Source organism: Mustela putorius, unplaced genomic scaffold, assembly GCF_011764305.1.
Source record: "Mustela putorius furo isolate JIRA1106 unplaced genomic scaffold, ASM1176430v1.1 tig00003850_pilon_pilon_pilon, whole genome shotgun sequence".
NCBI classification, from domain to species: domain Eukaryota; kingdom Metazoa; phylum Chordata; class Mammalia; order Carnivora; family Mustelidae; genus Mustela; species Mustela putorius.
Window position 1 is genome coordinate 15,878,678 of NW_025422002.1, and position 121,896 is coordinate 16,000,573.

A 121,896-nucleotide genomic window follows, 5' to 3' on the forward strand; every position below is an offset into this window, starting at 1 on the left:
TTTTATTAGATTTTTTTAAAAAGGCAAAATAATCCAAAGTCATATAACCATTTACAAAACCCATTTATAATATCTTAAAGAAGAGATCCAGTTGTTCAAACGCTAGTGAAATAAATGCCCTTTGGTCTTCCACGGATTTGGCTCAAAATATTTGACAGAAACTCTACATCTGTTTGAAACACATTACCTCCCATCAGTATGAAAACGTGGACCTTTAGGCTGCTAAGACTTACCCAAGTTTTCCAATGTGACACATGCAGATAAGTACACAAACATAAACTGTTAGCTTTAAAAAAAAAAACAAAAAAACAACCCTGCTGCCAAGAGTTGTGATTTGGAAAAAATTTTAAGTCCTTAATTCAGCCCTTGGGAATCTAATAAATTATTTTTTTATATTCCAGTACAGAGAGCTCCTTGTAGACAAGAATCAGGCTCAACAAGCTAAACACAGCATGTACATAGGTACATCGCTTTTGTAGGGATTTGATTAAACCATGATCAGAGTGATCTTTTAAGCACTGAAAATGACAGCTCTGCAGAAGGAAAAAAAAGCCTAAGAGGTAAGAATTTCATCTCGGGCGCCTGGGTGGCTCAGTGGGTTGGGCCGCTGCCTTCGGCTCAGGTCATGATCTCAGGGTCCTGGGATCGAGTCCCGCATCGGGCTCTCTGCTCAGCAGGGAGCCTGCTTCCTCCTCTCTCTGCCTGCCTCTCTGCCTACTTGTAATTTCTCTGTCAAATAAATAAATAAAATCTAAAAAAAAAAAGAGTCTCTTAAAAAAAAAAAAAAAAAAAGAATTTCATCTCATACATCTTTTAAAAGCCCGCAAAATGGTACATGCAATTTATAGTGTTTGGGCAAAAGTAACCAAGTTGCTATCTTAATTTATGGTAACTCCTCCATGCGGAAATTAACTGGTTATATTTCTTTCAAAAATGAGATCCAACAATAGGAAAGAAGGAAACTTTTTTTTTTTAATTTGTATACTCTGGGGTATGATGAGGATGTAGGATGTAAATTTATCCAGACTCCTGGCTTCTTACCTTCTCTATGGCTCTTTCTGGATAATGACTGAAACACACTATCCCAAGTCACAGAGGACTACTGAGCAGTATTTGCTTTTTCTAAGACCTCCAAGATCAGATGTAGTCACTTCCTTTGGAAGTGCCCTGTGGCTGAGAACATGTGGTTAACATGTGGCAACAAGCATATGCCTTACCCATAATAAAATCAACACTCAAACCCAAATGTGGGCAATTATGTCGTCCTATAATAGGTTTTCACATTTGGAATATCTAGATGGGGACTGGTCCATCAACTTTCACATCTCAATTTCAAATTAAGTTGTATTTGTTTAATCCACGAAATGGTTGGATTTCGTTGATTCACGGAAAGCAAGACCTATCTACCGCTTTTTTGAATTGCAATGTTAAGAGAAGTAACCTAGCATTTGAACCACGATAAAAATTCAAGTATGGAGAGTACGAATTTCGAAGATTCTCGGGCCTTCTGGCGGACTATCCCACCACTCTAAACCCAAGCGCGTCTCCAGTGACCCTTTTCTTAGCCCATCACAACCCTTGGCACATGGCCCGCCAGACCCACTACCCCAGCACATGGCCTGCATAAATACCAAAACCCATCCCCCCTCCAACCACACCAGGGTCCTTTTCCCACCACACAGCCTCCTTCCAAGAAGTTCCCGCCAAATCGACCCTCCGGCCAGCATTCCGCGACCCTCGAAGTCTCAGGGCCTCAGTCCCAAGGGCGCACGGGCTGGGGCCTCTTTTGCTGTGAGGCTGCGGCCTGGGGTGCGGCCTTGGCTCTGGAAGAGGCCCCGAGGCGCGGCGACCCAGCTTCCCAAGACGGAAGGAAAGGCGGCAGGGACGCCCGACTGCGGCAGGCCGGAAAGCTGAACATGAGGTGGTGGTGGCAGCCGAGTTTCCCGCCTGACGCAGCAGCAGAGCAGGCCAGAGTGCGGCCGCCATCGCCGCCTCACCGCTCCCAACCTCTCCGTCCGCCTCGGCCAGGGCCCGCACCGCGACTTCCCCCCAACCCCAGGCCCCGCTCTAGGCCCTCACCTTCAGCGTCTGAGCGGGCCCGCAGCGGCGGAGACTCGGACGCAAGTCTGTGAAAGGAGGCTCACAAGGTAGCGGCTGTTTATTTTCAGGGTCCTTGCCTGCGCCACACGCGGGTCTGCACACGGCCCCACACACGCCGCTGCGCACGGCTCTCCTCCGCCTCGCCCACGCGGCCAATCAGCACGCGGAGCTCCGCCGTCCAATCAGAGCCGCCCCAGAGGAGAGCCGCCCAGCTTGAGCGCGGCGCCGGGCGGGGCGGGCTTCTACCTCCGCGCGCCACGGCCTTTCCCGGCGTGCCCTGCGCGCGGCCTTTCCCGCCCGGAACCCCAGGTCCCGACCTTTCTTGGGCCCTTTCCGCTTATTCCAGGCTCCACCCCACCCGGGGGGAATTTGGGTGTCCAGCGTTGTGATCTCTCGCGGCGCCTGGCGACCAGGGATGCTAGAGGGCGGGTCTCAGTGAAATGGCTGTGATTAGTGTGGGATCAGGGAAAATCCCTATCCCTTTTGGGGCTCAGAAAAAAGGGTCTGCTCGGAGACCTCTGTTTGGGATTTTCAGAGCTAGGACCCATTTCCTAAAACACACATCTCAGTTTAGGGAAAGGTCGCGGCAGCCAACTGACAGTAGTTGCTGTGGCTGTAGGTCACAGGCCCTAAGTTTTGTTTTGGTTTTTGTGTGAGCCTAGGCAGAGCCTGGAAGCCCTGATGCTTAAACCTCTTAACAGATAAACTAGCACCAACAACGCTCACAAAATGCTCCCCAGGAGGGAAAGGGACCTGCCCTGCGGAGGGTGTGAAGACGCCGAAGGAATGGCCCTGAGACTTCTCTGCCCCACAACACACCTTGTGACCATTTAACACATTGATGAGTCACATTCCCTGCGACTCAAGGGGGTCACACGGTGTGCCAGGAGATCCATCTGGCCTGGGCTATCATTTTCAGGAATGGCTTTAGTTGAGATTTCGTATCTTCTCCAAGAAAGCCTGGATACATAGTCATAGATATAAATTGTTGAATGTGAACTAAAATTTCAAGACTTTAGTGTACCATCTTGAAATGACTTTTGTTAAAAAGAGGAGAAAAAATTGAAGAACCCCCCCAGTCTCTTGAGCTCTAAAAGCCCTGAAATTACTATAGTCACCTATTAACTTAATATGCTCCTCAAGGTTGGTAAGCTGCCAAGTTGTTGGCTGGTATATCCCAGAAATTTACTTTTCATTCCTTTAATGAGCATCTTATTTGAAATTAATTGCACAGATCTATTAAGATGTTAAAACCGTCATAAACAGTCCTTGTTTGTAGCATTAGTTCGGTGAGTAGCTGTGAAGACTTTACCCGTCCTTTGCCCTTGGTCTCATCCCATTGAATCCTCCCAGTCCCCAGGCTGTATGACTTTTGAAATCATGTTGGTAGGAAGCACAGGTGTTGAGAATAAGGCATTAAACCTGGATTCAAATCACTAGTGCTTAATCACTGTATAGTGCATTTAGCAAGTTGTGCTCAACACAGCGCTTAATGAAGGATAGCAATCATCAAAGAGTGAATCACCTATTTCAAGGGCCAGTGATTTTTTTTGCAAAGCTTTTTTTAGCCAAGAAAATTAAAGTAAAACATATGAAAATTCAGTTTGAAAGGGTCCCAATCTTCCAATAAGATTGAACTGCCTAGCAGTTTGTATATTGAATTTTATAACACCAGAGTTACCAATAATAAAACTGTTTTGTGCTTACATGGTTTTATTACCAAGAAGCTTACTCAGCTTTATAGATTTCCCCTCCCTAACTGATTAATCTTTATAATATCTCCAGGTAAGTAGTAGTGCGGCATTTGCAGACACTTAAGTAGTGATTTCCTAAGCCCCAGCAGTGAGTCAGTATAATGCAAGAAGCTAAACGAAGGAAGTCCACCTTGTATGCATCCAAGCCACGCCAGGAAGACTAGTTAAATTATCATAGTAACCATCAATTCCTATTTTTGACCTGATTTTTATTTATCATTCCAACCACAGCTTACATAAATGTTTGATATTTATTATAGATGCAGGGACAGAATGTTCCTAATGTTAAAAAAATTTTTTTAAAAAGAGGGTGAATGTAAAATAGACAGTGGACATAAGGTTTTGCAGGTTTCAAAAGACTAAAGTGGAAGGAATGGAAATGTAATGTGGTTTTTGCTGCTTAGCTCTGGTAATAGGTAATGGCTCTTCTCTACCTGGCATCCAGCTTTCTGCAATAACTATTACTATTAACATAGCCACACTGATCATGAGGCATTCTGTCTCCAGAGGTTTATGATGGAATTTAAGTATACTCGTTTGTGTTGTCTGGATATGCCCTTGGGTATACCTATTTCACTAGAGATGCTTGAAAAGAAGAAAGGAAAAAGCCAGCCTACTCAAAAGATAAACTGCCAACTATATATGAAGAAAGAGTCCCTCCTCTAAAAATATGTTTTCTCCCCCTCCTCCCTTCCAGTATTCAGTCTTACCCAGTCTTTCCCACTTTTTGTGCTCAGCACTGTTAACTGTTACAAAGATAACTAGCTCAGATGTAGATCTTTCCCCAGAAGATCTCGCAAGATGAAATGGACCATAAGAAAGTACTAAGTGGGGGTGCCTGGGGGGCGCCTTGGGGGGCTCGGTTGGTTATGTTTGTGCCTTCTGCTCAGGTCACAATCTCAGGGTCCTGGGATCAAATCCCGCATCAGGCTCCCTGCCCAGGGGGGGCTCTGCTTCTCTCTGCTTCTGTTCTCTCTCTCTCTCTCAAATTAATAAATAAATCTTAAAGAGAAAAAAAAAAAGAAAGTATTAAGTGTCCTGAGGGAGGACCAGCTAAAATGCTATGATTCAGCATGATTCAGGATTCCTTAAAATGAGTAGCAGTTGAGAAGCAAGACCTGCCAATTCTTAATTTCCGCTGAAATGCCCAACTGCATAGTACATGCCTTAAATTCTGCTGTCCAATGGAGATGATATCGTATATATCTTTCTAAACCCTCCATGTCTTGCTTTCTCTGCCTACCGGGAAAGAGTCCCTGTGACTTACATTGGAAAATATGCAAATAAGTTTAAGGAGCATAAATCCTTTCACCATCTCCTGTCTTCTTCTTAAAACAGTTTACTAAACTAAATCCTGAAACTGGAATCAGTTAATCTAATAATAACTAATAGTACATATAAAGTTCTTTAACAGGGCCTGGCACAATTACTATAAAAGTGTTATCTACTATTTTTGTTATTATTATGGATGCTTATTATATGCCAGTCATTGTTTATGACCTCTTTTTAGGTTTACACAAAACCTCTATGAGATATGTACTTTTATTATCCCCATAAGGAAATAAAATTCCAGAGAATTCAAGGATTCTGCCAAAGGTCAGAGAGTGAATAAATGACAGGACAGGCTTCAGACAGAAGAAGCCTAAGTGCTTAAACACAAAGCTTCCAGCCTCCCAGTAGTTATCGAAACCTAATCCTACAATTTCCCATTGACTCCTTAAAGTGACAGTATAGGGAATACTAACGGATGATAAGGAAAATATGAAACACTGACTAATGATTTAGTGAGCTTTCCATTAGTTGGCTTTCTCCTCTATGACCCCAAATTGAAACTATCTCTACTTCTGCAAAATAACTGGTAAGAGAACATCATTCGCAAATAGTTGTTTTTTTTTTTTAAGATTTTATTTGTTTGACAGAGAGATCACAAGTAGGCAGAGAGGCAGGCAGAGAGAGAGGGGAAAGCAGGCTCGCTGCTGAGCAGAGAGCCCCATGCGGGGCTTGATTCCAGGACCTTAGGATCTGATCTGAGCCAAAGGCATAGGCTTAACCCATTGAGCCATCTAGGCACCCCTCGCAAATAGCTTTTAAAGGTTCGAAGTAAAACCATCCATTTTTTTCTTAAAAGAAAAGCAGATGCATTCATATAAAAAAGTAACTTCATATGGATCACTTTCATTATTTAAACTTTAAAACAGGTAGTGAATGGCAAATCACAAAATGTCTTAAGTTGTTTTTTGAGAGAGCATTAAAAATGTGATCACCTGGCTCTCATAATCTACAGAAATAATGTAATTGACTTTTCGAGGTTAAATTGAAAAATAAGTACTATATAATTGGGTGAATTAGAATCTAACATCTAAAAGAGTATTTAGCCTAATCTCAGAATATTTCATCTAATCCCCTCATATTTTTCCTCATTTTTATTTTTATTATTTTTTTAAAGATTTTTTAAAAAATTTATTTGACAGACAGATCACAAGTAGGCAGAGAGGCAGGCCGATGCGGGACTCGATCCCAGGACCCTGAGATCATGACCTGAGCCGAAGGCAGAGGCTTTAACCACTGAGCCACCCAGGCGACCCTTTTCCTCATTTTTAAATGAGACAGAGACCTATAGAGTTACCTAGAGTCCCTACAAGTCCCTAAAAGAACTGATGTTTTTAAACATGAGCAAATCAGAGTCCCACCCACATATCATAAGGAAGGAACAACTACTTACGCTTATGACCTGATTAATCCAAGTAACTGCAATGGTGATAAGAAAAGGGGAGCCCAGTGCTCGCTTCGGCAGCACATATACTAAAAATAGAAAAGGGGAGCCCAAATCTAATACCCTACACTTGTGCCTTGTGTCTCCAGCCTTTTTCTCTGGAAATTAACTCAATGGTCATTCTCATTTATAAAGTAGTGATAAACTTATGAGTTTAACGAGGATGAACAAATAATTTCTAAATCTTGGGACATGTACTTAGACTTCAATATAAGAAACACTAACTTGGGGGCACCTGGCTGGCTCAGTGGGTTAAGCCGCTGCCTTCGGCTCAGGTCATGATCTCAGGGTCCTGGGATCGAGTCCCGCATCGGGCTCTCTGCTCAGCAGGGAGCCTGCTTCCTCCTCTCTCTCTGCCTGCCTCTCTGCCTACTTGTGATCTCTGTCTGTCAAATAAATAAATACAAAATCTTAAAAAAGAAAAAGAAAAAGAAACACTAACTTGAAACTCTGTGTGTTTATACTAGGAAAATGCCTTTCAATTATGAATTGTAACTACAAAAGAGAACATTTGAAATTACACCTGGCAAAAGAATGGCTTTTAGGCAATTAGAATATCATAGACACAGCTAATGTTCCCTTTATCCCTCCTTACCCTGAGTCCCACTTCTTTTCTTTCCTCCTAATATCACAAAAACGGTGTGTATCTTTTTGGTCTATTTTTAATAATATATAATAAAACTACTATATATATAGTATATAATGATTCTATATGTATACATATACTACATACATAGTATGTAGTAACTCCACACTATGTAGTGCCTACATTACATATATATGTACACACATAACTACATATATATGTGTATGTGTGTATATACACATGAACAGCTAAAAGTTTTACATAAATAACCTCATATATATTTGCTTATTCATTTGTGTTCCCTTCTAAGAACTCTGGCTTTGTCTGCTTTCTGTTATACTTCCAGGTCCTAGAACAGCTTCTTATATATGGCAAGCTCTCAAATATTTGCTGAATGAATAAGTATCACTTTGTATCTTGCTTTTTAAACTTGATGTTGTGTTTCTGAAATATTTGATATGTAAATATAATATATATTGTATATATAATCTTATCTGGTTCATTTTTACAGCTATGTATTATAAATATACTATATTTTATTTAGCCATTCCCAATTTGGAAGGCAATTATATTACTTCCACTTTTTGTTATTATAAACAATGTTGTAATAAGCACCCTTGCATACAAGTCTCTTCAGGGACATGTAGGAGACTCTCTAAGGGTATACAAACCCAGAAGGAGAACAGTTGGGCAAGAAAGGGTATGTATTTTAAATTTCACTGGCTGCCTGCCATATTGCTTTCCAAAGTGGTCATACCGAATTATACTCCCCGCAGCAGGGAGTAATGGTGCCATATTTCTCAAATCTTTGCCAACACTTCACACTGTGAAATTATTTTTTGCCAATTTGATGGATGAAACATGTTGTCTCTGTTTTGTTTGTTTTTACTGAGATAACTGTGGATTTACATGTAGTTGAAACAAGTAATACAGAGAGGGGCGCCTGGGTGACTCAGTAGATTAAGCCTCTGCCTTCGGCTCAGGTCATGATCTCAGAGTCCTGGGATCGAGCCCTGCATCGGGCTCTCTGCTCAGAGGGGAGCCTGCTTCCCCCATCTCTCTCTGCCTGCCTCTCTGCCTCCTTGTGATCTCTCTCTCACTGTGTCAAATAAATAAATAAAATCTTTTTAAAAAAAGAAGTAATACAGAGAGATCTTGTATATCCCTTACCTCAATGGTAACATCTTACAAAAATGTAGTATAATGTTACAGTCAGAATCATGAAATCAATACAGTCCAATTATTTTGTTCAGATTTCCCCCATTTTACTTGAACTCTGTGTGTCTGTGTTTGTGTGTAGCTGTTTGTGTGTAACTGCCTACATACTCAAGATACAGAACACCTGGACACCTTCAACATCACAAGAGTCACTCCTGTTGCCCTTTTATACCCACACGTACTTCCTTCCCACTCTTTTCCTCCTCCCTAATTCCTGTTCTTCATTTCCAAAATGTCCTTTGAAAAATATTATATATAGGGGCTCCGGGTTGGGTCAGCTGGAGGAACATGTGACTCTTGAGTCCTAGGTTAGGCGTAGAGATTATTTAAAAAATAAATAAACAAACTTTTTAAATGTTATATATAAAATTTTTTAAAGATATTTATTTTTTTAATTTTTTAAAAGATTTTATTTATTTGACAGAGATCACAAGTAGGCAGAGAGGCAGGGAGAGAGAGAGAGGAGGAAGTACGAACCCTGCTGAGCAGAGAGCCCGATGTGGGGCTCCATCTCAGGACCCTGAGATATATATAAAATTTTTAAAGATTTATGAGAGAGAGAGAGAGAGCAGGGGAGGGCAGAGGGAGAGGGAGAGAGAGAATCCTCAAGTAGGCTCCCTGCTGAACGTGGAGCCCCACAAGGTTTGATCCCAGGATCTTGAGATCATGACCTCATCAGAAATCAGGAGTCGGATGCTTTAACCAAGTGAGCACCCAGGCGCCCCAAAAATGTTATATATAAAATTTTCAAAAAGTTATATAAATGGAATTGTGCAGTATGTTACCTTTTAGGATTGGCTTTTGTTTCACTGAAATAATTGGCTAGAGAACCATGGGAGTTGTGTGCATCAGATAATTTGTTCCTTTACTACTGAATAGCATTCCACTTTATAGATAAACCATCGATTAACCAACAGTAGAGGACTACTGTTTCTGATTTGGGGCTATTACAAATAAAGCTGCCATGAACATTGGTGTGCAGGTTTTTGTGTAAACATGCTTTCATTTGGTATTTCATTTTTCAATTAACATTTCCCACATTACCAGTGAGGTTGATCACCTTTTCATATATGTGTAGGCTCTTCAAGTTTCCTCTTTTGAGAAGGGCCAATTTTGATCATTTGGTCTATTTTGTTTGCCTTTTTCTTACTGAGATGAAAGCATTTTTTTAAAGATTTTATTTATTTAGTTGACAGGGAGAGAGAGAAACAGCGAGAGAGGGAATACAGTGAGCTGGGGGAGTGGGAGAGGGAAAAGCAGGCTCTCTGCTGGACCCTGGGATCATGACCTGAGCCAAAGGCAGACACTTAGTGACTGAGCCACCCAAGTGCCCCTGAAAGCATTTTTTATATGTTCAGGATGCCAATCCTTTGTCAGTTATATGAAATTGTATGTGTTGACATCTTGGTGATCATTGTTTCTCAATGTGATGTAAAGTTCAGACAGGGATAAAGAATTCCTGAAAATTGGATTTGGATCACTGATGAAGAGACAGAGTGATTTCATTCAGGGAAGGTCACTCAGGGCTACCCATTGAGAGTTTGGGGAGACTACTGCAACCCCTACATTTTGTAGCACCATTGCATCTGTTAAATGCCAACGATGTGCTTTAATGATGTCATGTTGAAGGCCAGGCAGAGCATATCAAAATTTCTGCCTGCTTGAGAGCAAATGTCACGAGTCCTCGGATTTGATTTTAGCAAACCCTTTGCCTCGTTTTGGGGGAGGGCATTCAGATGCATTTATTGCATCCCAAAACCATGATTTGCAGCATTTTAATCAGCCCTCGGAAACTGCTGACATCATGATGTACTCCTCCACTGGTATTTCCATTTTCCCTAGCACTGCAGCCAGAATTTAGAATCCTGACTCACCCTTCAGCCCGCCACAGAGAATGCTGATCATTCTGGTATGGTCAGTGTTCTCCAAGTGACTTTGAAACGGGAAATAGCTTTTGAACAAACCAAAAGTAATGCAATTTCAGGTAATAGTGAGGCTTTTCCTTTCTAATTTTCTCTTCTGCTCAGCTGCTCTCCTTTCTCCTTTGACTGAAGAGGAAGCCACCCTTCTGCAATCCTGGCCATAAAGCTGTGGATTGTACGAGCTGGCACAGCCAGTACCGTCTTCTGAGCTCAGTGAGCTGTCTTTCCCATCTGCAGAGTCCCGGCTGGGGCGTGGTGCTTACAGTGAAACAGTCTGCATAGCTGAATTAACAACTTCAAATTTAGCTCTCATTTCAATAAATTACCTTATAAAATATTCACTACCCAAAATTATCTTGACTAGTTTATTTATAAGAACACTGCAACTGTTCATGTGGATTGCCTGTGAAGAAACTGATATACAAAGCTTCTTATGATTTCCCCTCAAACCACAGGAGGGGGAAAAAAACCATAAAGGAGAGTACCAGGATTTCTAGGAGCATGAAATTTACCACTATGCTATACAAACAAATGTTAGGGGTCTCAGTTGGTTAAGCATCTGACTCTTGATTTCTGTTCAAGTTGTGATCTCAGGGTCATGAGATCGAGCCCCACTCTGGAATAGAGACTGCTTAAGATTCTATCCCTTTCCCTCCGTACCCCCAAGCACATCTCTAAAAAAACAAACAAACAAATAAATGTTAAAGAAAAGAGACTCTGGATATTTTCAAAGGGAAGTGGTGAAGATTGAATAAGGTATTTAAATGGAAAATGCTTCACAAATTCCCAAGTGTTTTACTAAGGTAAAATATTAAGAACAGTTTCTGAAACATCTAAGGCATGAAATTTCTTTCCCATGCTGATTAAAACAAGATATAAAGACAATATCTTGGACACTTGAATAGGCAATGATAATATTTCTATTGCATTTGAAGAATGATTGGAAGTAATATTTTTCCTTTATTTAGAGGTTGGCTTCCCTACTCCATGCAATAAAAGTTCTCAGGGGACTGACATTGACTCTAAAACTTCTGATGCTGAAGATTTATCCAAAATGAAGTTTGCTTTCGGTGGCACAGAATTCAAGGACAGCTCTAGACTAAACTAAAGGGGGTGGTCAATGGGATCTTTCCTGTGCTTCCTATTTTCTTCCTTTCTGACCCTTCAAATACACATCTAGTTTCCTAGTGATTTCCTGATTCCGTCAGGGTCAGCTTCCTTCTCTCGTCAACATTGACATGCCTTGCTCTATCAGGGACTATCATTTTATCAACCAATGCATGCTAGGTTAATAATAACTTCATTTACATAGCACCTTATAGTTTCCATATAAACGTTCAACCAGAATTTACTGAGAGATTATTACAGACACACCACCCAGGGTGTCTTTTTACTTTATTTAGTTCTTACAGATGCCTCATGGGGCATCTGGGTGGCTCAGTCCATTAGGCTCGTGCCTTCAGCTCAGGTCATGGTCCCAGGGTCCTGGGATCGAGCCCCATAATGGACTCCCTCCCTGCTCAGCGGGAAGCCTGCTTCTCCCTCTCCCACTTCCTCTGCTTGTGTTCCTGTTCTCACTATCTCTCTCTCTCTGTCAAATAAATAAAACCTTGCAGGGGGGAAAAAAAAGGTCTATATATTTCTACTTAATATGTATAGACCTTTTTAAATATTTCTTTTTATATTTTCTATATCTTATATTTTTATATTTCTACTTTTATATTTTCTATTTCTATTTTTTTTATATTTCTGCTTAAATATATAGACCTTTTTTTCCCCCCTCAAGATTTTATTTGTAGGAGGCATCGGCCTCCTTAGTGTTTTTCGCAGAATGGGATGCATTCAGTGCTTTCAGGTGGCATATGGCAGGGCATCAACTAAAGTGACATCAGACGGTAATAAAGTCTCATTTCAAGTTCTTTCAAGCCTTCTATCTGTCTCAAGGGAAAACTCCCAGTTTGGTGCTTGCCAGTCTTTACCTCCACAACACTGTATTTAACCTTTCTTAATGAGGAGAGCATAGGTCCAAGTAACATCTAGAACATTATCTTTTTATTATGAAAACATAAGAGATAAATTACCCTGTTTTCTCATTTGTGTAATCAAACTTCCTCTTCTATTCACATACATACATACATATTTTATTGCTAAGGCAGCTGAAAGTAAGTTGCAGATTTGGGGGCATTTTTTTTTTTTTTTTTTTTTTTTTTAAAGATTTTATTTATTTATTTGACAGACAGAGATCACAAGTAGGCAGAGAGGCAGGCAGAGAGGCAGGCAGAGAGAGAGGAGGAAGCAGGCTCCCTACTGAGCAGAGAGCCCGATGCGGGACTCGATCCCAGGACCCTGAGATCATGACCCGAGCCGAAGGCAGCGGCTTAACCCACTGAGCCACCCAGGCGCCCCGATTTGGGGCATTTTTAAAAAATATTTTATTTATTTATTTGACAGAGAGGCAGACAGAGAGAAAGGGAGAAGCAGGCTTCCCACCGAGCAGAGAGCCTGATGGGGGGCTCGATTCCAGGACCCTGAGATCATGACCTGAGCTGAAGGCAGAGGCTTAACCCGCTGAGCCACCCAGGCAACCTGGGGCATTTTTAATCAAGATAAAATTGATAAAGGGGTGCTTGGGTGGCTTAGTCGGTTAAGCACCAGCCTTTGGCTCAGGTCATGATCTCAGGGTCCTGGGATCAAGCCCCATGTCAGGCTCCCTGCTCAGTGGGGAGTCTGCTTCTCCCTCTTCCTCTGCCTTCCACACCCCCCAGCTTGTGCTCTCTCTCTCTCTCTCTCAAATAAATAAATAAATTCTTCTTAAAAAAAGATAAATTTGATTTAAAAAACATATTAGTTTTGGGGCACCTGGGTGGCTCAGTGGGTTAAAGCCTCTGCCTTTGGCTCAGGTCATGGTCTCAGGGTCCTGGGATCGAGCCCCACATCAGGCTCTCTGCTCCCCAGGGAGCCTGCTTCCTCCTCTCTCTCTGCCTGCCTCTCTGCCTACTTGTGATCTCTCTCTCTCTGTCAAATAAATAAATAGATTAAAAAAAAGTATTAGTTTCAGGTGTAACAATATAATGATCTCATATTTGTATATATTGAAAAATGATCCCCACAATACATCTACTTAACATTCATCACTATACATAGTTATACATTTTTTCTCATTATGAAAACTTTTAAGATTAACTCTCTTAGAAACTTGCAAATATACAATACAGTATTATTCACTACAGTCTCTCTCGCAAATAAATAAATAAAATCTTAAAGAAAAAAGAAAGAAAGAAAGGAAATGGGGCACCTGGCCAGCTCAGTTGGTGGAGTAGGTGACTCTTGGTTTCAGGGTTGTGGGTGCAGAGATAACTTAAAAATAAAATCTTTTAAAAAAAAAGAAATTAAGAAAATAATACCATCTATAATTGCACCATCAAGAATAAAATATCTAGGAATAAACTTAACCAAAGGTGAAAGACCTGCACTCTAAAAACTATTAAACATCAGTGAAAGAACTTGAGGGGCATCTGGGTGGCTCAGTGGGTTAGGCCTCTGCTTTTGGCTCTGGTCATGACCTCAGGGGATCAAGCCCCACATCAGGCTCTCTGCTCAGCGGGGAGCCTGCTTCCCCCTCTCTGCCTGCCTCTCTGCCTAATTGTGATCTCTCTGTCTCTCTGTCTCTCTGTCTCTCTCTGTCAAATAAATAAATAAATAATCTAAAAAAAAAAAAAAAAAAGAAAGAACTTGAAGATTCCATAAACAAATGGAAAGACATTTCATGCTTATGGATTGGAAGAATTAATATTGTTAAAATGCCCATATTACCCAAAACTATCTAGAGATTCAATGCAATTCCTACCAAAATACCAATAGCATTTTTCAAAACACTAGGACAATACTAAAATTTATATGGAAGCACAAAAGACCCCAAATAGCTAAAACAATCTTGAGAAAGAAGAACAAAGCTAGAGGTATCACAATTCCACATTTCAAGATATACTATAAAATTGTAATCAATGGGATACCTGGGTGGCTCAGTGGGTTAAGCCGCTGCCTTCGGCTCAGGTCATGATCCCAGGGTCCTGGGATTGAGCCCCGCATCGGGCTCCTTGCTCAGCAGGGAGCCTGCCTCTCTCTCCGCCTCTGCCTGCCTCTCTGCCTGCTTGTGTGTTTTCTCTCTGACAAATAAATAAATAAATAAAATCTAAAAAAAAAAAAAAAACAACTGTACCCAAAACTGTATGGTACTGGCACAAAAAAACAGACACATAGATCAATCCAACAGACTAGAGAACCCAGAAATAAGCCTACAATTGTATGGTCAATTAATCTAGGACAAAGGAGGCAAGAATGTGCATGAGGAAAAAACAGTATCTTCAATAAATGATGCTGGAAAAACTGGACAGCTACAGGTAAAAGAATGAAGTTGGACCATTTTCTAACACCATACACAAAAATAAACTCAAAATAGATTAAAAACCTACATGTGAATCCCAAAAAAAAATCCTAGAAGAGAGCAAGCCAGTAATTTCTCTGACATCAGTCATAGCAACATTTTTCTAGATAGGGCTCCTGAGGCAAGGGAAACAAAAGCAAAATAAACTATTAGGACTACATCAAAATAAAAACGTTTTGCACAGGGACGCCTGGGTGGCTCAATTGGTTGGGCGGCTGCCTTCGGCTCGGGTCATGATCCTGGGATTGAGTCCCGCATCGGGCTCCTTGCTGGACAGGGAGCCTGCCTCTCTCTCCGTCTCTTCCTGCCACTCTGTCTGCATGTGCTCACAATCTCTCTCTTTGACAAATAAATAAATAAAATCTTTTAAAAAAAAGTTTTTTACAGTAAAGAAAACAATCAACAAAAACAAAAAGTCAACCTACTGAATGGGAGAAGATATTTGCAATGACATCCCTGATAAAGGGCTAATATTCAAAACATATAAAGAACTTAAAAAACTCAACACCAAAAATAATAATAATAATAAATGATCCAGTCAAAAAACATACAGAGGGGGGCACCTGGGTGGCTCAGTCAGTTAAGCATCTGCCTTCATCTCAAGTCATGATCTCTGAGTCCTGGGATCTGGGCTTTCTGCTCAGCAGAACGTCTGTTTTTCTCTCTCTTTCCCTCTGTCCATCCCCACCACTCATTTTCTCTCTGTCTCTCTGTCTCTTTGTCTCTCTCTCTCTCTCTCAAATAAAGTCTTTTAAAAAGATAAAAAATAAAAAATAAACAGGCAAAGGACCTGAAATAGACATTTTTCCAAAGAAGAACTCCAGATTACCAAGAGACACATGAAAAGATGCTCAATATCACTCATCATCAGGGAAACACAAATCAAAACCACAATGAGATATCACCTCACACCTTTGAGAATGCCTAAAAATAAAAAGACGTGAAATAACAAGGCTTGGTGAGGATGTGAAGAAAAGGGAACCCTCTCCTACACTGTTGGTAGAATGTAAATTGGTGCAGCCACTGGGGAAAACAGTGTGGAGTTTCTTCAAAAAATTAAAAATAGAAATACAGTATGATCCAATAATTCCATACTGGGTATATACCAAAGAAAAAGAAAACATTTATTTGAAAGATCTATGCACCCCTATGTTTATTTTATTGCAGCATTGTTTACAGTACCCAAGATATGGAAGTATCCTAAGTGTCCATTGATAGATGAATGGATAAAGAAGATGTGAGATATCTGATATTTATATATATAATGTTTATATATATAAAATATTATGCATATATATAATATTAGGCAGCCATAGAAAAGAATGAGATTGTGTCATTTGTGACAATGGGGACAGACCTAGACAGACCTAGAGGATTTTATACTAAGTGAAATAAGTCAGACTGAGAAAAACAAATATCACATGATTTCAGTCATATTTTGAATCTAAAAAAAAAACAAAAAACAAATAACAAATAAAAAGCAGAAACAGACCCGTGAATCAGAGAACACAATGATGACTGCCAGAGGGGAGGGGATGAGGCGATAGACAAAATAGGTGAAGGCGAGCAGGAGATACAGGCTTCCAGTTACGGAAGGACTAAATCACGGGAATAAAAGGCATAGCCTAGGGAATATAGTCGATGGTATTTAACAATGTTGTATGGTAACAGATGGTAGCTACATTTGTGGTAAGCAGAGAATAATACAGAAATTTGTACAAATTCGTATGTTGTAGCCTGAAGCTAGTGAAACATTGTGTCAACTACATTTAAATAAATTTTTTTTCAAGTTTCCTTTTATTTATTTTTTTTTAAAGATTTTATTTATTTATCAGAGAGAGGGGGGGGGAGAGAGCAAGCACAGGCAGACAGAATGGCAGGCAGAGGCAGAGGCAGAGGGAGAAGCAGGCTCCCCGCTGAGCAAGGAGCCCGATGCGGGACTCCATCCCAGGACGCCGGGATCATGACCTGAGTCGAAGGCAGCTGCTTAACCAACTGAGCCACCCAGGCATCCCTCAAGTTTCCTTTTAAAATAAGAGTAAAATGTGAATTAATGTAAGTGTAAATATGGGGCGCCTGGGTGGCTCAGTCGTTAAGTGTCTGTCTTTGGTGTAGGTCATGATCCCACAGTCTTGGGATTGAGTCCCACATCAGGCTCCCTGCTCAGTGGGAATCCTGCTTCTCCTTCTCCCACTCCCCCTGCTTGTGTTCCCTCTCCCGCTGTGCCTCTCTCTGTCAGGTAAATAAATAAAATCTTTAAAAAGAAAAAAGAAATTTGTCCATATCATTGTGTTGTACACCTGAAGCTAGTGGAACATTGTGTCAACGACAATTACAGAATTTTTTTTCAAGTTTCCTTTTAAAGTAAGAGTAAAACATGAATTAATATAAAAGTAAATATGGGGCGCCTGGGTGGCTCAGTCAGTTATGCATACTACCCTTGAGTTAGGCTCTTTTCCTTTACCCCCTCCCCAACTCCAAAATAAAGAAATAAATCTTTTTTTTCACTTGAGAGAGAGAGAGCATGGGCGGCGGGGAGGGGCAAGGGGAGAAGCTGACTCTGACGTGGAACTTGATCCCAGGACCTCAGGATCCTGACCTAAGCCGGAGGCAGACACTTAACCAACTGAGACATTCAGGAGCCCCATAAATAAATAAATCTTTAAAAAAAAAAAAAAAGAAAAGGAATAAATATGAAGTAAATAAGAGCAGAGGAAGTACAACAGAATGTAAACAATCCCAACGATAGCACAAGGGATGGGGTAGGTTTGCTAAAGACAGAGTGGAGGGTATGCAAAGGGAGCAAGTGTGGGAAAGCAGATGAAATTCAAAGGAATCCTTAACAGTGGAAGAGGAGGGGGCACCTGATTGGCTTAGTCAATTAAGCAGCTGCCTTTGGCTCGGGTCATGATCCCAGGGTCTTGTAGGGAGCCTGCCTCTACCCTGCCTGCCTCTTCCCTACCTTTGCTTGCTCTCTGTCTCTCACTTGGTCTCTCTGTGTCAAATAAATAAATAAAATCTTAAGCAAACAAACAAACAAACAGTGAAGAGGAGCAGAGAAGTAGACGGGGTGCACTTCCAGAGCCTCTCACCTAATCCAATCTCAGAATCTGCCTTTGAACTCTGATTTTGAGGGTTAGCTGCTGGAGGAATTTGTGTGGTAATTATGGTGGAAAAAAAGATCCTCAAGAAATACACTATTGCTGTTAAAAATAAAACACAAGATCATTTTCTCCCTTGAATATGACAAGGATGCTGTTGAGTAATCATACTACCTTGACCAGCTATCCTTGAGCATTAACAATGTTTTTAAATTGAGGGAGGAGAAAAAGAGGGCAGAAACAATTTCCTGTTTTCTATTCCCTCTGCAGTTTTCAGAGCTGACGAACCTGGAGCCTAGGAAGCACTGGAACCTTTGAATGTCTGACTGCTGTTCAACCATCTTTTCCTGTTGGTTTGCTATTCCCGGGAAACTGTCTACTGGCTGTTTGGTGGGTGTGAGGAGGGGAGTGAAGAAGGGCTAATGGAAGGGATGTTTGAGAGCTTTAGCACCTGAATGGTGTGTATGTCTGAAGAATTCAGTGTAGGTGTAGGTCTCCAGCTGCAGGCAGCATTCCAAGCTCAGAGCAGCAACCTGATTGTGTGTGTGTGCGTGCGTGTGTGTGCGCACGCGTGCATGCGCACGGTGTACACACCTGCCCACAGCACCTTATGTGCCCTTGATTACTAGAAGATCAAAGGAAAAACACAGGAGGGTAAAACCTCCTCTGCATATCAACAGCTCCAAGGATACTGACAGGGCCTAGACCCAACTGGAGGGTGACAATTTTCTTTGATTCTATCCTTCTTCCTTTTCATAATGCCCTTTTCCACTCCTTACCATTGTCTTGCCTGTACTATTGACTAGTGATCTCAGCTGAGTAAAAGAACCAACACAGAGCTTCCTGTTGAGAAGTGAGGGGACATTAGCCAAGGGTCTTATCTTTTCCTGGGTTTCTTCCATGGGTCCTTCTTGAAGAGCCCATTCAATCCTTTGTGGTAGATTTCATAGAGAGGCTAATAAAGGACAGGCTCTGGGCACCTGGGTGGCTCTATCGCTTAAGCATCTGAATAACGGCTGTCCCCTTTGGGCAGGTGGGCTCTCATGATCCTGGGATGGAGCGGCTCATCAGGCTCCCTGCTCAGCGGGGAGTCTGCTTCTCCCTCACCCTCTGCCCCTCCCTCTCCTATGTGTGCTCTCTCAATTTCACTCTCTCTCAAATTAATTAATTAATTAACTAAATATTTTTTAAAAGGGCGCCTGGGTGGCTCAGTGGGTTAAGCCACTGCCTTCAGCTTGGGTCATGACCTCAGGGTCCTGGGATCAAGTCCCGCATCCGGCTCTCTGCTCAGCAGGAAGCCTGCTTCCTCCTTTCCCTCTGCCTGCCTCTCTGCCTACCTGTGATCTCTGTCTGTCAAATAAATAAATAAAATCTTTAAAAAAAAAAAAGAGGATAGGCTCCTCAAGTTTCCTTACATCATAGGCACAGACGCTTAACTACTTTTTTATTCTACCCACTTTTAAGACTTTTATATGTTGCCATATAAAGGACAGTACATTGGGTTATCATGTGGGGACATAAAAGCTGAAACTGTATTTTAAGATCCACAATAGGGAAAATGAGGAGAACTCTGAAAAGTAAAATCAGAGAAAGTCTTTGAAAACAAATTTCCTGGGCACCTGGGTGGCTCAGTTCATGATTCCAGGGTCCTGGGATCTAATCCCCCATTGGGCTCCCTGCTCAGCAGGGAATCCTGCTTTTCCCTCTCCCTCCTCCCCTCCTCTCACACCCCCACACAGGCTCGAATCCATGTGCGTGCTTTCTCTCTTTCTCTCTCTCAATAAATAAATAAAATCTTTAAAAAAGAAAAGAGATTGGTTAATCTCTTAAGGTCGTTATATGATTCTAAACTCTAGACTGGGGGTAGGCAAAGTCTGACTAATTTTTATAGGACCAGTACCTAACAGAGTATCTTGAACATCGAAGTTCAGTGAATTATTATTAAGTGAATGAAGATTTCATTTTCCCTCTCGGCATCAGGCCTGAGAGTTCTCAGATTGTTCATTATCCTCAGAGCCAGCATTTATTATATCTCACTCGAAAGTCGCTAGGACAAGGCATTTTCCACAGACTTTTCCTGTTTTTTCAGTGCTGGCCAACCTTGATTTGCTGATGACAACATCAGTTGGCTTGGGTTTTATGAGACCTTTGCAATGATGCAGTAAGAATCTGGAATCTCCAGAACTGTTGTTAACACAAATAGCTTTAAAATGGAACTACCATAGAAAGGTAAGATTGGATGCTTACCTAACAAGAGGGTTGAGAGAGTTTACAATGATGTCTGTACAAAGCACTTTTTATTTTATTTTATTTATTTATTTATTTATTTGACAGACAGAGATCACAACTAGGCAGAGAGGCAGGCAGAGAGAGAAAGGGGGAAGCAGGCTCTCCGCAGAGCAGAGAGCCCGATGCGGGGCTCAATCCCAGGACCCTGGGATCATGACCTGAGCCGAAGGCAGAGGCTTTAAACCACTGAGCCACCCAGGTGCCCCGTGTACAAAGTACTTTTTACACTGTAAAGTGCTACCCATATTTAGCTACTATTATTACTAGAATATCAGAAAACTACCTGTTGGACCTTACAAAGAGTATTCCAGGACATTTTTACTCAACATGACAAAACAGTGGTTCTCCAATATTTTTTGGTCAGTTAATTATTCTGGCAAAATACCTCAAGACTTGTTATCTCATTTACTCTTATCTAATGTAAGTGTTTTATTCCAATGAATGGGAAGAAAAAGACTACTTTTAATTTCCAGTTTTCAATAACCTTCTGTCTAGGAAAGAGAAAAAGGAATAAAAGAATTACAGAAAGGTGTTCCAAGAACAGGATCAACTACAATTAGACTCTTCAATGACTCCTCCAAGATCAACTATGATTGGATTCTTTTTTTTTTTTTTTTTTTTAAGTAGGCTCCATGCACAGCATGGAGCCCAACACAGGGCTTGAACATGGGACCCTGTGATCAAGACCTTAGCTGAGATCAAGAGTTGGACGCTGGGCGCCTGGGTGGCTCAGTGGGTTAAGCCACTGCCTTCGGCTCAGGTCATGATCTCAGGGTCCTGGGATCGAGTCCTGCATCGGGCTCTCTGCTTGGCAGGGAGCCTGCTTCCCTCTCTCTCTCTCTCTGCCTACTTGTAATCTCTCTCTGTCAAATAAATAAATAAAATCTTAAAAAAAAAAAAAAGAGTTGGATGCTTAGCAGACTGAGCCACCCATGTGCCCTAGTGATTAGATTCTTGGTGAAGCAACAAAAAGCCAAGCTAAGGATTAGGGAAACCCAGAAAACGGCTCAGAAGAGGAACATATGTTCGATGGAACATAAGGCCTACCAATCTTTAATCATTGGTGTTCCCAAAGGGTCTGTCCTTACTGCTTAATTTCCTTGTTCCAATTACCATTTACCTAAGAGGAAAGGAGGTAAGGGGAAAGTTACCTAAGATAACTTAGGGACAGAGTAGAACGAAATGATCAAAACAAACTTGAGCATGCAAGCCCACCTGCCCAAAAGGGATAGCCCTTATTCAGATCTTTCTGAATCTTTCACGGTTGTCTTTGGAGAATATGGGATTAGGATTGTCAGGTGTCTCATTTGTTTGTTTGTTTGTTTTTGTTTTTTGGTTTCTTTCTCATATTTTCTTTTTTTTTTTTTTAAAGATTTTATTTATTTATTTGACAGAGAGAGATCACAAGTAGGCAGAGAGGCAGGCAGAGAGAGAGGAATGGACGCAGGCTCCCTGCTCAGCAGAAAGACTTGATGCAGGGCTCGATCCCAGAACCCTGGGATCATGTCCTCAGCTGAAGGCAGAGGCTTCAACCCGCGGAGCCACCAGGTGTTCCTCTTTCTCATATTTTGAAAGAAGTTGAAATTCTTGGTTTTTATGACAAATCTCCCACTTTCAACTGTTGGAAATTTATTTTTTAAATTGCGGAAGATTTTTAAGGGAGTGAAACTACTCTATATGATACTATGAAGGTGAATATATATCATTATAAATTTCTCCAAACCCTAAGACCATATAACACCAAGAGTGGAAACTATGGGCTTTGGGTGATTATGGTCTGTCAGTATAGGTTCATTGACTGCAACAGATATACCATTCTGGTGGGGGATATTAATAGTGGGGGGCAAAGTGTGTGTGTTCAGGCAGAGGGTATAGGGGAGCTCTGTACCTTCCATTCAATTTTTCCAGGAACCCAAAACTACTCTAAAAAATAGTGTCTATTAAAAAAATTACTGTAGCCAAATGGGAAACCCATTTGTAGTCTGGATTTGGCCCATAGACTGTGGTTAGCAACCTGTGACTGACAGCCCATTTCCTGGCTTTACCTTACACTTCTTACTTGAGCTTGAGACCTATATATTTAATGAAAATTTGGATAAATTAACTGGGGCATTCCACAGACTACTCAAATACAATTTGTTTAAACTAGAGTACACCTTATTCAACGTACAAACAAACAGAATGAAACTTGCCTCCCATCCTGAAGTCCCTGTTGGTCATAGTCCATCTGTTTGTCCAGATTAGAAGCCCTGGTGTCATCTGTGGCCTTATCTCTACTTTACCTTTCATTTCCAATTCCTTTATTAAACCTTTGCTGAGCATTCCCTAAGTGCTAGGTACTGTGCTAAGCACTGAGGATATAAATATAAAAGATGCAGTCCAGACTCTGGAGGGAAAGGTGGAAAGGGACAAGTATTTACAAAACAATATTTACTAACTGTTATAATACACATATATAAAATGACTCATTTTAACCTTACCTTTTTTTTTTAACTTGAAGGTCTAATTGGGTTAATTAAGTGATTCATGAACTAGGAAGCAAGTAGAGGGGAGCTCCCCCTCATGAACTTATTTAATCTGCACAATCCTATGAAGTGGGTATCTTTTTTTTCATAACAGCTTTACTAGGATATAATGGATATGCCATAAAAATCACCCTTTTATAGTGTATAATTCGGTGGGTTTTAGGACATTCACAGAGCCATGCAATCATCACCACTATCTAATTCCAGATTTTTTTTTTTTAAGAGCAATTTTAGATTCACAGCAAAATTGAACGGAGAGTACAGAAAGTTCCCACATCCCTCCCCTGGGAACTCTGGCAAGACGGCTCATTTTACTGTCTCCAGTTTTGCCTTTTCCAGGATGTCATATAGTTGGAATCATACAGTATATAGCCTTTTCAGATTGGCTTCTTTCACTTAGTTACATACATTTAAGTTTTCTCCATGTCTTTTTGTGGCTTGATCACTCTTTTTGGTGCTAAATGACATCCCATTACCGGGATGGACCAGTTTACCTATTCATTAACCTACGGAAGGACATCCTGGTTGCTTCCAACTGTTGGCAATTATGAAGAAAGCTGCCCATAAACATCTGTGTAAAGGTTTTCTGTGCACAAAATTTTTCAGCTCCTTTGGTACACATCAAGGAGTATGGGTGCTGGATGCTATGGTAAGAGTATATTTAGGGGCACCTAGGTGGTGTAGTTGTTAAGTGTTCAACTCTTAGTTTTGGCTAAGGTCATGATCTCAGGCTCATGAGATCAGCCCCATGTCAGGCTCTGTAGTCTGCTTAGATTCTTGTCCTGACATCAATAAATCTTAAAAAAAAAAATCTTTAAAAAAAAAGACTCTTCTTTTGTATTTATTGATGTTAGAGAGAGATAACAAGCAAGTGAGCATAAGGGCAGAGGGAGAGGGAGAGAAAAACTTTAGCAGACTCCTCGCTGATCTTAGAACCCTGAGATCATGACCTGAGCCAAAACCAAGAGTCAGACACTTAACTGACTGTGTCCCTCAGGGGCCCTGCATATGTTTAGTTTTGTAAGAAATTGCCGAACTTGCTCTGTCTACTTGTGATCTCTCTCTCTGTCAAATAAATAAATAAAATCTTAAAAAAAAAAAAAAGAAACTGCCAAACTGTCCTTCAAAGTGACTGTACCTTTTTTGCCTTCACACCAGCAATGAATGAGAGTTCCTGTTGCTCCACATCTTTGTCAGCATTTGGTGTTGTCAGTGTTTCAGACTCTGGTCATTCTGATAGGTGTGTAGTGGTGTCTCATTGTCATTTTAATTTGCATTTCCCTAATGACATATGATGTTGAGCATCTTTTCAGATGTCTTTTTTTTAAAAGATTTTATCTATTTATTTATTTGACAGAAGAGAGAGAGCAGGAGAACACAGAAGTGGGAGTGACAGATGGAGAAACAGGCTCCCCACTGAGCAGGGAGCCCAATGTGGGACTTGAGCCCAGGACCCTGGGATCATGACCTGAGCTGAAGGCAGTCACTTAACCAATTGGCCCACCCAGGTGCGCCAATCTTTTCAGATGCTTAGTTGCCACCTTTGTTTCTTCTTTGGTGAGATGTCTGTTCAGGTGTTCTGCTCTTTTTTTTTTTTTTTAAAGATTTTATTTATTTATTTGACAGAGAGAGACACACAGCGAGAGACACACAGCGAGAGAGGGAACACAAGCAGGGGGAGTGGGAGAGGGAGAAGGAGGCTTTCCGCTGAGCAGGGAGCCTGATGCGGGGCTCGATCCCAGGACTCTGAGATCATGACCTGAGCTGAAGGCAGACACTTAACGACTGAGCCACCCAGGCCCCCCCATGTTTTGCTCATTTTTTAATTGGCCGTTCCTTTTCTTAATTTTGAATTTTAAAAGTTCTTTTTATATTCAAAAAATATTTTTAAATATTTTATTTATTTATTTATTATTTGAGAGAGAGAGAGAGAGGTAAGGGAGAGGGAGAGAATCTCAAGCAGACTCCTCACTGAACACAAGGCCCAATGCAGGTCTTGATCTCATGATCCTGAGATCATGACCTGAGCTGAAAGCAAGAGTCAGATGCATAACACACCAAGCCACCTAGGCACCCCTGGATATTCAAAATATTTAAACATTTCTCTTGAGACTTATTCTTTGACCCATGTGCTATTTAGAAGTGTGTTGTTCAATCTCCACGTTATCTGGGGGCTTTGAAGCTCTCTGATGTTGCTTTCTAGTTCAATTCCATGTAGTCTGTGAGCAGGCTGGGACCACCCAGATATCTCTCAGTACATGGCAGAGTTAAGGCCCTGAGTACCAGCACCACTGAATCTCAGCCAAGTCTGACTATAATTTTAACCTGGAAGGATTAATTGTCTTTACTGTTTTTTAAAGATTTTTTATTTATTTGACAGCGAGAGAGGGAATACAACCAGGGGGAGTGGAAGAGGGAGAAGCAGGTTCCCTGCAGGGAACCTGATGTAGGGCTCGATCCCAAGACCCTGGGATCATGATCTGAGCCGAAGGCAGATGCTTAATTACTGAGCCACCGAGGCGTTCCAGAATTAATCGTCTTTGAAATAAGTCCCCAAATCGCCACCTCTCTATGTTTTAAACCAATTTATGAAAATTAAAGAAAAAAAGGCTCAGTGTTTAGTAAAGGAAGACTAAGCAGATTTCTGTTTAACAAGCCAAAGCCTAAATGTACAGAACTATGTGGATTCGAGGTAGATGCTCTAACCGAACTTTCTTTTTTACTTTAGTAAAATATACCTAACATAAAATTTACCATCTCAACCATTTTTTATTATACAGTTCGGTGGTGTTAAGTACATTCATGTTGTACAACCATCACCACCATCCATCCACAAAACTTTTGCATCCTCCTTCTTTCTTTCCTTTTTTCTTTTTAAGATTTTATTTACTTATTTGACAGAGAGAGAGAGAGAGAGAGGTAGCACAAACAAGCAGAGTGGCAGGCAGAGGGAGGCAGAGGGAAAGGGAGAAGCAAATTCCCCGCTTAGCAGAGAACCCGACATGGAGCTTGATCCGCCCCAACTTTTGCATCTTCCTAAAATGCAACTACATTCATGGCTACAGCTATGAAACAGCAACTTCCTATTTCCCCTCCCAGCCCCTGAAAACTACCATTCTACTTTCTTTCTCCATCAGTTTGAAGCTTCTAGTAGTAGAACAGAGTATTTGTCGCATAAGTGGAATCATACCATAGTTGTCCTCTTGTGACTGGCTTATTTCACTTAGTAAGATGTCCTCAAAGTTCATCCATGTTGTAGTATGTGCCAGAATTTGTTCCCTTTTTAAATCTCTATCTGAATCTTTATTTCTTCATTTTGTTTCACATTAAAACTACAATGATCAAAATCGGTCCTGATTTTGCAAACAAATGTATGGAACCAAAGCAACCTAAAGACATGGGGTCCAAGAGGGACACTGGCTTCCCAGCCCTCTCCAGATGCTGCCTTTGCAATGATGATCATTAAGACAAGGAGCTCAAAGCTTTCTCTATTGACCGAGGCTCAGAAGTAGCAGAGCATTCTTTAGTTTTCTTTGCCAAAGAGAATCTAAATTGTGCTGAATCAGAGCAACTATAAACGTTGTTTGCTTTTAGATATTTTACTTTATCCCGCAGGCTCTGAGATAATCAGCCTGTGTTCTGGAGCTGTGTTTCTGAGAAATAGATACAAATGAGTCCGCAGAGTCCATGAACAAAATATCTTAGGACTTTCCATTCGAGGACAAACCAATTAATATAAATCATGGATTGTACTGCATTATACAAATCTTTACAAAAAGTGTGCATTAATTGGCGCAAGGAAAGTTTTAGTCTATAGAAAAATGGCAATGTATAAAATATTTAATAATGCCTTATTCTCATACTTTAACATTCTACTATATACTTTTTCATACAATATTCTCTAAGTACAATAATTTTTATCACCTATTCCTATCATAAGCTTATCAAACTGAACTCAAAGCAATAACTGCTAGTGCATCTAGAAAAAAATCCAACCAGAAAACACTGCTTTCTTACACCATATTACCATAAAGAATGTAGTTATATTCCATATTTATAAGTATATCCATAAATGTAGCATATTTGTATTACCATAAAGAATATAAATATAGATTTATATACGTATGCAAAATTAATGGTATTTACTGTTTAAAAGAGTACCCCCTAAAATATCAATTGTGACAAATAAAAGCTGCTTTGAGGGATTCCTGGATGGTTCAGTTGGTTAAGCATCTGCCTTTGGGTTGAGTTGTGATCCCAGGCTCCTGAGATCGAATCCCACAGAAGGGCTCCTTGTTCAGGGGGGAGTCTGCTTCTCCCTCTGCCTGTCACTCCCCCTGCTTGGGCTCTTTCTCTCCCCCTGACAAATAAATAAATAAAATCTTGAAAAAAAGAAAAGCTGCCTTGATGGTTTTATCAGTAACCATCATAGGAGGAAAATTCAAGACAAGATAAATGTTATTATTTAAAAATACATAAAGCAGAGGTGCTTGGGTGGCTCAGTTGTTGAGCTCAGCTGGTTAAGCATCTGCCTTCAGCTTAGGTCGTGATCCAGGGGTCCTGGGATTGAGCCCCACATCGGGCTCCCTGCTCGGCGGGAAACCTGCTTCTCCCTCTCCCGCTTCCCCTGCTTATGTTCCCTTTCTCGCTGTGTGTGTCTCTCTCTGTCAAATAAATAAATAAATAAAATCTTTTTTAAAATACATAAAACATAATAATAACAATATTTCAAATGCATGTGGAATGTAAACTTGAGTCATTCTGTATGATTTCAGTTAAAACCAATTTTGAGGCATAAATCACTCCTGTGATTTGGATATAAAGGTTTAAATATAATTAGGATCTTACTTTTTAAAATCTCAACATCAAGCTTGGGCATATTAGAAGTGTTACGAAGACATACTATATGACTGGGTTCCTTTTTTCCAAGACAGACAATCTTCTGAAAAACTAACTCAGACATCATATCTCCCAACATCCTCCATGAGGCAATAAGCCCAGAAAATGTCAGTGGCTTGCTGCTGGTCACAGACCTAAGACACCAACCCTCTCCCAAATCCACCAGGCTCTAATAAGAAATTCTTATTTTCTTTTCTTTTTAAAGATTTTATTTGTTTATTTATTTGACACAGAGAGAGAGCACGACAGCACAAGCAGGGGGAGCAGAAGAGGGAGAGGGAGGAGCAGGCTTCCCGCTAACCAGGAAGCCCAATGTGGGGCTTGATCCCAGAACCCTGGGATCATGACCTGAGCCGAAGGCAGATGCTTAGCCAGCTGAGCCACCCAGACATCCCAAGAAAGTTTTCAAGGAGTTGAAAAAATATGTAACAAAGCAGAAATATGCTAGAATAAGGGAGAGCTAATAGCTTTGCTCAGAATCTTCATAGTGTGGGATCTATTAGGATTAAAGAGAAAGGTAATCACTATAGAACCACCAATAAATAAATAAATAAAAGCCTTAGGCACTGCAATAGCCCAGAAGCAGGCAGTTTACACAGAAGTGATTTCCTAATCCCCCAACAACACTGCAGCAAGCCAGGAGGGAGGTGGCTTGGGGAAGGTTCTCTTATTTCAGTGGTGCTCGAAATCTTCCCGTGGCCCTTTGTGCATTACCGGTAGGAATGTAAAATGATGCAGCCACAGTGGGAAACAGTTTGGTTGTTCCTCAAAAGGTTAAACATAGAAATGCCATATGACCCAGCAATTCCACTCCTAAGCACAGATCCAAAGGAACTGAAAACGGACTCAAACAGATACTTGTATGCCAATGTCCATCAAGCATTAGTCATAATAGCCACAAGGTAGAAACAAGCCAAGTGTCCTCAACAGATGAATGGATAAACCAAATGTGATATATACATTCAATGGAATATTATTCTGCCATAAAAAAGGAGTGAACACAGAAAATAACAAGTGTTGGTGAGGATGTGGAGGAACTGGAATCCTTATGCTTCATTGGAGGAAATGTGAAATGGTTCAGTTGTTGTAGAAAACAGTTTGGGTTCCTCAAAAAATTAAATATAAAATTACTGTATGACCCAACAGTTCCTCTACTACCTATATAACCCAAAGAACCGAAAGCAAGGAGTTGAACAGATACTTGTCCATCAATATTCACATCAGCATTATTCACAATAACTAAAAGGTAGAAATGATCCAAATGTCCAAAAATGGATTAATGGATAAGCAAAACAAATGGATAAATAATGCAGGAATGGATAAACAAATATTCAGGCTTAAAAAATAATGAAATTCTGGGGCACCTGGATGGCTCAGTCAGTACAGTCTGTAACTCTTGATCTCGGGGTTATGAGTTCAAGCCCCATGTTGGATGGAGAGATGACTTAAAATGTTTTTGAAACCTTTTTAAAAAGCCTAAAAGAATAGGGGCCCCTGGGTAGCTCAGTCGTTAGGCGTAACCTTTGGTTCAGGTCATGACCTTCGGGTCCTGGGATTGAGCCCCACATCGGGCTCCCTGCTCAGTCGGAGACCTGCCTTCCCCTCTCCCACTCCTCCTGCTTGTGTTCCCTCTCTCGCTGTGTCTCTCCCTGGCAAATAAATAAAAGCTTTTTTAAAAATCCTAAAAGAATAATAAAATTCTGATGTGTGCTACACCGTTGGTGAGCTTTGAAAATGTTACGCTAAGTGAAATAAGCCAGTCCCACAAGGACAAATATTCTATGATTCCATTTATTTGAGGTCTCTACAATAGTCAAATTCCTAGAGACAGAGACTAGAATGGTGGTTGCCAGGGGCTGGGGGAGAGGGAATGGTAGTTAGTGTTTAAATGGAGACAGAGTTTCAGTCTGGGAAGATGAAAACATTCTTGACAGATGGCAGGATGGTTGTGCAACAGTGTGAATATACTAATGCCACTTAAAAATGGATAAACTGGCAAATTTCATGTTATGTATATTTTACCAAAGTAAAAGCAAATGAAAACATGACATATTTATGACCCCCCCAAAAGGGGGAGTGGGATTCTCATACATTCTGCAACATGGGCGAATCTTAAAAATGTTTCTAAATGAATAAACTGAATGCAAAAGGACAAGTACTGCATGATTCCACTTAAATGAAATGAGCGAAGTCACAAGGTGCCTGGGTGGCTCAGTGGGTTAAGCCTCTGCCTTCAGCTCAGGTCATGATCCCAGGGTCCTGGGATTGAGTCCTGCATTTGGCTCTCTGCTCAGCAGGGAGCCTGCTTCCCTCTCTCTCTCCTTGTCTGCTGCACTGCCTACTTGTGATCTCTCTCTCTTTCTCTCTCTGTCAAATAAATAAATAAATAATCCTTTAAAAAAAAAAAAAGCGAAGTCACAGAAGTAGGAAGTAAGCTAGAGGTTACCAAGGGCTGGGAGCAGTGGGGAATGGGGAGTTGTTGCTTAATGAGTACAGAGCTTCTCTTTGGAGTGATGAAAAAGTTTTGGAACTAGGTAGTGGGAATGGCTGCACAATACCATAATTAATGCCACCGAATTGGACACTGAAAAGTAGTGGAAATGGTCAATTTTATAGGTATTTCCCCACCGAAACAGATGAAGAAGCAAAAAACCAAAAAAATCCTTCAGCTCCACTGCTTTGGAGAAAAAATCTACAACTCTATGGCTGGGAGGCAGGACCCGCCATTCTGCCTTTCCAGACTTCTTTTCCACCAATTCTTCTACCTCTCCTAGGCTGCTCTTGGCTGATGCCCAAATCCTACTGGCCCAGCTCCCAATTCCCAGTTTCCCTCATGTGAGTAACCAGCCACTCCTGTACCACCACCCCACCCTGACCCCTCCTAGCCTCAACTCTGAGTCATCTGGGCTCACGCAGGGCTGTCTGCTCAGCAATTGTGTGGACCAAGAGAGAAAGAGGTTCGAGCAGGGGCAGGGGCTAGCCAAGGTCACACTTCAGGAACCGTGTGCTTAGGCAGAAAAGCCACCGGATGTGCAGTCAGAAGACAGATGTTCCGGGTCCACCTCTGCCACCACCTAAAGGAGAGACCATGGACAAGCCCCTTTCTGGATTGGCTTTCTCTTCTGTAAAATGAGAGGGCTACATTGCTATCTTCAAGAATGCTTCTAATTCCAGGGCCTGGGGACCAAACGTGGGTACACAGTACAGCAAGATAGAAATAATCTTTCCTACAGGTGTCAATTGATGATTTTATCCTCATCAGGGCACCTCAACAATCTCTAAAGGTTTCCTGAGAAACAAGTAGGAAAAATAAACACACTGGAGAGTTTTGGGGCTGACTTATCCGATAATTTTAGTGTTCATTACAGTATTGGGATTTTCACAAAAGAAATTATCCGAAGGAGATATTTAGTTATTCTCTCTATGCTTAGCCCACAAACGTCAGCCTGAGATGTTGAACAGAAGAACCTGGATATTAGTAATGAACAGCTTAATGTAGAAGTCACAGGAGGCAGTGGAACGGGGTGTGGCAGTCACTCTGCAGCAGTGACAAGGAACTGGGGAGGACTCCCTGCCACCACACAGATGTGTGTCAGAATCACATACTGTAGGACTCCCCTTTATCAAATGTTTGGAAGTGGCTGAAACTAATAGATGGTGAACCTCCTTATTCCACCACATGCCAGCTTGAGTTAACATTTAAGCATTTAAAATAAAATATGGAACAATTAGGGAAAAATATTTAAGACATTTTAACTCACCATTTTCATCAGTTTATCTTAATGGAATGTTTGACAATGCGCACAAACACTTAGTTGTCAGGATGTTCGCTGAAGGACTGTTGCTGTGGACTGGATGTCTGTGTCCTCCCCCCACCAAATTCATATGTTGAAAACCTAATCCCCAATGTGATGGTGTTTGGAGGTGAGGTCTTTAGGAGGTATTTGCTCTTATAGGACAGAGTTCTCATGAACAGGATCAGCAACCTTTTAAGAAGAGGCTAGAGAGCTAGCTTGCTCCTTTTCTACCATGTAAGGACACAATGAGCAGATGGCCAGAAGCGGGCTCTCACCAACACTAGGTCTGCCAGCACCTTGATTTCCACCTTCCCAGCCTCCATAACTGTGAGAAATAAATACTTGTTGTGTAAGCCCCAAAGACTATAATTTGTTATAACAGCCAAAGGAACTAAGGTAATTGTTTATAATGAAAAAGAAGAAACAACCTAATGTCTAAAGATTACTAATTGGCTTTGTACATATTATATAGATAGATATGATAGTGTATTTATAAACAAAAACATACTGGTATGCAAATGCCACCATTATTGGTCTATCAATATATATGCCATATATATGTCATATGTATATATAATTAAAGAACATGTAAATATGTTTATATTTTACAAATTCTATAAATTTTTATTTACTTAACATGTCAGTGTATCAATACAATAAAATGCTATATAGCCATTTAAAATTTTGGAGGAGTGTATTTAACCATTTAACCACTTAAATATAGTAACTAATATACACTAGACCTTAATTTGATTAAGTGCTCCACATGTATTATTTCATTTAATCTTTATACTATAACTCCCTATGATAGAATACTCGCATTTTTAAAATTTTTATAACTGAGAGCACTGAAGCATGGCGGTTAAGTAACTTGTTCAGGCCACCTAGTTAATAAACGGCAAGCTCAAAACACATTCATTAATTTGTTTAAGTGAAAAATAAGATATGTAACTGTATGTATACCATTATCTCATTTTTATTGCTGTAGTTTTTATTTTAACTTTTTCAAAATATGTGTCTGTACAGATAGGTAAAATACAGCAACACAACAGACATACATAACACATAATCACAACACATACACAACACACACATAATCTCAACAAAATATTATCAGTGATGGATTATGAGAAACTATGACTTTCTTCCTTTTTATTTATATGTATTGAGTGGGTGTGCATCTGAGCTTTAACTCAAAGTCCTAGTTCTGCACATGTACGTTATCAACCACCAACATATGGGGGCTGCCCTCCTAGGGAGAGTCAACACCTCATCACAGTATCAACATATTGGGGTTATCAATTTGCATATTCATGCGACCTACAGCCGGGACAGATGTGCGCCAGTCATTCCTACAAACAACATGCTAAGATTTGCTCATTTGCATGTGGCCCATCAGATCAGATGATGGGAGGCAATGGGCAATGATTTCCCTGAGGAAATGAATCTCAGAAAGCCACTCCCTACTCCAGAGTTCAAGAGCCTGAACTTGCACAGCTTGCTGTCATTAGTGCCAGTACAGCAGGTGTAGCATACTGTTCTCCCAGTTTCCAACCCTTGAAGGTGGGGGGAGTCTCCAGTTGAAGGCTCTGGCCTTCTCTCCTATGGGGAAGCCTTTGTCCTGGATCCTAGCCACAGTGAGCAAGCGCCTAGCAGCTGTAAGGAGGGGGCCTACCTAACAGGATAGTCACCTAGAAGTTAAGGTACTATATATGGCCTCTGCTCCTACCCACAGAAATTTGCCTCTGTGTGCTGCTGCTTAAGAGGAAGCTGGGATAAATCAATGCTTTTATATTGGACAATCTTTTGTTATGTTTAAGACTTGTATAATAAATTGGTGCCTGGCTGGCTGGCCTCGTCCGTAGAGCATGTGACTCTTGATCTCGGGGATGTGAGTTCAAGTCCCATGTTGGGTGTAAAGCTTACTTTTTAAAAAGCGGGGGAAGGGGAGCCTGGGTGGCTCAGTCGTTAAGCATCTGCCTTTGGTTCAGGTCCTGATCCTAGGGTCCTGGGATCAAGCCCCACATTGGCCTCCCCAGTCGGCAGGAAGCCTGATTCTCCCTTTCCCACTCCTCCTGCTTGTGTTTGGGTTCTTGCTGTCTCTCTCTCTCTCTCTGTCAGCTAAATCAATGAAATCTTTTAAAAAAGAAAAAAAAATTCAGGTACCTTCTCTTAAAAAATGGGGCGGGAGGTAAAGGAAGAAGTATTTGTTTGATCCCAGGGTCATGAGATTGAGCCCTGAGTCAGGCTCCACACTCAAAGTGGAATCTGCTTCAGATTCTCTCATTTTCCCTCTGCCTCTCCCCATGTTCATGCTTTCTCTCTCTCTCTAAACCAACCTAACAAATAAATAAATAACATCTTGTTTTTTAAAAAGGCATTTTATAATAAATAAAAGGAATTTGAAAAGGCTGCCTAAGCTTCCACTTCATTCTCTCAAAGCCAGCGGACTCAATTAATTAAGTAGCTTTGACAAGGTCTATTTTCTAAAGTTTCTTTAATGAATGGGTAAATATTTTTGCCATGAGTATTCCTTAATTAAAAAATATTTAAAACAAAATTTTAAAAAATTACGGGTGCCTGGGTGGCTCAGTGGGTTAAGCATCTGCCTTCGGCTCAGGTCATGATCCTGGGATCCTGGGATTGAGCACCGCATTGGATTCTCTGCTCAGCAAGAAGCCTTCTTCTCCCTCTCCCTCTGCCTCTCTCCCCTGCTTGTGCACTTTCTCTCTCTCTCTCTCTAAAAATAAATAAATATTTTGAAAAAAAATTTTTAATTAAAAAATATTGGAAGCATTTAGGGGGCTGACCATGTGCCAGGCCTCCAGGAGGAAGAATGAGACAAGATTTCTACCTCACAAGTTTATAGAATGCACATAGAAGCACCCATTTTCCTCTACTCTTCTACCCCCCATCACCAACAAGTAAGACCCTAGATTCTCTGTGTCTGTGCCTTTGGAGTATGGGCCCCCTGCCCTCCTGGCAGTCTCATCCCCGAAGCCACTTTTACAAAGTCTTATGGTTGTTCCAAGGCTACGGGAGTGCTAATCTGTAACAGTCTTATAACCATAATAATTTACATTTATTGAGTGCTCATTGCGTGCCAATTAACTCTTACTCTTCCCTATGATGCAAGGAGATACGTACTCTCACCTTAAAGGTGAAAATAATGGATGCATAGAGAGGTCAGGTAACCTACAGGCAGTCACTCATTGGGGTTTGAGCTCAGACATGCCAGCCCCAGAGCCCGAATACACTCTTAATCACGTGCTGCGCTTTGCCGCGTCCACCCGCAATGCCCACACACCACCTGGCTGGCTTGTCACATTCTGAAGGTGGAAATCAACCTAAGTTTTTCTGAATAGCAGCAGACATTACAGTGGTCAAGACATACTGCTTCAAAATCCAATTTTTCCCCGGAATCCAGACTATTCCTTTTCTTTCATCCCTAGGCTGCCTCTGCTGGGCCCTCACTGTCAGCAGCTTGCACATGATTTCAGCCCCTCCATCATCTCCATACTAACCACGGGATGGAGTCCAGTTTCTCGCATGGCAAGCAAGGTTCTTGGTGACCCAGCCTCAGCCAACCTTACCAGCTCCGTCCTGCCCTCACATAGATTCCACCACACTAGACCCCTCACCACGCTCAGCCTGTAAAGGCACATGCTGCCCTTCTGACAGATCCAAAGTGGGCAGAGGAGCTAGGTTTAGCTATGGTAAGTAAATGGCAGTAAATGGTAAGACCATCCCAAGAAAGAGAAGGCATTCATTGGGCTGAGAACAGCAGAAAGGGAGTCCCAGTGTAAAAAGATGTAAAAGAGCTTTTGTAAACTGTGATGTGCTCTGTGCTGTACAAATGTTACTTTATTCACAGTTACAGTGTGAAGACCAGGCTTTGGAGTCAGAGTCGGGCTTGTGATCCAATCCTGGCTCTACCCACTCCGCTCTGAGCTTGTTTACCAAGCAGTGAAAAGGAGATGGGGGTGGGGAGAGATAGGACATTTAAATAGGATATGGGAAGACCTAGAGCATCAAGTGTCCATTTCTTTTCCACTGCAAACCAGACAGCAGTGAGCTCTAGCACTTTGGGGATTGATGTGTCATCCCTTGAACCTGTAAGTCTACTACCAACCCTGTTGTGTTTTTTCTTTTTTTTTAAGATTTTATTTATTTATTTGACAGAGAGAGATCACAAGTAGGCAGAGAGGCAGGCAGAAAGAGAGAGGGAAGTAGGCTTCCTGCTAGGCAGGGAGCCCGACGCAGGGCTCGATCCCAGGACCCTGAGATCATGACCTGAGCTGAAGGCAGAGGCTTAACCCACTGAGCCACCCAAGCACCCCTACCAACCCTGTTTTACATTCAACTATGAAATCATTAATGATCTTGTGTTGGTATGATATTTTTTAAATTACACAATATATTCAAACCTACAGTGTTACTCCTGGGAAATTATTGAAACTAATTAATTGAATAAGTAGTAAAGGGCATATGCACAACATGCTTCAATAAAAAATGAAATATCAAAAGAACTTAAAAGTATCCAAAAGAAGAATAATTTTAATTAATTTATGGATCATTTGGGGGCACCTGGGTGACACGGTTAGGCATCAGATTCATGGTTTTGATTTGGGTCATGATCCTAGAATTGTGGGATCGAGCCCTGCATCAGGATTCCTGCTTAACCATGTGCTTGAGATTCTCTCTCGCCTCCTCCCTCTGCCCCTCCTGTTCATGCTCTATCTCTAAGATAGATAAATAACTCTTTTTAAAAAATTTATGCATGATCTCCAGATGGGGTATTATGTAGCCATCAACAATTGGGAGGGCTGTAACAAATGAGAAATACTTCTATCTTAAGGGAAAAAAGAGAAAGTGTATATGCATTACACTTATTGGGGAATCCAGAAGCTATAAAAGCAAAGATATTCATATTTCACCAATTAAAACATTGTAAGTTTTATGACAAAAAATACTATTGAAAAGTCAGAGGACAAAGAATAGAGCAGGAAAAAACTAATATGTACAACAAAGGTTAAGATCCTTAATAAAGGAATTTCTACAAATTAAAATCCAGTAGAAAAATGGATAATTGATACATACAAACAATTTATAAGAGGAAATCTAAGAAACACAACCTGCAAATTCAGGCAACAATGAGGTATTAATATTCATTTTTGAGGTTGGCAAAAACCAAAAAGAATGAGAACATCCAGTCCTTGTAAAGGTTCAGGGAAGAAGACATTCCTGCTCACTGCTGGTAGGATTGTGAACTACCATAACCTTCTTGGAAGATAATATAGTATCCGCAAAATTACACTCGGCAGCAAAGAAAGGGAGAAACTACTGATATGAACAAGATGGGCGGATCTTGAAGGCATTGTGCCAAGTAAAAAAAGACATATAATAATAAAAGAAGAAAGAAAGAAGTGCCAATAAAAAGACAAAAAAAAAAAAGCCAGACATAAGTGTCTATGCAATGATGATTCTGTTTACATGGAATCCTAGGAAACTGACACCTGTATGGACAGTGGGAGCAAGGCTCTTCCGAGAAGGAGCAGGAGGAGCTCTTCAGGGGTGATGAAATGTTCACATTTGGATTGTGTTGGTGGTTACGTTGGTTAAGACATTTGTCAAAATTCATTGAATGAGACACTTAAAATTCGAGCGTTTTACTATATGCACATTATATCTCAATAAAGTTGGTTTCAAAACTAAAAATAAGGGGCATCTGGGTGGCTCAGTCAGTTAAATGTCTGCCTTTGGCTCCATCATGATCCCGGGGTCCTGGAATCCAGCTCCATATAGGTATCCCTGCTCTGCAGACGCCTGCTTCTCCATCTTCCTCTGCTGCTCTCCCGCTTATGCTCTCTCTCACACAAAAATAAATAAAATCTTAAACTAAAAATACAAATATATGTGTGCATGTGTATGCATATATGTGTAAATATATATGTATGTATGTTTGTGTATATGTATGTGTAGATTTGCTCTTATAAATCCCATTTTGGAGAATCAGGCCCATAGAAATAAAAGTGCCAGTAAGTGGATGTTTTATTGAAGCACTGTTTTTAGAGGCAAAAACCTAGAAATGATAGGGATGTTCATCATTAGGAAAATAGCTGAATAAATGAAAGTAGATCCTTCCTGTAGAATATTATGAACCCATTTATTTATTTACTTATTTATTTAGAGAGGGAGGGGGAGGGGCAGGAGAGGGAGAGAATCTTAAGCAGGCTCCATGCCCAGGGCAAAGCCTGATGTTGGGCTCAGTCTCACAACCCCAAGATCACAACCTGAGCCAAAATATAGAGTTGGACGCTTAACCAAGCGAACCACCCAGGTGCCCCTATTATGAACCCATTTAAAATAACAAGCTAAATTGGTGAGACACCTGGGCTGGCTCACTCAGTGGAGTATGCAACTCTTGATCCCAGCATTGTGGGTTTGAGCCCCACATTGGGTGTAGAGATTACTTAAAAATATAATCGTTAAAATAATAAGTTAAATTGGTGTCCATTGACCTGGAGAAATATGCATGTTATATATTTTTTAAAAAGTGATTTGTCAAGAAATGTGAATAATATGCTATTCTGTTAAAAACAAAAAGTATGGGTGTCTGGGTGGCTCAGTGGATTAAGCCGCTGCCTTCGGCTCAGGTCATGATCTCAGTGTCCTGGGATTGAGCCCCGCATCAGGCCCTCTGCTCAGCAGGGAGCCTGCTTCCCCCTCTGTCTCTGCCTGCCTCTCTGCCTACTTGTGATCTCTGTCTGTCAAATAAAATAAATAAATAAAATCTTTAAAAAAACCACAAAAGTATATATATATTGTTTATGTCTGGAATATAGAAAAATATGCTTTGAGCACTCCAGGCTGTCAATATTTTTTACTTCGGGGGATGGAATTAGAGTAGGGAAGATATAATCCTTTTTTCACAAAATTCTTTATTATTTCCCTTGTAACAAATAAGCATGCATTGCCTTTGTAGTGTTTTCAAGTCTTAAAGAAGACTTAAGAATGACAAAGACTATAATAGTAAATATTTTGTAATATAACAGAATTAAAATATTAAATTGAATTCATGTTTGGATTACAACTGTAAAAATGAAATATGCATGTGGATAAGGGCTGGTAAGGAGAACTCAAACAGGTTTTTTTTTTTTTAAAGATTTTATTTATTTATTTGTCAGGGATAGAGGGAGAGAGAGAGAGCGAGCACAGGCAGACAGAGAGGCAGGCAGAGGCAGAGGGAGAAGCAGGCTCCCTGCCGAGCAAGGAGCCCGATGTGGGACTCATCCCAGGACACTGGGATCATGACCTGAGCCGAAGGCAGCCGCTTAACCAACTGAGCCACCCAGGCGTCCCTCAAACAGGTTTTTTTTTTTTTTTTTAAAGATTTTATTTATTTATTTGACAGACAGAGATCGTAAGTAGGCAGAGAGGCAGGCAGAGAGAGAGAGAGGAGGAAGCAGGCTCCCTGCTGAGCAGAGAGCCCGATGCGGGGCTCAATCCCAGGACCCTGGGATCATGACCCGAGCCGAAGGCAACGCCTTAACCACTGAGCCACCCAGGCGCCCCTCAAACAGGTTTTTAGAGGTTTTTTTTTTTTTTTTTTGGTTTTTAGAGTTTTTTAAAAGTGTGGGAGTATGTATTCTTTTTTTTAAACCTGTGAATGCTTGTGGGCATTAACTGGAATAGTTCTATTATGTAAAATATGCAAAATATGGATGCAGTGAGCAAAGTATAGATAGAAATGCAAAAATTAAAATTGTTTAGTGAAGATGGTAGACCTATAAATACATTTTTTTTTTCAATTTCCCCAAACCTTATGTAATATTACACCATCTTAGGATAAAAAGTAACTCCTCCCCTCTAAAATCTAGGTTCTCTTTTTTTGGAATTAATGACATTAGAACACAAATTTGTATCATGCTACAAATGCAGCTTTGTCATAATATACCCTTAAATGGATGAGGGCTAGACAGGAAGAATGCTGAGATTGTAGAGGACTTTCTAATTTTTATTCTCTTTATTGTAATATTGCAAAAATACAAGTGAGAGTAGAAGGAAAAGATATTTAACTTGTGCTTTTCCAGTTCCCAGAAGCTCAATCTTCTTTTTCAAGTCATACAAAGTCTTTCCTAAATACAAGCAGATTGGGTCATCCCTGAAACATTAACTCGAGCTGCTGACCTTTGGAAAGCAAATCAGAGACTACATCCAGAAAGAATTGTAATCAGGCCTGGCCACAGTGAGAGGTATTTAGGACAGACGCTCACACTCAGTTACAACCCAATCCTGGGGGGGGGCCGGTGGGGTCACAGGAACATATGGACAGCTACTGTGTAAGGGACATAACTGGCAAGGACCTGAAACAGGCTGGTTTTCGGGAGAGAAGCAAAGGACTTCCTTGGCAGTCTCTGCCAAGTGAGGGGACTGTGATTGGCCAGTAACTGTTTTTCCTATATCTGAACACGGGGTGCAGCTGAACATAATCCAAGCAGGTGACTTTTCCCTGCAACTTAAAAAACAAAGTCAATCCTACATTTGATATGGTTCAAATCAGCCAGAGCAGAGGGCTTCTTAGGGGTTGAAAGACTCAGGCCACCTCTAATTTGTTTTTCCAATATGAGGACATATCAAATCATATTTTAATATTGTGGTATACTTTAAATGCTTTAAATGATTAACACTTTGAACACACAAGCATTCCATTTATAATAGTACTATTCTAAAAATGACTACAGTATTTTATATGCATGTATAGAGATACATGTATTTCCTTTTGGAAGATAGGTACTTTTGAAAGTCAGGAAACAGGAAAAGTTTGTTTTTAAATAGTATACTATTTATTTTTCAAAAAAATATGTTCAATATATGTTTATTTAACTGCTAGCAATTTTTTCAGGCAAAAAACATTCAGGGTCACCTAGGTGGCTCAGTGGGTTAAAGCCTCTGCCTGGGATCGAGCCCCACATCAGGCTCTCTCCTCAGCAGGGAACCTGCTTTCTTTCCTCTCTCTCTGCCTGCCTCTCTGCCTACATGTGATCTCTGTCTGTCAAATAAATAAAATCTTTTTTAAAAAATCTAAATTTAAAGCAAGAGATCTGACTGTTCATTTGAAAAAGTACATATATTGCAAAAGTTTTACATATAAGGGAATAATATCATATATATCTATCTAACTACTCAGTAGTATACTCCAGGTGTTCTGGTTTGATAAAGACAAATTCAAGGTAATATGATAAGCATCTTTTAATCCTTCCAGGCCTTCTCTGATTCATGCACACCCTTATATGGAGATGAAGCTCTTGGAGAATGCGCAACCTGGCTACCAGCCCATGGCAGGCCCTGCTATGAGACAGCAAATCTGCAGGGAGTGGACAAACCTATGGCACAAAATCAAAGAACTCATGTTGGTATTGCAGTTCTGCCATTTCTTGTGTTGACTCTGAGTCTATGTCCTCCACAGGAAGATGGAGAGAGAAATCAAACCTTCTTTACAGGCTTGTGGGGAAGAATAACTTAGGTAATACATAGGATGGTGCCTAGCACAGGGCTTGGCTCCACGGTTGCTCAAATATTTGCTTCCTGGGACTATCTCTCCTTGCTGAACATGAGGGTTACCTTGGATGATGTATGTGAAAACAAATGTTGGTTATAATTAGAAATGGGTAACAGGGGCCCTGAATCTATGTCAAGGCAGAATGTCTGTTTGCACTGTAGATGGTAGTGATGGAGGTCTTTGACTGTGCTGCCTCCCAACTTCCAGAACAGGGATGTTAGGCTTCAAATGCTGTGATATATTTTAACTTCCTTCTGAGCCCCTCCCTTTTGGACAGTTGCCAGATCTAGCTAGCTTCTCAGAAGGCTTCTGGAAAGGTACAAGGCCAGACTTATAGGCAAGGAAATATGGGTCACAGCTCCTGACATTGAATAAACACTTCAAGGCTGCATCCAAAGGTCCAGCAAGGCACCTGCCTGCTTCCTCTGACTTCACCTCCTATTCTCACCAAGCTCTTCTTAACTTCAGTCACTCTGGCCCTCTTTCTGTCCCTAAAACATGTCAGATTGAGTTTTCATCAAGGTGTATTCCTGCCTTTGTCCTTGTTCTCTCTTCCTAGAACAGTCTTTCCCAGACCATCACATGGCCAGCTCCCTCTCATCATTTCGGTCTCTGTGAAGCTACCCCCCACCCCCGAGGAAGGCCTCTCTTGACCTCTTTAGCTAACGTAGCCATCCCTTAACTCCTACTTACTTTTTACCCTGTTATACTATTTAACATCCTTCCTAGCACTTACCATCATCTAAGATTGCCTTATTTGCATCTGTATTTATTACTCGATATCCCAAAGAGGCAGGAGCACATCTGTCTTCCCTACACTGAACCCCCAGAACTTCCACACTGAGGAAAATATTTGTTAAGTGAATGAATGAGCAAAAGCCTCTATAATAGCTTCACAGCAGAATGAATAGCTTACTCCTGGGTGACCCATGGCAGTGTATTTATTCCTGTATGCGGTGCCTATTTCAGTTGTGCTAGACTGGCACATTGGTAGTCTCCAATGAAACACAGCAACCAGTATTCATGCTCTTTTTAGTCCCTCACATATGAACTCCAGGCTTGACCATGCGACTTGCTTTTGCCAATAGGACATTAGCAAGTGTGATGCAAAAAGAGGCTTGATAAATACTTGGATGCTGCTTTGTCCTCTTGGGACCCTGTCTCTTGAGGTCCTCAGTTACCTTGTAAAGAGTTACCCTGATGAAGAGACCACAAAGAGAGATGCGTGAGCCCAGACAGCCCCCATTCTTTTAGCCATTCCAGAAGAAGTACTGGAAAGCTAAGTGAATAAGTTCCCTTGGACGTTCCAGTCCCAGAAGATATCAGGTAGAACCACCTAGTGAGCCCAGCCCAGGTTGTAGAATCATGAGAAATAATAAATCGTTATTTTTTATAAGTTTGGCATAGCTTTTTACACAGCAACAGGTAGCTGAAACACCAGCTTATCTTCCATTATAAATGGTTGTGTATGAGTCTATTCCTAGACTGTGAGCCCAAGGCAAGGGATGCAACATAATTATCTCTGCTTACCCCACTTTGCCTGGCATCCTGTATGAGCTAAGTCAATCTAAGAGTTTTCATTCAAAGATGTGTTGAGCTCCTCTACACGCTAGTCTCTGCATCACCTGTGTGCAGATAGTTGTGTGTTTGTGTGCATGTATGTGTGTTAGATGGAGAAGGAGCCAAAAGAAGTAGTGAAGATTCACTCCCCAAACACTTCACAAGGCTGTTCCTTGAGGGCAAAGATCATACCCAACTCCCAGCACAGCAACCCAAATGCAGGAGGTTGAACATCAGTGGTTAAAACAAAGGTCTGTGGGAGGGGCACCTGGGTGGCTCAGCGGGTTAAGCCTCTGCCTTCAGCTCAGGTCATGATCTCAGGGTCCTCCAATAGAGCCTCACATGGAGCTCTCTGCTCATCAGGGAGCCTGCTTTCCCCTCTCTCTCTGCCTGTCTGCCTACTTGTGATCTCTCTCTCTTTGTCAAATAAATAAATAAAATCTTTTTAAAAAATGGGATTTAAAAAGAAAGAAAGGTCTATGGGAGCCCAGAGAGGGTATGGCTAACTGCCACCAGAGACCTGGGGGAAGAATTTACCTACTTCGGGAGCAGCTTTTGAGCTCAGTGTCAGTGTTCCAGCCACTGTCAGAAAGCAGGGAAGTTGGCAAGATATTTGCAGTCATTTGCTCATGTGATCCTTAAGGCCACCAGGTGTGACAGGGTCATTTTAAAGCTCATGAAGGAATGCCATAGCTGGGCTACAATGAGTGAGCTCCCTGCAGACCTTCAAGCCACTCTGTCCCCTCCCTGACTCTGGAGGTTTGGGGGCCACATTCCCCATCCCTGTGCTGTGGGCAGGGCAGGCACACAGCCATCCTATCTCCTGGCCTCCTTTTCTACAGGGCCAGCTTCTCTTTGAGGGGGGGATGGAAATGGGATGGATCTGCCTCATCTTGAAGCTCACTCATGTTTTTAAAAACAAAGTCAAAACCAAGACTGCTCTACATGGCATCCAAATCTAAGTTTAAGTATTTCTTTTTCCTCTTTTTTAAAAACAAATTTATTTATTTATTTTAGAAACAGAGAGAGAGAGAGCATGCACATGGTGGGGGAGGGGTAGAGAGAGACAGTCTCAAGCAGAGTCTATGCTAAGCTCAGAGCCAAACTTGGGGCTCGAACTCACAACGCTGAGACCATGACTTGAGCCAAAACCAACAGTTGGATGCTTAACCATCAGCATCACCCATGTGCTCCTCTTTCTCCTCTTTTTTTTCCCCTCTTGGATGGAATTAAGTAAATTTAAAGTGATGACACAGTTTATCTGAAGGAGATTAGAAGTGATGATTGATTATTTGAGAGTAAAAAAATAATGAACTTCACAGTTACAAATAAATACATAAAAAAATTTTAAATGGGAGGGAGTAAGGGACTCTTTTACCCCTAAAATTTGTTTTGAATATTTTATTTATTTGACAGAGAGAGAGAGAGAGAGCACAAGCAGGGAGAGCAGGAGGCAGAGAAAGAAGGAGAAGCAGATTCCCCACTGAGCAGGGGGCCCAATGGGGTGGTTCCATCTCTGGACCCTGGGATCATCGGATCATGACCCAAACTGAAGGCAGATGGCTAATTGACTGAGCCACCCAGGCGCCCTTACCCCTGAAATTTTTATTTTTATTTATTTGTTTATTTGACAGAGAGACAGCAAGAGGGGGAATACAGGGGCGGGGGTGGAAGAGGGAGAAGCAGGGTTCTCGAGAAGGAGGAAGCCCATTGTGGGGCTCAATCTCAGGACCCTGGGATCATGACCTGAGCTGAAGGCAGAGGCTTAACAGCTGAGCCACCCAGGAGCCCCACCCCTAAAATTTTTATTACAAAGAAGTCTAGGGGCACCTGGGTGACTCTGTTGGTTAAGCATCTGCCTTCGGCTCAGATTATGATCCCAGGGTCCTGGGACTAAGCCCCACCTTGGGCTCCTGATCAGCAGAAGACTGTTTATCCCTCTGCTCCTCCTCCTGCTTGTGTTCTGTCTCTCTCAAATAAATAAACAAAATCTAAATAAATAAATTAATTAAATTTAAAAAGCCAAATATACAGAAGAGTTAAAAGATTCAACAGGCATCCCCAGGTGGCTCAAGTCAGTTAAGCGGCTGCCTTCAGCTTGAGTCATGATCTCAGGGTCCTGGGATAGAGTCCTAAGTCTAGCTCTCTGTTCAGCAGGGAGTCTGCTTCTTACTCTCTTTCTGTACTCTTCCTCTCTCTCTCTAATAAATAATCAAAATCTTAAAAAATAAACAAATAAATAAAGTAAAATCTCCAACAATTAGTAAGTGGCCATAGTCCCTCTGTGTGTGTGTGTGTATTTTCCTCAAAGTTTTAGAGGAAAGTCCAACTCTTCTACATAACTACCATGACATTGTTGTACCTAAGAAAATTAACTATAATTAGAATCTTTGAACACAGGGCTTAGAGGAAGAGGGTAAGCCCTTTATCTCCATCTCTTTATCTGGGAGTGTAGGAAAGTCAGCCAGGTTGCTGGGCCAAACGTAGTGGGTGTGAACAAAAGGGCCTTCTGATATTCAGAGACCTGGACAAATGTGTAAAGTTGGCATCATTGTGAGGTGTGCTTAAAACTATATGGGGTAGGAGTGCCTGAGTGGCTCAGTAGGTTAAGCATCTGACTCTTGATTTTGGCTCCGATCTTGATCTCATGGATCATGAGATCAGCCCCTTACTGGGCTCCACACTCATTGGGGAGTCTGCTGAGATTCTTTCTCCCTCTCCCTCTATCCCTACCCCCACTTGCTCATTCTTTCTCTCTCTCTAAAATAAGTAAATAAGCAAGTAAATAAATAAATAAATAAATAAATAAATAAACCTTTTTAAAAAACCGTGTTGTGGGAGCTCCTCGGTCTCCGGATTCTGAGCATGTATAATTAACTGTATATTAGCAAGCCCCAGGAGAACTTCATTGATGGGCAGCTTGAAAATGACAATGAAACACAGAAGTGTGTAAGTCCTTGAGAAAAGAAATAAACTGTAGTCACAAGTCCTCTTTGCATGCATTAGAGAAAAAAAGAAAGAAAGGATTCAGGGCAAACAGTTTCTGCTGTGAATGAACCCAGGTCTCCCCGGGAGAGATCTAAGTGGGGCAATCTGAGGGAGGAAGGAAATGAGGCTTCAGGCAGAAGGAAATTCCTTACTGTGTTAAATTAATAAAGAATGTGCTGAACTAATACCTCACTTTTCCCACCTTTGCCAGCTCTGGTTACAGGGGATACTTCCTGCCCTGGAAGGCTTTTGGAGAAACTTAGTGTGCATCTATGTCAGATGAAGCCTACATTCCTTCCTCCTTTCCCCCACCCCCAAACACTCCTTCTCCACCCCCTACAGACTATTTTTCTTCATCTGAGTCCCTAATGTCCTCATCCATATAATGGAGCAGGGACATCTGCTGGCAGGGCAGTTTTCAGGCAGTCTACGTGGGGCTACATATTGGCAAACTTGTCTGGCAGTGTCAGGCGCAAGAGAACAGGCCCCAAGTAAGTGGTGTCTGAATCATTTCCTGGAGAGCTCCCACCCTCGTGGAAACTACACTTCCCAAGCTCCCTTATCAGCTGGCTCCTAACTAGGTTCAGCCAATAGGAGATGCTAGTGGGAGACTGAGGGAGAGAGAAACCAGAGTCCATCTCCCAGTCCCCCTCTGCTTGGGGGTGGGATGGGAGCTGATTCTTCATCTGTACAGCCCCTCCCTCTGGGGCCCCAGTGGTCCCCGGGTATCCCCACCCATCAGTTCCGACAGATGACCCAGCCTCTGGGCTCTGCAAACACTACCTCTAGTCCTAGGGGTAGGAGAGGCTTCCTGCTGCTGCTGCTGCTGCTAATTTCTGGGTTCCCTCAGTGCTTACTGCTTAGCTTCTCAACTCTTCCGTCACTGTGTAACCAACTCCTTCTGTTAAATCCTGTGTTTTCTTTCTTTATTTTTTAAGATTTTATTTATTTGACAGAGAGAGACACAGAGAGAGAGGGAACACAAGCAGGAGAGGGAGAAGCAGGCTCCCCACAGAGCAGGGAGCCTGATGCGGGGCTTGATCCCAGGGCCCTGAGATCAGGATCTGAGCCAAAGGCAGACACCCAAGCGACTGAGCCACCCAGGCGCCCCAATCTTGTCCATTTTAAATAACTACAGTGGTTTCGATTTTCCTGACTGGAGTCTGGCTAATGCACATGGTAATTTTTTAAACTAACTCTACAGTAAAGGATTGATTAACTCAGCAAGCTTGGGGTGCTTAAACCCTGCACAAGCCACAGAAAGGACTGGCCCTTGGTTGGCTCTGGGAGATAACGTTTAAACCCTTGGAATATCTTGGAATATCTAGAGTATCTTTCTAGGGGTGCCTGGGTGGCTCAGAGGGTTAAAGCCTCTGCCTTCGGCTCAGGTCATGATCCCAGGGTCCTGGGATCGAGCCCCACATCAGGCTCTCTGCTCAGTGGGGAGCCTGCTTCCCTTCCTCTCTCTTTGCCTGCCTCTCTGCCTACTTGTGATCTCTGTCTGCCAAATAAATAAATAAAATCTTAAAAAAAAAAAAAAGAGTATCTTTCTACACTGGGGGCTTTGGGTCATGCCAGATAGCTTATGCTAACGTGACTTAGGGTGAATGCCTGTTTTCAGTTGCCTGGGGCCTTGGCCACACTGTTTCAGTCTGACTTTACTGGGGCTGGGCAGTGGTTGTGGACACTGAATACCTGTGGTCAGTCACACCGGAGCCCCATGCCTACGCAACCGACCCTCAGTAAAAACCCTGGACACCGAAGCTCAGATGGCTGACAACATTTGTGCATATTGTCACACGTCATTGCTGGGAGAAGTCAGCTCTGTCTGTAAGGTTCCCCTGGGTGGGGACAACTGGAACCACACAGCTGGTCCCTCCCGGACTCCACTTGATGCACCTTTTCATTTGCTGATTTTTAAGCTTTATTCTTTTGCTATAATTGTAACTACAAGTAGAACAGCTTTTCTGAGTTGCATAAGTCTTTCTAGCAAATCAAAAACTTAAGGGTGGTCCTGGGGACCCCCAACGCCCCATTTACAAAGAAAACTTTTTCCCCCACAAACAAAATGTCTAGGGTCCCCAAAATTTAAGTAACGTGCCCGAACTGAAGGCAGGTTCTACCTGACTCCTATTACTGTGCCAGACTGCCTCTCATGAGGGAGAAAGGTGCATGCAGAAAGACCACTTGATTGAAAATTTGAAGTAAAGATGCCGTTAAGGCGTCTTTTGGCTCCAACGGTTCATATAACTGTAAGTTAATAAACACCTATTGAACTCTATTTTTTTAAAGATTTTATTTATTTATTTGACAGAGAGAGATACAGTGAGAGTGGGAACACAAGCAGGGGAGTGGGAGAGGGAGAAGCAGGCTTCCTATGGACCAGGGAGCCCAACGCAGGACTTGATCTCAGGGCCCTGGGATCATGACCTGAGCCAAAGGCAGACAATTAACCAACTGAGCCACCCAAGCATCCCCACCTATTGAACTCTTAGATGAAGCAATTATTTGCTTGCCAGGGAGAAACTAGAGAAGGTCTGTGGGGGCAAGGTGGCTGGAGCCGCAGTGAAAGAGGGCTGGTCAGGAATGAAATAGGGTGGAAGCTACTGCAGAAGTCCAGAAGACAGGCAGACAGCCAGGACTCGGGGGTGGCAGTAGAGAGGGAGGGATAGGGTGGATTCAAGTGACCATGGAGGAAATGGCCTATTGGACCTCTTGGCTGGGAGCCTTGTTTTCCTCCCTTCCCCCACATTGATGGTGTCCTAGGTGACTCCCTTTCAAAAAATTATATTGGCTAATTAAAGCCAGACACAGGCATCCTCTTTGATTGCTCCCTTTCCCTTACCTCACTCACCCACAGCAGATCTTGTTGATTCTGCTTCCAAAACATTTCCTATGTGGGTCCCTTTCTCTCTCTCCACATCTTTCACCCCAGTCCAGCCCAGCACTGCCTCTCGCCTTTGCACTGGCTACTCCCTCCGGCCATGAATGCATGGCTGGTCCCTTCTCATCCCTCCAGTTTCATCCAAAATACGGGCTTCTCAAAGAAGTCTCCCCTGTGCACACCAGTGAGAGGAGGCCCATGCTCCTTTTCTCTTCCCCCGAATCCTCTCTATTTGTGGGGTTTCTTACTTTACCTAACAAGTAGCATTTGTTGAGCCTACTTACTATGTGCCAGATAAATTCTATTTTACATTAATTTTCAAGCTAAGGAAACAAGTTTTAAGCCACCGTGTCCGCTAAAGTATGGGCATCAAGAGAGCAGAGATCTTACCTGTCCTATTTGTTGCTGAGCCCCAAAGCCAAGCATACAGCCTGGTCTATAAGGAGGAACTCTACACATACGTGCTGAAGAGACAGTAAAGAATGTAGTATGGATTGGATGTGGAGAACAAGGGGAAAGATGTCAGGACGGTTCCAAGTTTCTGGGTTATCCAACTGGGTGGTGCCATTGACCAGGTGAGGAGCCATGCAGAGACAGTCAATGGGTAGACTGGAGACAGGGGGGTTGGTTGGTTTAGGGAACGCGGCATTGAGAAGTCAGCTATGATGTTCCCCTGGGTCTGGAGCCCAGTTTTGGATGGTGGACGTGGATTTAGGAGTGGCCAGCTGGTAGGAAGTAAATGGAGTCTGGAGGGAATTGAGATCACCCAAGGAAGTATGTTGAGTGAGATGAGAAGGCCTAGTGCAGAGCCTTGAGCAATGTCAACATCTAATGTTGTGAGAAGAAAGCATCCAGCAAAACAGCAGCTAAGAAGTTAAGTGGAAAATCAGGGTAGTGTGACACGCCCCCCCGCAACAGAAGCCAAGGAAAAAGAGAAGTGGCTGCAATGTGGTATCCACACGCATTATAGGGTTGGAGCATGCTTTTTTTTTTTATTTTTCTTTTTGGTCTGTCTTCACAACCTGCACAATATTTTAAAACACCTCGGGTTAGTTGCTACAATTTAAAAATAAGAGTATTTCTTTTGAAATCTGTATTCCAGGGATGCCTGGGTGGGGCAGTTGATTGGGTATCCAACTCTTGGTTTCAGCTCAGGTTGTGATCTCTGGGTGGTGAGATGGAGCCCCAGCCTCAGTGCAGAGTCTGGTTGAGATTCTTTCTCCCTCTTCTCCCTCTTGCTCTGCCCCTCCCACGCATGCTCCCTCTCTCTTTATTTATTTGAGAGAGAGAGAGAGAGAGCATGCACAGGGCAAGGTGAAGAGTAGCGGGAGAGGGAGAAGCAGGCTCTCCACTGAGCAGGAAGCCCAACACAGGGCTGGATCCCAGGACCCTAAGATCACAACCTGAGCTGAAGGCAGATGTTTAACCAACTGAGCCCCCCAGGCACCCAAAATTAAAAATCTCTTAAGAAAAGAAAAGAAATTTCTATTCTAGTTTCCCTGGAATCATAATATAGGCCATTCTGGGCTTGAACAGACGCAGTGAGTCACGGCTGCCCCCATTAGCTGAGGTGTGTGGTCTCCTCACTATCTCAGTCTCCACCTATCCCTGCTCCGTCCCTAGGCCTGGGGGCACGTCATTTACCATCTGTCTTAGTCAGCATGGGCTGCTATAACAAAATACCTAGGACTGGGTGGCTTCCACAACAGACATTTACTTCTCACAGTTCTGGAGGATAAGAAGTCTAAGAGGAGGATGCTGGCAGACTCAGTTCCTAGTGGAAGCCTGCTTGCTGGCTTGTATATAGCCACCTTCTTGCTGGGTGCTCACACGGCCTTTCCTTGGTTCTTATGCATAGAGAGAGAGTTCTTTCTTCCCATCCCATCATGAGCATCCCAGCCTCACCACCTAATCTAAACCTCCTAGTATCATCACATTTAGAGTTAAGGCTCCAACATACGAATCTTGGCTGGCAGGGGACCACAAACACTCAGCCTATCACACCATCTCAATTGCATTACTGCTTTTCTTCTAATCAGAGTCAAAAGAAAGGAGGGGATATCTTGAATGTATGTTTCTATTGAGAGTAGGAAAACAAAATGTAGACTGAGACAGGGATTTTTTTGAAAATGGGAGGAGCATATTTCTCAATGAAATGCCTTCTTTGCCTATGAGATTTCTTTCTTTTTTTTTTTAAGATTTTATTTATTTGACAGAGAGAAATCACAAGTAGATGGAGAGGCAGGCAGAGAGAGAGAGGGAAGCGGGCTCCCCGCTGAGCAGAGAGCCCGATGCGGGACTCGATCCCAGGACCCTGAGATCATGACCTGAGCCGAAGGCAGCGGCTTAACCCACTGAGCCACCCAGGCGCCCCAGCCTATGAGATTTCTAAGACAGTCCCCAAGGATTCTTGCCTGCTGGTGCTCATGACCTTGTGCCATCCCCTCCCTTTGAATGTGGGCTGGATCATTACTTGATTCTACTCAGTAGACTACAACAAAGGATGTCACTTTTGTAATTATAGTCTTTCATATCTGGGTTAGATTTTTTTTTTAAAGATTTTATTCATTTATTTGACAGAGAGAGAAAGCAAGCAGGCACCAGCAGGAGGAGTGGCAGGGGGAAAGAGAAGCAGGCTCTCTGAGCTGAGCAGGGACCCTGAAGTGAGGCTCCACCCCAGAACCCTAGAATCATGACCTGAGCCAAAGGCAGACACTTAACCAACTGAGCCACCTAGGGGCCCCTCTGGCTTAGATTTTTAAACCAGGTTTATTTTTAAAAGATCTTTATTTATTTATTTGACAGACAGAGAGAGAAAGGAGTTTCCCTTTCTCTGTCTGTCAAATAAATAAATAAAAATCTTTTTAAAAAATCTAACCCAGATATGAAAGACTGTAATTACAAAAGTGAGCAGCAGAGGGAGAAAGAGAAGCAGGCTCCCTGTTCAGTGGGGAGCTCCATGTGGGGCTTGATCCCAGGACCCTGGGATCATGACCTGAGCCACCCAGGAACCCTCAGTTCTGTAATTAGATTATTAAAATGATGGCTTCTACCTAACTAGCAGACTCTTTATATTGCCCTCTTGGTTTGCACACTTCAAAGAAGTAAGCTGCCACTCTAGAGAGGTTCACATATAAAGGAACTGGTAGTGGTCTCAAGCCAACGGTACACAGGGAATTGAATCCTGTCTACAATCGTGCCGAAAGAGGATCTTTCCCCAGTCGAGTCTTCAGATGAGACCCTAGCCTATGTGCAAGCTTATGATAGACCTGAAGTAGAGGACCCATCTAGCTATGCCCAAATTCCTACCCACAGGAACTGTGAGATAATAAGAGTGTTTTTTGAATTTTAATTGTGATAAAAGGACACAACCTAAACTTTACTATCATAACCATTTTTAAGCATAGAGTTCAATTGTGTTAGCTATATTCACATTGTTGTGCAAGAGATGTCTAGAACTTCTTTGTTTTGTAAACTAAAACTCCATATCCATCAAACAACAACTTCCCCTTTCTCCTTCCATCCTAGACCCTGGTAACCACCACTCTACCTTCTGTCTTTTTTTTTTTTTTTTAAAGATTTTATTTATTTATTTGACAGAGAGAGATCACAAGTAGGCAGAGAGATAGAGAGAGGAGGAAGCAGGCTCCCCGCTGAGCAGAGAGCCCGATACGGGACTCGATCCCAGGACCCTGAGATCATGACCCGAGCCGAAGGCAGCGGCTTAACCCACTGAGCCACCCAGGCGCCCCTACCTTCTGTCTTTATGAATTTGAATCTATGAGTTATAGAAGGCGAATCATACAGCATTTGTCTTTTTTTAAAGATTTTATTTATTTATTTAAGAGAGTGAGAACACTAGAGAGAGAGAGCGAATAAGCACTAGTGGGAGCAGAGGGAGAGGGAGAAGCGGGCTGAGCAGAGAGCCCAGTGCGGGGCTCAATTCCAGGATCCTGGGATCATGACCTGAGCCAAAGGCAGGCCGTTAACCCACCAAGACACCCAGGTGCCTCCAGCATCTGTCTTTTTGTGACTGGCTTTGTTCATGTAGCATAATGTCCTCAAGGTTCATCTGTGTTGCATCGTACATCAGCATTTCCTTCCTCTTTAAGCCTGAATCATATTCCATTCTATGCATAAACCACTTTTTGTCTATCCATTCACCCATCAGTGGATACTTGGGTTGCTTCCACCTTTGGGTGACTATGAATAATGCTATTACAAACACTGTGTATAAATATCTCTTCAAGATCCTATTTTCTCTTCTTTCAGATAGACACCCAGAAGTGGGATTACTGGATCATACAGTAATTCTGTATAATTTTTTCCAGAAGCACCATACTGTTTTCTACAGCAGCTGCATCATTTTACATTCCCACTGGCAGTGCATAAGGGTTTCAATTCCTCCACATCCTTGTCAACACTTGTTTTTCTGTTTTGGGGTTCTCTGGACTTTTTGATAGTAGCTGCCCCAAAGTGCATGAAGTGAAATCTCACTTCATGTGTGTCATTCTAAGCAGGTAAGTTTGGGGTGATTCTTACATAGCAAGAGGTAAGTAATATACCACTTCGTTTTGTGAGTTCCGAGAAGGGAGTAGTTATTAGTTTCAAATGTGGCTTAAAGGTTGAGCAAGAGGAGAACTGAAACAAAAGCTTCTGCAGTCATCACAGAACAAAGGTGGAGACCTCGACAGAGCAGACTCCGTGGGTGGAGGTGGGGAGAGGGGGCTGGGCAGTGGCAAGGGAAGAATAAGGGCAACTTTTTAAAGAGTGGTCTATGTAATCTTTTAAAAAGATTTTATTTGTTTATTTATTTGAGAGAGAGAGAGAGAGAGAGCAGGGTGAGGAGGACAGGGAGAGGGACAAAGACTCTGTGCTGAGCATGGAGCCAGATAGCCAGATGCCTAGACACAGGGCTCGATTCCACCACCCTGAATTTATGACCTGAGCCGAAATCAAGAGTTGGCCACTTAACCGAGAGAGCTACTCAGGGGCTCCAGGAGTCATCTGTATAATTTGTATGGATTATCAATGATTTTCCTGAGAGGGTGAGATAATTCCAAGGGGGTGGTAGTCAGAAGGAGAGGTTTATTCTCTTTTCCTTTTTTTTTTTTTTAAGATTTTATTTATTTATTTGACAGACAGAGATCACAAGTAGGCAGAGAGGCAGGCAGAGAGAGAGGGAGAAGCAGGCTCCCCACTGAGCAGAGAGCCTGACGCAGGGCTCAATCCCAGGACCCTGAGACCATGACCTGAGCCAAAGGCAGAGGCCCATTCCACTGAGCCACCCAGGTACCCCTATTTTCCTTTTTTAAATAGGAAAGAATTAATTATGTTTAAATACCTATGGCACCGATGGCACTGATGGCACCTATGGCAGGTGGGACTGGAGCCCAACCCAAACGGCTCCTGAGCTTGTTCATTTACCAAAATGTTTTGCTCAATTGCCCAAGTCTGAAGCAAAATAAGAAAACAAGACAATATAATCTAGCAATGTTCTATTTTTTTTTTTCATGATGGCTATTTGGAGTGATTTTGGGTAGTAAATAGCAAGTATTTAATTATTTCAAGGATTCTCCTCTTCTCTCTTCCTCTCTCTTTCTCTCTCCCCACTTCCCTCCCTCCTCTTGATGCCTCTGTTTGGCTGGGGTGCAATTACATGCTAAATGTGGCTCTTGAGCATTCCAGCTCCATGCCCTTCCTTCCCCAACACAGCAACTCTTGTTCAAGTCCCTTCCAAGCAAAGCATAATGTATAATAGGTCCCCCATGACATTTTTTGCAAGAGAAAAATGAATTCAACCTTATGGCTGAACTCCCTGGAGGTTCCTGAGTCAAAGGTCCTTCACAAATTGTATCAATACCCTCCGGGGCAATGCCAGAACCAAGTCCTTGCACATGAAATGTGTTCCTGCTTTATTCACACAAGTGTGATTTGTGTACACTCTACCACATCATGCATGTGTATTTTAGCTGTTTATATAACTTGTCCTCTGGGACTTCTGACTACAGAATCCCTAAACCCCAGCATAAGCCAACGTTTACTGGACTCAGGCATTATGGGTTGTCTAAAACAGTCACTGAGGGGTGGGTGCAGGCCTCAGAGCTTATCATAGATACTCCCTTTGGATATACTGGAAGGTCATTATTCTTCAGTCTGATCAATGGAGATTTTCTAACCCTTTCTATTCGTGTCATCAGCTCCTGATGAATCACTAATAAGTATTCAGCTACTCCACCCCTCCTGCAGATGCTGCTTCTCCTCCCACTTTGCAGTGGCAGGAAATCATCTCTCAGTAACCTTGAAGCATTGCTGCAGGCCGACTTGACTTTCAGTTGGCTCACAGTCACACGGTCAGAGAAGAACAACATGGGTGTTAACTTGTTGCCTGGGAACTGAGGGTCCCCAAGAAGCTGAGTAGTGCCCTCAGATTCCCAATCCAGGGCTTTGTCATCACACACACACAAATCGTACATTTGCACAGGGACACTGATTTGATTTTAGATGTTACATCATTTTCTTTTCAGTAAATCATCAGTGATCAATGTGAAATCATTTATTACAGAAAAAGAATAAATGTGAAAAAAAATTAACGGGGAATTGCTTGGATCAAGGCTGGAATCTAGGCTCTATCATGCATTCATTCAGTTGTTATTATTTCACACCTACTCTGTGCCAATTGCCAGGGACAGGACACTCAAGGAGCTGCCTTAGCAGCTAAAGGTGGAGAGATGACGATAAATAAGTGTGATGGCTAATATTATGTGTCAACTTGACTGGGTCATGGGGTGCCCAGATGTCTGGTCGAACATTTTTCTGGGTCTCTCTGTGAGAGTGTGTTTGGATGAGATTAACATTTAAATCAGTAGACCAAGTAAAGCAGATGGCCCTCCTCAATGTGGGTGGGCCTCATACAATCCGTTGAAGGCCTGAATAAAACAAAATTGCTGACTAAGGGAGAACTACACTTGCCTGTTTGCCTTCAAACTGAGATATCAGCTTTTTTTCTGCCTTTGGACTTGAATCGAAACATTGGCACTTCCTGAGTCTTGAACCTGTTGGTCTTTAGACAGGAATTACATGATCAGCTCTCCTCGTTCTCAGACACTTTGGACCTGGACTATAACCAAATCATCAACTCTCATGAGTCTTCAGATTGTCGATTCACCCTGAAGATCATGAGACTTGCCTACTTCCATAACTGCATGAATGAATTCCTTAGAGTTAATCAATCTCTCTCTCTCTCTCTCTCTACATACTCTCTCTCTCTCTCTCACACACACACACACACACACACACACACACACACACACCCTGTTGTTTCTGTTTCTCTGGAAGATCCTGACAAATACAGCAAGCAAATCAATGACCAATCTGACAGTGATAAACTTCCATGATGGACATAAAACAAGATCATGGACAAGACAGGGGTCTTTTGTTATGTTAGCTGTGGACATTAGGACCAACTCATCGAGGAGGTGGAGCCAGAGTGGGAAAGCAACAGCCATGTAAAAGATGTGGGGAAATGGCAGGGCAAAGGCCCTGTGGTGGGCAGGATGGTAGAGAACTGGAGGGACAGAAAGAAAACCAGTATGGCTAGAGGGGAGCATGGTGGGAGAGGGAGGCAGGATGCAGAACATTAGGGATTCATAGGCCATAAGGAGTAGTTTGGATTTTATTCTAAGTGCAAGGGGAATCCTTTGGAAGGTTTTAAGGAGTTTAACACTCTGGCTGCTTACATTCCTAGCTTGCTGTATCACTTTGGACAAATGAATGTGCCTCTCTGAATTTTAGATTCCTGACATTGTTATGAAGATTAAATGAGATCATGTAAGAGTGAGTTAGTACCATGCCTAGCCCAAAGAAGTAGCTATAGAAACGTCAGTTTCATTTTCTGGTTGTTCACTAGGGGCAATGACTGGTAAATGCTGAAACTAAACTAAATGCTGAACCAAATGTTGAAACTAAATTAAACTAAAACAAACTAGAGAAATGGAACTGACATGAACTTTCTGGAAGGCAGTATCAGCACATCCTTTGACAAGGGGCTACCTCCCTTGTGGCCTAGGGAAACAAAGAGAAACAGAGACAAAATGTATACTAAAGATGTTTGTCACCATGTCATTTACATATCGAACAACTGGAAACAACTAAATGTCTGGGGTAAGTGCTGGTTTAAAGGCACTTTGGTGGGCACCTGGGTCGCTCAGTCAGTTAAGCATCTGCCTTTGGCTCAGGTCATGGTCCTGGGGTCGAGTCCTGCATTGGGCTTCCAGCTCAGCAGGAGGCCTGCCTGCTTCTCCCTCTGCCTGCTGCTCCCCCTGTTCATGCACGCTCTCTCACTCTCCGACAAATAAATAAAACCTTAAAAAGAAAAAGGAAGAGTTAATTTTCTACTTTTCATTTTATTTTGCTAAAAGTAAATGTCCTAAGTGTCCTAAGTTTTTTTCCCCCCAAATATATGTTTTTTTCCCTTGTAATTGGAAAGAAAAAAGCAACTTATTAAACTAACTGGAAAATGCCTCTTGCTAAATTCAGGAATCATTTATAAATAGAACTATGTTAGGACGCTTGGAAGAAATGGAGGAAGGAAAGCATATCTAGGAGGCTGACTGATTCCCCAGGTCATCTAATAACTATGTGTTCAGCACAAACCTTCCTAGAGACGACTTCTACTTGAAATTTCCTTTCAGTTGATGGTTTGGGGTTCAGGAGAAGAAGTAGTGGTCTTTGGCAACCTGGGAACCTAGTTTTTAAAGCCAGCTCTGTCATTTAGTAACTGTGAATCCCCTGGCAATGTACATAACTTCTCTGAGATCCTGTTTTTGTGACCATAGGGGCAGTGATGTTTACTCCAACCTTTCTTTGGGTAGGTTAAGGATAAAATACATGAAATGTCTGTCTTCTGATGAGTCCTTGATAAATGCCAGCTCTTATATTGTGATACTTCTGCCCCAATATTGATCATACCTTATTATAGTGTAGCCCTTTACGTTTGCAAATGTGTGTGGGGAGTTGTGTTCATTGTCTGATCCTGAAAAAAAAAGCCCAGTTTTTATTAAGATAATACCTTACCTGTATAGAGTATTTGCTATGTTTTTAAGAATTGCGTAGTAGTGGGTGCTCAGTAAGTGCTAACTGACTAAATGAATGAACTAATGAATGTTTTCAAAGGAGAAAAAATAGTGGACTGTTTCTTTGACTGGGGAATTCATTCTATGAGGCTAGATGCTCCCTAAAGCAAAGGTAGCCCTGAATCTCCCTGTTATGTTGAGGGGAGCTTCAGGGCAGGCCAGGGCTCGGAGAAGACTGCCCAGAGTCATTCTGGTGGACCTTTTTCCTGCTCCGACTTGTGAAAAACTAGAGGTAAAAAGAGTGAGTTGGTGCCACCTGGAGGGTGAGAGTAAGCACCTCAGGAGAAAGCAAGAAAAATTAGAACAAAGCACTTCTTTTAGTTCAGGCGCACAGGTGGGGTGGTGGCGGTAAGAATGTACCCTAAAAATAATCTCTGCTTTTTGAGGCACCTGGGTGGCTCAGTCGATTAAAGCCCCTGCCTTCCGCTCAGGTCATGATCCCAGGACCCTGGGATCGAGCCTCTCGCATCAGGCTCTCTCCTCAGCAGGGAGCCTGCTTCCTCCTCTCTCTCTCTCTCTCTCTGCCTGCCTCTCTGCCTACTTGTGATCTCTGTCTGTCAAATAAATAAATAAAGTCTTAAAAAAAATAATCTCCAGGGGCACCTGGGTGGCTCAGTCGTTAAGCGTCTGCCTTTGGCTTAGGTCATGATCCCAGGGTCCTAGGATCGAGCCCCACATCAGGCTCCCTGCTTAGCAGGAACCTGCTTCTCCCTCTTACTCTGCTTGTGTTCCCTCTCTCACTGTGTCTCTCTCTGTCAAATAAATAAACAAACAAAAAATCTTTTTTAAAAAATCTCTGCTTTTTCAAAATTAAATAATTATTTAGATAATTATAGAGTCATGAGCAGTTGTAAGAAATAATACAAAGAAATGCCATGTATACTTTACCTAGTTTCCCCCAGTGGTAGCATCTTGTAAAACTATAGTACACAGGGCACCTGGGTGATACAGTTGGTTTCGGCTCAGGTTGTGGTCTTGGAGTTATGGGATCAAGCCCCCAGGTTGGGCTCAGTGCGGAGTCTGTGTGAGATTCTCTCTTCCTCAGTCCCTCCCACCCATTTTCTCTCTCTCTCAAATAAATAAATCTTTTTTTTTTAAAGATTTTATTTATTTGACAGAGAGAGATCACAAGTAGACAGAGAGGCAGGCAGAGAGAGAGAGGGAAGCAGGCTCCCCGCCGAGCAGAGAGCCCGATGCGGGCCTCGATCCCAGGACCCTGAGATCATGACCTGAGCCGAAGGCAGCGGCTTAACCCACTGAGCCACCCAGGCGCCCTCAAATAAATAAATCTTTAAAAAAAACCAAAACTATAGTCTATAGATCAGTTGAATAGAATCTAGAGTCCAGAAATAAACCCACACATTACTATCAATTGATTTTTGACAAAATTAACAATACAATTCAATAACAATACAATTCAATGGATAATAGAATAGTCTTTTTGACAAATGGTGCTGGGACAACTGGATATCCAGATGCAAAAAGATGAAGTTGGACCCCTACCTCACACCATATACAAAAACTAAAATGGGCCAAAGACCTAAAATGTAAGAGGTAAAACTATAAAACTCTTCGGAAAAAAAAAAAAAAAAAAAAAAAAAAAAAAAAAAAACAGGATAAATCCTCATGACCTTGGGTTAAGGAATAATTTCTTAATATGGACACCAAAAGAACAAGCAGTAAAAGAAAAAATAGGTAAATTGGACCACATCAAAATTTTTTTTTAAAAGCGTTTCTTCTTCAAAGGACACTGTAAAAAAAAGTGAAAAGACAACCCAAAGAATGGAAGAAAATATTTGCAGGTCATATGTCTAATAAGGATCTAGTACCCAGAATATATAAAGAAATCTTACAATTCTACGATTAAAAAAAACCCCAATTTTAAAACGAGCAAATTCACTGAAGAATAGACAATTCTTCAAAGAAAATATACAAATGGCCTGGAAGCACCTGAAGTGTCATTAACCATCAAGGAAGTACAAATCAAAACCACAAAGAGATGCCATTTCACACCCACTAGGATGGCTACAATCAAAAAGATAATAATAAGCATTAGTGAGATATGGAGAAATTGGTGATGAATTGAAATTACTAGTAGGAATATGAAGTGGTGCCGATGCTTTGGAAAACAGGCAATTTCTCAAAAAGTTAAAATAGTTATCATATAACCCAGTATTTCTACTCCTAGGCATATACCCAAGAAAAATGAAATCATATGTCACATGAAAACATGTACACAGGGTGCCTGGGTGGCTCAGTGGGTTAAGTCGCTACCTTCGGCTCAGCTCATGATCTCAGGGTCCTGGGATCGAGTCCTGCATCGGGCTCTCTGTTCAGCAGGGAGCCTGCTTCCCTTCCCCTCTCTCTGCCTGCCTCTCTGCTTACTTGTGATCTCTCTCTGTCAAATAATTAAATAAATTCTTTAAAAAAAAAAAAGAAAGAAAGAAAACATGTACACAAATGTTCATAGAAGCATTATTCATGAGAGCAAAAAAGTAGAAACAACCCAAATGTCCGTAAACTAATGCATGATAAAATGTGGCATATTCCATAAAATGGAATATTATTCAGCAATAAAAGGGAATGAAGTACTGATTCATGCTATGACATGGCTGAACTCTGAAAACATCATGCTAAGTGAAAGAAGCCAGACACACAAAAGGCCACATATCGTATTATTCCATTTATACAAATTATCTAGAAGAGGCAAATCCACTGAAATGGAAGTAGATTAGTGGTTGGGAAAGGGAGGGGAGTAAGGAATGCTAATGGATACCACATTCTTTTGGGAGCAATGAAATGTTCTGGAATTAGTGGTGATGGGTACACATCTCCTTGAATATACTAAAAACCACTAAATTGTATATTTAAAAGAGTGGATTTTATGAAGTCTTATACCTCAATTTCTTAAACTAGTAAAATTAATAAGAAGTAGTATCAAAACCAGTATACGAATATTGGTACAATCTACCAATGTCATTCAGATTTTCCTAGTTTGTCTTGTACTTTCAGTATTCTGTGTTTCTATGAAGGACTTAGCAGTTATCCTGAAGAATGTATATCAACATTTAAAAATAATAAAAACCCTACAACTATATATATATAAGCCCATAGTTACAGCTAGAGTCACCACTCATAATTCTCATTCTCAGAAAGGTATTGTAAAAATTATACACTTTGGCCTCCATATAGAGTTTTACAGAATTTATATTAAGACATAAAAGGATATTTTAGTTCATCAGTATATAGCCCAATTCATCTGTATTTCACCTCTTAACATAACAATCCAAATTTCTGAGGTTCTTTTCTGCTTTTTAACCATGAGGCATATTTATTTCACCTTAATTGTGAACACTTTTCTTGTGAAGTGTGAACACTCCCTGCTTTTCTTGTTTAATGTCTCATTTATTCTAAGAAGTTTGCATTTTGCCTCCCAAGTCACCAGAAATACCCCTTTATAAAAGGTGAGGAAATTTTCATCTGATATATCTACCATAATTCCCTTAACCATCCCATTATTGCTGGACATTTAGGGTGTTTCCAATTATCTTACTGCAAACTGCTGCAGTGGGCAAGTTTATTCTCTTTTGGATGATTTCCACCGGATACGGGGTGGGGTTACTGGTTAAAGATTTTGAATCTCTTTCTGGGTCTTGACAATTTCACCTTGGTGCAAGATCCCCTTCCCCTGCTTCTCCCTAGCCCCCAGCCTCAGCCTCCGCAAAACTAACCCTAGAGCCTGGTCCCTCCCCTTAATTCCACTCTTCCAGCTACACTGTTATTCCCTTTTCATTTATTGGCCTCTGCCCCGCCCCGTGCCGCTCCTCTCCACCACTGGGTCACCCGGGCTCCTTCTCGCCTGGCAATGGGCAGCCTCCTCCCCAGGTAAGCTGGGGCTCGACACGCATTGCAGCACTCGGCTATCCTGACTCGGATTTGCCCAAGCCAAATGCAGTTTGGCAGGCTGGCATGCACCACCCTTACCTTAGCCTCAGAGTGTCCCGCGCAGGTGTCCAGGAAGACAAACTGTTGGGTGACGTTTCTCTTTCCCCTTTCAGTCCATTCCCGCCATCAGCGCTAGGGTGGCGCATCTAGGAGTTCGTTAAGTATCTAAAGTATTTTAAAAGCACATTGAAGTTTTTATGCTGGTTTTTTACTTTAGATTCCTGAAAGCTAATAAAGTACAAACCGATTTGCACCAGGATTAGATGTGACTGGGGAGTGGATGAGCAGATATGAATTATTAAGAAAAAGTTAACTCATTTCATGCATGTAAGTTCATTCATTCAACAAGAATTGACTGAGCACCTACTACATGCCAACACGATCCACGGCAGTAAATAAAAGACAATAAAATCAATAAAGTAAAAATACAGTGTGTTAGATGGTGATTCGAGCTTGGGAGAAAAATCAGGCAAGGTAAGGAGACAAAGTGAGGTCCCTCGAGAAGATGACAATAATAACAGGTTAACAATTGAGGGTCTACTGCTGGTCAGTGTGCTAGGGGCCTCACCTTCGAAAGCCCGTTTAAACTAACGCCACGATGCAGTGAGGGAGGAACTACTGTTTTCATTGCACAGAAAAAGAGGACGTAAGGTGCAGAGCTGGGGGTCCACGTCAGCCCCGAGTCTTAGGCCTCCACCCTTCCCGGCGAAACCCGGGACCTGCGACCTGTCCCTCCACTGCAGGGAGAGGGTTAAAGCGTGGAGCAGCGCCGGGTTGTGCGCTTGCGCAGAGCGGAGATTGCGCTTGCGCAGAGCGCAGGGCGACGTGGCTGGCCGGAAGTTGGCTGTGCGGAACCGCAGCCGGATCGCCGCGGTTCCCTGCCCGGGTCTACCCGAGGGCTGTTGCGTTGCGCCCCGCCAGCACTACCATGCTGAAGAAATTCGACAAGAAAGACGAGGAATCGGGTGAGGGGGCGTAGGCTTAGGGGAGGCTGGACCCTAGCGCAGGCTCTCTGTTCCTCCGCCGGGAGCGCTCGTTTTGGGCCGCTGCCTAGACCTAAAGCCGAGACCCAGTGAGGGACAGGGGTTGTGCCAAGGTCCGCAGCTGGTCAGTGGCAGGCCTCGGAGAGCCCGAGCATGCTCCACTTCCCTCTCTCGTGAGCTCGGACCGCGATTCGCGGGGTGACCTTGGGCGGGTCATGCTCCTCTGGGGGCCCCAGTTTCCTCAGCTGTCAAGGGGAGGGGTCCGGCCAGATGCACCGTTGTGACTTTGTCCGTGATACCTCTTGGGATTCGCCGAGGCTGCGCTGCTGCTGGCCAGATTGCGGCGTAATCCGTGGAGCCAGTGTTCTGCGGCTGAGAACCCTTTTCCATTCATTTATTCAGTAAACGTCTATTGCGCGTTTACGGGATGCGAGGCACCGTACTGCATTCTGAGACTGCAGTAGAACAAATGAGACACTCGGTGCCTGAGCTGGGAATATTACGTCACAGGCGTAGTGGAGAAGATACGCACCAGCCAGATAATCACACATGTAATTAATTACAAATGTGACATTTACTATGAAGATATCCTAGTCACTACGAGATGGGGGTTCTCACACATTGTAGGGCCTCAGTTAATTATAAGTTGCGTAAATGAATGCAAGATAAGTCGCTGTGAGAGGCACTATTACCAGGGCTGCTTGGTGACTAAGAGGTTTGGGGTAAAAGGGGCTCCCTGCAGGAGAGTGGTAAGATCTATATGCAAGGTGTAGAGCTTTGATTGCCATTCTGTAGTAATTTGAACTTGACTAGGTAGACAATAGTATGGGAGGTTTGCAATTTAGCCTTACAACCTGTACTCAGTCTTCTGTGTTCTGTAGGTGGAGGCTCCAACCCGTTCCAGCATCTTGAGAAGAGTGCAGTACTCCAGGAGGCAAGTGTCATTTGCCCTCTTTCATCCTAAGTGCTCATGTCCTACTCAAAATAGTAACACATTCAAAGTGGTGGTTTAAAGAACAGTAAGGGAAGGTCGCTGGGGTGGCTCAGTCGATTAAGCGGCTTCCTTTGGCTCAGGTCATGATCCCAGGGTTGTGGGATGGAGCCCCACATCAGGCTCCCCGCTTGGTGGAGAGCCTGCTTCTCCCTCACCCTCTGCCTGCTGCTCCCCTACTTGTGCTTTCTTTCTAGCTCTCTGTTAAATAAATAAATACAATCTTTAAAACTAAATAAATAATAAAATAAAGAACAGTAAAGGAGAAAACCTGTTCCCGGAAAGACAGGAAAGCTTCATTCCTGGACAGACTTGATGACGTTTGCATTTTTTGTTGTTGTTCTTTGCTTCTAGTTAATAAGTATTTACTACTGAGTATCTGGTAGTAAGTCAGCACATCCCAAACTAATATTTAGGGAATATTTGAGGAGTTGTTAATAGATGAATTAAAGAAAAAACAAAACAAAACTGTTCGCTTATGAAAATAAGCTTTTTCAGGCAAATGTATTTATTTATCCTGAAACTTCTCAGATCTTGAATGTGCTCGAGGGCAGTCAGTGGAAGGCAAATAAACTGGGCTAGAAGGTAATGTTTTTGGTTGCTGTTGCTTCTTAGGCCCGAGTATTTAATGAAACTCCCATCAACCCTCGAAAATGTGCCCACATTCTCACCAAGATCCTTTACCTCATAAACCAGGTAAGAGGATGGAGCTTGGGGGTGGGAAAAATGGTGCTGGGGGTTATTGGGAGGGGTGCTAAATCAGGTAGCTTAGGGTTTTTGACAGCTCCTGTGTGGTTGTCATCAAGCCCTGGGTCTCCTCCTCCTCCACCAACTCTGGTGCATTGCCCTTGATGGAGCCTCTGCAGGGTCTGGGGATCTGGCCTGGCCTGATCTGGCAGAAAGAGCCTTCTGGCCTCCCTCTCCCAAGCTGACACTTCTTTTTTGCTTAAAACAGGGGGAGCACCTAGGGACCACCGAAGCAACCGAGGCCTTCTTTGCCATGACCAAGCTCTTTCAGTCCAATGATGTAAGTGCCCTCAGTCAGTATTGTCTACCTCTGTGTGGATTGGAGTTTTCCTAACCTTGGTCCTCATGCTGAACCGAGCGTCACAGGGCTTTTCCTATTTCTTAACCAGCCCACACTCCGTCGGATGTGCTATTTGACCATCAAGGAGATGTCTTCCATCGCTGAGGATGTTATTATCGTCACCAGCAGGTGAGTCTTGGGTCTATGGATGGCTCCTCTGATGGATGCCATTGCCACAGAGGCTGTTTTTTCTCATGTGTGTCTGGCAAAGAGTCTTGTTTGACATCATGCCAGGTATCCTTTCCTCTTTTGTCTTCCTCATCTTTCAGTTACTGCTGCCCATCCCATGGCAGCCTCTAGAGTATACAGTTTCCCTTTTAATTCTCTGGACTTACCTTGGCACACATCCTTCCTTGCCTTGATTTTCTCTCAGTCAGCTGAGCCAGCCTGGAACTTTCACAAAGACTTTAGTGAGTACCAAGAGAGAACACAAGAAAAATAGACATAGAGAGTGCAGGGGGTATACGGACAGGCTCACTTACCAAGTACTGGTTTCTGCTTCACAATGAATTATTCAGGGGACAGATGCAACTAAAATATAATCCCTGTCCTTAAGAGCTAGGGCTCAATTCTCTCATTCTTGCCACACTTTGATGGTTGGGGGAGATTTCGTAGATTCGTTTAGAAAATATTTACTGAATGTCCACCAGTCCCTATGTGTAGCTCTGGGAATATGGCAGCAAATGAGACCGACATGAGCTCTGCAGCCCCAGAATTGACAGAGAAATAGCCAGGCAGACAGGCATTAAGATATAATAGTTTATCATGGGAACTGTGATCGACTGTGAGAACAGACCTGAAGGATATCCACCTTGAATCTGGATCAGGAAAGGCCTTCTAGACCTGTCTGAGTAAAGTCCTGAAGGATAAGGAAGAACAAGCAGGATGGTGCTAGCTTTGGCAGCACATATACTAAGATTGGAATACAAAGAAGATTAGCATGGCCCCTTCTCAAGGAAGGCGGGCACATTTGTGAAGCGTTCCATAGTTTTCCAAAAGAAAGAAAGTCACTGCTGAGAATGAATCTCTTCCAAAAATTCTTATTAAAAAGGGAAAGGAGGGAGGGAGGGAGATAAGGGCGCCTGGGTGGTTCAGTTGGTTAGGCACCTGCCTTCAGCTCAGGTCATGAATCCAGTGTCCTGGGAACAAGCCCTGCATTGATCTCCCTGCTACTCAGGGAGCCTGGCTCTTCCTCTCCCTCTGCCCCTCCCCGCCCATGCTGTCTCTCACACTTGAGGTCTCTCTCCCAAGTAAACAAAATCTTGAAGGAAAAAAAAAGAAATCTAGATAGATAGATAGATAACAGGATAGAGGTGGAGGGGGTCAGAAGTGCTCCAGGCTGAGGGAATAGCATACACAAAGGCCTGGAGAGGAGAGAGTATGGCCTTTTGGGGGACTTCTCTGTCAAGGAGTTTATACTTGATGGTAATGGGCAATAGGAAGATTTGGGAATGTTATAATCCAAGCCAGAGAGTGACCTGGTCAGTTTCAAGTTTTGTTTTGTTTTTAAGGATTTTATTTATTTATTTGACAGACAGAGATCACAAGTAGGCAGAGAGACAGGCAGAGAGAGAGGGGAGAAAGCAGGCTCCCCACAGAGCAGAGATCCTGACGCGGGGCTCCATCCCAGGACTCTGGGATCATGACCAGGGCCAAAGGCAGAGGCTTTAACCCACTGAGCGACCCAGACGCTCCTGTTTTGTTTTATTTTTAAGAGACTTTATTTATTTAAGAGAGAGAGCATGAGAGGGGAAAGGTCAGAGGGAGAAGCAGATTCCCCACTAAGCAGGGAGCCCGATGTGGGACTCAATCCTGGGACTCCAGGGTCATGACTTGAGCCAAAGGCAGTTGCTTAACCAACTGAGCTACCCAGGTGCCCCATCAGTTTTGAGTTTTATAAAAATCTCTCTTGTTGCCGTGTGGCTTTTGACCAGGAAGGTCTAAGAATACAGTGAGAGTGCTAGTTAGGAGACTCGTATAGTAGTTCAGGCAAACGTGGTGACCAGAGCTGGGGACGAATGGGTGGGGCATGTGCTTAGGAAGGGCCCGCCAATCTTCTGTGTGTAGACGATGCCTTCCCCTCCCACAGCCTGACAAAGGACATGACTGGGAAAGAAGACAACTACCGGGGCCCGGCTGTGCGTGCCCTCTGCCAGATTACTGATGTGAGTCCCCTGTCCCCACCAAGCAGCCATTCTCCTTCCCTGCTTCTTGGCAAGGCTCAGTCATGATCTTCCTTCTCATGCATTAGGTTGTCCTGCATCTCACTGAGCCAGGCTATGTGGGGGTGCGGGCGGGGCACAAGAACACCAGAAACAGGTGTGCCTCCTCCTTGCCCTCACTCTTCCCACCCATCACCTGTGCTTCTGATGGTCAGCGAGGATTGATTGGGTCCCCTCCCCCCCTCACTCGTTGTCCCCACAGAGCACCATGCTGCAGGCTATTGAGCGCTACATGAAACAGGCCATTGTGGACAAGGTGCCCAGTGTCTCCAGCTCTGCCCTGGTGTCTTCTCTGGTGTGTAGCTGGGGACCCTGCCGGGGCTGGGCGGCAGATTGGGAAACAAAGGAAATACCAGAGTTTCTTTTCAGTAGGAAAAATAGTGTTTCTGTATCCCCAGATCTGAGAGTCCCACCAACTCTCTTAGTGAGGCATACTAGGGACCTCTTGGGACCTATCCCTTTGGATGACTGAGCGTTGGAATTTGGGTCTTGTGGGAGATCTGCCACTGGGGCAGAGAGTGAGGGTAGGAGCTCTCCTTGTGCACCGTCTCACAGAACCAGCACAATGAGGAGGCTCTGGGCTGTGTCTGAGGGAGGATCCAGAGCTGGACTGAACTGTGAACTGGGGCCAGGAGGTATGACAGCAGAGGGTCCTGCCTGCCTGCTTCTTAAATGTGCTTTGTTCCCATAGCACCTGCTGAAGTGCAGCTTTGATGTGGTCAAGCGCTGGGTGAATGAGGCCCAGGAGGCAGCATCCAGCGACAACATCATGGTCCAGGTGAGGTGTGAGCAGAGCAATGATATTTACAGTTCTTAGGCAGATGGTGTGGCACTAGCTGGTCAGAATGGACACTCACCATGGAGATCCTGGTGGTCCCTAGCAGGAACGGGCTTTAATCTTTTGTCATTGGACTGGGGGGAGATTTGGGAGTTTGGAGAGAGAATCCAGGGCACCACTTGGGAAGATGGAAGTTAGAGGCTGCTTACCCGCTGGGACTGAAATATTCAAGTATTTGATAACCAGCTGAGTGGTATTTTGGGGTATGGGAGGAAGCAGACTCAGCCCAGGCAGGCAGACAGCCTTTGCCAAGCTGGCTTTGTTAGTGATGCATGTAAATACCTTGGTGGGGCTTTCAACTACTTAACTCTTTTTCAGTGACTTTGGGCCAGGAATTCCTTTTACCTCTGTGAGTCTCAGCTTCCTTGTCTGTAAAATGGGAATGAAAGTTACTGCCTCACAAAGCTGTGAAGATAATATGAGATAGCATCTAGAACTCTGACCTGTGGGGTTAGGCATTTGCCTTCTGCTTGGGTCACGATCCCAGGGCCTGGGATCAAGCCTCGCATCAGGCTGTCTGCTCAGGAGGGAGTCAGCTTCTCCCTCTGCCCTTGCCCCTGTTGTGCTCCCTCTCAAATAAGTAAAATCTTAAAAAACAAACCCCCATCTGCTGAATGCATACCTGTAGGTGCTCCCCATGTATTTATCTCTTCTTTCTCCTCATCCCTTGTGCTGCCTCTCCTCTTCAGAGCCAGCTGTGGCCCCTCAAAATACTTATCAGGGTCAGAGAAGATTCTCTCATACAAGACACCCACGGTTGCATGACTTAGCCTTTGAACACCACCCTTGTAAAGAAACAAAGGGCAGGGGGATAGGAAATAACTCTATACACCTTACATCCCCAGAAGGGGAAATCCCTTGACTTTGGGCACTGCAGACCTAGCTTTGCCGGTCCAGCCATGAGTCCTGGGGCAAGTCAGTGGGACTACAGATACCTACCTTCAGGAGTGTCGTACGGTTTAATGCCACAAGGCTTCATGGGAGGTGTGCCACATGCCACCCTTACCGCATGTGTCCATGCTTGGGGCCTGGCTCCCGCTTTCTCTTATTGAAAAATACTGCACCCCATTCTTTCATCTCTGGCATCTGTGGTCTCCTCCATATCTGTACTCCTGGTGCCCATTGGGACCCTTGCCAAAATCAGAGGCAGGAGCTAGACTGCAGGTATATCCACGTGGTTTGTTGAGCATTGTGCCAGAGGCTATCTGTACAAAGAACCTGGGGAAATTTGTCACAGCCACACTGAAGTAGCTACTGTGATGCCCACCTTAGAAATGAGAAGGCTGAAGCCCAGAGAAATGAAGTGGCCTGCCCAGGGCCACACAGCCAGTAGACCTGAGCTTCACACACCTGTGCTCTGCTGTGATCCCCTGTCTCTAGTACCATGCTCTGGGGCTCCTGTACCATGTGCGTAAGAACGACCGCCTGGCTGTCAATAAGATGATCAGCAAGTTCACCCGGCACGGCCTCAAGTCTCCCTTTGCCTACTGCATGATGATCCGGGTGGCCAGCAAGCAGCTGGAGGAGGAGGACGGCAGGTAATGGCTCTTGTCTCCCGTGGCTAGGTGATGCCTTGTTCAGTGCTGGGCCATCCCCAACTTCTTGTCACCCCTATTCTTTTGTAGCCGGGACAGCCCACTGTTTGATTTCATTGAGAGCTGTCTGCGCAACAAGCATGAGATGGTGGTATATGAAGCCGCCTCAGCCATCGTCAATTTGCCAGGCTGCAGCGCCAAAGAGCTGGCCCCGGCCGTGTCAGGTTATAGCCCTCCTTCGCCCCACGTGTTAGCACCTGCTGGGAATGAGGCCTTGGGCTGAGGGTTGGGGAAAACAAAACGCCCACTAATAGGCCCTGGCATAGTAAAGATCCTTTTTAAGAAAAGGATCCGGAATCTAGTAAGTATATGTTCAGTGCCAGGCACCGTACCAGGCTCTCTCACATGCATTATGTCTGGGGATAGGGTACTTTTAGTTCCATCTCACTATTCATTAAAGAGCCTGGGGCTCTGTTACTCTGGCTAGCCATGGCAAAGGGGTCTGGTGGAAGAACCTAAGATTGAGAAAACCAGTACATGCTCTCTAGGGGCCAAGCTGTCGCAGACAAAGGAGAAGGCAATTCAGAGGGGTCACTCAGCCTAGAAGCCGGAGCCCAATAGTCTGGTTTGGAGTCCTGGCTTTCTGACAGCTAAGGCACAGGGAGGGTTGTACTGCCTGACATACAACCACATAGGATAGGAACCAGAGCAGTTGGTGAAGCCAGGATTGAGGTAGTTCTGGTTTCTTTACATGCCCAGGAGAGAGAAGTGCAGTTCCACTTTGCAGGGTAAAGGGCCCAGATTTCAGGTGTGGGCAGTCCTGAATTTCAGTCCTGGTTCCTGCCATTTCCTGGCAGCTAGTCTCAAGTGTGTTTAGTAGCTTTGCACCTGTGTGCCTCAGTCTCTGTATCTGTTAAACGGGGATGATAGTAAGAGCTGCTTTGTGGGGTGGTGAGAGATCAGCGAGACAAGGCACGGCAACTCCTTAGCATAATGCCTGGCACAGAGGGGCTAAGGAAGTAGCAGCCATCATCACTCACGACACCCACCGGCTCTCATGGGCACATTAAAGCTTCTGTGCTCTCTCCCTTGGTTGTGGTGAGGGTGCCAGCAGGAAGTGAGCCCAGGGTTTGTGTCTGAACAGTCTCCTAGCCCTTGTGTACCTCTGTACCCTACCTCGGGAGGCCTGGGCTTTCCCAGCTGCTGGGCAGTGAGGGCAGCCTGGCACGTGGCATCTGTCTCCCCACAGTGCTCCAGCTTTTCTGCAGCTCACCTAAAGCCGCTCTCCGCTACGCTGCTGTCCGCACCCTCAATAAGGTAAGGGTTTAGGGGTTGGCAGAATGGGGGTTCTGGCCTTTTGAGAGGGTCAGGGAGGTGGCCTGATCCAGCTGGAGACGTTTCATGGCAAAAGGTGTGTGCTGGTCACAGTTGCTTTCTACCTGATGGTGAGAGGGGCTCACCCGAAGGACTTCTGGCCAGGCCAGAGCCATCCAGAGGAATAACAGAAGTCCCTTCTTGTCTCTGTCCTCCCAAACAGGTGGCCATGAAGCACCCATCCGCGGTGACAGCCTGCAATCTGGACCTGGAGAACCTGGTGACAGACTCAAACCGCAGCATCGCCACGCTGGCTATCACCACGCTCCTCAAGACTGGCAGCGAGAGCAGCATCGACCGCCTCATGAAGCAGATCTCATCCTTCATGTCAGAGATCTCAGATGAGTTTAAGGTACCTGGGCGTGCCTGGAACACCCGCTGCCCCCAGGGTGAGGAAGATACTGTGGGCCTGCTCCCCACGGCCAGGATTGACCCAGGGGCTGGTGAGGCTGACGCGGCGGAGGGGGTGGCATGTTGCCCTACACAGGGCTCTGCCTTAGGAGACGCGCACAGCCTGCCTCGGGGACTTTGTCCGTATTGTTCCTTTGGGAGGCTGGTTGGCAGGGCACAGAGTGAGGGCTGAGGTAGCAAATGTCAGTGATTTCTCCTTTTCTGGTATGGGCTGATGGCGGTACTATTGATCAGTTTGGGGAAGGAGGGAGGAGGGAAGGTGCTATTGATCAGTTTGGGGAAGGAGGGAGAGTCAGGTCCTAGGTGAGAGGAGCAAGAAGGTCATGGTGGTGATGGCACACATGCTGAACTTGAGGTGCCAGCGGGTAAAGTTCCCTGATGAACATTTGGAAACACTGGCCTTGAGCTCAGACAACAGAGGCTGGGGAGTGAGCGGCATAGAAGAGGTGGGTAAATCCACAGGAGGGGGAAGGACTGCTCAAGCAACTGTGGGCAAAGAGGAGAAGGCCATGGCCAGCGTACCCAGCAAGGAGCCAGAACAGCCGATGGGTGAGATCATAGGGGTGGAGGTAGGAAGAGAAGCAGGACAGATGGGATGGAGAGAGGGGCCTGCGCACTTAGCGTGAGGTCTGAGGCAAACAGCGTGTAGGGGACCCGGAGTCTGGATTTGGGGCTGTTGGGACTGGTGTGCATGCCACCTAGTTAGATGGGCTCAGGGATCACATGCTCCCTGAGGGTAGAGATGGAGTTCCCCTCTCCTTGCCCTCTAGGTCCAGGGCCTGGCTGGGCCTAAAGAAGGAGTCTGTTGGCACTTAATGAACTAAGTAACTTGACCTTAGGGGGCTTAGCAACCACGAGGGCTGTTGCTCACACATGTCTGTTTGAATCAGGTGGTGGTGGTCCAGGCCATCAGTGCCCTGTGTCAGAAGTATCCTCGCAAACACGCTGTGCTCATGAACTTCCTGTTCACCATGCTACGGGAAGAGGTAAGAATAGGCATTTGGGGTGTACCGGCTCTCCTCATGCAGGAAGTGACCTGGTGCTAGCTTCATGCTCAATTTGGAGCCAAGGTCCTCTTCTTGGGGGGGTACCAGATCAACTCGTTAACCAGGTGGATTTCCTGATGCCTGCGGCCCTTTCTGCTCCTCTTGAACCACAGTGTAAACATTCACCCATTCCTAGTAATTACAGTAATAACCAGTGACGCATCAGTGGCTTTAAAGAGCAACAGATACCCTGTGGCGATGCTTGTGCCAGACTCAGGGAAACCTGCGTTCTTCACTGGTGTCTAGTACAGAAATTGTCTGGGCAATTCCAGGAGCTCCAGGGTTGGTTTCTTCAGAAACTGATGCTCGTAATGTGATGCTGCATTCTGTTTTTGCTTCTCATGTGAATTAGTGACTCATGTACACTGCCTTCCTTGGGCGTCTCAACAAAACCAGCTTATTCAGAGGACCAGAAGCAAAGGGTTTTAGGCTAGATTTGGTTCCCATGTATCTGGTGCCCCTTTGGCCCAGCCCAGAGGGACCCTTGGACTGAGGCAGGTGAGGAGTCCTTGCCTGGGGTATCTTTGGGGCTCCTGAGATATTAGAGAGGGGGAGAGCGCTAATACTTAGGGAGGGAACCCTCAGCTAATGGGTCCAGCACTTTGGAGACATTACAGAGTGTATACAATCTTGTGATCCTCATAACAGGCCTTGTCAACAGACATCGTTTTCCCCCTTTAAAAATCAGGGATCTGAGGCTCAGGTGAAGTGACCTGCCTAGGGTCACCTGGCCAGACTCCATGGTTTTCTCCCAGACCTCCTTTCCTCCAAGAAAAATTCATGGTTGCAAATATCAGTTAAGTGTAAGACCTTTACTCTTTAGAGTTCCAACAGTCAGACCCTGAGACCTTGTCTTCTAGAAACGGGCCTGTTGCTCATGCTCAGGGGCGTGTCATTCTCTAGTCAGAGCAGCTGCCAGCAAAGCCTCGTTGAGGTTGCTCTGAGCTTCTTGCTGCCCCCGTGCTGCTTGGCTGGCTTGTAAAACCGCTACTGAAAATAGCATTTGAAGGTTTATGGTGTGCCTACTCACTGAAGCTCAGTGTTGTACAAATAGCATCTGACTTAGCCCTTCACAATAACCTGGCAAGTAAGTACATTGATGATGGTCCTTACTACGGAGATGTCTGAGGTTCGGCAAGGAATGTAACTCACAGCTGTAACACAAACTCATCTGCAAACGGGCCAGATTAGATCCACAGCCAAGTTGTACTGTGATTGTACAAAGTTTTAAACAATGCAAGTTAGGGGCGCCTGGGTGACTCAGTAGGTCAAGCCTCTGCCTTTGGCTCAGGTCCTGGGATCAAGTCCTACGTCAGGCTCTCTGCTTCCTCCTCTCTCTCTGCCTGCCTCCCTGCGTACTTGTGACCTCTCTCTTTCTCTCTGTCAAATAAATAAATAAAAATCTTAAAAAAAAATATTTCAAGTTAGCAGTCATTATTAAAGAAAAAAAAGATTTTATTTATTTGAGAGAGAGAGAAAGCACAAGGAGGAGAAGGGTCAGATGGAGAAGCAGACTCCCTGCTGAGCAGGGAGCCTGATGTGGAACTCGACCCTGGGACTCCAGGATTATGACCTGAGCCGAAGACAGTCACTTAACCAACTGAGCCACCCAGGTGCCCAGTTAGTGGCCGTTATTTGCAAATCACGAAAAGAACCACCAATGCCAACAGATTTTATAGTTTCTCCTACAAAATTTGGAAGATCTGGCAATGCTGGATTGAGTGATGATTTCCCTCTTTAGGTGTGACAAGCACTGTGCAGTGCCTCACCCCTCCGAACCACTCCCCTTCCATTGCCAGATTACATGCCTGGTACCTGTGGGCACCTCAGTCGCCACCTCTTTCATTAGAGTCTGTAAGTTGCAGAGCACAGATTTGGTTCTGGGGTCTTCTGGCTCTCTGCTGACCCATTCTGTTTGGGTTTTTTTGGTTTTTGTTTCTTGTTTTTCAATTGTGGTAAAATACACATGACATAAAATTTATCATCCTAGACCTTTTAAGTGTCTAGTTCAATATAGTTAAATATATTCACATTGTCGTAGAGCTAATACCCAGAACTTTTCATCTTGTAAAACTGAAATTCTGTGCCTATTAAACAATTACTTTCTATTTCCCTCTGCCTGTTGTCTGTCTCCAGAAACCACCTTTCTTTTTGTCTCTCTAAGTTTGATACCCTAGATATTTCATGGAAGTGGAATCATGCAGTATTTGTTTTTTTGTGACTGGCTTACTTCACTTGGTATAAATGTTGCTGAGTTTCATCCATGTTATAGGACTTAAGAGAATTTCCTTCCCTTTATGGCTGAATAGTCCATGTTATGGATAGACCCCATTTTGTTCATCCATTCATCCATTGATGGACACTGGTTGCTTCCACCTTTTGCCGATTATGAATAATGGGGTTATGAATGTGGGTGTAAAACTCTTTTCAAGACCCTGCTTTCTATTTGAATATATACCCAGAAGCAGAAGTGCCAGATCATATGGTAATTCTGTTTTCTAAAATTTTCTGAGGAATCCCTGTACTATTTTCCATAGCATTTGTACCACCCAGTCTGCCTTTTACTTCAAAGTTGGGAAGAAAAGTGAAATCCAAAATGTGTCTATTAAACTATCTACTATTAGATCTGGAAGGACCCCAGTGAGCATTCAGTCCACACCTTATGTTTTACACAAAAAGTAAGATAGAGGCCCCGAGAGCCAGGTCCCTTGCCTCCAGGATCTGTGTTTGGACTGCTGTCCCCGGTCCCAGTTAGGTGCTGGGCCTTACAGCTCATTTCTGGAAAGAGCAGACTCCTTGCTCAGCTTAGCCCTTCTTGCTGCAGGGTGGCTTTGAGTACAAGCGGGCCATCGTGGACTGCATCATCAGCATCATTGAGGAGAACACGGAGAGCAAGGAGACTGGGCTGTCACACCTGTGCGAATTCATTGAGGACTGCGAGTTCACCGTGCTGGCCACCCGCATCCTGCATCTTCTAGGCCAGGAGGGGCCCAAGACCAACAACCCCTCCAAGTACATCCGCTTCATTTATAATCGCGTGGTCTTGGAGCATGAGGAGGTCCGGGCAGGTGGGTATGAGTTAGGGCTGAACAGGGGCTCTTAGCTGCTGCTTGAGCAGGTAGCCTGCCAAAGGGAGCTGAGCCCCAGCCCACGGGCAGTCTGTGTTCTTGCCTCACAAGCTCGGTGAGTTCTAACATTGTGGGAAGGACCATAGATGCTTGGGTATCACTCAGTTGAGTGACTCTTTAGCTCTCTGATTTTTGTTACTGACTTAAGGTTTTTAACTTTCTTTTCTTTCTTGCTTGTTTTTTGGGTTTTGTTTTGTTTTGTTAGTTTTTTTTTTTTAAGTAGCTTTATTGAGAGAGATATCATTCACATATTGGGAAATTCACTCTTTTTTTTTTCTTTTTCTTTAAGAAAGGGAGCATGGGATGCCTGGGTGGTTTAGTTGGTTAAGTATCTGCCTTTGGCTCGGGTCGTGATTCCAGAGTCCTGGGTTCGAGTCCCACATCAGTCTCCTTGCTCAGCAGGGTGCCTCCTTCTTCCTCTGTCTGCCCCTTCTCCTGCTTGTGCTCTCTTGCTCTCTCTGACAAATAAATAAAATCTTATTGAAAAATTTAAAAAGGTTGGGGGAGCAGAGGGAGAAAGAGAGACTTAAGCAGGCTCCATACCCAGTGCAGAGCCTGATGCAGGGCTCCATTGCACAACCCTGAGATCATGATCTGAGTCAAAATTAAGAGATGGATGCTTAACCAACTAAACCACCCAGGCGCCCCAAAATTTACATTCTGAGTGTGAATTGAGTGTACAATTCAATGTGTAACCATCATATTCTTAATTTTATTTTAAATTTTCTTTCCTTTTTTTCTTATGCCCCCACTGGGCAGATTTTTCTTTCTTTCTTTCTTTCTTTTTAAAGATTTTATTTATTTATTTAACAGAGAGAGATCACAAGTAAACAGAGAAGCAGGCAGAGAGAGAGAGGGAAGCAGGCTCCCCGCTGAGCAGAGAGCCCGATGCAGGACTCGATTCCAGGACCCTGAGATCATGACCTGAGCCAAAGGCAGCGGCTTAACCCACTGAGCCACCCAGGCACCCTGGGCAGATTTTTCTTATTTCAGCAATTAATATTCATAAATAATAGTTCATTTTTTCATTTATATTAATCCAGAGGCTCATAACTATGAGTTGAGGCCATTTGGATATACAAGCTGAGCAGCCTGTATGTGGCTAGCTTCTGTGGTCTCATCATAGTCAATGCTGAAATTTCTTCTGGAACCTAAAGAAGGGGCTGCCTTCTCCCTGAAGCGGATGAGGTAGTTGAGGCCCAATGGAGGTACACACAGAGCCACTCATTGCATTCTTGGCAGGTTTGGGCCTATACACTAGAGACTGCTTGGCTCTGGGGCTCTTCTGCTCAAAAACCCATTCTAAGCACTGAAAGTGTCCAAGCTATGAGCTGTCAGATACATTGGGTAAATTGTATTTGCTTCATAAATACAGGTGCTGTGAGTGCTCTGGCCAAGTTTGGAGCCCAGAATGAAGAGATGTTACCCAGTATCTTGGTGTTGCTGAAGAGGTGAGTCTGAGCCAGAGTTCCCTGAGGGATGACCGTGTTCCCCAGGGGAGAGAAGTTATACAACTTTGGATTGTAGGGGAAAAAAATAGAAAGCACAGAAAAGCGTGAAAAAACAGTATTGTAAAAATTCTGGGACCACTGTTGAGTTTTTCTTTCTTTCTTTCTTTCTTTCTTTTCTTTTTTTTTTTTTTTTTAAGATTTTTTTAGTTTATTTATTTATTTGACCGAGAGAGAGATCACAAGTAGGCAGAGAGGCAAGCAGAGAGAGGTGGGGAAGCAGGCTCACTGCTGAGCAGAGAGCCCGATGTGGGGCTCAATCCCAGGACCCTGAGATCATGACCTAAGCTGAAGGCAGAGGCTTAACCCACTGAACCACTCAGGCACCCCTCTTTTTTTTTTTAAGTTATTTTCTTTCTTTAAAATAGCTTTACTGACATATTTTGTAAGCCATAAAGTTCACCAATTTAAGATGTATAATGTGATGGTGTTTGTATATTCCCAGAGCTGTGTAGCCATCACCATAATCTAAGTTTAAGACTTCTTTTTTTTAAGGCAACCCTCTCAGGTCCCCTCCTTCTTCAGGAGCTTTGTATTCTCACTCAATAAACTTAACTTTCACTCAGTAAACTTTGCTGCCCACCAAAAAAAAAGAAAAAAAAAATATATATATATATATATATTTTAAGATCTTATTTATTTGACAGAGAAAGAGAGAGAGCGAGGGAGAGAACACAAGTGGGGAGGAGAGGGAGAAGCAGGCCCCCCTGCCCAGCAGGGAGCTCCAGGCAGGGTTCGATCCCAGGACCCCAGGAGGAGAGGGAGAAGCAGGCCCCCCTGCCCAGCAGGGAGCTCTAGGCAGGGTTCGATCCCAGGACCCCAAGATCATGACCTGAGCCAAAGGCAGCCACTTAATCACTGAGCCAGCCAGGCGCCCCAGTTTAAAACGTTGTTATCTTCCCTAATAGAAACCCTATGTCCGTGGTGCTTACAGAGCAGAGAAAATGTCTGTTGGGCTAGGGCAGTTTTCTCACTGTGGGTATGTGTTCCAGCACTAAGACTCCTTGGTTCCTGTGGGGTTTTTTTGCAATGTATGAGGTCTGATGTTTTCAGCTGTGCCTCCTTGGCTCTTTTGCTGGTTAGCTGGTGAGGGTGGAGTTAGAAAGAGAAACTCTATATCCATTACTAGTCACTTTGCCCTCACTCCTTCCCCAGCATTTCCCCACCTAGCCCTAGACAACCACTAATCTACTTTCTATCTTTACAGATTTGCCCTTTCTGGTTATTTCATAGGAATGCATTCATAATCTACGGCTTTTCGTGTGTTCGGCTTTTTCATGATGTTCCTTTCAGGGTTCATCCCAGTACTTCATTCCTTTTTATGGCCAAAGAATTCATTGTACGGGTAGACCACATTTTAGTTATTCACCAATTGACAGACATTGGAATGTTTCCACTTTCTGGCTCTTGCAAATAATGCTGTTGTGAACATTCATGCCCAAGTTTTTGTGTGACCTGTGTCATCTCTTCTCATGAAGATACACCCAGGAAGAGAATTGTTGGGTCATATTAAATTCTTTTTTTTGACATGTCACTGGATATAGAAGATTGCCTCCCTCAGTAGGTAGACTTTAGGGAGAGGACCCAGGGAATATGAATATGGCCACCCCTTACGTAGTTAGTTAGAATGTCATGGGCTTTTCTGCGCGTTTGATTTCTGAGCTTTAAGAAATTTGGTTTCTCTGACTAATTTGAGGAAGGCTGAGGAAGCCTTGCAGCATCCCTCCCACCACCCTTGGGGGCCCCAGTCAGGAGTTCTGTGTGTTCTGGCTGCAGGTGTGTGATGGATGATGACAATGAAGTAAGGGACCGAGCCACCTTCTATCTCAATGTCCTGGAGCAGAAGCAGAAGGCCCTCAATGCGGGCTATATCCTAAATGGTGAGTCTCACTAGATGTCTTTGACTTGGCCCCGTCCCAGGGCTGTGGCCCTTCTCGCCACTCTGGAGCAGGCGCACACTCCCTGAAGAACGAAGTTTGAGGCAAGACACTTGTGGCTAGACTCTCATGGCAACTTCATGGCATCACCATAACCTCAGAAGATCTAGAATCTTGTGGTTCACACCATTGTGGGTGGAAACGGCTCGGTGAATTGAAACACTAGTCATTAATAAAAAACCTCTCTTTGCAGAATACTCTGTTCTCCGTAAGTCTCTCTTTTACATACATTTATCCCCATACCAGCTGTGAGAAGGAGCATATAGATGAAAAAGTGGAGGCCCAGAGGGTTAAGTGGTTTTCTCAGTAGTCTAGGATCACACGACCTAGATCCCAGGGCCTCAGTCTTTTGTGGGGGATTCTGGGTGCTCGTTCTCTCTTGTGTTCAGACAGTCTCTCTCTCGTACTGGCTTCTAGGTCTGACTGTTTCCATCCCTGGTCTGGAGAGAGCCCTGCAGCAGTACACTCTAGAACCATCAGAAAAACCTTTTGACCTCAAGTCTGTGCCCCTAGCGACCACACCAATGGCAGAACAGAGAACAGGTACGTAATACCTGTGATTTTGGAGGCCTTCGGGTCCAGGCCTCTGTTGGAGGGTCTACATGGGCCATGAAGCCACTAAACCTAGGCAGGATAGGGGGGATTGTACCAAGAGGATGGGAAAATCCTTTCTCCGTCTGGCTCCAGGAAACGGAGACACAGGCACATGAACACTCACTCTCTTTCTCACATGTTGTGTACTCTCACACACTCAGCAGGGTTGGAAGTTATAATCCCTAAGCAACAGCTCTGTGGTCAACACCGCACTGTCCCATTACTGGAGTTGTTGGTCACCACGTATGTTTGCTTCTGCAGAAAGTACCCCCATCACAGCCACCAAGCAGCCCGAGAAAGTGGCAGCCACCCGGCAAGAGATCTTCCAGGGTGAGTAGCAGTGCTTGGTGGGGCTCTCGAGACCTGGGCTTGTTCTCCTCAGCTTTAGGGTAGTTGCTCTCCTCAGGGGTATTAGAAGAGACTCAGTCAACAACAGTTCTTACTTTTTTTTTTTAAAGATTTTATTTATTCATTTGAGAGAGAGTGAGCATGAGCAGCGGGGAGGAGCAGAAGGAGAGAGAGAAGCAGACTCCCTGCTGAGCAGGGAGCCCTATGTGGGGCTTGATCCCAGGACGCTGAGCTGAAGGCGGACGCTTAACTGACTGAGCCACCCAGGCGCCCCTCAGCAGCAGTTCTTACTCCAGTGCTGGGCCCTGAGAGTACTTTAGACAGCACATTTGACCCTCAGGTGGAAGTTAGCGGGTCCATTTGGTATTGGAGGAACTGGAAGTTCAGAGAGAGAAAGTGAAATAGCTGAGGTTGCACAGCAAGAAAGTAAAGGGGTTGGAATTAAGATTCATATCAGCCTGACTCAGAGCTGCCACTCAGCCTTGGTTCTGAGGGCTCAGGCCCCTAGAGCCAGCTTCAGGCTACTGAGTGTCAGATTCAGTATAGCTGGGATCCAGAGGCCCTAGTGCTTTTTCTTGGTTTCCAGAGGCATTCAGTCCACATTGTCTGGGAATGTTTTGTTTAGGTATTTATCTATCCCTGTGGTCTTGTATCTTTTTAAGGGCAGAGGCTGTGTGTCTAACTACCAGACCATATAATCTACTAAATTCTACATATAATCTACTAAATTCCCACCTTCCAGGACTAATACATGCCCCTCTTCCTTCTTGAAGTGTCTCCTATGCTCATCACTTCTACTCCAGCTCTTCTGGTTTCTCTTAACTAGTTCTGTCTGATTCTTCACAGGTTCTGTCCTTTATATGCTCTATCATAGCTTTTGGCACGGTGCCTTTCTTCCTCATAGAAAGTTCCCAATTGTTGAATTAAATTAAATCCTCCCCCCATTCCATTCCATTCAAGAATCTTGTCTTCTCTTATCTTTCAGATTCAGCAAAACTAGGATCCAGAGCTAACTGGGATCACTCTTAACACAAAATTTTTCTTTCTGTATTACTTTTCCCCTTACTGTTACCACAGATCGCCACAAACTTAGTACATTAGCACAACATGTATATATTATCTTACAGTTATGAGGGCTGAAGTCCAAAATGGGTTCCACTGTGTTGGCAGTGCTGAGCTCCCTCTGGAGGCTCTGGAAAAGAATGGTGTCTTTGCTTTTTCTAGTTTCTAGAAAAAGAAACTAGCCTCCTCCATTCCTCTCCTGGTGACCCCTTCCTCCACCTTCACAGCCAGTGTGGCCTCTTCAAATCTGACTCTGAGCCTTCTGCCTCCTTCTCTTGTCATTACATTGGGTCCACCAGATAATCCAGGATAATCTCCCCATCTCAAGATCCAACTTAATCTTATCTCCAAAGTCGCTTTTACCATGTGATAGAATGTACTTGCAGGTTCTGGGAGTTAGCTTATGCACATCTTGGAGCCACCATTCTGCCACATCTTCGAAGGAAGGCTCCTAAGTCTCTTAGAGGGTATCAATTTCACCTTTTTTTTTTTTTTTTTAAAGTCTCGGGTTTTTTGTTTTTGTTTTTTAAGATTATTTATTTATTTATTTATTTGACAGACCGAGATCACAAGTAGGCAGAGAGGCAGGCAGAGAGAGAGGAGGAAGCAGGCTCCCTGCTGAGCAGAGAGCCCGATGCGGGGCTCGATCCCACACCCTGGGATCATGACCTGAGCCGAAGGCAGAGGCTTTAACCCACTGAGCCACCCAGGCGCCCTCAATTTCACCTTTAAACAATATTTCAGAGTCTAGCATTTATTGATCACCTGTTCAGTTCTAGGAACTTTGATTGCGTCATTTATCTTCACAACAATCCTGTGAACGAGATTATTATACCTATTTTATTGGTGAAGAGTTAGAAACTCAGAGGTATTAACTGATAGCTTCTAGCAGAATCCCCCAGGATAGTTTAGTGTCAGATCTTGAAACTTGGTGTCCAGTGAAATAAAATTCCCTTAGAGAAACACTCTGGTGCCTGATGATCATGATGGCCCAAAAGTGCCTGCTGAAATCAAAGCTGGCTGTTTCTGGGCTTCTTAGTGCCTGGTGTTCATCAGATGCAGTCCTTCGGGTAGCAGAAGACTGAAGAAGTCACAAAGAAAAAGCAAAGTAATAATAATAATGCTTACTTTCTGTCTCTACCCTTGAAACATAAATTGAGTACCTACTAAGCTCAGGGCAAAATATCAGATCCCTGGCCTCAGGGTACAATTCCTGTCCGTACAGAGTTCAATTTAACTGGGAAGACAAGTTAAAAATCTTAGAGCAGTGGGGGCACCTGGGGGGCTCAGTGGGTTAAGGCCTCTGCCTTCACTCAGGTCATGACCCCAGGGTCCTGGGATTGAGCCTCACATCGGGCTCTCCGCTCAGCAGGGAGCCTGCTCCCCCCAACCCTCTGCCTGCCTCTCTGCCTACTTGTGATCTCTGTCTGTCAAATAAATAAATAAAATCTTTAAAAAAAAAAATCTCAGAGCAGTGGTCTTCAAATATCAGTGCCTTCAGAATCATCTGAGAAAATATCTTAGAAATGCAGATTCCTGAGTCCCAAATCCAGAGATTCAGATAGAGCTTATTTAGGACAGGCCAGGAATTTGAGTTTTTTGGACCAGCCCCCACCCCAGCTAATTCTGACAAGGGTGATCCATGATTGTAGTTTGAGAAATGCTGCCCCTGCTGTAGAATGGAGAAGAGGGCAGTAGGCATAGCCATCATAGGCAGACATCGTGTGCAGACTGCTGCCAGAGGCCTCCTTCACCTGGATGGGCCAGGGTGGGGGCCTGTGGGCCAGAGGACCTAGCCCAGTGCTGGAACCTGGCTTTGGGGTATAAGGATAGGCCTTACTAGATGCCCACAGACCACTTGAAGTAAGGTTTTCTGCAAGTCTGAATCTGAAACTTCTCCTTACTGGCCATTTATCTTAACTAACAAGTGTATAGTTTGTTCTTTTGCCTGATTCTGTGGCTAGGACATCATTTGTCTCATCTTGAGAGTTTTCCTTTTAAGAATCTTTGCTGAGGGGGCGCCTGGGTGGCTCAGTGGGTTAAGCCTCTGCCTTCGGCTCAGGTCATGGTCCCAGAGTCCTGGGATCAAGCCCCACATTGGGCTCTCAGCTCAGCAGGGAGCCTGCTTACCCCCTTCTCTCTGACTGCCTCTCTGCCTACTTGTGATCTCTCTCTCTGTCAAATAAATAAAATTAAAAAAAGAATCTTTGCTGAGCTTCTAAAGTTGTAGGAGTCTCCAATAGGATTAGGCCTAGGCCATTGGGGTCTCCCAGTCAGTTTCCTGGGGCTGAGGTCTTTTGTAAGACATAGGGGAAGAGAGTATTCATGGCGGGTGGTACAACTTGAGGAAAGTTAGCAAAAGGAGAAAATGCATTGGTGTATTTGAGAAATAGCGAGTACCCTGTCATTATATATGCATAGCTGTCCATCTCAGTAGGGTGAAAGACCTGGAAAATTGGCCATGAGCATTTATTAGAAACCATCACAGGTTGGTCTGGGAATTGAAAGGCTAAGTGAACTTGTGGCCTATGACTTTCAGAGCAGTTGGCGGCAGTGCCAGAGTTCCACGGGCTGGGGCCCCTCTTCAAGTCGTCTCCTGAGCCTGTGGCCCTCACTGAATCAGAGACTGAGTATGTCATCCGCTGCACCAAACACACCTTCACTGACCACATGGTGTTCCAGGTGAGCAGGGAGGGCTGAGGCCTTGCTGGGACATTAGGCTAGATAGTGGTCCCAAGTATGACGGGTCCTATAAGGTCCCACACGGAGTTGGTCAGGAGCTTAACATGATGATAGGTCCTGTCACCAGCTTTTATGTGTCTTGTAGCCTTGACGCAGGACCTCTCGGTCCTGTGTGTCAGCACAGGGACAGGGAGACTGCAAGGGTACTGGAATAGGAATTGGGGTGAGCCCTCTGGGCTCTTCCTCTCCAGCAACGCTTGGACCTAGAGCTGTGTCTAAGCAACCCCTCTCCTCCCTGCTTCAGTTTGACTGCACAAACACACTCAACGACCAGACTTTGGAGAACGTCACAGTGCAGATGGAGCCCACTGAAGCCTATGAGGTGCTCTGTTACGTGCCTGCCCGAAGCCTACCCTACAACCAGCCTGGGACCTGCTACACATTGGTCGCACTGCCCAAGGAGGACCCTACAGCTGGTGAGCACCTCTCCAGAAACCACCCTGGCCTTGTGGGAGCCCTTGGGATCCATATGGGGTGGGCTGGTTGTACACCAGACATTTGTCTTCTATGAGAGCTTCAACTCCTTGATTTCACTCTTTGAAGAAGAAGAAAGGCCAAGTCCTGGGAACTTGTCATGTATCATCCCATTTCACCTTCATAGAAGGTGAATGAGGGGGGATGAGTACTGCTCTCCCTATCCCTAGATGAAAAGACTGAGATTCAGGGTAGATGAGTCACCTAAGTTCATGTGGCTGGTAAGAGGCAAGACCCAGATCTCTCTGGTCCTCAACTAGCAGTGCTTTCATTTCACCATGAGAGTACAAAGGCACAAAGCCTGAAACACCCCAACTCCACTCCTTCCGAGGGACCCACCAGCGTCTTTTTCCAGGCCTCGGACAGTTGACATTTGTGGCACAGGCTTAGCCATCCTGTGGCACCTCTCCTTTTCCTCTTTCTTCCCCTTAGGGGGCTCCTGAGACCTATGACTTGACTCTTTTTCCCTTCCATGAGGTGGTATCTTCTGTCCAGATTTGTGGGGTTGGATGGCTACTTGTGAGGTTGCTATTACTGATAATATAACAGAGGCCTGGGAAACTGGCCATGGCCACCTGCCCTACGGAGGAGCTGTCCGCTGCAGTGACTAGGGACTACCCAGCCTCTCTTCCCTGCAGTGGCCTGCACATTCAGCTGCATGATGAAGTTCACTGTCAAGGACTGTGACCCCACCACTGGGGAGACCGATGATGAAGGCTATGAAGATGAATATGTGGTAAGAAGCTGGTGTCAAGAGATTCATTTTTGTGTCCGAGGCTGTAAAGCAACCCCCTCCAGGAGCTAACAACTAGACTTGAAGCTTTTTCTTGCTATTTTTGGCTTTTTGAAAGAAAGTTTTTTTAAAAACTTAAAAAGAGTACATGCTTTAAAAAAAAGAAAACTTGGAAAATACATACTTGGGTATGAGCAAACAGGAAAACATTACTCATAGTCCTTGGGAGTTATGTGGAGGAGTGGGGAGGAGTTGTATAACTGAGGTCATTCTGGACATTATGTATCTTGCTGTTTCCACTTAAAACTGTAATGTGTTTTCCCCTGTGTTTACAAATATTTCATACATAAAGTTTTTCATGACTTGAAAAATACTCTGATATATAGAAATAACACACTTGACCTTTATTCCCTCTATGTTGGGCATTTGGGCTTCCAAATTTCACGGTAAAAGCTTCATTAAGTATCCCTTTGGGTCCAAATTTTTATCTGCATTTCAGATTATTTCCTTAGATTCCTGGAAGTAAAAAAATTGGGTCAAAGGATAAGCACGATTTTAAGACTGACTCGTGTTATCAAATTGCTTTCTAGAGAAGATGGATTGGTTTGCATCTGTTGAGTTGACCTTTCATGCACTCAGATGACTTCTAATTCCAGTTTTCTGAGCTTGGATGGAGCTGAGTGCAGGATCCCTCTGGGGTTTGACCATGGGGCAGTGGCTCAGTGCCATCTGAGGGCAGACTGTTATACTCAGACTGGGGATGCAGATTGTTCAAACTCCTCATAAGTAGAGGAAAAGTTACCGTGGAACACAACTGATATTCCCCATTGTCACACTGGAGCCGTTGTTGAGGGGACCTCCATCCATGAGCCAGCAGTGACGTTAAGATCAGGAATTGCCCTAGGAGCAAGTGAGCTTTTTGGGACAGCTGGCCCTGAGGCATTGCTTCTGCTGTGGGTGCTGAGTACTACTTAGGCACACCTTAAACGTTCCCAAGAGTAGGGGCTCAGTGAAGGTTAGGTGGGTGAGTAAATGGGGAATGTTAATATGCTGTCAGTCCAAGGTGGGGTGTAATACTGTATGTCATGTTCAGGGAGGACACAGCTGTGATGGAGGTGGGGTCTAGAATATGTCAGGCTCAGAGAACACAGCTGAGGCAGAAGGTGGGATCTACTGAGTCAGGAGTGATAGAGCCATCGGAGGCAGACCTTCTGGATCCTTGAGACACTGACTCTAGGAAGGCTTCAGAAGGGATGTGATCCCTAAGCTGACATCCTCAAGTGAGTACTTGGATCAGGGCATTTCTATTGAAAGGACACCACTTAGCTGTGAGCACTTGAAGGACAGATATCCAGTTTATCGTGTGTCCCCAGAGCCGAGCACCGTGCTCAGTGCCTAGTCAGCACCTGCCGGATACGTGGCAGAAAGGGATGAGCAGTGAGTTCAAAGCAGAGGTGTGCAGAGCAGGAACTCATTCCCCTGGGTGTATGTGCCTGACTTCACCTCCATCTTCCCAGCTGGAAGATCTGGAAGTCACTGTCGCTGATCACATCCAGAAGGTCATGAAGTTGAACTTTGAAGCAGCGTGGGATGAGGTAGGGGATGAGTTCGAGAAGGAGGAAACATTCACCTTGTCTACCATCAAGACACTTGAAGGTAAAAATCGTTGGCTACTGTTGAAATGTATCCTCCCCTTTCACTCCTGCTGGCCTTTGCCCCCCAGAGATCCTGGGCCCTATCAAGAGCACATCTGAAGGATGCCATTTTATGAAAAGCCCTTTAGAGGAGTACCTGGCTGGCTCAGTGGAAGAGCGTGCAACTCTTGATCTCAGGGTCAAGAGTTTGAGCCCCATGTTGGGTGTAGAGATTACAAAATAAATAAATAAGCCAAAAAGTCCCCTTAGGGGATGGGGGCATGGTACAAAGGGGAAACGAGATGTGGTTTAATGATGCTACAATTTCTTCCTACAGAGGCTGTGGGCAATATCGTGAAATTCCTGGGAATGCACCCTTGTGAGAGGTCAGACAAAGTGCCAGATAACAAGAACACCCATACGTTGCTCCTGGCTGGTAAGCAGTATTTCTAGGTGGGAAGGGCCTGTGTAGCTCACAGCCTGGATGCCACAGCATCCTGGGTTGAGGGCTCCCACTGGGAACACAGGGATTCAAAGTCACATCACTGAAAATTCACAAAGTAAAAAAAAATACAGCAGTGACTTATCCTCCGACCCTTGCTGCCTGTCATCTATTTCCATTCTGACAGGCGATCGGCACTGCTATTATAAACAATATATCGGTATATCCTTCCAGTAATCTTATGGATATGAATGCTAACATGTACACATTTCCCTATTTTAACTCAAATGTTTATGTGTAAATGGTGTATTTGCACTTTGTGCTTCACTTGACAGATCTTTCCTATGCCTGGCTGGCTCAGTCGGTAGAGCGTGCGACTTTGATCTCAGGGTCATGAGTTTGAGCCCCACGTTGGGGGTGGAAATTACATTAAAAATAAATGGAAGAGGGGCGCCTGGGTGGCTCAGTGGGTTAAGCCTCTGCCTTCGGCTCAGTTCATGATCTCAGAGTCCTGGGATCGAGTCCCGCATCGGGCTCTCTGCTCAGCAGGGAGCCTGCTTCCCTCTCTCTCTCTCTGCCTGCCTCTCCATCTACTTGTGATTTCTCTCTGTCAAATAAATACATAAAATCTTTAAAAATAAATAAATAAATAAATAAATAAATGGAAGAATACATAGAGTTTCCTCTTCAATTGTGGTAAAATCTACATAATAAAAAATGTATCCTTTTGAGCTCAGGTACACAGCTCAGTGACAGTAAGTATGTCTGTGTTACTGTGCAGTTATCAACACTGTCCTTCTCCAGGATTTTTTTTTTATCATCCCAAAGTGAATCCTCCTTTTTTGTAGCTTTCTTGTATTCCATTCTATGGGTGTACCATATTTTATAGAATCAGCCTGTATTGATGAATGTTTAGGTTGTCCCAGGCTTTTGCTCTTACAAAAATGCTACAGTGAATAATCATATACATACACATATATACACATACTTTATTTTGATGTATGCCCTGAGGATATCTATAGGATAAATTAACCAAGGCATTACCAAGTCAAAGTGCATTTCTCATTTTGATAAATTGCTTTGCTCATTTTGATAAAAATTTCCAGTTGCCTTCCATAGGAACTGTATTCCTTTCCTTTCACATTGTGGACAACATAGTATATTTTCAGTGTAATAAAGTAATCAGTAATATACACAGTATATTATCAAATCCTTATCAAATGATCCTTGCCAGTCTGGGTGGAGTTTTTCTTTTACATTTCTTGTGTATTGAATGAAGTTAAGCATCTTCCCATATATGTGTGTCATTTATATTTCTTTTTCGACAAATTATTTCTATAACCTTTCTCTAATTTTCTACCGGGTTGGTTGGTCTTTTCTAATAATAGGATTGGGACTTTAAGAAGTCAACATGGAAATTTTCAAACTTAGACAAAAATCAAATAGTACAATGAACCTTCATGAGCTCATCCTCCAGCTTCAACAACTCACAGCATCTATACCACCCCACCACTCACTCTAGTCCCCACCCCAGGTTATTTTAAAGAAAATTCCAGATCCAGCATTTTGTATGTAAATGTCTCTGTATGTTTCTCTAAGAGATAATAGCAGCAATACAGTTGTCACACATAACATTGAACAAAAGGAAATGGGAGATTTTTTTTTTCCTGAGTGTTTATAAACAGGGTTGGGAGGCAGCTCTTCTTCAGTGCCCTGCTCACAGCTGACAGACCCCAAGCGGATGTTTCTGGCCATGCTGAAACAGTCCCCTGGGTCTCGCAGACACCTGCGATGCGGTTTTGTCATGGAGGGGCTGTCCCTACATCTGCGCTCTTAGATTTAGCCAAAGGCATGAGAGCCTCCATGATGCCAGATAGAAGCTTTGTGTGTTCATTAATTCATTTGCACCTGGCAAAGCTTAAAAAAATACAAAAATTGTTAGTATATTATCTCCTCTACTCTGTAGTTGAGGATACTGTGGCTCAGTAAAGTAAAGTGACTTGTACAAGATCTCACTTAGGGATTTCAGCCCAGCTCCCCTGTTTCCAGGTCTATTCCCATTTCACTACACCACAGCTGCCTTGATCAGTTGCTGCAAATGCCACCCTCAGCCTACACTCTGCAGCTTCCTTCTTCCTTACACACCTCTATTTCTGTCTTCCCTTTAGGTGTGTTCCGGGGAGGTCATGACATCTTGGTGCGCTCCCGACTGCTGCTTTTGGACACAGTAACAATGCAGGTGACAGCCAGAAGTTCAGAGGAGCTGCCGGTAGACATCATCTTGGCGTCTGTGGGCTAAGAGGCCAGGCTGCATGAGTCCTACTCCTACCCTTTTCTCCCCAACACTACGCAGAAGTCATGCCTTCATCCTGAATCCAGTGGAAACTCCTTCCCAAGGCTCTGTATCAAAAACAATTAGAAATCACTGGGGAAAATTTTTTTTTTTTTTAATTTAGCCCCTGCCCCAGGACTGCCAAGGGGTAACGTTTTTTTCTTTTTTTAAATAGGGGATGATTTTAGCTTGTCCTAGAACCTGCTGCCGGGCCTGTCAGGGTAGGGACATTACAAATGAATAAAATGCTCACACTTCCTCCTGAGTTTATCCCCAGAAAACCATCTTATCCATATAAATAAATCAGCATGTATTTATTGAATGGTTGCTACTTCTGCAGACTCATGCTTCAGGGCGCCAATTTCTTCTTCCCCCTTCTGAGCCGCCAAGAACACCTGCTCTGTCTGCTTCACATCCATAGCCTTTTGGTTTCTGTACTTGAGGTCAGACCACTTCCACTGCTCTCCAAGCCCCAGGAATAGGAGTGGCGCAGGTTTGCTGAGGGGATGACAGCAGGCACTAAGGTCATGCCCCTGTTCTTGGCATCCTCACTGTCTCCCTCCTCTAGGCGATGAAGGGAGCCCTCAGAGGGTTTGGGTGGATTATTTGGGTGTTCCTTAGCATGTGCACTGGAGTTTGCCTGCTCTCAATTCAGTCCAATTTAGTGAATGCACAGAGGGGAAGAACAGCCCTTAGAGAGCACTCTGATGGCTGAAGATGCAGAAATCTTTATGTCCCAAGGGAGCAGGCTCAGAGGCCACCTCAGCTGCTGTTAAACTCAAGCCAGGTGGCTTTGCTAATTTCATGGAAGAAATAAACCTGCAAAGTCTGTTTTTAAAGAATCTAGGCCTCACCCTTAGAAATTCAGATTTGAGGGTGCCTGGGTGGCTCAGTGGGTTAAAGCCTCTGCCTTCGGCTCAGGTCATGATCCCAGGGTCATGGGATCGAGCCCCGCATTGGGCTCTCTGCTTGGCAGGGAGCCTGTTTCCTTTCCTCTCTCTGTGTGTGCTTCTCTGCCTACTTGTGATCTCTATCAAATAAATAAATAAAATCTTAAAAAAAAATTCAGATTTGAGGGTGGAGCAGTAGGTGAAAACCCTGGAAAGTCGCATTTTGGTGCCCACTTAAGTATGACAGTGACTTGTGTGATTCATGGAAGATTTCCTGATTGTTTCTCAATTTTTGCCCCAAAGCTCTTGAGGCGGTTGCCCTCGCTGCGAAGTAAAGAGAATGTTTCCTTCTATCCCTACAACGACCTGATGCCCTAAGTTCTGGTTCCTGCGGTATCGACACGGGCACCTCACGCTCCCTGGGACTCTGCCAGCCCAGCGGGGATAAGCCGGCCCCAGCCGGTTCCTGCGGTTGGCCGTGGGAGCCGGGCTTAACCGGCGAGGTTGGAGGAGAGCTGGGAGTCCCCACAGCCAGTCGTAGCCTTCTCTTGGGGTCCTTTCAGAAGATCCAAATTCCCGGGCGCGCCGGACGCCCCGGGAACCTCCCAACGCGTGGGGGCGGGGCCGACGGCGCTGGGGGCGGGGCCTGACGGCGAAGCGCGGGCCGGCTGGGTCTGAGAGCCTGCGAGAGGAGAGCGTCGCGGGCGACCGAACCGAGGTGGACGTGAAGTGAGGCGGGACGGGCGGCTGCCAGGCCGAGGTGGACTGGGGCGAGCCTAGGAGACGTGAGGCGAGGTGAGGTGAGGCTGGGCGGGCAGCCGGGCCGAGGTGGACGCGAGGTGAACGTGAGGCGAGGCGGGGCTGGCGGCTGGGCGGAGGCGGACGTGTGGTGAGGTGAGGCTTGGCGGGCGGCCGGGCCGAGCTGGACGTGAGGAGGGGCGGTGGCGCGGAGGCCCTGGCCTTGAGGAGCAGACCGAGTTCCCGCCGGGAGAGCCGATGTCCTGGCGGCGCGGGCTGCAGTCCTGGAGTTGGAGGGCGGGAGCCCCGCCTCTGGGCTGTAGTCGGTGCCGAAGGCGAGAAGAGCAGGGGAGGTGAGCAGGAGGAGCGGGGCCGGGACGCTGAGGCCGGAAAGGGTCCGGCAGTGACCGGAGACCGCCCCCGTGCCTCGGTCCGCCTCGGGCCTCAGCTGAAGAATGGCCCCTCGCGGGGGCCGCCTCCCTCAAGCGCGTCGGGTCTCGGCCAGGCTGGCACGGTCAGCCGCGGCGACTCTGCGGTCTGGAGACGATGAGCTAGCGCGACCGCCCCGCCGTGCTGTCGTCTTTAGGCCGTGCCGGGCCGCGCGCGACCATGTGCGGGCGCACCTCCTGTCACCTGCCTAAAGATGTGCTGGCCAGAGCGTGCGCCTATCGGGACCGGCAGGGCCGGCAGCGGCTCCCCGAGTGGAAGGACCCCGACAAGTACTGCCCCTCGTACAACAAGAGCCCGCAGTCCAGCAGCCCAGTGCTTCTGTCGCGGCTGCACTTTGAGAAGGTAAGCGCTGGTGTCTGTGCGGGGCCGGCTTCTGGACTCACGGGGGATGCTCATCCGCTTGGGTTGGGTTTGGCGCGCGCTCAGCCTCTGCGCACGGGTTCTGACCCCACAGCTGAGAACCACTTCCGACCTCACTGCAAAGAGAAGTTTGATCAGCATTTTCTCATTTTAGAAGATGAGGTCCTGTTCTTTGGGCTCGTCGGAATGCGCGCCAAATTTATTTGAACCCCCTATTTAAATACGCTTTTTAGGATCGCATGTTTCAAACCTCACTGATGATCAGGGTCATTAGTGTATCTTAAAAAAAAAGATTTCCATGCCCCATATCCGGCCAGATGAACCAGAATCTCTAGGCCTAGGGCAGGATTAAGACTAGCTCAATCTGAAACCCCTCTTGGTGTTCCGTGAACATGGAAGTTCCCATTTTTTTATGCTTCTGTTGATGTGTGTCTTTTACTAAAGCTAGGAACTGATGAGGTTGGTTTGGTTGTCTGAAGTTAAATTGCACTCACTGTTTCTACAGTATTTCTTCTGTAGTGTTAGAGTGACCAGTAATTCATGATCATGTTTTGGTTCTTTATCTCCTGAACGTGTGTTTGGGCATGTGTGCATGCACATGGGCACCAGTGCTAGCATGCAGTAAATAAAATGCTTAATTCCAGAAATGAATGGTTTCTCCATGTCTTAAGCATTTTATTTTTTTATCTTGAGATTTTTTTTTTTTTAAGATTTTTTATTTATTTATCAGAGAGAGAGAAGGGGAGAGAGCGAGCACAGGCAGACAGAATGGCAGGCAGAGGCAGAGGGAGAAGCAGGCTCCCCGCTGAGCAAGGAGCTCGATGTGGGACTCCATCCCAGGACGCTGGGATCATGACCTGAGCAGAAGGCAGCTGCTTAACCAACTGAGCCACCCAGGCGTCCCTTATCTTGAGATTTTATTTACTTATTTATTTTAGAGAGACAGCACAAGTGGGAGGGGCAGAGGGAGAGAGAGAATCCCAAGCAGACTCCACGTTGAGCAGGGAGCCAGAAGGGGCTTGATTCCAGGACCCTGAGATCAGGACCCAGCTGAAACAAAGAGTGAGGCGCTCAGCAGACTGTGCCCTGGAAGGGCTTCTCCGTATCTTAAAGCACTTTAAATGTCTGTGAAAAGTTATTAAAAATCATGATTATTTCCATCCTGGATTTTTATTCTATTTGATCCATAATACTTAAATCACTTTATAAAGTCGGCTGTACCCCTGCTACTTGTCAGAATTCTTGTGATAATATTATAGTCACGGTTCATTTCTATATTTGAAGTAAGCATACCAAACGTTGATCTTTCCGGTTGAATGAACCCCTGTACATGAAATAGTTTATTCTTGAGCTATTTTTACTGGGTGCATCCTTCCCTTTTGAAACTAATAAACTTGGGGCACCTAGGTGGCTCAAGGGGTTAAGCCACTGCCTTCAGCTCAGGTCATGGTCCCAGGGTCCTGGGATGGAGCCATTGGGCTCTCTGCTCAGCGGGGAGCCTGCTTCCCCCTCTCTCTACCTGCCTCTCTGCCTACTTGTGATGTCTTTCTCTCTCTGTCAAATAAATACAGTCTTTTAAAAAAAAGAAAGAAACTAATAAACTTTTTTTTTACTGAGAGGAAAATAAAAATAAATATCATGGGGAAACCTTAACTGGAAAAGGAAAGAATAAAACATGTTTCCTGAAACAAATCAGGAAGGCCTTATTTGAAGTGAAAAGAGAGACGGATTAAATGTATGTGCCTTTTTTAGCCTTGGTTCTCTCAATACCACGTCTTTAGATTTATAGAATGAATGTTAGCTGGAAGAAAAATTTAACAGATGTAAGGACAGAAGTGTAGAAATATTATAACTTGTCTTGGGGTTACCCAGTAAGTGAAGGGACAGAGCTGGGACTGTGGTCCAAAGCACCCAGGAAGTGGGTGCTTCCTAGAACTAGGAATGGAGAAGGTGGAGCCCCTAGCAAACATAGCCCCACCCCCCCTCTTTCCATCAGTGGTATGAATTTACTAGTGTAGTGTTTTGACTCCACACATCTAACAAATTTTGTTAAGATTGCTGAGGTTTGGGACGCCTGGGTGGCTCAGTTGGTTAAGCAGCTGCCTTCAGCTCAGGTCATGATGCCAGCATCCTGGGATCGAGTCCCACATCGGGCTCCTTGCTCTGCAGGGAGCCTGCTTCTCCCTCTGACTCTGCCTTCCACTCTGTCTGCCTATGCTCGCTCTCGCTCGCTCTCTCTCTGACAAATAAATAAATAAAAAAAAATCTAAAAAAAAAAAAAAAGATTGCTGAGGTTTCCAGGGCGCCTGGGTGGCTCAGTGGGTTTAAGCCTCTGCCTTCGGCTCAGGTCATGATCCCAAGGTCCTGGGATTGAGCCCCTAAATGGGCTCTCTGCTCAACGAGGAGCCTGCTTCCTCCTCTCTCTCTCTCTCTCTCTCTCTCTCTCTCTGCCTGCCTCTGTGCCTACTTGTGATTTCTGTCAAATAAATAAATAAAAATCTTTTTTTAAAAATTGCTGGGGTTTCCCAATTTTAATAAATATATGAGGTTCCATGTGTCTCTTACCTGTAAATTATAAAACAAAATTAGAATCATTATAGCTGTTCCTTAATCCATACCATCAATGGCTGGCATGTGTGGCACATTTGCATTTGAAACCTCTGATTTGCAAATTACTTCCTCTTTCATTTATCTACCCCAGCTCTACCAGCTGTTCTGGTCACAAGTCCAAAAGGGAAGAAAGAAAAGATGACTAATACTGAGCAATATTTTCAGTATTTTGGCCTCTCAGCCACTTTCTATTTATTGTTCCCAGAAGGGGGCAGCCTCATGTTTTGGTTTGGCTTAGAATTGTCCAGTGAACATACTAACTAACATTAAAGATGATGATCAGGGGGATTTGGAAAGTAGGATTTCTCAACCTTGGCACTATTTACATTTTGGGTGGGATGTTGTCCTGTACATTGCAGAATATTTAGCAGCATTACTGGCCTCTACCCACCAGATGCCAGTAGCATACCCCATTTTCTCCCTGCTAGATCTTGGTGGTGGGGAAAGTTTGTCAAAGTTGCACATTGAGAATATCAAATTTAGGGTGTGATTGTCTTGCAAATTCCTGATCAAAGATCATTTAGATGACCATTGTATAATGTTATCTCATTTATGCTTTGGATAGGGGGCTCTTCTGCTTGATTCTTGAACAGAGGATTCACAAAAGCTGTTTCTTTCCTTTTTTCTTTCTTTTTTTTTTTTTTATGATTTATTTCAGAGACAGAGCACACACACCTATGCACTACTATGGGGAGGGGCAGAGGGAGAGAATCTCAAGCGGACTCCCCGCTGATCACAGAACCCAAAGCATTTGATCTCACAACCCAGAATTTTCAACCTGAACCAAAAATCAAGAGTTAGACTCTTAACTGCCTGAGCCATCCAGTTGCCCCAAAAGCCCTGAACCTTCTTTATCTTCCTCCTATCTCAGATGAGATTAACACTTGGATTTACATTTTCTACCCTGCTATAAAAAAGAATAGTTGAGTCCCCAGAAAAATTAAATGAGACATAGCTATCATGACATAAGAGACTAGTTATTTTAGGCCCCCAGCTATTTTCTGCAATCTGTGTACTATTGGCTTTACTTACCTGAGCACACGCTTTGTTGTTTTTTTAGAAATTTTATTTATTGGGGCACCTGGGTAGTTTAGTTGTTTGGGCATCTGCCTTCAGCTGGGGTCAGGATCTCGGTGTCCTGGGATCCAGCCCCAAGTCAGGCTCCCCGCTGTGGAAAGTCTGCTTCTCCCTCGCCCCACTCCTGCTCCTACCTGGCCTGTGCCTTCTCCTTATCTCTCTCTTTCAAATAGATAAGTGGAATCTTTAAAAAATAAAAATAGGGGCGCGTAGGAGGCTCAGTGGGTTAAAAGCCTCTGCCTTCGGCTCAGGTAATGATCTCAGGGTCCTGGGATCAAGCCCCGTATCGGGCTCTCTGCTCAACAGGGAGCCTGCTTCCCTTTCTCTCTCTCTCTCTCTGCCTGCCTTTCTGCCTATTTGTGATCTCTGTCAAATAAATAAATAAATAAATTTTTAGAAAAAAATAAATAAAATAAAATAAATAAAAATAAAGACTTTATCTATTTGAGGGAGGGAGTGCAGAGAGAGGGGCTCCTGGCTGAGTGCAGTCTGACCTCATGACCCTGAGACCATGAACCCAGCCAAGATTCGGACTTTTAACCACCTAGGCAACCTGCCAAAGCTCACTTCTTGCAAAACTTCCCAGGAGGTGTCAGAATTACCACCAAAACAAACAAACAAACAAAACTCCATAGCTAAGGATTTTAAAGGAACAAAGGGAATGTTAAACAGTGTCTACCAGGTCAGGAAATAGCCTCTAGCTTTATCAGAGCCGATCCTTGGTAAAACTCCCCAGTGCTGTTTCAGAAATAAACAAGGTCCCGCATTCCTTACCTGAGATAATGACCCCAAGCCCCATCCAGTTTGTACCTTTCAGAGCCTGCGCACAGACCCTTTACCCTTATCCTACAGTTACCTCTGCTTCCTTATGTTAAAGTCTCCGCCCTAGTTGGACCACAGGCTTCATTAACATAACATAAGAAGTGTTAGAGGCAAATCTGTGTAACCTTAAAGTCACTTTTACACACCCTTATGTCTCCCTTTACATGAGATGATAAAGCTCCCCTTTCTAAATATTCATCCTAATTCTAAATAAAAGAAACAAGCTCACCACCACCCCCATCTCCATTTACCCCCTTCTTATTTGCTGCAAATAAAGTTTCCTTCGTGTGACAACAACTCCTGATATAGTCTTTATCTGTAACTCACCAGAGAGCAAGTTCCTGTTAAGCTCAGTTTTGTGGCCACCTGGGTGGCTCAGTCGTTAAGCCTCTGCCTCCTGCTCAGGTCGTGGTCCTGGGGTCCTGGGATCAAGCCCCATATTTGGCTCCCTGCTCAGAAAGAAGTCTGGTTCTCCCTCTCCTACTCCCCCTGCTTGTGTTCCCTCTCTCTCTGTGTCTCTATCAAATAAAATCTTTAGAAAAAAAGAAAAAGTTCAGTTATGCTACCATTTCTTTCTTCTAGGGTAGTCTTTTCCTTACACTGCATACTCATTAATTGCTTTTGTTTTTCCTGTCTCTTGGCATATAGTATACCCAGGCTTCCTCTGTCTTTAAGGGGGAAGAATACACACATATATACATATATACATATATACATACACATACACATACATACACAGTTGATCCTCATTATTCATAGATTTCAAGTTTGCAGATTTGCCTGCTTCCTAAAATTATTTATATTCCCCAAAATAATACTCATGTTGTTTTTGAAGCCATTCATGAACGCATGGAGTAGAGGAAATTTTGAGTGACCCAATGTACACATTCCCAGCAAAGCTCTACCTTCTTGTTTTAGCTCTTACGTTGTAAACAAGTACCCTTCTTGGAGTTGATTTAGTACTATGTTTTTTTGCATTCCTGTGTATTTTGTTGGTGATTTCACTGTTTAAAATTGTCCCCGGGACGCCTGGGTGGCTCAGTTGATTAAGCAGCTGCCTTCGGCTCAGGTCATGATCCCAGCGTCCTGGGATCGAGTCCCACATCAGGCTCCTTGCTCCGCAGGGAGCCTGCTTCTGCCTTCCACTCTGTCTGCCTGTGCTCGCTCTCGCTCGCTCTCTCTCTGACAAATAAATAAATAAAATCTTTTAAAAAAATAAATTAAAAATAAATAAATAAAATTGTCCCCACATGTGGCGCTAGGTGGTTCAGTAATTAAGCATTTGCCTTTAGCTCAGGTTATGATCCCAAGGTCCTGGGATCAAGCCCCATGTCGGGCTCCCTGCTCCACGGGAAGCTCTCCCTCTCCCACTCTGCCTGCTTGTGTTCCCTCTTTCACTGTATCTCTCTCCGTCAAAACTACATACATGCTATATACATATGTACATATCTTTAAAATAGTAAGAAATAAAATTGCCCCCAACCATAACTTTATGCTAAAGTGCTGGCTTGTATTCTTAAGTGCAAGAAGGTTGTAATATGACTTATAGGGAAAAACGTATTAGATAAACATCATTCAGGCATGAGTTACAGTGCTGTTGGTCATGAATTCAAACAGAGATACAGAACAAGGTTGTATACTGCTTAGTTGATAAAAATGTCTCCGTAGGCAGGTGGGAACCTAACCCTGTATTTCCCTTAAGAGTAGCAGTTCAAAAAAAAAGGGCAGCAGTTCAGAATTCCAGTATTCACAAATTCAGTGTTTGCAGTGACTTTTGTAGAACCTAACTGCCTGAATGAGAATGGAGTGTGTGTGTGTGTGAGAGAGAGAGAGAGAGAAGGGGATTATCTGATACAGGCAAGTTTGAGAAGAAACAGGACAGGATTTTTACAAGGAACACTGGGGGTAACCAATTAGCTTTATACAAAAGGGAAGCCCTTTGGAGACAGAACCACCGCTGATGATTCTTTTCTTGGAATTGCATCCTCTTGACTTTTCTCTTTCTACTCATTCTTTCTCATTCTGCTTTCATTTCTCTAGGTACTTTTATCTTAGATTCTGTTTTCCTTCATTACTGTGTTTTCTTTTTGTACCCCCCCCCAGATTAAATCCTGTGCTTGATTTACCTTTTTTTTTTTTTAAGATTTATTTTTTGGGGGGATGCCTAGGTGGCTCAGTCAGTTAAGCATCTGGCTTTGGTTCAGGTCGTGACCCCAGGGTCCTGGGATCCAATCCTGCATCAATCAGGCTCCTTCCTCATCAGGGAGCCTGCCTCCTGCCTGCCTATCCCCCTGCTTATGCTCTCTCTCCCTTTTTGACAAATAAATTAATTAAATCGTGGGGTTTTTTTTTTAAGTTTATTTATTTATTTGAGAGAGAGAATCTCAAGCAGACTCCCTGCTGAGCACAGAGCCTTATGCAGGGCTCAGTCTCAAGACCCTGAGATCATGAACTGAGCCAAAATCAAGAATTGGGACACTTAACCGATCTACTCAGGAGCCCCAATTTACTTTCTAAGAAACTTTATCCTCACGGCTTTAACAATTACCTTCACATAGAAAATTTTACTATTTGTTTTTAACTCTAACCTTAGAAAGATGATAAACTATAATTTGTGTGCTTATTTCATGTATTTAAATGATCCTGCAAGGTAGGTATTGGTTCACTCTATTTTTATAGATCTAGAAAGTTGAGGGTCCAGGAAGTTGAGACTAGTCCAACCTCATAAGTAGCAGAGACAGGATTTTTGAATCAGGGTCTTCTTGCAAAGGCTTTATTCTTTCCTCTATACCAGGGGCTGGCAAACTGGTCCTCAGATCAAATCTAGCCCCCTGCCAGTTTTTGTAAAGTTTTGTTAGAATACAGCCATGCTCCTTCATTCTTTGTCTGCTTTCATAATAACTAAAGGCAGTAGAGTTGAGTTGCTTGAGTCATTGCAACAAAGACTATATGAATTCACAAAGCCAAAAATACTTACTCTCTGCCTTTCACAGAAAAAGTTTGTGGACCCATTCTTTGTACCATGCTTCCTCTCTCTTAAGCTTTAATTCCATATCTCTCAGTGCTTGTTGGACATAATAAATAGCTTGGATTTTATTCTAGTGACTTTAAACAGCCTTTTTGTTCCATTCACCAATGAGGGATGAGGACAGGGTGTTACAGGTATGGTTTGTCTCTTCCCTGAAGTCTGAGCTTCACCTGAGAAGACCTGTTATTTGGGGCTAGGATCATCTAGAGCAGGAATCAGAAAACTAGGGCCCTCTGACCATTTCGTAAATGTTACAGAACGCAAAAACATCCATTCATTTATCTGTTATCTATGGCTGCTTTGTCCCTGTAACAGTAGTTATATTATAATTGTAATAGAGACTATATGACCTGCAAAATCTACAATACTTAATATCTGGCCATTTCAGAAAAATTTGCTGGGGCACCTGTGTGGCTCAGTCAGTTAAGCGTCTCTCTTGGGCTCAGGTCATGATCTCAGGGTCCTGGGATCGAGCCCCATGTCTGGCTGCCTGCTTAGTGGGCAATCTGCTTCTGCCTCTGCCTCTGCTACCCCCCCTGCTCATAGTCTCTCTGTCTCTCCCTCTCAAATGAACAAATAAAATCTTTAAAAGAAAGGAAGGGAGAGAGGAAGGAAGGAGAATTTGCCAACCTCTGATCTAGAGATATTTTCACTCACTTATCTGGCAATTGGCTTTGGTTCTCAACTTTGGCTGTTGACCAGAACACTTACATGTGGCCTCTCCATGTAGCCTGGGCTTCTTCGCAGCGTGACAGTCTTAGGATGGCTGGATTTCTTACTTAGCAGCTCAGTGCTTCAGAAGCAGTGTCTCTGCAAGCAAGAAGAAGCTGACATACATTTTATGACCTTGTCTTAGAAATCATATAGAGTCACTTGCGCCACATTATGTTGGTTACAAGTGAATCACAGGCCCATCCAGATTTAAGGGAAGGAAACATACACTTCACCTCTCAATGAGAAGAGTATCAAAGATTTTGCAACCATTTCTTTAAACTCCTACAGCTACAAACTAGAAAACAAAACAAAGAACTGCAATAGACTTCCCCACTATTATCTGAAATTCAACACATGATCTTTTTCCCAAATCAAGTCCTTCTTCAGAATTTTCTCTTATGCTCATTCTTCTAGGCTTAAAAATTTAATCTGTCCTATTCTCTTTTTCCATTTACCAGCACAGTTTTATTTTTAGTCTGTTTTTTGATGTCTTTTATTCTTACTACTACCATCATGAGACCCACCATATCCTTACCCCCAAACCACTATGGTAGCACCTAGAATGCACTGTCTGCTCATGGTGTCTTCCAACCCGTAGTGTACTACAACATATGTAATTGTGTATGTGCCTGCGTGCGTGTGTGTGTGTGTGTGCATGCACAGGTAGGCATTTTAATCTGTAGTTTTCATCAAGTTCTCAAGGAGCCAGTTACCCATCAAAAATTTTTAACAACTGGGGCGCCTGGGTGGCTCAGTAGGTTAAGCCGCTGCCTTCGGCTCAGGTCATGATCTCAGGGTCCTGGGATGGAGTCCCGCATCGGGCTCTCTGCTAAGCAGGAAGCCTGCTTCCCTCTCTCTCTGCCTGTCTCTCCATCTACTTGTGATTTCTCTCTGTCAAATAAATAAATAAAATCTTTTTTAAAAAAATTAAAATTTTAAAAAAAAAATTAAAAAAAAAATTTTTTTAACAACCATGTGTCAGAGTCCCCCAAGGGTATCCCCACATTTGGAGGTTCATTAGGAAGGACTCAACATATAAGGCATATTATGGCTAAGGTTTGTTACTGTGCAAGGATACATAATAGAATCAGTAAGGGAAAAAGACACCAGGGCATCTGGGTGGCTCAGTGGGTTAAAGGATCCTGGGATTGAGCCACGCATTGGGCTCTCTGCTCAGGGGGGAGCTTGCTTCCACCTCTCTCTCTGCCTGCCTCTCTGCTTGCTTGTGATCTCTGCCAGTCAAATAGATGAATAAAATCTTTTAAAAAAAAAAAAAAAAAAAAAGGAAAAAGACACCAGTAGGAATCTGGAAAAAATCCATGCATAAGCTTCCTTATCTTCCCTCCTTCCTGTGAGGAGGGATATACTAGGCATGTTCCTTCTCCAGCAGTGAAAAATGTAGTAATGTGTAGTGTTTCTGTCTCGGGTAACCCACTAGAAACTGAAAGTTCAAGGTTTTTTGTTTTGTTTTGCTTTGCTTTGTTCCATTTTGCTTTTAAAGATTTTATTTTAGGGGTACCTGGGTGTCTCCATCTGTTAAGTGGCCAACTCATGGTTTTGGCTCAGATCATGATCTCAGTCCTGGAGTTTAGCCCTGAGTTGGGCTCCATGCTCAGCAGAGTCTGTTTGAGGACTCTCTCTTTCCCTCTGCCTCTCCCCACCAGTCGCATATGCACTTTCCTCTCTCTTTCTAAAATAAATAAATCCTTAAAAAAAAATAAATCCTTAAATCCATATATTTTTTTTAAAGATTTTATTTATTTGAGAGAGGGGAGCACAAGCAGAGGGAGAAGCAGGCTCCCAGCTGAGCAGGGAGCCTGATGCAGGGCTCCATCCTAAGATCCTGGGATCATGACCTGAGCCAAAGGCAGACACTTAACCCACTGAGCCACTGAGGTGCCCGTTTTATTTTTTTAAATAGGCTCCACACCCGATGTGGGGATCAAACTCATGACCCTGTGATCAAGAGTCACAAGTTCTACCGATTAAGCCAGCCCCCCCAAAAGCCTGAGGTTTTTATTGGGTACTCCACCTAGCAAGCACCAAAATTCCACACTCCCAGAAGGAAAGCAGATAATCACCTAAACCTCATTTTTGCACAGACTAGGTAGGCAGAGTAAACCAAACCATCCTTGTCAGTGGGGAAAAGGGGAAAACTTTAAAAAATCCAAGTTCCCAGATGCTGAGGGCCAACCTTGTAAGCAAGCTCTTCTAAAAATAGCATCCTCAGGCTTGCTATTACTTCTCTGCATAAAACGACTTCCTACACATTCTTGACATTGCCTCTTTGTTCATTTAATTTCTTTCTTTCTTTTTTTTAAGTGTATTTGCTTTTAATAATCTCTATACCCAGTGAGGGGCTCAAACTTAGAACCCTAACATCAGGAGTCACATGCTCCTCCAACTGAGCCAGCCAGGCACCCCTGTTCATTTAATTTCATATCTAGTCTTCCCTCCCATCTCTTCTTTGTCTGCATTCTGTACCTCTTGTGGGATCTAATTTAAGAACCACCCCCACCCCACCCCTGTCCTTTCTGTCCCTTCTAAGAAGTTGATACTTCTCTGATCCATCTCTCACAGTGAGAGATGGAACTGAACTCCTTTGCTGCTCCTCATATGTACCACTTATATGGCCATTAGCCTATTGTATCTCAAATTATTAATATTTTAATGTCTTTGTGGCCTTATATGTTATGGTGCAAGCCCTTTGAGGTTAAGCACTTTCGCATGTGCCCCACAGCCCCCTGTGTGTGCCTTGATCATAGCATGTAGCTCATTGTATTATTGTCTGTGACATGTGCTTCTTGAGACCTGGGCCGCATGAACTGCTAGGCCTAGCATGTCTCTCATACAAGACACTAAGTAAACGTTTGCAGAGACTAAACTTCTTTGTATCCCCCACTTTACCCAAGCATTATGTCTTATATTCTGATAAATGCTAAAGAACCCAAGTTACTCACATCGTGATAAATCGTTAAAATTGTTTTCAAGGGATGCCTGGGAGGCTCATTCGGTTGAATATCTGCTTTCGTCTCAGGTCATCATCCCAGGGTCCTGGATCAAGTCCTGAATTGGGTTCCTTGCTCAACAGGGAGCCTGCTTCTCCCTCCACCTGCTACTCCTCCTGCTCGTGCTCACTCTCTCTCTGACAAATAAATAAATAAAATCTTTATTTTTAAGAAAACTGCTGAAAGAAATACATTAAATAAAATTTTTCTCAAGTAGAATCTTTCCCTTTTAATAATCTCTGTATAATATTGTATTTCAGTGTAATGTAATGCATGTGCCACATTTGGTTTTCTAAATTTCATTATCTCCACTGGATATTAACCTTTTCCCATCACAGGATGCAGACTCATCAGAACGTATCATTGCTCCCATGCGATGGGGATTGGTTCCATCTTGGTTCAAGGAGAGTGATCCTTCTAAGCTGAAGTTCAACACTTCCAACTGTCGTAGTGATACCATAATGGAGAAACGTTCCTTCAAGGTAGGTAGTGAGTCTAGGGAAAAGGCACATACTCTGGTCTTTTTTCCAGCAGAGCTGTTAGTGCCTTCTATACCTGAGGAAAAAAATAAGGTTCTCCTGGAAAGTGTGTTCCCAGTTGCTAATAATGTTGAGTGCTGTTAATATATATTACTGCATGATGAGTCATCCCAAAACTTAGTGGTTTAAAACAAAACTATTATTATTTCTCATATTCTGTAGGTTGACTGATTTCAACTAGACAGTCTTCACTTGGAGGTTCTCATGCACTTATAATTAATGCAGCTGGGGCTGGAGTATATTATTTAATCTTTTCAATAGCTATGTGAGTGGTAACTTTATATAAGAAAAGGAGGTACAGAGAAATTAAATAACTGCTCTAAAGTCTGCATACATTGGTGACCTGAGATTTTAACTGAAGTCCATGACACATTGTGTCACTAAAATCTTATCTTGATCACATTTTCCCTCAGGTACCTCTCGGAAAGGGAAGACGCTGTGTCGTTTTAGCAGATGGATTCTATGAGTGGCAGCGATGTCAGGTTAATAGCCAAAGGCAGCCATATTTCATCTACTTCCCCCAAGCAAAAACAGAAGAGGTACTGTCAACAGTGTTCACAGTTGGTATTTGGAAGGGGATAGATTTGGAAAGGATAATCCAAAGTTTCTTTCAGAACTTTTTAAAAAAATAACTGCTTTATTGAGGTATAATTCACCATGAAATTCACCTTCTTAGAGTATGCAAGTCAGTGATTTTTTTTAGTATATTCAAAGTGTTCATTTTTTTTTTTACTTCATTTTTTTAATCATCATGATTCTCTTCATGAGATACAACTTACATTTAATAAAATTCACCCTTTTTTTTTTTTAAGAGATTTTATTTATTTATTTGACAGAGAGAGAGATCACAAGTAGGCAGAGAGGCAGGCAGAGAGAGAGAGAGAGGGAGAAGCAGGCTCCCCGCTGAGCAGAGAGCCCGATGCGGGGCTCAATCCCAGGACCCTGGGATCATGACCTGAGCAGAAGGCAGAGGCTTTAACCCACTGAGCCACCCATGTGCCCCTAAAATTTACCCTTTTAAAGTATGTAGTGGTTTTAGCATTCAAAATGTTGGGTAACCATCCTGTTTAATTTCACAACATTATTATCACCCCAAAGAGAAACCCCATGCCCATTTTTTAATTCAATTAGCCAACATATAGTACATCATCAGTTTCACATGTAGCATTCAGATAGAGTGTTCAGTAATTCATCAGTTGCATATAACACCCAGTGTTCATCACATCACATGCCCTTCTTAACGTCCATCACCCAATTACCCCGTACCCCTCGCCCACCTCCCCTCCAGTAACCCTCAAGTTTGTTTCCTGTAGTTAAGAGTCTCTCATAGTTTTTCTCCCTCGTGCCCATTTTTAATCATTTTCTGCCCCCAGCTCCTGACATCATTATCTGCATTTTTGAGTGATGTTTTCACTTTGTATAGAATTCTGGGTTGGCAGTTCTTGGGGTGTTTTTTCCAGCACTTAAAAAAAAAAATACTCCATTGCCTCTGGCTCTTCTAGTTTCTTTTGAGAGGTCTACTGTAATTTCTTGTCTTTTTTTCTTCTGTTTGTAATGTGTGCTTCTACCACTTCTCTTTGCCTAATGCCTTCAAGATTTTCTCTTTGGTTTTCAGCAGTCTGAGTATGAGTGTGTAGTTTTTTTGTTTGTTTGTTTTGGTTTTTTTTGAGTGTATAGTTTTTATGCATGTGTGTGTTTGTGTGTTTGACATGTTCTCTGAGCTCCCTCGGATCTGTGCTTTGTGTCTTTCATAATTTTTGGTAAATTTTCAGCCATCATATACTCAGGTATTTCTTCTTACCCATTGCTCTTCACTTCTGGGATTCTAATTACACGTTAGACAACTTGATATTGTCCCATAGTTTGTTCTTTCGTTCTTTCTTTCTTTGACAGAGGGAGAGATCACAAGTAGGCAGAGACGCAAGCAGAGACGGAGGGGAAACAGGCTCCCCGCTGAGCGGAGAGCCCAGCTCAGGGCTCAATCCCAGGACCCCGAGATCATGACCTCAGCCAAAGGCAGAGGATCAAACACTGAGCCACCCAGGCGACCCTGTCTCATAGTTCTTGAATTTTTTCTTCTGTGTATTTTATTTTTCTCTGTACTGTAGTTTGGTTAGTTTTTGTCAAGTCTTTCTTATTTTGCCAAGATTTATTCTCTGTTAATGTATGTTGTCTATGTTTTCTACAAGAGTCTTTAGCTTATTAATTAAACTTCTTTAAAATTCCCTTTCTGATAGTTTCAGTATTTGGGAAAAGAAATATCTGGAGTCTGCTTCTGTTGATTTCTGTATCTCTTGGCGGTTCATTGGGGTTTCTGGCTTTTTTATTTGTCTTGTAATTTTTGATTGACTGGTATACATTGAGACTGAGATGAATAATATTTATGTCTGGAAATGGATACACTTACCCTTCTAATAGGCCATTAATGTGTGAGATTGAGTGGATCTTATCAGGAGTTGAACTGGTTTTTGTTGTTACAATTACCTTTATTCACTACAGGCTTTAAATTTCTCTGTGCCATCTTGTGTTCAGGGTAAGGGTGATTTTCCAGAGGGGTTTTCTCTAGCCCTGCTTCCTTCAGCTCTAGTACCTCCCTTTAGGCCTGTGCTTTGGAAAGGATCTCTCTATGCTCTTGCTTCTTCCCTAGAATTAGGCTGCTGTTGCTGTCCAGGTGGTGCTTACTCATCTAAAGGGTGGGAGAGTGTTCTTTAATGTCTTCATACAGCCTCCATCTCAGGCAGATCTGTGGCCCTGGCTGTCAGGCCCAGGCTTTCTTAGGGATCCTACTCCTTTCCTAGGGGAGTAGAAGGATTTTTCTTTAACCCTTCCCCAGACTCAGTGGATTCTTTACCTGTATCTTAGGGGCAGTAGGCTTTATTACCCATATCCTGGCCCCTCAAGGCTTTTGTTTCTTAGATGAGAAGTGATTGGGTGAGGCTTGTGCCTTTCCTGATATAAGAGAGCTCCCCTCCTCTAGGCATGCACCAGCATGGAAGGCTTTCTCTAGTCTTCTGCTCTGCCCCTATCTTTCTTGTGAGCAGCTGGGAAAGTTCATGGAGAAGAATCTGCAAGCTAATGCAAACTCTCTGGATGTCTACAGCTCTCAGGGGTTCTGGGATCTCAGGCTAGCCCACACACTGCTTTTAGCAATTTGGTAATAATTTTATCTGAATGAAGGCCTTGTCTTCCTCCTGTTGCCACCAGTAAGCCAGTGCTTAAGTTTCTCTGATCCCTTGGAGGCCCCTGTCTTCCCATAAAGTTCATGCCAGTTTCTTGCCCAGTGAACTCAGTTTTCTGATGAGTTTAAGAAAAGCTGTGATTTTGGAGGTGCCTGGGTGGTTCAGATGGTTAAGCATCCGACTCAGGTCTGGATCTCAGGTTCATGAGTTCAAGCCCTGCAGTGGGCTTCCCGTGGTGCTTGAAAATAAAAAATAAAGATAAAATAATAAAAATGAAAAGTTATGATTTTTGTAAATTATCTAGCTTTTTTCTTACTGTTAGAGTGGAGGGGGTACTCTAACTTGCTTTCTGTATTCTAGGTTTTGAACTGAATCTTAAATGGCAAGTAGGAGCTGGCATGATGAGAAATGGCAGGATATTTTGGGCAGAGGAATTTGCTCTAGCAAGATAAAAAGGCCCAAAATTGCACAAGGGCTTCATTTACAGATAGCTGGGTTTGGTTCAAATTAAAATTATTAGTAAAAGCTAAAATGATGGGCTGAGTTGTAGAAGGCCTGAATGCCCATTGGTGATGTTGGTTTGTATTCTGAAATTGTTGAGCCATAAATCCATAGCTTCAGTGGGTACTTGCCATCAAACTGGGGCGCGTGAGTGGCTCAGTGGGTTAAAGCCTCTGCCTTCAGCTCAGGTCATGATCCCAAGGTGCTGGGATCAAGGCTCTCTGCTCAGCGGGGAGCCTGCTTCCCCATCTTTATCTCTGCCTATGTCTCTGACTACTTGTGATCTCTGCCTGTAAAATAAATTTAAAAATAATAATAGCAATAATACATGGGGTGAAGTACTTGCAAAATGATTGCTTTAAGTCTTAAGTAGTAGCCAACCTATGTGTATGAGGGGGATGCTGAGTATCTAATCTGCCCGCATACTTTGCTTCCAGTCAGGTAGTGTTGGCACTGTGGACGGTCCTGAGCACTGGGAGAAAGTCTGGGACAACTGGAGGCTGCTGACAATGGCGGGGATCTTTGACTGCTGGGAGTCCCCAGAAGGAGGAGACCTCGTGTATTCCTACACCATCATCACAGTAGATTCCTGCAAAAGCTTGAATGACATTCACCCTAGGCAAGTCACAGTTCGTATCCCTGGGTCCAAAAGGGGTCAGCGGAGGGTTTGTACTCTGCTTTTAGATAAGTAACTTTTGGATCCAGTGTTTCAGTATGCACAAATTTAGAGTAGCAGTCGCTTTACAAAATATAGTTATGGTCAGTTTGGCTATAATATGACATGCATTCCTAAAAGTCACTACATTATGCCAAACTGTACAGTGAAAACCCAGTAACTTATGGGAAAAGCAGACAAAACCTAAAAATATATCAGGAACATATTAAAAAGTAATAGGGACTTATTAAAAATAGTGTCACATTTGTCTACATAGATACTACATTAAATATGGCACTTTACCTTAGAAAGTTCCAGAATTTGCTGGTGGAAAATGAGTGTCAGAGAAATTGTAGCTTATAAGCTATCATGAAATGGAGAGAAGATTATGCAAAATTTGTGATGTTTTGTGGCTTTAAATCCTGGGGCATTTTTTTCTGCCTTTGAAATTTTCCTTCAGTGGGTACCTGGGTGCCTCTGGCTCCCATCATAATCTTGGGTAAAGGAAATGTTGGGGTGCCTAGTGGCTCACTTGGTTAGGTGTCTGCCTTCTGCTCCGGTCGTGGTCTCAGGGTTGTGGGATTGAGCCCCATGTAGGGCTCTCTGCTCAGCGGGGAGTCTGCTTCGTCTCACTTCCCTCTGTGCTCTTGTTGTCTCTCAAATAAATATTTTTTAAGATTTTATTTAATTTATTTTTTTTAAAGATTTTATTTATTTATTTGACAGACAGAGATCACAAGTAGACAGAGAGGCAGGCAGAGAGAGAGAGGAGGAAGCAGGCTCCCCACTGAGCAGAGAGCCCTATACAGGGCTGGATCCCAGGACTCTGGAATCATGACCTGAGCCAAAGGCAGAGGCTTTAAACCCACTGAGCCACCCAGGCACCCCAAGATTTTATTTATTTGAAAGAGAGAGTGAGAGCAGGCTCCCCGCTGAGCAGGGAGCCCGACATTAGGCTCATCCCAGGATCCCGAGATCATGACCTGAGCTGAAGGCAGGCACTTAACTGACTGAACCAACCAGGTGCCCCAATAAATAAAATATTAAAAAAAAAGAAGAAGAAGAAGGAAGAAAGAAAGATATGTTGCTTCAAGGCATGCATTTATAATAGATACAAATTTAATCAAAATTGAACATTTTGATCCAGCATATAGCCTCCTTCTCTACTAACTGCTGAAAATTCTTCAGCATTTTCATCCATGCTCATGTCTTCTGACACTGAAAGCTTTGGAAATTGCATCACCGTTTGAAACCACCAAGCCATCTATTACGAGCACTCAGAGGAGCCACTTCTGTGGTCTTTCAGGTCTTCATGTATAAATAATGCATTCTTTTTTTGAAAAAGCAGTTTTTTCATGTTTGTCATTCAGTCCATATGCTAAAGAATCTCTTCATTGTTTCTGTTCCTTTAGATATGATTGATACTGACTTCATGATACTTCTTGAAGTTGTTGCAGCCATAGACATTCCTTTTATTTTCACGATGTTGTCACTGGTTCATTCCTTTATGTCTGTTGCTAAGGAGATATCACATGTTCTCTTTTTACTTTGAAGATGCTCTAATAGTTCGGGCTTCTTGTCAGTACTTAAAAATTTTCCACCTACATGCACTGCTTCACATGTTTTGAGCTAGATCCTGAAAAAAAAAAAAAAAAGCAAGCATTGGCATAATAGATTATATGTGTGTAACACTTTAACAGGTTTTGCCAGATCTGAGTGCCCTCAGAAGTGATACTTAATGTTTTGCTGAAAAGAATGTAGTGTTGCACAAAATAGGATTATCTATTTTAGCCTTGTCCTAAGCATTCTGTGTGAAATTATACTTTCATGTGATATAGTCGTGGGTTTTTTTGCTAATTTAAGATAAATTCCTGTTTCATCTAATCTAAGACACAATTGGTTGTTTTTTTTTTTTTTTTTAATAAAACATTATTTTATGCACTGCCAAGAAAATAAAGCATGGGGCACCTGGGTGGCTTAGTCAGGTAAGTGTCTACCTTTGGCTCAGGTCATGATCTCAGGGTCCTGGGATCAAGTCCTGTGTTGGGCTCCCTGCTCAGCTGGGAGCCTACTTCTCCCTCTGCAGGCCACTTCCCCTGCTTATGTGCTCATACTCTCTCTCTCTCGATCAAATAAATAACTAATTTATAAAAAAAGAAAAGTAAAATGTTCCAGTTACTTCCAACTGAACTGTAATACAATGCAGAGATGCCATTCATCAGAAAACGCTTCTGGATTTCAGAGACTAAATTTTTTTTTTTTAAGATTTTATTTATTTATTTGACGGAGAGAGAGATCACAAGCAGGCAGAGAGGCAGGCAGAGAGAGAGGGAGAAGCAGTCTCCCCGCTGAGCAGAGAGACTGACGCAGGGCTCGATCCCAAGACCCTGAGATCATGACCTAAGCTGAAGGCAGAGGCTTAACCCACTGAGCCACCCAGGTGCCCCGAGACTAAATTTTTTTTAAAGATTTATTTATTGGGGCACCTGGGTGGCTCAGTGGGTTAAGCCTCTGCCTTCGGCTCAGGTCATGATCTCAGGGTCCTGGGATCAAGCCTCCCATCAGGCTCTCTGCTCAGCGGGGAGACTGCTTACCCCTCTCTCTCTGCCTCTCTGCCTACTTATGATCTCTGTCAAATAAATAAATAAAATCTTAAAAAAAAAAAAAAGATTTATTTATTTATTTGAGAGAGAGCTAGAAAGCAGCTGGGAGAGGCAGAGGGAAAGAACCTCATGCAGACTCCCCAGTGAGAGTGGAGCCTGTCATGGGGCTCTATCTTATGACCCTGAGATGATATGAGTTGATATTAAGAGTGAGATGCTTAACCCACTGAGCCACACAGGTGCCCCAATTTTGTAAAGTATTTTTTAAAGTACACATTTAATTTGTTGAAGTTATCACTTTTAATTATTAAAATAGATGTTTCTGCATTTATCTCCTAAAATGAACTGTACCACCCATCAGCGAATGTGTAGCATGCTTTGCATTGGCCTAGGACATAAACTGAAAACCAAACAGGATCTTTTCCTAACATCTCCATGGGTACCAGGAGTCATCTTAGGCAGCAGCATTCTTGCTTTCTAAGGCATAGTTTCCTAGAGTTCACAATTAGGTGAACAGCTCTTTCTTACTGTAAATCTAGAGATTATTACTGATAGGCAGATTTTCCTTTTAATTTCCCTTTAATTCTAGGCTGAGTCATCATAGAAAGTTCACCAATGAGGATGTACATTGGAGTGCAGTGGATCCAGTCATAACACTATGCACTGTCTTTGCCATAAAACTGTAAGCTGGCTCTTATAGGGTCGAATTTCATGCCCTGTCAAGTTGTGGTCAGGGAGCACATGGCAGCAAATCAGCACATGAGGTGTAGAGAGAGGACAGGTTTCTCCTTAGGATGATTTGTGCTGACTCAGGTGTCCCTTCTGTCCGTATTCTCCCTCTACCTCCCATCTAATGTCTCTACCTCGCTGGTTAGGATGCCTGCCATATTAGATGGAGAAGAGGAAGTCTCTAAATGGCTTGACTTTGGTGAGGTCTCGACTCAGGAAGCTCTGAAGTTAATCCACCCCACAGAGAACATCACCTTCCATCCAGTCTCTTGCGTGGTGAACAACACCCGAAACAACACTCCTGAATGTCTGGCTCCTCTCAACTTACTGGTCAAAAAGGTAGGGGCCTCTAACGATCCTTTCTGAGCTTTCTGTCTTATGTCAGAATATCTTTTTCTTTTAGGATATGGCCTTTCACAATCAGCTTTAATTTAAATCATCCAAGATTCACATTTCCTTATGTGTGGCAAGATCAGGAGAGCATTATTCTCAAAACTGGCTGTGACTCAGACTCCTTAGGAGAGCACTTTCGAAATGTAAAATGTTGGACCCTATCTAGACCTACTGAGTCAGTATTCAGGGATGGGCTTAGGCTTCTGTGTCATTAAGAGCTGCTTCAGTGAGTCTGATAAACCATGTTTGAGGACTCCACATCTAGAGGGCGGTTGTAAGACAAAGGAGCCCTTGTCCATAATTGTATCTTTGTCTGCAACTGTGGAGGTTTTTTTGTCTCTTTCCTGTACCTCTGCTTTCCCAACTACAAGTTGAAGGAGTTCCAATCCTTTTACTCCTTCAGGAGGATTTGAGAACATTCCTGACATGAACTTTAACTTTTTAGGATTGGCAAACATCTAGATGTGTTTTGAAGGGAAGGTGAACAGACCAAAGACCTCCAGTGGGAACAGAAGTTACAGAGCAAAGCTTTAGGAATACCAGTTGTTTCCAGGTGGCACCGAGGGACTTAAGTAGGCCATGGCTCTGAGTGTTCCAAGAATAGACTTCTTAGAATGCCTGAGAAGTGTTACAGATAATGATTACAAAACAGCTAATTCCCCATTTTTCTGAAAGTTTCTAAGTTTTTCATACTAAGTGTCATCGTGGGTTTTTTTGTTTTTTGGTCTCAGTTCTCTGCAAACTCCTGCAGTCCTGATCCTTTTATTCATTAGATGTCTCTAAAATGTAAAAATGTAATGATATACATTCATTGTGTACTAGACACTGCCCCATTTCTGCCATGGTCTTTACTCCTGAAGAATTCCCATTCTGGAGAAGTGGCATTATGGGAATTCAAAACCTTTGGTTCAGGGTTAGAGTGCAGGTGTGGAGAGCAGGAGGGAACAGTGCCAGTCAAGGACAGGCTGCACAGTGGGGAAACAGGTCAGTGTATTCAGCCTTAGCTGAATCCTTAATCATGGTGACTTTTTGAAGCCATACCTCTCCAGTTTCATTTCCCAACACTTAGCCTGGTCACACTTAATTACCCTCTCCTGTGAGAATGCACCAGTTTGGAATGCCTGTCAGCTCTTTTCTGACTGACTGGTCCCACACATCTCATCTCTGAGACCTGCTCTAAGAGCTCCTCCCTAACCCTTGCACTCCTTGGAGCACACTCAGTTGCTCGTCCCTTCTCCTCACTCTTGACCAGTGAGCTCCATCTGGCTCTCAGTAACATTTTCCAAGCCTGGGTCAGTACCTAATACCTCTTACCCTGTTTCTTCCCTTGACATTGGCCTGTTCCCAAAAGCTTGAGCTGGGTGGTTTGAACATTTTCTTCTTTCTCCTAGGAGCTCAAGGCAAGTGGTAGTAGCCAGAAGATGATGCAATGGCTGGCCACAAAGTCCCCCAAAAAGGAAGAGCCCAAAACGCCCCCAAAGGCAGAGTCAGATGTGCCCCAGTGGTCCAGCCAGTTCCTGCAAAAGAGCCCACTCCCCACCAAGAGAGGAAGTGCAGGACTCCTGGAGCGATGGCTGAAGCAGGAGAAGGAGGAGGAGCCTGAAGCCAAGCGGCCTCACAACCAGTAACACCAGATTTTCAGAGACTAAGACCATGGTTTGCTGCATTAAATTTTGTTGCAGATAACAGATGCTAGTGTTACACGTGTGTAGATTTGCTTTTGGATGAGATAACGGAGTGTTAGTTGACAGTTGTGGATTCATGAGTGAGTGGCTATCCTGGCTGCAACCAGGAACCCAGAGTAGAGCAAATGGGCAGCCTGGGAAGAGTAAGGGACCACCAGCATCAGTAATTCATAGGGTCCTTTATACTTGGTATGATTGGTAGAGCCTTCTCTCAGTGCTAGACCTTGCTGGCAGTTCTCAGTATTGCCAGCAGACTGGAGTACCAGTGGCTCACAGAAGGCTGTTTTCTGCTCAGCTTTTGGATTCTGTCACCCTTTTGGAATTAAGTTCTTAAAACATTGTATTTGTTTCTGAATAAATTATATTTGATAAACTGTTTACATTTCAGAAAATGCTGCTGCAGGGGAAGTTCTGGGTCTTACAGTTTTCTCCTGGCATCAGTCCTAAGGAATGGATTTTGTCACAAACATGGAGCACTAGGGCTTTCTGTGAAGGAAATTGCTTTTTTGGAAACAGCAGAAAGGCTTGTCGAGAGGGTGGGGAGGGGAGTGGTTGTTCTTTGTTGAGCCTTTGTTCACTCAGTATTGAGAAGTTTTGTCAATCCTTTAGCTTAAAACCAAGCTGAGTGCTTGCTCCAACCTGAGACTAGGGATGTGGGGCGTGGCTGGGGGTGGGGGTGATGGGGCACAGAGGCCAAGAACCTGTACTGACCACGGAGACCATAGGATCTGGTTGAGGAGAAGCCCCAGTCACAGCCCACCAAACCCCATCCAGATTCCCAGCCTCTGGGCAGAGCATGGCACAGAAGGTGACATGGACGTGGGGCTCGGAGCAAGGCTGCTTAGAGGGCTGATCATCTGCCCCGCCTCATCAGAGCCCCGGTGATTTGCTCTGCAGGCTCCTCCTCCTTGGCACTGAACCACTTTATAGTTATTTGGAACGGTTATCTATTGTCCTCTCCCCACCCAGCTCATTAGCTCTCTGAACGTAGGGGCCACTTTTTCACCCGTTATTTTCTCCCAATGTTAATGATGCGTAACTACTTGTTAGGTGAATGCGAGCACTTATACTACATGCCCCGCCCTGTACGGGCCAACTAACGACCCTGGCAAGTGTGCATGCGTGTGCGCACCCGGAAGGCATATAGAGAGCCAGGGGAGCCTTCGATAGGGGTTCCAGGAAGGTTCCTGCAAGCCTTGGGGAAGAGAGGGTGCACAAGCCGCGGGGAGAGCACACCGGGCGCTTGTGAGACAGGAAGGGGACTTCCCATGGATCCCAGGGAATCTCCAGAAACTCCAGGACCGTTCCGCAACTTCCTCTTTGGGGTGTCTAGGAGACCAGGACCCCAAACCCTGCACGGAGTTCTTGGTGGAAGTGGGCCGGCGCAGAGCAGGCCCCCAATGCTCCTTGGACCGCTGGCAGCGCACTGCGATCGCGCTGCCTGTGCAGTCGCAGCCCGCGGTAGTCTGGGGCGCGAGCCTAAGCCCTATGCAAATCAAGGATCGCAATTTCCACCAATCCGAAGGGAGCTCTGGCGCTCTTCCTGCTAATGGGAGGGCACGGCACGCCTCCTGGCTCGTGCCTCGGGAGCAGGGAGGCGCCGGGGAGGGGGCGCTGCGGGGCCCGGAGCCCCGCTAGGATCTCCTGGACGCGGACCACACGGGGGACGCGGACCACGGCTGTGGCCTGCCTGGCCCGGCTCTCCAAATTCCTCTTTGGAGGGCCCTCCCTTCGGGCTGAGGGGCGGAGTTGGTCTGTGATGGTTAGCACTCCCGCTCCCAAACAGTGAAGGGAGGGGGCGTTTTCGCTGCGGCCTTCAGTTTTGTTTGGGCTGATTCGCGTGGGATTTTGGTTGTTACGATCACCAAGAGATTTAAAAATACGGATGACTTACCAGAAGGTTGACTGTTAAGACTATTTTTTCATATTTGCTTCAAATTTAAGAAGCAACAAAAATGAAAATTGCCTTTGTTTTTCATTACTATCTCTCCACCATTTGTCAGGGTTGTAAATCACTGTGGTGGGGAATTTCATTTTAACATGATAGGATGTCCTCATCCTTTTTATTCAGGTTTTACTTGAACATAAATGACGCTAAGAGCACATTCTTGTACCTGAGAACATGTTTTGTGATTCTCGAGTTTACATAAATGGTATCATCTTTGGCATCTTGTTCTGCGATTTTTTTTTTTTTTCTTAACTAGGTTATCAGCTGTACTAGGTATTGCCAAATTGCTCTCCAAATTTTCACTTATTTCAGGGGCACACGAATCCCACCATTTGGCAATACTTAACTTGCTTACTAGAGTAGTGAAGCATCTCCTATCCTTTGTTTTTTGTTTTGTTTTTTTCCTGCCCTTTGCTTTTAAAGAACAAATCTGAGGGACACACAGGGCAGCCTTCACCTGCCATTCAATGTAGCCAGGTCAGGCCAAGGCCCCAGCTGTTTTTCGTGGCAGGTGGGACAGCCCTAAACTGTGGGTGTCTGGCCCTTTGGTGGGCTTCCAGATGGCAGCCCCCCCTTGCCCCACTCTACCAGGCTTAGGTCCAGGCCTTAGGGGATTCTTTCCTCCTCTGTAGCTTTAGAAGTGGCAGAGGGTCCTCAGTACTCCAGGTCCTAATAGGTATCTTCATCCATGCCCTCCCCACTCCCCCCTACCCCCCCCACCCCTGCTCCTGTTGGCATCCATCTAGATCCATCTCCTAGTGCAAAGCCCTTGTTCTTAAAAGCCCAATGTACCAGAGGCCAAACAGACTCAAGCAAGGGAGGGGCTTGGCCAAGGACACAACCCATAGGCATTAATTAAGTCGAGGACAAATCTAAAGGGTTCCTAGCCTGGGCGGAGTATTTAAGCTTAAAGTCTGTTTGCTACTGGGAACACCCAGAGGGTAGATTGGTGGTGGGAACCAGAGAGTAATGAGTGGTCTTGGACTCCTAGATCCAGATCCCCCACCTGGGTCTGAACACCCTCCCTCCCTTTCCTTAGCCAGAGCAAGAAACAAGTGGTGGGAAGGGTGGAAGATCATTCTTTGGGGAAAGGAGCTTTGGCTTAGGCTATATGAGAGGGTCCCCAGTACCAGACCAAGTACAAAGGACCCAGTACAAAGGACCAAGTCCTTTGGCACCTTGGAGACTTGGTTTGCCCATCTGTGAATCAGGAGAGTGGGTACTCACAGTTGAACTCCTGGGAGCCCAGAGAGACAGATGCTTGGTGTGGGGAGACTGGAACCTACCTACCTCTAGGCTAGTGCCCCTCGTGGAGAGAAATGAGGATCTCCCTCTTGTGTCCAGGACTCCAGGGAGGAGAGGCATCCTGCAGACTTCCGAGACAGCACTCCCCTGGGCCATAGAAGCTGGAGGACTATTTGCAGGAGCTAGGGGTATCAGTGAAAGGGATTGGACAATCAAGCTGAACAACACAAAAAGTTTCAAGGGCAGTCAGGCTGGGGCAGGGCCCCAATGCCACACTCCTGGCCCCTAATAGAGGCAGCCAGAAGAAAGACAGGAGGTAGGAGTGGCAAGATTAAGTGGGCGAGAAAAGGGGCATCTGGAATCTTGTATCTGCAGGCTATGCTGCACAAGGCCCAGGAGTCTGAATGAAAATCCTCTGTGGAGAAGTTGTTACCCTGGTGCAGGCCCACAGTACTGGCAGGCTAGGTCTTGGCTTTCACCACTTTATAGCTTCCTTTGGCTTCGTTTCTTTCCATCAGGACACCACCATTTGGGGCTTCATGTCTTGGAAGGCAGCCAGAAAGACCCTCATAGAAGATGAAGTTGAATGATCTCGAAAGGTAGGGAGCTGTGGGCCACACTGAGCTCACATGGGATTTTGTTTGACCGATGTAGTATTTTTTTTTGATTGTGATAAAATACACAGGACATAAAATTTGCCATCTTACCCATTTTTAAGTACACAGTTCTGTAGCATTACGTATACTCACATTGTTGTGTAGCCAATCTTTAGAATGTTTTCGTCTTGCAAAACTAAAATTCTGTCCCCAGGGGTGCCTGGGTGGCAAAGCTTCTGCCTTCATCTCAGGTCATGATTTCAGGGTCCTGGTATCGAGTCCCACATCAGGCTCTCTGCTCAGCAGGGAGCTTACTTCCTCCTCTCTCTACCTGCCTCTCTGCCTACTTGTGATCTGTCTCTGTCACAGAAATAAATAAAATCTTTTAAAAAAATAAAATTCTGTTCCCATTAAACAAATCCCATTTCTGTCTACCTCCAACCCCGGTAAATGGGATCATACAGTATTTGTCTTTTTGTGGCTGGTTTATTGCATTTAGCAACACGTCCTCAAGCTTCGTCCATGTTATAGCATGTGTCAGACTTTCTTCCCTTTTTAAGACTAGATAATCCTCCATCATATGGATATGCCACACTTTGTTTATCCATTCACCTGTCGATGGATATATGTGGTGCTTCCACCTCTTGGCTACTGTGAATAATGCTGGGTGTACAAATCTCTTTGAGTTGATACTTTTAATTCTTTCAGGCATATGCCCAAAAGTAAAATTCCTGGGTGATATCATTCTCTGTTTTATTTATTTTATAAAGATTTTAGGAGAGCCTGGGTGACTCAGTGGATTAAAACCTCTGCCTTTGGCTCAGGTCACCATCCCAGGATCCTGGGATTGAGTCCCGCATCGGGCTCTCTGCTTGGCAGGGAGCCTGCTTCCCTTCCTCTCTCTCTCTGCCTGCCTCTCTGCCTACTTGTGATCTCTGTCTGTCAAATAAATGAAAAAAAAAATTTTTTTTAATTTATTATTTATTTGACAGACAGAAATCACAAGTAGGGGGCGCCTGGGTGGCTCAGTTGGTTGGACGACTGCCTTCGGCTCAGGTCATGATCCTGGAGTCCCGGGATCGAGTCCCACATCGGGCTCCCAGCTCCATGGGGAGTCTGCTTCTCCCTCTGACCTTCTCCTTGCTCATGTTCTCTCTCACTGTCTCTCTCTCAAATAAATAAATAATAAAAAATCTTAAAAAAAAAAATAAAGAAATCACAAGTAGGAAGAGAGAAAGGAAGGGAAGCAGGCCCCCTGCTGAGCAGAGAGCCTGATGCAGGGCTTGATCCCAAGGTCCTGGGATCATGACCTGAGCAGAAGGCAGAGGTTTTAATCCACTGAGCCACCACCACCTCCATGTAGTTTCTCCAGCAGCTGCACTATCTCACATTCCCACTGGCAGTATACAGGCTTCCAATTCCTCTGCATTCTTGCCACCACTTGTTGCTTTTTTTTTAATAATGGTTGTCCTGATGGTTGTGAGGTGGAGTACTTCTTGTTTTAAGCCCACATTTTACAAGTGGGAGGTTTCATCAGAAAAAGCATATGGTTTCTCTATAAAAAAAATTCGCAAGAGATGCTTCTGATGACTGAGCCCTATGTGGGACCACCAGCAGGCAGAGGCACCCTGGATGGCCCCTGGATGGCCCCTGGATGGCCCAAGCCACTCCCTGCCTCTGGAGGGGAAAGTAGATGCATTTTCAGGAGGTGCTTCTGACATGGTCTGAGAAATAGGAAGCAGTCAGCAGAACTGGTTGTCACTGTCCCTCTTCAGGTGGGGTCTGTGTCCTCCAGTTGACCAGACTGCCCTGTCTGGCATGTGCCTATGCACCTCTGTGTTTGAGACAGTCTCGTTCCTCCTCACCCTTCTGCACATGCCTCTTTTATAACGGGGAACTGCAACGGTTTTGTAGTGTGTCAACTTGGCTAGGCTGAACTACATTTCCCATGACACCCTTATTCATACATTTCCTGTAGGGTGGGCCACATTTGCCAGATTTGGGAGGAAGTCACCATTTTGGTTGCTGATCAGGTGACTTACGTCCTCGGTATGAAGCCGTACTGGTTACGGGACTTGCCCTGGATTCTCTCTGTTTTGCTGACTCAGGTGTGTGCATGGTTTAAGACTATAACAAAGGGTCTCAGCTTCTGCAGGATACCCTCAACACCAAGGTCAGAGGCAACAAGAACCAACACAAGTTTCAGTCTGTCCTGGGCTCCAGCTTGTGCCGTTTCGGCCTGCTTGTGATCTTCCCGTCCTGTCTGGGCACTCACTGAAGGCTCCAGTGTTGGTCAGAGAAATTCAGCCTTCTGGCATCTGGTTCCTCAGCCCTGCGATCAATCCAATGTGTAGGTGCGTGTGTCCCTAATACCCCTCTGGGTCTGCTTCTCCACTGAACTCTTAGAGGGGAGCCCGAAGCCCTGCTCACACTTCCTGCCTCCTGCCTGCTCAGTCTGCTTGTCACATTCACCATTCCCCAGACTTGGGAGTTTTTGCCACACTGGGGGCCTGTGCTAGTGCTCCAGCCTGAACTGTCCCCACACCACAGCCACAGCCCCTGGCTTATCTGTCCTCAAGAACAGGAAGCAAGTCTGACTGGTCCCTGTCCCTGCCTCTGTTCAGCCAGTGTGCCCTGAAGGAGTGACTGTGGACTAGGCAACACAGGAGATCTCATGCAAGGATCAGTGCACCCATTTGCAGGTGTGAGTGGCCCCAGTAGAGGCCCCAGGGCCTCTTGGCTGCTGCTTTTGACAAATGGAGCTTCCTGAATGGCCAAAGGGCCCTCTGGGTATATCAACAAAGGTTCTAGTCCTGGGACAGAGGGATGGCAGCACCCCTTGTGCTGAGCCCTTGAGACCCCTCCCCTATCAGGTTCTGTGCTCGGGGTTAAGCCTGGACCTGGAAGAGGGACAGGTTCAGCTGGGTTAGTCTACAAGAGTCCACTCGGTGGAGACTCCCATCTTATGGGTCACACAGGCTTGCATAGCCTGGAAAAGGGCCTTTCCAGTGTCTTCAGGGCTGTCCTGGGGCCAGGGAGAAGTCAGATCTAGGGACCCAGGAGGTAGATGAGGCGGATCCCAGTCCCTTGAGAGGAGGGAGGCAAGGGCACAGGAGGAGAGTGTGCTACACTGGGGCTGGGGTGAGGGGTACCTAGAGACCCTGACTGGGGGCAGTGTGTTCCCACCCTCTTGGTTAGCTGAGGGATGAGTAAAAGAAATCTTTCTTGGCTCCATTTATAGATAAGGAAGTGGAGGAATGGGGAGAATAGTCTTGCCCAAATCAAAAGACATGGTGGACCAGACCCCTGGATTGCTGACTTGCAGCCTCCAGAGACCTGGTCCCATCCAACGCCCCCTCCTCTCCTGATCAAGGGATGCAGACAGAAGCCTAGGCTGAGGCCACTGCTGGGCCTCTATTGTACAGAGATGCAAATACACGTGTTTCTTTGCTTCCTCCTGGCACCAGAGTCTGCTGCCCCAGGAAGCCCTCCTCCAGAGCCTCGCGGTGTCCTGTGCCCCCAGCATTCACCTGGAATTGAAGCTCCTCAGTGAGGTCTAAGAGACATAAGAGGTCGACAGCAGGTAATGGGCTCCCCGGCCCTGTGCCAGAGCTGAGTTGGGGTCAGGGCAGAAAATAACAGCCTTCCCAGTCTCAGCACCAAACCTGTAAGACCAGCTTTTGAACCCCCTCCTCACTGGGGCTGTCACAAGGCTGAGATGTGGCCCACACAGCCTTCCTCAGAGTGCCTGGCACATGCCGAGGGTTCACATGGGGCAGGACATGGCCATCCTTTCTTCAACTTGGGGTGCAGGTCAGTGACATGAGCCCCATGCAGAGGTGCAGCTCTACTGAAGGGTCTAGTGAGAACCCTGAGAAAAGAGGAGGGGAGGGGTGGGGGGGGTAAACAGTGGGACACTGGGAATGTCCTTTCAGAAGAAGAACAATTTAAAGGAATGACAGGGTCCAGGATGTGAGCACAGGAGGGTAAAGTGAGTCAAAGGAGTGAGAGACTAGACTGCAAGTGACAAAACCCAATTGACGTGAGCCAACATAAAAAGCAATGTATCAGCTCACGTGGCAGTCAAGTCTAAACTATTTTCAGGCATGGCTAGATCCAGAGGCTCTGTTCATGTTCTCAGGTGTCTGTCTCTCCATTTCGTGGGTCCAGCTTTCTGTTCTGGCTCCTTTTTCAGGTGGGCTTTCCCTGTGTATTGAGAAAGATGGCTTCTGGCAACTCTGGCCCCCTGTCCCTGCCTGGGAAAGAGCACCTCTTTCCCAGAAGCTCCAGGAAGAGTCCCAGGATTGACTTCCGATTGAACTCACTGGGGTCAAGAACCATTTCTGACCCAGAGGTTGTGGCACAGTGAACAACTGAACACTCATTGGCCGGGTCTTCAGTCACGTAAACCTCCCTGGGACTAGACAGTCAAATCCCCAGAGCCGGGTGGCTTGGGTCCCCATTAAATATATGAGTGTTCTTCACTAAGAGAGAGGCCTGCCCCACCAGGAGCTGGTCCATAGGTGCTCCCATGCTCCTGGAAAAGGCAGATCTCAGGATAGAGAGGACAGCCAGCTAGGGGCCCAAGTGTGCAAGGGATGAAGACAGAAGACAGGAGAGTGGTGGGGGCAGCAGCACCAAAGTGGGAGGCCACTGGGATGGGCCACCAGATAATATGAGCAACAAAGGGTGGATTTGGGTGGAAAATAGGGAAAGGCAATGTGGAATACAAAGGACCTGAGGACACTTTGGGGCCATGGTGCTCATGAGATGTCTGCAAAGGATGGATGGTCGGCGGTGGGGGCCTCTTGTTAGGAGGGGCTCAGAGGAAGGGAGGGTGCCCAGTGTGATCGTTGCACAGAAAGTGCAGGGTCCATGTTCCTGGGGCCCCCGTAGCAGCCCTTCTGAACCCTGTTGGAACCTGAGTCACCAGGGAGCTGAGCAAAAAGCTAAGGTCTGGGTCCGGGCCTCGAGACTGCGACTTAGACCACTGGGGTGAGCCTAGGTGGCATCTGGGCTTGGGTTTCCAATTTAGGGAAAGGGGGTGTGGAATCTGAGGGATCACGTTCAGCTGGTCAGGAGCACCATCCCCTCTAATCCTGGGTAGGCCTTGGCGTCTCCTGACTTCTGGCCCTGCGGACAGGAGCTGGGCTGGCACAATGGCCCTGCAGCATGGCACTGGGCATCCCCCCAACCCTGCACACTGCCAGTAGCTGAAACTGGT

The 121,896-nt window shown here is 44.2% G+C and overlaps 3 protein-coding genes, 2 long non-coding RNA genes and 1 other non-coding gene across 10 annotated transcripts in view; 4 read left to right on the top strand and 2 right to left on the bottom strand.

Moving 5' to 3' along the window:
• LOC101683974 (CCHC-type zinc finger nucleic acid binding protein) overlaps window positions 1–2,244 on the bottom strand; it is a 12,661-nt gene extending 10,417 nt beyond the window's left edge. The window contains exon 1 of one of the 4 annotated variants that reach the window (XM_045063386.1): window positions 2,080–2,244. The gene's annotated coding sequence lies outside the window, so the exon portion shown is untranslated. The remainder of the gene's footprint in view (window positions 1–2,079) is intronic. The other 3 variants (XM_013055074.2, XM_045063387.1, XM_004738624.3) reach the window with 3 other exon arrangements.
• Window positions 2,245–56,706: 54,462 nt separating this feature from the next.
• On the bottom strand, window positions 56,707–62,274 carry LOC123387237. Its single transcript, XR_006601573.1, has 3 exons — window positions 62,050–62,274; window positions 61,521–61,646; window positions 56,707–56,766 (listed from the first exon to the last, which is right to left on the bottom strand). It is a non-coding gene; the product is annotated as an uncharacterized LOC123387237 (long non-coding RNA).
• A 10-nt stretch (window positions 62,275–62,284) lies between these two features.
• Window positions 62,285–89,224, top strand: COPG1 (COPI coat complex subunit gamma 1). The gene is made up of 24 exons (XM_045063388.1): window positions 62,285–62,446; window positions 63,346–63,398; window positions 64,071–64,151; window positions 64,411–64,482; window positions 64,592–64,671; window positions 66,632–66,707; window positions 66,967–67,059; window positions 67,456–67,542; window positions 68,983–69,140; window positions 69,228–69,361; window positions 70,387–70,454; window positions 70,675–70,863; window positions 71,813–71,908; window positions 74,793–75,036; window positions 76,472–76,547; window positions 78,381–78,484; window positions 78,959–79,084; window positions 79,397–79,465; window positions 83,085–83,227; window positions 83,532–83,703; window positions 84,400–84,497; window positions 86,012–86,150; window positions 86,466–86,564; window positions 88,739–89,224. The coding sequence occupies exons 1-24, from the start codon at window positions 62,410–62,412 to the stop codon at window positions 88,867–88,869; spliced, it is 2,625 nt and encodes an 874-aa protein (XP_044919323.1). The 5' UTR covers window positions 62,285–62,409; the 3' UTR covers window positions 88,870–89,224.
• On the top strand, window positions 65,431–65,534 carry LOC123387249. The gene has a single exon (XR_006601583.1). It is a non-coding gene; the product is annotated as a U6 spliceosomal RNA (small nuclear RNA).
• Window positions 89,225–90,426: 1,202 nt separating the features above from the next.
• Window positions 90,427–113,261, top strand: HMCES (5-hydroxymethylcytosine binding, ES cell specific). Of its 2 annotated transcripts, XM_004738627.3 has the most exons (7): window positions 90,428–90,587; window positions 91,117–91,322; window positions 102,938–103,081; window positions 103,552–103,677; window positions 107,256–107,437; window positions 110,952–111,144; window positions 112,590–113,261. In XM_004738627.3, exons 2-7 carry the CDS (start codon window positions 91,140–91,142, stop codon window positions 112,824–112,826), a joined length of 1,065 nt encoding a protein of 354 aa, XP_004738684.1. In that variant the 5' UTR covers window positions 90,428–90,587; window positions 91,117–91,139; the 3' UTR covers window positions 112,827–113,261. The 2 variants fall into 2 exon arrangements, with proteins under 2 accessions (XP_012910552.1, XP_004738684.1); XM_013055098.2 differs by lacking the exons at window positions 102,938–103,081; window positions 103,552–103,677 and having other exon boundaries at window positions 90,427–90,587.
• Window positions 113,262–118,282: 5,021 nt separating this feature from the next.
• LOC101685231 lies at window positions 118,283–121,056 on the top strand. The gene is made up of 3 exons (XR_198437.3): window positions 118,283–119,026; window positions 120,140–120,255; window positions 120,868–121,056. It is a non-coding gene; the product is annotated as an uncharacterized LOC101685231 (long non-coding RNA).
• Window positions 121,057–121,896: the final 840 nt, after the last annotated feature.

Excerpts from the sequence above, each read along its gene's own strand:
- COPG1 (XM_045063388.1), top strand. The coding sequence starts at position 62,410 with ATGCTGAAGAAATTCGACAAGAAAGACGAGGAATCGG. Across the intron at positions 70,455-70,674 it reads CTGTCCGCACCCTCAATAAG|GTGGCCATGAAGCACCCATC; the intron begins GTAAGGGTTTAG and ends CCTCCCAAACAG. Across the intron at positions 78,485-78,958 it reads TGCGGGCTATATCCTAAATG|GTCTGACTGTTTCCATCCCT; the intron begins GTGAGTCTCACT and ends ACTGGCTTCTAG.
- HMCES (XM_004738627.3), top strand. The coding sequence starts at position 91,140 with ATGTGCGGGCGCACCTCCTGTCACCTGCCTAAAGATGTGCTGGCCAGA. Across the intron at positions 91,323-102,937 it reads CGCGGCTGCACTTTGAGAAG|GATGCAGACTCATCAGAACG; the intron begins GTAAGCGCTGGT and ends TTCCCATCACAG. Across the intron at positions 103,678-107,255 it reads CCCAAGCAAAAACAGAAGAG|TCAGGTAGTGTTGGCACTGT; the intron begins GTACTGTCAACA and ends CTTTGCTTCCAG.